General features: G+C 42.0%; 2 protein-coding genes across 2 annotated transcripts; both read right to left on the bottom strand.

The window, feature by feature from the left end:
* Positions 1-16,345: 16,345 nt before the first annotated feature.
* Positions 16,346-20,303, bottom strand: LOC147629841 (protein trichome birefringence-like 5). The gene is made up of 5 exons (XM_086811370.1): positions 19,232-20,303; positions 18,874-19,045; positions 18,512-18,696; positions 17,719-17,877; positions 16,346-16,792 (listed from the first exon to the last, which is right to left on the bottom strand). Exons 1-5 carry the CDS (start codon positions 20,062-20,064, stop codon positions 16,489-16,491), a joined length of 1,653 nt encoding a protein of 550 aa, XP_086667496.1. The 5' UTR covers positions 20,065-20,303; the 3' UTR covers positions 16,346-16,488.
* A 20,045-nt stretch (positions 20,304-40,348) lies between these two features.
* LOC147629840 (ferredoxin-thioredoxin reductase catalytic chain, chloroplastic-like) lies at positions 40,349-96,566 on the bottom strand. Its single transcript, XM_086811369.1, has 6 exons — positions 96,232-96,566; positions 95,505-95,614; positions 61,254-61,303; positions 61,083-61,154; positions 40,999-41,059; positions 40,349-40,836 (listed from the first exon to the last, which is right to left on the bottom strand). Exons 1-6 carry the CDS (start codon positions 96,341-96,343, stop codon positions 40,792-40,794), a joined length of 450 nt encoding a protein of 149 aa, XP_086667495.1. The 5' UTR covers positions 96,344-96,566; the 3' UTR covers positions 40,349-40,791.
* Between the last annotated feature and the right edge of the window lie 47,613 nt (positions 96,567-144,179).

Below are 144,179 nucleotides of genomic sequence, written 5' to 3'. Positions count from 1 at the left end.
TTTGAGATGTCAAGCTCAACATGAGCTGACACTCACGAAGCGCCTGCATGACCATTTGACATTTATATCACTAGCGGGTTTGGTAGCTAGCACCGACATATCTTCGCCATAGATTCTACAGCTGGACTACACCAACTAGTCCACACCTACCCACTCCACTTAGCGTGTTTACATTATGGACCGCTTATATATACTCTATTATGTGTGTTAGTCACTTTATCTTCTTGGTAGACCTCTTTTGTTGTGTGAAGAAGAAGAAGAATTTTCAGCTCTCACCTTGTGTGTTCTCTTCTAGGGTTTGAGTGTGTGTGTGCTTGCAGGAGCTCAAGCTCTCTTTCCTCCTGCATCTTTTCATTACTTAGTCTCCCTTACATGAATTTCTATAAAATACTCAATTTTTGTGTCGTGTGCATGTGAACCTCCACTTACACTCACACACATATTAAAATAATAATAATAAATAAAATAGAGGAGGCAGCTAGCACTCAGTCGACCACCCCCTCCCCATTCCTCTTCTTCTTTTGGCTCACTGAGCCCTCAACCTCTTGCGTGCGTCAACATTATGGCCACACCAGACGAGTCTTCCTTTGATGTTGGCATTGGCTGCACCCTCCTTACATGTTGGCACTAGCTAGCCCCATGACTGATGCATAGATCTTCTTATCATCTTCTTCCTCTGGATTCTCCCCATCGGCCAGCCTAGTTGTCTTTCCGATCTCCTTGCGCTGCCGGTGCTAATCTTTTCTCCTGCGCACCCTAGTCCCTTGTTCTTATAAAGCCATCCCCCCCTTCGTCTTTAGATACAACAATCCCCAACCCCAACAACACCCCCCCCCCGCCCCCCCCCCCCTTCTTCAAAATTCTCTTTGCCTCACTCCTGCGCAGTCCCTCACCACCCTTTGTGCCTTGCTTCCGCATACCCCCCCTCACCACTCATTCACCCGCGCCACCTTTTGCTAAGCAAACCCTTGATCCCCTTGCCCAGTGACCTTGTTCATCCTCGACACTTTTTTCTAAGCGAACCCCTAACTCCCTCATCGTCGTCAACCACCCCCTCACCACCCTCTCTCACTCCCTCGCCACTGCCTCACCACCCTATTTCCCTCCCTCGCCACCCACTCCCTCACCCACCTTCTTTAGCCCCTCACAGTAGACGCCATTCCACTCACTCTCACACCCTCTCATTACCCTCTCTCCTCACAGTAGATGACATATTAACTCCCTGCCTCTCTCACACTTTCCCTCTCTCAGTCTATTCTCCAACTAATTCCACCTCCCTTGCTCCCATATCTCTCTCTCTCTCTCTCTCTTAATCATTCAATATGTTTATCTGTTTCTTCCATTTTTCACTACTAAGATAAAGAAAATAACCACAACTTGATTATTAATTATATATTATGTATAAAGCCTAGTGGTGGAAGAAAAAACTGAGAGATTAGAGGTTTTATCTCCAAGGAAGGTCTTGATATATTCTACCCGAGAGAGGATTTCCACTTGACTCCCAAGCCATGTAAGTCGTTACCTAGCAATAAAGAAATGCTTAACTACTACAAGGAAAATGGATCATGGAGGATGTGGAGAACGCGGAGGATGTGGGTGTCTAAGGGTAGTTGACCGTGATGAGGATACAACCGAATCTCAAATAGTAGTAGCTACAAATGTCTCCCAAGGAAGTGGAGGACTAGCCCACCTCCCCATAACTGCAAATATTGGACCTCCACCTCGTTGTGTAAGTTGCTTGATGTTCCACGCTTATCTACCAATGCCACCACACCTAGTATAGACTCAGTAGACCCACCCCATCATGTGCTTTTGGTGTGGGGAGTTTGGTCGCATTGAGATGAGTTGTAGGCAACTAAAGAACACTCCACTTTGCAAGAGTTTTCAATGATCACTACACACACAAAGAGTTGTCTCAAGCTTCATCCAATCCTTTCCACTCCCACACCCACCACATAGCCTATTAGATCTAATTACACATGCATTCACCTCTTTTGTTTCACCAATTCCTCCATTCACTACACTAGTTGGACACCACCAATACACCTCCCTTTATTGATTCCATTTCCATGAGATAGCCTTTTGCATTGATTCCTTTTCATACCATCCATGTCACTGATTCTGTCCTCTCGATTTCGTGTAAAGCCACAGATTCTGAATTCCTTTCTCACGTATTGTACAAGTTTCATCCCAACAAACAACAGCACTTACCGTTGGTTCACTCCCTTTGTCACATAGTGCAAGTTTCATCCCAACACACAAAAAGCACGTACTGGTGGTTCACTCCTTTTCTAGTTTCATCCCAACACACAAAAGCATTTTTACCATTGGTTTCTCAAGTTTCATCCCAACACAAAAGCACTTACCATTGGTGGTTCACTAAACACAAAAGTACTAACCATTGGTTCATCACTCCCGTTCAAGTACTTACCATTGGTTCATCACTCCCAATCAAGTACTTACAATTGGTTCACTCCCTCTCATTAAAACTCACTCACCCGCTACACACCATCAATAAAGTCTCCTTCTTTAGCCCGAGCATCGCCCCTCTTTTATGTCCGCCCGTCCGATCCCCACCAACCACAACGACATCTTAGCTTATGGTGTCCGCGCATGTGTGTACACCCCCGTGCATCACGGTCGCCCCCATTTCACTTTTCACATGGGAACACACCCACCGCGCAGTCCGTCCGTCCTTCCGTTTCCTGTTTGTTTGATGCTCATTGCTCATCCCACACGTCGTGTCTGTACTTATCGATGGTAGCAAGTGGCCCTTGCCGTACCCCGTCACCACACTCATCTCGTCACGTGGATTTTGGGACGTCCATTTTTCAATGACATAATGACATTGTAGCTCATATATCATGTAAAAGCGTGCTCCATGGACGCCCATTAGTTTAGAAGATATTGTATATAACAAGCCCTTTGGACCTTAGTCTTTTATGAAGATTATGTAATGTGAATTTCATTATTTCATATAACACCACGGGGTGTGTTGTGACGGGTCACAATTGAGGTAGTTGAGTAGTTGGTGGCTTTCCTCTCCTTTTTCTCCCTCTTCCCTTCTCTCACAATCCCTCCTCTCTACAGATTCCTATGTAGAGTGTGAATGGTGAAAAAGGTTGTATTTTTTCCCTTTGATGATGAGATGCAAACCTTTAGAGTAGACTTCTCTTGTTGATGAAGACTCTAGATTTAAACAAAAGGAACCCCTTTTGTTTTATGTGCAAGAAGGGAATCAACTCATTGAGAAAAAGAGAAGTCGTGTGAAACTAGTGGCAAACGTCATGACTCATAGGTCTTTACCATTTTTAAGTGGTATGATTCAATTATGAAGCTCTATGGTTTGCACTCAACGATTTTAAGCTCGAATTATGATTCAATTATGAAGCTCTATGGTTTGCACTCAACGATTTTAAGCTCGAAGTACATGGCCCTTGGATCTTCCAATGATCAGAGGTGGTCTCCCATAGCTACGCAATTTCATGGCCATTGTCCAATGCCACTATCAATAAAGCAAAACTTTAAAAGCTCCACCATGGCATGGAGATTTTTCTCATTGTGCCAAATTTGAGACTTTAATTGACATAATTCGATGCCATTTGGGCGTTACATTATACCTAATTGATAAATATTTAAGGTAAAAAATGCTCTATTAATGGGCATTAGTTTGGAGCATTTATTTTGAATTGGTATTTTTATACAACAAGTAAGGCATTTATTTTGAATTGGTTAGTTTTATACAATGTAAAGCATTTGGATCTTAGCCTTTTTAAAACTGTAATGACAATTTAATTATTCTATAAAATAAGGGGGTATGTTTTCAAGGGTCACAATTGAGGTAGTTGAAGACTTTGTCTCTTGCATGACAACGTACCTCATTCATATTTAACTAGAATCTGATTGTTTAAAACCAACTCTAGAGGCTTTCGTAAAGATTTGCCACATTGCCATGTGTATTACAATAAAATATATTGATCTCTCCTACATGGAGCCTCTCTCTATCCTCATTGGTGCCTATCTCACTAGCATGTCATCTACATAGAGAATGACAACAAGCAAATCCTACTTGTCCTGTTTCACATATAAAGTGCTTTTTGTAGGACTTCTTAAAAATCGGTGTCACTCAAATAAGCATGAAACTTCTAGTACCAAGCTCTGGGAGCTTGTTTTAAACCACATAAAGCTTTAAGAAGCTTGCATATCTTCTATCCTTGACCAAGTTAGAAAAAACCAGCTTGTTGACTCACATAAACTTCTTCTTGTTGCAAATCACCATTCAAGAATGTTCTTTTTATATGTAATTAGTTGTCCCCAATTGGCGCACTTTCTATCCATGATGGGCTATCAAAGCAATAACAAATTGAATAGTGGTCATATGGGAAGTGCTAGAGTAAAATTTTCATCATAAGCAATTATTTTCTACTGGTCATAACCTTTTACAAGAAGTCTGGCCCTGAATATGTCAACCGATCCATCTGGCTTTATTTTGACTTTGAAAACCCACTTAGTAGCTTTTTTGCCAAGTGGTAGATCCACTAAATCCCAAGTAACATTTTTTTGAATGCCATGAGTTTAATCCTGCATGGCTTTTTGGATCTTCTTGAGCCTCTTCAAAAGAAACAGGTTCATCTACATCATGTAGAGAACTAAGAAATGCAAACTCAATAATATCTGCTAAAGGAGTGGTAGGCTAGCACCAAATCTAGTTCTACTCTACAAAGGAGCATACAATTTGATATCCTACAAGGTGCTTCTAACCCATCAGGCATAAGCCTAGATGCATTGATATCTTTCAACATTTACTACATCACCCAGCTAATCTGAAGTTATTGCATCAAATCCTTCAGCATTCCTCTCTTGCAACAAATAAGGATCGGTAGGCAAAATTTATTGAGAATCAAAATATATTGGCATAGGTAACACTTATTGAATTCCATCATTGGATAGACAAAATCCTATGCAAAACCCTAGTGACAATAATTTTCTTTGTGAGAGGATTGTAGAGACAATAACCTTTGCTTTCACTATAACCAATAAAATGCATTTCACTACCTTGTCATTAAGCTTAGTTCTACTTTGTGCTGGCACAAGTGCATATGCCAAATAACCAAAAGCATGCATGTGTTCAACTTTAGGTTTTCAAAGTAAACCAAGCCTCATGAAGAGTGATAGTCTTCAAAGCTTTAGTGGGGCACCTATTCAGCACATAGGTAGCATAAAGAATTGCTTTTATCTAAAATCTATGTGAAATTTGCTGACCTTTAACTGCACATCTAACCATCTCTATGAGAGTACTATTTTATCTCTCAATAATACCATTTTGTTGTGGTACATAAGGAGTTATACACTGATGCTTAATGCATTTTTGTGACAAAAAATCTTTGAATGTATTAGACATATATTCCCCCCCTCTGTTTAAATGGAGCCTTTGAACTTTTAAGGCAGTTTCATTTTCAACCATAGCAACAAAGTGTTGAAAATGAGAAAATACCTGTGATTTTTCTTTCATAGGGCAAGACCAGCTATAATTGTTGTAGACATCAATGAATGTAACAAAGTATAAGTTTCCTCCCAAAGAAGTAGTCCCCATTGGACCACACACATCCTTGTGTAGTATGAGCTTCAATTTTTGATCAATGCATTCTTTGGGAAAGGTTGGCAGCAAGAGAGTTAGCCAAGGATATATTCCTTCACAAACATATCTTAGTGATGGATCAAGTTGAGAAAGATCCTCTATTATCTCGTGGTTCTACAAAAGCATCAAACCACAAATAGAAGTGTGGCCAAATCTAGCATACCATAACTAGGCATCTTTAATTGCATTGGACGTGTTTGCTAGACGCAATATCACACTTATCATACATGTCTAGTTTGTACAAACCACCAGTGTGGTTAAAGATCGAGCAAGTACAATTTGTTTGTCATGTTCTCTATCGTCACATGGATAATGCATTTATCATCTGCAAATTCAACATTAAGTTCCCCTCTTACAAGAGTGGGCATAGAAAGCAGATTCTTTTGAATTCCTGGAACAAAAAGTACATTTTGAAGATAAAGATCCTCAACACTAACTATAGTGAGAACTATCTCACCAATACCTTTGACTAGGTAAGAGGCATTATTGGCAACAAGTATTTACATGGTTTGTGATTTAATAATATGTTTTGCTCTCAAATAAGAAGGGGGATTGATGTGTGTTTTTGGATTACATATGGTATACATGGTTTATCAATGAACTGATGAAGCTAGACCATGGCACAATGGTTTGAAATCAAATGCAAAATCTCATTGGTATTTCTATGGTTGAGCTTTGATACACAAGTGTGTCTTGATCAACTTAAAGATGAAGACATGATACACCTACCAAGAGATTGTGAATCAAAGAATCAACATCGAGAATATATTCATGGATTATTTATTTAAATATTAAGTATTTTTCAAGGCTTCGAGGTAACAACAATTGATTATTTAAGAATCAAGTATTTGCACGGCTTGTACTCCAAAAAGAGGTGATCAACAACAATTTATTTGAAGACAAAGACATGGTTTGGTATCATCATCAATCAAGAAGGACATGTGATGTCATTAAAGGCCTTGCTAAGTTGACAAGTACATGCGCACTTATCAACGTCAAGGAACAAGCTCTTACAATAACACTAATAGCACGTTTTGTTTTAGTTTTTGAACATTTAAAAAAACTCCAAAAGTATCTACATTATACATATGATCATTCAAAAAAGCATGTGGGATTTCAAGCCTTACTTGAAAAAAACAAAAAACAAAACGTGTGTTCCATCTACCTCTCCCTCTCTCCATTCTATATTTGTCTCCTTCCCCAACAACTGTAATACAATGACAATGTAACAGAAGCATGTAAGCTTGCTCTCTCTCTATTATCTACACATCTCTTGCTCTCTCTATTATCTACACATCTCTCTCTCTCTCTCTCTCTTCATTGTTTTTGCATGTTTTTCCTCTTTTTATTGTATGCATGTTTTTTCGTCTCTTTATTGTATGCATTCACACTCTCTCCTCTTCTCTCTCTCTCTCTCTCTCTCTCTCTCTCTCTCTCTCTCTCTCTCTCTCCCCATTCTTTGCATGTCTCTTTCCCTATCTCTCAATTGTCTATATGTGTCTTTTCATATCTCTCCATCCATATGCATTCTGTATCTCTCCCTCTCCATTGTATACACTCTCTCTCTCCATCTCCCTCTCCATTGTACTCTCTCTCTCTCTCTCTCTCTCTCTCTCTCTCTCTCTCTCTCTCTCTCTCTCTCTCTCGCCATTGCTTGTAAAATAGTTTTCATTGTCTACCTATACGTACTATAATGTTGGCATGTTAAGCTCTCTCTACTTGGTGTGTACATCTCTCCCTTGTATGTATTGTTATCTCTCTCTCTCTCTCTCTCTCTCATATTTCCTACATTTTCTCCATAGAAACATGGTTTAGGTAGTTTTCATTGTTTGCTCTCTCTCCTTTGACCCCTACGGCAGTGATTACATAACTCATATGGATAAGATGGGAGTTTTCATTGAGGGCTTTCTCTGCTTGATTACAATACTCATAGGGAGAGTACTAAACTTATGAAAGTATGTCTCTTTCCTTGATTACAATACTCATAGGGAGAGTGTACTAAACTTATGAAAGGACAAGTCTCTCTTTGCTCCTACTCCAGAATAGGTCTAAGTTGTTATTGACTCTTTCTCTCTAAAAAGGTTGTATGTTTTCATGTTGTGTTGTTTAGTATGTCTCCCTTGGTAACTTCTCCATATCAAGTTATGAAGTAAGAGAAGCTCTACACAACTAGGGAGAGGAATTTTATATGGAATATGGGTTGAGCTTAATGGGTCAAGACCCACGTAGGCTTATAGACATTGATGTCCCTAATAAGCAATGGGTTAAGCTTAATGGGTCAGGACCCACATAGGCTCACAAATATTGACGTCCTTGACAAACAATGGTTGTTCATTTTCACAAAGGTTAGAAAGGGCTCTAAGGTGAATTATAGAACGATACCTATGTCAAGAAATGATGTAGAAGGTGTATCAAGAGCCTCCCCTCAATAGTGAATTGGCATTGAGTTTTTCTTGAGGGTTTGCCTATGAGTATTGTTGAGCTACACAAACAGCCACCATGAACAAATCAAAATACAAGGTTATGTGGGTTATGTTTGCAGAGAGTGTGATTTCCATCATCAAGGGGGTCATGGACAACTATACTATAGAAGATGGATCGATGGAGGCAACAACATGGATCAACATGCCAAGATACATCTCAAGATTGCAAGCCCTTCATAGGTGACACAATGTCAAAGGGGGATTTTACTAGCTAATAGTAGTGTATACATTTACATTGGATCATGTAAATATGGGCACATGGAGGTCCTAACAAATGTGGAAGTTAAGGTGCAGAAGGCCACCAGAGGAGCCTGTGGACTCCCTTTGGGGGGGAAGATTGCAATCAGCATAGAAAGAATTGCATAACCTCCAAGAAGGGGGCACCATAAATGAAGAGATTTTCACTAAGCTACACACTAAGCTACATGCAAACATCACATCATGTAGCTCTACACTGTAACTCCTTGGGTTCTCAAAAGAAGAGGTGAGCAAGGAGAGTGTCTTCATTGTACAACTGAGGAAACCTTTGTTCAGTGTATGTTTAATGATATCATTTCTTCCACATGTTGTGATAAGTGTATATATAATTTATCCTTCATAATGGTTCCACAAGCAGAGCATAATGAAAAGACTTACTATGCTGCCAACATCAAAAGATAGCATGACTTCTAGTTGGATGGTGTATCGAGATGATTGAAGATAGGCAAGCAAGATTTAATCCATGCCAGCAAAGGTACCACTAGAGCCGCTAGTGCAATTGACAATAGTAACAATTCTAGGCTCATGTGTTCCCTATGAGCTGAAGTTGGAGGACCAGGAGTTTATGGGTGTTTACATGTTACCATGCAAATACCCATACCATATGGTATGATTTGCTACTTTATGCTTCAGAGGATATGCTTACTACATAACGGCTTATCTACATAAAATACTGGTAGCTATAAAAAAAATGGTCAATGTGAGCCAAGAAAAGTTACCAATAGTCAACTCAAAGTTATTTATGCTTCCTATAGATACATTTATGAAATTCAAAGATTTATAACGGTATGTGTGCCTTGGTAGCACTAATACCACTTCTTTTATGTTACTAGTAGAGCTATTAGTGATGACTAGCACTACTAGCATGTGTGCCTTGGTAGCACTAATACCACTTCTTTTAATGTTACTAGTAGAGCTAATGACTAGCACTACTAGCATAGCTAATGACTAGCACTACTAGCATAGCTATTAGTGATGACTTGAACTACTAGAGAAGTGTTGCTACTAGCACTACTAGCATTGTTTTTGTGTGCTAATAGTGTTGGCTAGCATTACTAGTACTGTTATTTATGCTACTAGTACTGGCTAGCACTACTAGCATTTTTTTGTGTGCTAATAGTGTTGGCTAGCATTACTAGTATTGTTATTTATGCTACTAGTACTTACTACACTACTAGTACTATTATTTGTGCTATTAGTACTGACTAGCAATAATACTAGCACTACTAGTACTGCTATTTGTGCTAACTAGCACTACTAGCATTACTACTAGTAGTATTTGCTAGGACTACTAGCATTTCTTTTCGTGCTAATAGTGTTGGCTAGCACTACTAATAGTGCTATTAGTATGCTTAGTGATGACTAGCACTATCAATAGTGTTATTAGTTCTAACTAGCACTTACAGTAGTGTTGATTACCACTACTAGCATAGTTAGTGGTGCTACTATTGTTGACTAGCACACTATTAGTAGTGCTATCTAACACTATTAGTAGTGCTACTAGTGCTATCTAACACTACTAATAGTTAGTGGTGCTACTATTGTTGACTAGCACACTATTAGTAGTGCTACTAGTGCTATCTAACACTACTAATAGTGCATTTGTCTTCTCCTATATCCTTACACATAGGACACTGTAAATTTTTTTGTACGACATGTGATGGCTTGAAAGTTAAAAAAGTACCAAATTACTTTCTTATGTTATCTTCTCCACTAGCACTACTACTAGGTAGCAGAGCTAGCTTGGCCGCTCTAATACTACTACTAGCAATGTTGGCTTTCCTGGTAGGAGAAATGTCTTCTCCACTAGCACTCCTATTATCACAGCTAGCTTTGCTACTAATACGCCTATGTTATCTTATTCACTAGCTACAAAGCTCTAGAGATACCTTTTCTCGTAATACTCCTACTAGCAATGTTAGCTATACTGCTAGTAGAAATGTCTTGTCCACTAGCACTACTACTAGTAGAGCTAGCTTTGTTGCTAATACTCCTAGTAGTATTGTCACCTTTTCTACTACTACTCCTATATTGTCTTCTCCTCAGCACTCCTACTAGTAGCAGAGCTAGTAGGAGTGTTAGCTTTGCTACTAATACTCCTATGTTGTCTTCCCTCTCTAGCACTCCTACTAACAGAGCTAGCTATGTTGTTAATGCTCCTGTGTTGTTGTCATCTTCACTAGCACTTGTCTTCTTCACTAGCACTACTACTAGCAAAGCTAGCTTTGCTAGTAATAGTGTTAGCATTGTAGTTGGTATATATAGTTGGTATATGTAGTGCTAGCTTTATATTTGGTATATAGACATCATGTAAAATTTCACATTTGAGAATGCACCAAGGTATTAAATCAAATGAAAGCCAATAACGATACATTTGAGAATGCACCAAGGTATTAAATCAAATGAAAGCCAATAACCATACATATTATAAATCCCATGGCATACTATTGTAGATTTCCTGATAGACTCATAAGATGCCTTGGTGTCTACATCATCATTATCTACACTCTTGAGGTAGTTCATGGTCTCCATGTATTCTTGATTATTTGGAGACTAAAAAAGTCTCCACACTTGGCTCAAACATAAAGTCCAATTTGTGGGGGAGGCATGTAGCCTTGCAGAGCCTGATACATCAAAGATTTTTCCCACCTAGATTTTAGGACGATAAAATGAATGAGTTCATGGAAATTTCACAAGAGAGAAGGCTTTTGGAGCACAGGAAATCTCCCTATTCTTGGATGGGTAGTAAGAAAGAGCTCCATGAGAAATGTTAGTTCTAAGCAAATCTACCTACCATGTCTATTGCACATTATAGTGTAGCTTTGTTGACCTTCGACTATGCATGTGTTAAAGCTCTCTTCACAACTACCCTAGTTGCATCATCATGCTCACCTTTGCCATGGATAGAAGGCAGCCCCATCTCTCAACCACTAGTGATACAACATGAAACAATGTTGCACAAAGAGTGTACCATGTATTTTATAATCTAAAACTAAAGAGTGAACTCTCTTACTAACCTCGCTTCCTATATGACAATATGTAATATGGACAAATATTGTGACTTAGCAGAACACCATTGCATGGATTGAATCTTGTTCTAATTTTCAATGAAGTCCACCCACCCCACCACCGACGTCACATCCTGAGGAAACCTCTAAATGCACTCTTTGAATTGTTTAGCCTGCCATCTATAAACAAAGCTATACATAATGATTTTTTGAAGGTGATTCTTTAACAACTGAAGTAACTCACTGCATTGTATCTCCTTGAATGTTAGGTCCTTTCTTTTTTTCTTCTTACCATTTTTTTCACTACTTATCTTCACATCTTCAAATAGTTTCATAGAAACCCTTTTTGTGTTGTCATTTTAAGCTCACATGAACATGCTGCCATGATCTTTGAACCACAGGTACCCATAATACATTTCAAAGTGTGGTAGGTAGCTCTGATAGCTTTTGAGCATAGGATTGATTTCTAAAGTGCAGTAACACTCTTGTATATATACTAGAAAGACGTGCACCTATACATTGTAGATGTACCTGTACATATCTAACAACTGCATTTGTACAATGCTCCATGATGCAGGCCACCTTTAGTTTTTGAACAAAATAGGGCATAAGAGACTCAAATGCTAAGTTAAATTTCAAGGTCTAGATAACAAGCTTTGAACCATTGGAAGAGTTTACTATTAGTGCTTGCATGCTTGAAAAGAGCTAGATGTTGTTCTTGCAGTACTACTACAATAGCATGTCATGATAATGGTATGGAGTTAAAGCAGTGATGACTTAGAAATTAACCTGAGGAGGCTCGTCGAGAAGGTGTAGGGATGTTTGATGATTGATTTTCTCCTGGTCCGTTTCTTGCATACATCCTTCTTATTTGGAGAGACACGAGTCTCTATTGTCCAAAAGGAAAACACTATGTCCTTGACCTCTTGTGTAATTGTGCGTGTCTATTTTTGTTTTTGGCACGTGGAAAATGAAAGTGTGGAACTATCTTCTTGAAGTTTGAAGTTGACCTAGTTGGAATGCAAGAGCAAGAGTGGGCTATGGTGGATCAAATGCAAGGATCAACATGATTAGAAGGTGATTAAGATGAGATTAGAAGATGATTAAGATGAGATTAGTACACTATTAATCTAATAGCTTAATGTAGGCATGGATACTCAAAAACCAAAAATTTCTCATTAGGCCAATGCCTCAATTTATAGGTTTTACATCCACAAGATGCTAAGTATCTAATCCCATTGATTTCTCCTGGATTCGTGCCACCTCCCCTACATTTGGGGGCACCTTTTTCCTAGAATCTTTCCATACCCCTATATTCACTCATGCTACCCTTGATTATCTTATCAGTAGATTCCTCTCACCTTTTCAATGCTACCCACTTAATTACAGACTCCCTTTTACAGTGTCTTGCTAAGGGCTTGTTCTCGCACACACCCATTCACTTGCATATTTCAACACCTCTCCTCAAGTGAATAACTCTAGCACACCTGGACCTTATACCAAGTTTCCCTCTTACTTGGTAGCCCGCGAGACCAATGCTTCAAGTCCCTAACTCATAGTCCTTGACACTCTCTCTCTATGTGTCCAAGGCTACTACAAGTGCCCGTGATGACTTTGACTAAAGTTCTCACACATACATTTACCACATGGCCTACATCATTGGTGGCTCAGCAGAGGTGGCTTTACTTTGTTGGGTCAGGTTACATTGGGTTGTGGGGTTTCTCTCTCTTTCTCTCTCAGAAAAGGTGTTCTGACTCCTCTACCTTAGGAGTCTCCATGAAGTTTGGTGATGTCGATCCTTCTTCATTTGGTTTGCTGTAGATAGCAGTCTCTAACCATGTGCCCTGGCTTCCCAGAGTTGTGGCAAGTGAAGGTCCTTCCTCCTCCGCTGCCTCTTCCTCATCCTCGACCTCGTGCTGCAAGGCCTCCTCGGGTGTAGAATGCTTTCTCTCTCCATTTGTTGGGTCCAATCTCTTTGACTTTGTTCTCTTGCTCTAGTAGAGCTCCTTCTATCTCATGCAGCTTTAAATCTGGTACATTCTTTAAAGTTGCCACAATGTTCTCATACTCTCCCTTGTCCACACTCTTCAGAAGCACTGCTAGTGCCTCGTCATCTTGATGATCCTTTGGAGCAGCTTCTTCTTGATGAGGTGGCTCATCTTGTTCTTTGTTGTTGATGTAGCTTTGAAGAGCTTGTCGATGGCTCCTCTCCTTTGCTTCTTCTCCTCTTTGTTTGATGTTCTCAAATGGGTTCATGGTAAAGTGTGCTTGTATCACGTGCACAAGCATGATCAATATTTCCATGATAAACATGAAGGCTATTGAGAGCCCAAATCCATTGTTTCCAAGATGGAACTTGAAGGCCAATGGTTGCCTCAATGACCATGATGCATGAAGTACATTTTTATCAATGAAGAGTGCCATGAGAGATGTGAGAGGTCTTACCGATTGCATGAAAGCAATGGTAGTGTCTAGCTCACTTGCATGAAGTGTAGGCATGTAGTGATGTATGTGATGATGATGATATGAAATGGGTTGGTACATCATATTGAAGCATGAGCTTATTACTCCTTTAATCTCCCCTTAATGAGATCAGGTAAGTACAATGAAGTTCAAAACCCTAAAACACTCAGAAATGAGCATGTGAAAATGATGTAACTTTGTGCACCAAAATCTCAATGATGCCCAAGGATTTTTTCAATGTGGAGCTAGGGCAAGATTTAGCGGTGGTGGGTTAGCATTACTTTAAGCACCATAAATTCAAGATTAGAAATAATAATTAGTGTTTAATCTTAAGATTACTAAAACTTCTTTCTATGAGTACCATAGAGCTGAAATTGGTTGTTGTTTGCTGGCAATGATTTTACGTGATTTTGACCACACAGGCGTGTTTGTAGCATTAGAAAACCCCTGGGAATGCTCTCTTGAGATCTGATTTGGTCAGAGTAGCGTGTATTTGACGTTTGAAGAGATTCTGATTGGATTTGGGTAAAACACAAAATACTTTGACCTGCACGTGATGTAGACTCCGTGAGCTAGCGATGGAGGTTGCCCTGACCTAATGATGAACCCCCTCAAAGGATTTGATGAATGGTGAAGGGGTTTAGGAGCATGGATGCTTTCTTCAACTGGGGGTGCAACTTGGCTATGGAGAAGAGAGAAGATTAGTGCTTATAATTATTATTATGGGCTAATGAGGTGAATAAAACACTTGATGATGGGCTAAGACATGTTGGACATGGATCTGGGGCTCTGATACCAAGAGTGATGCTTGAACTTCAGCCTCTTGTCTGAAATGCATGTCTTCCAAATCCTTTATAGATGGCTGAAGGATGAGCTGATTGAGTATATCCTTTCTAGTTGATGTGCACATTCCTTTTACTCCCCAATTAAAATACTTTGTCATGTCCATAAAAATCTTTAGGCTTGTTTCCACACCCAGCTATTTGTGATGTAACAATCCGGAGGGAGAGATAGTAGTTGTGATGTAACAACAATCAAGAGTGAGAGAGAGAGAGAGAGAGAGGGAGAGGATTTGCGCTGTAACTTACAAGAGAAGAGTTGTGTTGTAAATAACACATGAGAGAGAGAGAGAGAGAGAGAGAGAGAGAGAGAGAGAGAGAGAGAGAGAGAGAGAGAGAAACATGCTGTAACCACCTACAATACCCACGTTTAATTGTTTTGAGTTATAAGAGTGAATCATCATTAAAAAAATAATTTTTTGTTGAATAAAGTCTAGCTATTTCAAAAAAATTAGTGTGTCGGACATTGTTTTTGAGTCCATCTTAACATGCTTATGCCCAATACTAGTTTTATATTTCTCTTCTTTGCTAAGATAAGAAAAAATGAGTGTTTTTTTAAACTAAGCTTTTAAGAAAGCTAAACTTAGGTTTATGCCAAGGTATATAAGACCTTAGAATCCTCTTTGTAATGGAGTGAAGGCAAAGCTTGTACATGAATATGAAACATGAATTGAAGGCTGGTATCATGTGGGAATTTATTCTTTTCTTAAAGCTTGGATATGAATCTTTTGAAGCATTGCAAGCAACAAAAGCACAACACCAGTAGAAAGAACAAACATAAGACCTGGACCAGAAGAAATTATAGTGACCATTTACCTTCATATTTCTATTGTGTTTATTCACTTTACCCTAGCTTAATTTGTGTGTCAAGGATCACCCGATAAAGAAATTAATAATACAATATAAACATTTTGATGAAACACTCTAAAATCCCTTCAACATAACATAATGCAAAGGAACCATGGGTAGGAGGCTCAACTCCATGAAAACTATGGCAAAGGGTAAGGGTATAATCTTGCCTAGCTAAAGGGATGTAACGCACCTCAAGAAGGAGATTCAAACCAAGGCTAATTAAGCAACCATTAAATGTGAAAGACTTTCCATTGACTTGCTAGAACTGGTTGAATGAATTATGTAAGTGAGCATTAGAGTTCAATACAAGGGTTTTTATGGACTTGTAACAGTATTTCATATAAATGGTTTTCAGTTTTAAAAAGTGTAAAACCTTACAAAGAAGGGGAACTTTTATTAGCCTCAAAGTTACAAAAGAGGTGTAACATAGAAAAGGGTTTTTAAAATACACCTTGAAAGCACTTGCTGATGCACATGCTACCTTGGTTTGGGCAAATTTGACCCCCTTAGGTCTGATTTGGAGGTTATGTGTGGTTAAAGGAATGAAAAATTGGGTGATCTCAACTTGGGTGTAGTTAAAAGAACTGAAATATGGAAGTATGTAAGTTAAATTTGTGTGTGGCTAGGGTTAAAATTTGTAGTGGTAACATCATATTATATTCATGTGTGCATATATAGGGTTTGAACCTTTGCATCCTAATATAATTAATCTTTAATGAAGGGAGATTACAATTAGGGTAATTTAGACTCAAGTGTGGTTAATAGATAAAATTGGGGTTGTAAAGTATGGAGAGCTGGGTAGTCTCAATTTGGATGTAATTAAGTAAGGAAATAGTTGTGATTAGGCAACTAACAGAGTGGTTAAGTAAGTAAGGAAATAGTTGTGATTAAGTAAGGAAATAGTTGTGAATAGGCAACTAACAGAGTGGTTAAAGTGAGGTTGACATTTATTTAGTGAGAGAAAAATAGAGGAGCTCATTCCATATGTCAGGAAGGCCAGGTAAGCACCAGTGGCTGCAGTCTTGGTAGGGAACCACCTGTTGTTGGGGGTGCCAAAATAATGCTGGGTGGGCATCCTTTCGATAGATTGAAAGCCTTGTGATGTTAAGCACATGCACAGGTACCCTCATTTCTTGAACAACCCCTTCTAGTGTAGCTTGCAACTTATCAGGATATGGCGTTAGGTAGGACTCCTCATAGATTGGCTCTGTCTCATCTCTGCATTGCCCACCTGAATTCCATCCGCCTCCTCTAAAAAATTGAAAAAAAAACAACATGATGCTAAATCTGAAGATACAAAAGGTTTATTAGCATAATATATTCAATATAACCCCACATAAGAGCTTAACCCCAATTGTAAGCAAGGCAATGGATAAGCACAACATGCATCTTACTTTAGAGTACATAATACAAAGGGGTCGGCAAAATAAAATCATTACGTCCCACAGTAGAGCTAAAAACACAATTAAAACATGATAATGAGATAGCAAAACAAGATCAAGATGTCCCACATTAGACTTAATTGCAATATAAGAGCTAGTTCCCATGCACTCAAGTCAATTATGTAATGCAAGTGTTCTAGGTCCCATGGAGTAATTTTGACTTACTCAACTACATTAGTCCTCCAATTGAGCTGCTTCATATGATACTAATTAATGGGTTCTCAATATACCCTATGTTAGAGAGCTTATCTCCCACATAAACATAACCAATTCTCAACAGTTGACAAGCATCCCTAACCATTACACAATTACCAATTTTCACATGTAGCACTGTCCACAGTCTTACAAGAAGTTTTTTGTAAATTTGTTGAGTGCTAAGGTGTAAGCATAATCTTAGGTTTGGAAACTTTTTAATTATATTGTAGGGTTGCATAGGATTCTCGCTAAACTTAGGTTTGGAAACTTTTTAATTATATTGTAGGGTTGCATAGGATTCTCGCTAATCTACATGTACCATTAACTTGACACTTGGATTATAAGTGCAACCCTTTTACTACCTAGCTCCCTCATTAATTAACTCTACACATGTGAGGGTTACCTTAATCATTCTTTGGCCTTTAGCCCCCACCAACTTATTTGCCATGTTGAGGACTTGCAACCTCACAAGCTTTTACCATAGCAGCATAACGACAACAAACAAAGTCAACAAGATTGTAGAGCATTTATTTTACGTACTTGAAGTGAATAGGAGAGTGGCTTCGATAGAATACACTTGTGTTTTGTGGATTGACATATCTGTCCACCCATTTCGCCCATGTAGACAGAGCCTTGTTATAAGCCACCATAACATCCAGCTTACTATACACCTTGTTCCTTTCTCGAAAGCAATTCTCCCTTTGCATCACACAACCCAATACATCATTATTAATATACATTACTTAATTTTAATTGCATTGGATGCATGTATGTTAATTAGCTTATAATTTAATGTATAAGTTGGAAATTTACAATGGAACCTATTGTAGGTCAATAGGTTTTAAAATTTTAGCTCTAACAAATGATGCCAGTGATAGGTGCATGCACCCATGCTACATGAATATTTGTGAAAAACACACACACACACACACATACCCACACACATATGTATGTACATACATACATGTACACATATACACACATATTTACATAGATTACACACATACATTATATATATATGTATGTATGTAGGCACGCATATACATACATACATACATATATACATATGCGTGTATGTATGCATGCCTACATACATATATATATATATATATATGTACATCCATATATATATATATATATATAAATGAAGATGCATGAATTACCCTTTTTTTTCAATAAAAGGCAGCTTTATATTAAAAAAAAGACGAGACGAATTACAAGTAACGGAGTTTCAACACATAGCTGAAGATGGTAAATACTGTCTATGAATTACCCTTTGATTAATTATGTTAAGGAGATGGTAAATACTGAGCAGATTAGCATTGTTAATTACCCCTGGCCGAGCTTGCTGGGACCCCACCAGTGATCTGTGTTGAACACCAACACACTAGCTTTCCTCCATCTTCTCTCTGATCTGTCTATCGTGTCTAGCGTCAAGTTGAAGTGGGTCTGGTTGGAATCCTCTTCCGTGTGCACGAGAAACCTAGAAGTGTAATACTCGACGCTGCAATCATAATCCTGAGTCACAGAGTTAATCAAGTACGTTTAGCGGTTGAAATATTAATGCGCCGTTTATGATGCTACCGGCGCGTGATTAGCGTTAAACGTATTGCATACGCATTGCTGTTCATTACTGCTACATGATGCAAGTAGTGTGCATTAGGACCAACTTAAGAAGGGAATTCATTAACTTGCCACGAATTTCAAAATGTGATCACTCCCCCGTGTCCGGACAATTCTACTCTTGTCTGCTAACGACTCTCTCAGCATGCAGAGCATTGACTCCCACTGGTTCCTACTCAAGGAGTCCCCCACAAAAGCCAGTCTCTTCCCTCTCAGCCTTTCCAGCATGTCTGTGCCATTGAACCTTATCATAATAAGCACACAACATGAGCTCAGTAATACACAATTTTCTTCCCATCAATACATAAAAAAAAACCCTCAACTTTATTAGTTGGAATAAACATGTTTAATAATGGTATTAATGACGACCATTAATGGCACTTTTTGGCTTACTGTGACTTCTGCCACACTTACATCTGGGCCTTATTACCTTGGCATATTGCAATCCCTTGGGGTCCATCTCCACCTGGTGTACTTGGCATCACGCCTGCCATTCTGCTGGCAGTTAAATTTTTCCTCTACAAATGGGCAAGTTTCAGGTTTGTAGAGTGGATATGTGTCATCTTCAACCCACCTTCCTGTGTAGATATCACAGTGAAGATTGGTAGACTTATGTGCTGAGGAAGAAATTCCATCATGATCATGCCTCCTGCCATCAGTTCGGTTGGCTAATGATGGCTTCAAATCATCGTTAAAACCGTGACCCATGCCATCAGATACGTTGGTTGATGACAACTTCACATCAGTTGAATCTGGTGATGAAGAAAACCCATTATCATCATGACCCATGTCATGACCCATGATGCCATTGCTCTGGTCTACTACTGATGACCTCAAGTCAATAGAAGGGGGAGAGGCTTGATCATGAGAGGAGCTAACTGATTGCTTCTGGTGAGGCATGTATGAATGTGGGGACCTTGGATGTATGGATGTGGATGATAGGATGTTTTCTTGATGTGGGGCTGGATGTGAGTATAAGGCCGAGCTTCCGAACAGGAGGGGGAAGAGCAGGTTGGAGAACATGGCAGTAGTAGAAGGGAGAAATAATGATGGCCATGGCCATGGTGATGGCAGTGAAGATGACGATGACGATGACGATGACGATGATGATGAGGTCCTTATGGGCACTACCATCATGGCACAGTTCAAGGTGAAAACAGCTAAGAGGAAGATCAGACACAACATGAGGCCAAGGAAGCTGGGAGGCCACCATCTTGAAGGCATGGCCAAATTATAGGCTCTCCGTGACTTGCCAAGCTCCATTGCCTCCTACAAAATAGCTGAAGCTTCTCTTGCTTTGCTGCCTGCAAATGATAAACTAACAGCTACACAGAGATTAAGGCTAACTCAAAGAGCTAACACATATCCACAAGGTGCACTGTGCTTTGTTTTCATCACGATCATGGTATAATGGTGGTCAGGGATTGCATGCAAAGCACAAAAGAATTGTTACTCAGAGTTCCTCCTTTAAGGACTTTACTGAGTGCATCCAGAGCTGGTGCAGGGAATAAGAAGGAGATTTGAACATGATATACAATAAGAGCTCACACAGGAGCACTCTTTCTTTGCAGCTAACATGTGATGGGTTGATGAAGGAGGTGTAAATGATGACGATGATGTTGCCCTTTAGGTGAGAGAGTGTTACTCCAACGAATTATTAAGGGCTGGCGGCAGGCAGCTACAGCGATGGTTTTCCTGTCAAAAAGTTAGAGACGTACATCGTTCGTGTGTGTGTGTGAGTGTAGAAAGAGAGAGACTGTTAATAATTATAGAACAAAATTACATTTGGGCAGACCCCTATTGGCTCCGCTCATTGAAAAAATTCATACCCCACAATTTAGAAAGAGGAAAACAAAAATAAAACCACACATATTTTTTTTTAAATTTCTGATGACCCATGGATTCAAAATTGAGAGAAACGTATCAAAAGTGTTGTTTATTGCATTTTTATGATTATGCTTTTGATTATTGATAAAAAAATATCATAGATATCTTCCAGTGCCTTCCATAATGCATCAATTTTTCTTAGTTCCATTCCTTTGGTATGGTGTTATCCAATAAGACGATCGATAATATTTTCCCATCTTGAGTATAAAAATTATTGGGCCTAAAAGATGCTTTAAGTTGAACTTCTAAAACATCAATGCCCTATCAAAAATATTTGTAAGAGTGAGGCATACTTTGTTTAACTCATCTACACCATACTGCATGTAAATTTCTATTCCTAAAGCAATATCTTCTGCAATAATATTATGTGAAACATTCTTGTAATGAGGCTTATCTAGATCTTTCATGCAATAACCAAGCATCCCATAAAATGTATGCATGTTCTTTTGCTTTAAAGCTCTACACATTATGATTCCACCAACAAGACGACCCTTCTTATCCCATCCAAGATACTTTTTGATCAATTTATTAATTGTAGTGATTTACTTTACATGAATTCTAACAACCATTTGATAGTGAGATCGAAAATTATACCTACTCTTTTCAATGAGCAGCAACCAACAACCAACAAGGCGTTCTTTTGTGAGAAATTATTATTAATGCTTCAATAATATCACTCCCACCTACTAATATTATCACTCCCAACTACTAATATTATCACACTCAACTCAAGAGCTTTGAATTAATTTTTAATGCTTCATTAATATCACTCCCAGCTATTGATATTATCACACTCAAATCAAGAACTTTGAAGTTGACATTTGACCCTTCTGTAGTATCATCAACATTTGACAACTTTGTAGGCCTACCTCGACTCTTCTTTGGATCATTACTTTGAACATCAATATTAGGCTCCTTTGAAATACAAAATATTCATGTTTCCATTTCTCTCGCTCAATGTATGTAAGAAAGAATTGTTAACTGTTGATCTGTAAGAGAAAGATTGTGTTTTGTGTGCACAACCTTAGCGGCTGAAAGGTGGGCCAAAAGGTGGATGCATGTATGGAGGTGGGACAACAAGTGGAGTTGGCGCATATGCGGCGAACCAAGAGTTGATGCACTTGGAGTGGAAATGCATGTGGCCCTTCCTTAAAAAGGGTGAGGTAGATAACACAATAGATCGCTCCCTACTACAAAGTTTTGGCTACACGCACATGAAGGCAATGGCCGACATCATAACCTCAATGGTGAAAATCATCCCCTTTCCATTTCTCTTGCTCAATGTATGTAAGAAAAAATTGTTAACTATTGATCTGTAAGAGAAAGGTTGTGTATTATGTGCACAACCTTCGCGGGCCGAAAGGTGGATGCGTGTATGGAGGTGGGACAACAAGTGGAGTTGGCATATATGCGGAGAACCAAGAGTTGATGAACTTGGAGTGGAAGTGCATGCGGCAACACTACTCAAACCTCCCTTAAAAGGGGTGAGGTAGATAACACATTAGATCGCTCCCTAATACAAAGTTTTGGTTACACACACATGAAGGCAATGGCCGACATAAGAGCCTCAATGGTGGTTGCCATCTTCACCAGAACATTAACATGGTGCATCTCCATGATGTAGCATACAACCCAAACACGAATCATAAGCACAAATGGGGATGATCATCCTTACCACTAGAGAGCCAAGCACCCATGAATGGAGGCGCACACAAACTTCGGGTCCCTTTTGTAAGGATTTCGGTAGCAACATCATGCGTATCTTGATTTTATGTACTGTGGGACTTGTAGGTGCTTGTGTGTAGAGAGATGGATTCATCTTGCAAACCACCAATTGAAATGGTGAAAAGTCATTGAGAATCCACATCAGAATGGAAGGCACCGTTCACTATGGAAAAAATAGATGACTAATCGGGTTTTTTAAACCTCATTTCAGGGCCCTATTCGCAAGGAATGTGTTAAATGTAATATGTGTGCATTGACTAATATTAGTAATAATATCTTATTTACATATTACTATGTTAATATTTTCTAGTGTAGTATTCTTTAATAAAAATGTACTATCATAAGTATATGAAAGCAATAAGCATATTACGTATTTTGTGATAAATATGTTACATTGATGACTTTGTAATATTTTATGTGCTCTTTGCTACACTTTACAAGGTGCATAATGAGAGGCACGAGTGGTCTACTTATGCAAGCAGTTAAAGTTTAATCATATAAATGAGGGGGAACTAATGGATGAGTTCCTCACAAGGATTGAAGTTCTCAGGGAGCAACTTCTTGCATGTATTAATATGGCCTATCCAGATAGTTCAATTGATGTCACTAGCTTTACCAGATTCATACTAAGGTTTTGCATCCACACTTCGAGATCCATGATGAAGGGTAGCCCCAATGCCCTTACATTTGATGAGTTGGTTACAGTATTCTTGCAAGGTAATCTGAGATCTTGACGAAATCAAACTAGTATGTGCATGGGAGATCAGTGATTCGAGTAAAGACTTTTCTCAGGGCAGCTATAAGCTAAAGGTAGAATTAACCCAATCTTGGCAAGGGTGCCGAGAGGGAGGGTGAGAGGAGGGTGATAAGACTAAGAAGAAAGGAAAATACAACTAGTATCGCAAACCAGGTCATTATATAAATGAATGCAGAAAAAAGATGGAGAAGGAGAAGAGTGAGGCATGGTTGTGGCTTATACATCAGCACCAAGTGTTGATGAGAAGGATTCAATGAACTATACACAGGATGATTTGGCATTCATCCTTTCCATGTTGTATGCATGTCAATGACTAAACTTCATGTCTTGTATTTTGAATATTGCCACATGTGCTATGAGTGACGTGGAGCTATGGCATGTGCTATGAGTGACGTGGAGCTATGGCATGCTCGCTTTGATCACTTGAAATTTTCACCTTAAAAGGTAAGAGATTGTGTCAAAGTTGCCAAAGCTTGAGGCCCCTGTTAAACATGTATGTGAGGGTGCATTTTGGGCAAGATGAAAACGGGCATCATTCATGAAAGATGGATCAGTAAGGGCTATCCAAAATTATAGCTTATACAACCATTGATCAAGGGATATCTCTACTTTGTGACTTTTATTGGACTCACCTATGTGTATCTATCGAAAGAAAACTCAGAGGTTTTAACATGCTTTAGAAACTCTGTTTCTATGGCTGAAAATATCTACATGTAAAGTTGGCAACCTTCGTACAGATTGAAGGGGATATGTGTCAAAGGAGTTTCATGTATATATGGCTAAAAGAGACATAAAACATCACTACACATTGCCTTACACACCTCATTAAAATGGTGTGGCTAAGAGAAACATGTCTCTCATGGAGGTGGTATGTTGTGTGGTCAAAGGCCATGATTTGCATCATGTTTTTGGTTGGAGACGGTTATGTGTGTGTCCAATCTCGCCGAGCAAATTCAACAAAAATGGTCTCCAAGTGACAACTCGTTATTTTAACCATTCCACCTCTTTGCTTGCAAACTAGCTAAAACCCTTCTAGGTGTGGGTTAGCGATGCCATAAGCTGCTTACAAACCAAATTTAAGCGCATTCATCCATTGGTGTGGGCATGGGAACTAAAAAAACTAGTAAGAAAAGTTTGTTTCTAATAAGCACCGATTTCAGTATAGATTTGGGTGATTTCTTGACTCCATTTCGAGCTATCTATCAAGCCCTTTAAGACCATGATAAAGGCCCCTTCAAAAACCTTAAAGATGAGCTCAATTTGAGTCTCCTCTTCTCAACTCTCTTAATCATTGTATTAAGAAGGCATTAAGTCTATTAAGCTAAAATCAATGATAATTAGGCTTAAATAAGGCCAAAATTGAGAGAGTGAAGGTATATTTGGGTGTGCTAAGTAGCAAATCCTCTTAAATTGCACTTTGCGCATGTTGAAAGTCCAAGAAGCAAAGAAATCTCATATTGCTGGGATCATATCTATCTGCTATTACTAATCTTGCATTAGCATTTACAACACCACAAAATAAAAATATTTTTCTTGTTATCCTTACATTGTGTACTTATCTTATCGTATCAAGGTAGAAGAAAATCATTGCAAATCAAAGCCTATTCTGCATGCCAAATCTTATAAGAGGCATAGACACTAAGAGTAGTATTCTAGGAAGACCACTTCAAAATAGCAACAAACGTAACAAGTCAAGTTGAAGAGTTCATCGAGGAAGGATTTCACACTTGGGCTACACAAATGATGTATCTATTAATGCACAAAAGACTATGGAAGATAGTTAAGGAATATGGACCTATTACTAAAACTGATGAGTAGGTAGAGAGAAAGATGAGCAAGCATTGTCAGTTATTGGGTTACATTTGGGGCCCAATCTCATTCACCACATTAGGATAATGCCAAAGATGCATCGGGAGAGTTAAACTGTGTTTGGAGCTAAAGTAAAAAATCAAGAAATTCATCTCAAAATTGAATTTTATGGGCTAGAAATGAATTTCAGTGAGTCACTAGCACAATTTGTTAGCAAGATGAAAAGATTTATAACACAACTAGATGGCAGGCTAAGATAGAAGATAAAGATACATTGGCCATGATTCTCTTAAAAAGCATGCCAAAGGAGTACAATGCATTGGTGACTATACTAAAAAACTTGCCAGAACCAAGTTGAACCTTTAAGGGATGTGTCTCCTCTCGTCTTGAAGAAGAAAAAAAGCTAAAGAAAGGTAGCAAAAATGTGCCAACATGCTTCTTTTTCAACAAAACCACAAAGAAATACTTTCACTGTGGAAGGATGGGACATTACCAAAGCAAATGCAGACTCAAGCACAAGACAAAGTGTGACCATTGCAAGAACCTGGGACACAAAGAAGAGGAATGCAGATTCAAGAACCAAGATGCAAACAACATGGAGACTTCATCGAGCAACGAGGAGATGCCCCAACGAAATACTCTTCTAAGAGCTAGAACAACAAACCTCACTATAAAAAATCAACATTTCAGCCTACATGTTGTAAAAGGGGTAATGATAGAATCTTCTAAGAGGAGCTAGAACAATAAACCTCACTACCCACGCCTATGTTTCAGCCTACATATTGTAAAAGGGGTCACCATATGAGTAGACACTCATCTCATGTCATCTCATTTATGTTATTTTCACCACACCTTACCACCTTGAGTTATGTTGGCACTAAGATGGGGGTGATGGCATGTTGTAACTAAACCTTACTACTTGAGAGTAGCAATCATGCACCCAGTGGGGTATTGGAGTTGTAAACCTCACACCCAGTGGGGTATTGGAGTTGTAAACCTCACATCCAGCCACCTTGCATTAGCCTAAGAATTTGGCACCAAGGGAGGGTGTTGAGAGATATGGTGCCATGGAGCACAAGAAAGGTAAGGAGTGAGTGTAAGAGCAAGTTGCCACATGACCAAGCTAGAGTTATCTACCACATGAGCTTGCTTTCATGACTATTGCTACACCAATAGAGACAGATGCTAGGCTTAGTCTCCAGGATGCACGTGATTCATTTAATGCATAATTTTAATAATAGGCTATCAGGTGTTGTCTCATATATCTATGAAATACAAGTCTAGACATTCAGTTTGGGGTCTCCCAATTGAACAAGTTTATGTATAGTCCCCTAGCCTACTCTATGCTAAGGGAGGTGATATTCATCTACATGCTTAGAAGGCTACCAATGCTTACTCACTTTGGTAAGCTACCAAGAAAGTATTAAGATACCTACAAGGCACTTAGTCCCTTGGCCTATTCTATGCTAAGGGGGGTGCTATTCAGTAGCATGCTTTTAATGATTCTGATTGGGCTAGATGTTATAACATGCGAGTGTCCACTAGTGGCTTTTAATGATTCTGATTGGGCTAGATGTTATAACATGCGAGTGTCCACTAGTGTCTTTTGATTTTATCTTGGTGATTTATGTATATCATGGCTTAGTAAAAAGCAGCCCTGACAGTGGCCACTTCAATCTATGAAGCTACATATAGGGCAGCTTTTACAATGAGACTGTGAAGTGTGTATGGCTTAGATGCCTTTTTGCAGATCTTAGAGTTGGCCCACCTCCATTTTCACTGATAAAGTGCATTAGATGTTATGAGAAACCCAATGTTTCATGATCACATAAAGCACATTGAGGTACATTATTGTTATATAAGGGAGAGGCTAATTGCAGGAGAGATCAACCTAGCTTATGTCTGTACACACGATAATGTGGCATATATGTTCCCAAAGTCTCTCTCACAAGAGAATTTTGAAGCTTTTTGCAAACCTTTAGGGTTATTGAAATTTGGCCACATGATCCATATACATGTTCACATCATCACTATAAGGGGGATTTATAGCCCTTTATATGGTAGTGATGTGTAGACGTATACTAATAATAGGATGGGGAAATTTTTCCCTTTTTTAGGAGGATTTTTTCCTCGAGCATATATACACACTCTTATGAGTGTTTGTAAGTGACCTTATCATGTTACTTCACTTCTACTTCAATCATTCTCATCAATCTACTTTGAATGTTGTGCTTCTATCTCTCTCTCCTTACCTGTTTGCATCTGTGTGTGTATTTCTACCTTGATCTCCACTCTAACATGTTACAAGAAATACATAAAGGAGATGTTTTTAGATTCTTTCTATCTCTCCTTGCTTGTTGCATCTATGTGTGTGTATTTCTACCTTGATCTCCACTCTAATAGGTTACACAAGGAATACACAAAGGAGCTGCAAGGCGGTTTAGTCTTTTATTACCTTTTTGATCTCTCAATGCTATACTTATTATTTGTGTATGAAAGATAGATGAAAAGTAAAGGCAAGTGGATTTTGTTAGAGTCGATTATATGCATCACATAAATTTTGAGTTGGCATTAAAAGTGTAGAATGGACATGTAGAAGTAATCAATGTGAGTACTCTTTGGAGCTTGGAAAATTTTCATGAGCATCTTGTCATAATATGCATGGAGATGATTTAGAAGATGAAACTTTTAAGATTGACAGAAGAAAGGTTAATGGCATCCCACATAAATTTTGAGTTGATGTAGAATGGACATGTGGAAGTAATCAATGTGAGGACACTTTGGATTTTAGAAAATGTTTGTGAGCATCTTGTCATAATGCATGGAGATGATTTACAAGATGTAACTTTTAAGATTGGTAGAAGAAAGGTAAATAGCAAAAGCTGCATCCCCCATTCACTAAATTCTCTTCATACTATGAATGTAGTTATTTTGGTTTTCCTTGCATCCAGGATGGTCAGTGCATGGAAACATTTACGATGGGTCTCAAGATGATCTAGTCCTCAATTGAACCAAATCACCTACTCTTAGCATTCTTGTTGTTGAGATAATGCTTATACTAGCTTTTGGTCATGTTTCTTAGTTGAACTAAATTGTCTCTTCATCTATGTGGAAAACATACCTCATTTGTTTTGGGCTTGTAAGGTTCGATTGGATATTACACAAAGTATGATTTTTTTGTGGGAGAGTACTATGTGTGTAAATGATTGATTGCATGAGGGGGATACAATGTGACTGATAGAATAGATTATAGTAGGTAACCGATGATGTTTTTAACATAAGACTCTTTGGTTATATAAGTGCTACTAGCCCTCACAATGGTTATAAGCCCTCAATATGGCCATTGTTTTAAAATCCTAGAGGAGATTCTTGTATGATTTTTTGTGATGTCATTAGGATAAAGATAGTTAAAGATGTCTTCTCCCAAATGAGAATTTATTGAGGCTTGTGCATGGAGTATAATATCCATGGTATTTGGGTGATATTGAAATGGAATAAGCCTACTACACACCAAATAATATGTGATATTGAAATTGAATAAGCCTTCTACACACCAAATAATTTGGGTGATATTGAAATTGAATAAGCCTGCTACACACTAATAATTTGGGTGATATTGAAATTGAATAAGACTGCTACACACCAAATACATGGGGTGATTTTTTGTATGTTAGGTTTTATTATTTTGTCTTTCTATTTACACTATTATTTTGACAATTATAGTTCTTATATCACTTTCTTAGATGTTATGTTTCTTCAATTTCCAAACTAGTAAAGGTATTCTATGTTTGATTGTAAACATTGAAATCATATTTTTTTTGGATATTATGTACATGATAATATTCTATTCTTCTTTTCCTGGGTATATTATTCTCATTTGAGATAACATCATCCTGAAGTTTTTTAATGCAAGGGATAATGTGCATTTTCTATGTTAGGAGTTTTAAGCTCTAAGATATGAAACAATAGTTTTAGATGATTTCATGTTTATTGTGGCCAATGAACATTCTTGTACACTACACTACATATGGTGTAGCCATCCAAGAGCTTCTTTATTATGAGGAAAATGTTAATCTATAATGTGAAGGTCCATGCTATCATGTCTCAAAAAACTATAGATTGCAAGAACCCATTGTGTCATAGTCACCATCATACAACCCCCAAATTTTATTTGTTATGTTAGATGGAACCTTATTGTAGCATCCTATAATGTATAGTTGTCTCTAATTGTGCAAGACTAGCATAGACCTTTCCTTAATTTGATTCACGACGAAGCTTTAATAGCTTCATCCTAACATGAAATTGATGCATTGATTTAGGAGGTGCACGAATGATTGCACCATCGCAAGTTTCATGTAATGATTTTCGTAGTGTTCTTTTTTTTATTTAAGGAAAATATGAACGAATGACTACATTGCCATAAGTATGATTTTATAGTCTTCTTATGACACTTTCCTTTTATGTCTCAATATCCTTGATTATTTTAACATTTTTCTTATTTAAGCAGGGTTTTTCTTACGACACTTTCCTTTTAGGGCAAGTTTTTCCTATTTTATAGTGTCACTTTTTTCCCTAGTCATTTTACACGAGCCACCCAATTGTTGAGTTGCCATCCATGCCTTCTTGCTACTAGGATATTCTACTTCTTGCAACCTGTTAGAGAATTCTTCATACATACTACCCCTATTGTAGTTTTTTTGCAAGTTTTTTGCACATTAATCTTGTTGGCAGGGAGGAGGAGCTATTCTCCTTCTTAAATAGAACTATGGATGTCCAATCCAATTCACTGATCACACAGCTTTGAGTTTATGGCGGTGATATATTGTGGAAGTTTGAGTCCCATGTAGATTGTCAACCTTGATGATTCCTCAAAGGGCTAGGTTCCTTATGATTATTTGAATCATATTTTTGACTAGAGAAGTTTCAAGAAGAGATTAGCTAGATTTATAGAAAATCTCGACCGAAACAACTACATGCAAGTAGGTATATATTTTCTCATCAACAAGGGATTTGGAAATATCGGCATATCTTTCATTTCTTGGGATATGAACATTTTATTTTTGTATAAGGAATCAAGAAATGAAGAATCTCATAGAAACTCTAATGTTAAAAACTTTTCTAAGGGGAAAAGCAAGAGAAACCCCTCAATGTTGTAGATGAAGAGGTTTTGGCCTTAAAGACTTTACAACAGCTAGTCAATTCTTCTCTACTACTAGTAAGGGTGTGAATGAGAAACCTATTATGGAACTAGCCTAGCTTCCCCCAATGATTGAAGGAAAATAGTATGTTTTACTCACTAACATTGAAGATCTATTCAGCCTTTGAGAAGATGATGTAGCCATTTATATGGTGGTAATGTATGGACGTAGGCTAATAATGGGCTAGGGCACTTTTTCCCTCTTTAGGAGGTTTTTTCCCTTGAGCTTTTGTATGCACTCTTATGAGTGTGTGTAAGTGACCTTATTATGTCACTTCACTTGTACTTATTCTCATCAATTTACTTTGAGTGTTGTGCTTCCATCTATCTCTTCTTACTTATTGCATCTATGTGTGTGTTACTACTCCATTCCAACAATTGGTATTAGAGAAGGTTCTCTTGGCTCTCACCCCCTTGTCATCTTCTCCTTCAGCGAGTATACGTCAAAGGAGTTTCATGTATATATGGTTGAACGAGGTATAAAACATCATGTATATATGAATGAAAGAGGGATAAAACATCAATGCACATTCCCTTACACACCTCAACAAAATGGTGTGGTTGAGAGGAAGAACATATCTCTCATGGAGATGGCACATTACACGACTTAGTCCTCAAAAATGACACTTGGTATTTAGCAGATTTGCCTTATAATAAAAAGCTCATTTGGGTTTATAAGCTTAAGCATAAAGTTGATGGTAGAGTACCAAGGCAAGGCTTGTTACAAAGGTTTATGCTCAACATAAGGGAATAGACTATGATGAGACCATTGCACCCACGTGACTATGATGTATTTGTACATTAGTAGCACATCATGGTTGGAATGTACATCAATTGGATATCAAGATTGCCTTCTTAAATGGTGATTTGCATGAGGTGTATCTCAACCTTGTGGTTTTGTTGAGTTCTAAAGGATAGGATTCTAAAGTATGTACGTTAAGAAAAGCTTTATATGGTGTTAAGTAGGATCCCATAGCATGTTATGAGAAGATAAACGCATACTTGGTTGCAAATGGTTTTTGCAATAGTCCAACTAAGAGTACCCTTTATGTAAAGAGGAGTAAAGATTGTTTTTTGGTCATCATTTTATAAGTTGATGACATGCAGCTCACAATTCATAATAAGAAGAAGATTTCAACCTTCAAGCTGAATTACATATATCATTTAGTATGATAGATTTGGGTTCATTACATTATTATTTGGGCATATACTTTATGTAAGGTGATGATGGTATTGTGATGTTGTAGTCAAAGTATGTACATAGGCTACTTACACGGTTCTCCCCTGAAGACTATAAGCATGTTTCTACACCAATAGAGACAGGCACTGGGCTTAGTCTCACAAGTTGTAGGTGAACCATTTATTGCATCACTTTATCATCATGTTGTTTGATGCCTCATCTATCAATGTAATACAAGGCCAAACATTAAATTTGGGGTCTCCTAGTTTATTAGGTTCATGCACATTCCTGAAAGTAAGCAAGTTGCCAAGCAGGCACTCACTCCCTTGGCCTATTCTATGGTAAGGGGGATAATATTCAGTTACATGCTTTCAGTGATTCCTATTGGGCTAGATGTTATGACAAGCGAGTATCCACTAGTGGCTCTTTCTTTCACCTTAGTGATTCGTGTATATCATGGCTCAGCAAAGAAGCAGGACAATGGCTACTTCAAGCTGTGAAGTTGAGTACAGGGCAGCTTTTACAGTGATTGTGGAGTGTGTATGGCTTAAAGTCTCAGGGGTCGATAAAAGCATTTTTTAAACCAGTCAAAATAAGGACATGCTTATAACTAACCAGTTTTCTAGGCTAAATTTGCATTTTTTGGGGTATTTTAACTAAAAACTAGTAAATTTGAATATTGCTAGCCAGTTTTTCCAAATTTCAACTGTAAAAATACATTAAAATGCCATTTTTACTGAGCCCCGGCTCAGATGCCTTTTGGCAAATCTTGGTGTTGGATAACAATCTCCCACCTTCATCTTCACTTACAACTAGAGTACATTAGCCATTGTCCAGTGTTTCATGCTCACACAAAGCACATTGAGGTGCATTATCATTATGTCGGGGAGGGATAGGTTCATTGCACGACGCTGACAATACGTTGGGTAGTGTTACAAGCACTCTGGTGCATTGTGTGATGTCGACCATTCAACCTCAACCATGAGTGATGTCTCTCTACCCTTTTCAGATGAAACACTTTTCAAATGATACAAAACAAGGAGAAGTATGGATTGCCTTATTCTACAAAAAGATGGAAAGGAGGTATGCTTGATTATATCTTATAGATATTCTATTTTTTTCAGCAATAATTCTTAATGCATACATTCTTGCAAAAGAGATTAATGAAGACGAGAAGGTATGCTTAATTACATCTTATCGATATTCTTCTTTTTCAGTAGTAATTCTTAATGTATATATTATGCAAAAGAGATTAATGAATTTGTGGGCCACAACAACGAAGGATTAGTGATTGACTTTGGAATATATTCTTCCTTGGTACATTGACCGTTTATTGCTGCGAGGGAGTTATTTGTGTCTTCCATGTAAAAATGTCACGGGCTAGGAAGGAAGAAATTTTTAAGTCATCACTAGTCCTAGCCCATCAAGCCATCACCTATAATACCTATAAGACCATTCTTCTCAAGTGACAAAGATAGTCAACTTGGCATTTGGAGGCTCCTTCTGAGACAAAAAATGTGGCATAGGGCTTTAACCTTCCAATCAAGTTGCTAGCCAAATGTTTGCTCCAAGCCTACTACGGGAAAACCGTGTATAAACTTTAAGAACTTGTGAAAAGGTCATTGTCACGCATATCTTATGCTAGTCATTATGTATATAATTTTTTATTAATAAAAAACTTCTTTTATTTAGCAGGTTATGTTTAAGTATGTTGCTCCCACCTATTGTTGTTTCTTAGGTTTTATAGTTTTATAGTTTTAGTCAAAGATTCTTGTTACTGCATACTTATACCAAGTTCTTTTTTCTTAATCCCAGCTTTATGTATTATAAGGATATTTGTACATACATAAGTATACTTATGTATATATACAAGTTGTTTTTTTTTAATCCCAACTTTAAAAGTACAATAGTTGAAATCTAATAAATGATTTTTAATAAGGAAGATCAATTTTTGAAGATACAACTTTACAACTACCTTTTAAAAAAATGGATTTAGAGCAAGTTCATTTTTTAAAATAAAAATTGATAAATTTAATGTTGAATATATGAGTGTTGAACAATATTCAAAAAGTATCTTGATTATATGGGAGTGTTAAGTAATATTCAAAATGCAAGTTTACAATTAAAAATATAAAAATTATGGAAGTGTTGCGAGTATTATAACCACTGCATGGTAAGGGTAATCACTTTAGTTATTGAAATAAAAATAAAATGTTAAATATATTTTAAATTTATAAATAAAAATGTTAAATAAAATTAATTTAGAATTAGATAAAAATGTTAAAAACTATCAAATTTTAAAACTTTTTTTTTTGTCTAACACCTTTGGTGGGTGTCCCTTGAGCATGAGAACCCATGTGCACCTCTTCCACATATAAAAAAAGTTTGGCTTTGTTGCCTGCACATTGCAACCATAGAAGGGTAGGAAACAAAGGAAACTTAAAAAAAAAATCATGGAAGAGGTGCACATGAGTTCTAAGGCCCAAGTGGCACCCACCCAACGTGTTGAGATCTTTAAAAAAAATACAAGTTAAAAAATTTCATAACATGAAACCTTTTTTTTTTGAAGAGGTGCAAGGGACACTAATCCAAGGTGTTGAACCTTTTAAAGTTTCAAAATTCCATAAATTTTTTCCTCTTGATGGAGTCGATGTAAAGAACATTAATGCCTTATTGATTGAAGTATTACATTGATTGGATTCAAAGAACATTTAGTGCTTCATTGATTGAGGTATTGCCATGGGAGGCATGGGAAAGAAGAAGTAACGTGAGGAGGGTGATTTTGACTCCCATGAAAACATTGGAAGTAGCCTAATATTGACTTTAAAGATGAGGAAAACCCCAAGCTACAAAAGAAGAGTGCATTTTCACTATAAAGAAGGAAAGTTTACAAATAGCAAGTCAATGCAATCAAAGAAATGAATAGGATTTCACTAAAAAGGAAGAGAACATAGGTCATTTAAGAGCTAAGTTACCTCTACTACATACAATATTGAACTATTAGTAAAATATCTTGGACATAAGGAGAGTGAGAGTTGAAGACATTCCATTCAAGACAGGGTTACCGCCTATGGGGTTTTAAACGATTATTTTCTCTCATGCACTTCAAGGAATTTTGTTGTCTAAAACCCACGCCTTTGTCTTCTAGTTCCATTGCTCTTCATTAAGTGGGGTAAGTGCTTTATCAAGGCTTGACAACAAGCCTTTAGAAGATAGGCAATGGCTTCTCCATAGCTAGGTCAGTTAGAACGTGCTTGATCATTCTTATGCAGTACATGAATACAAGAGACATTTAGTATGGTTGTCATGTGGCTCTTTTGGAACCCATTTGAAGAATAATGAAATGATACATTTTAGGGTGTTGGCCTTGAAAAAGTCCTCTAGGTTATGGATGAGGTATTAAAGTGCATGATCAAGGTGTATGATGCTTCCATCATGGTAGTTATACTTTTGGCCATTCTTTTCATAGAAACACTACAAATATGGGCAATAGTAGTTCCATATTTGGGATAGGTATCATATCCCCTGTGTATGCACGTGTGGCATGCATGTGTGTCCCCTCCTTTCAGCCCATTCTCCTTCTTGTTTGAGAGCTAATGGGGTTGCATCCTATTTTTTGGCCACACCAGATTACAATGATTTTTTACATCCTATAAGCGTTTACACATTGGCTCAAATGCATGGCCCACAATGGTTGGGGAATCTGGCCGTGTTCCGTGCTAAGTGTGTTACAATGGCCTTTCTGCTTTACACGTGGGAATACAATGTGCTAGACATTGGTAGGTAGACTATGCGCCTCTTGGTGTTTACACCATAACACATGGGGGGGGGGGGGGGGGGGGGGGGGGGGGGGTGCAATATTCTGGTACATGTAACATGACGCACACTGGTAGGTAGGCTATATAAATAATTCCTCAAACAAAAGTGTCAAAACCACAAAAGTGCCAGGTGCTCAATGGCAATCTGGTGTGTTCTCATCATAGGATCGATCGTAAAAACCTGCGTTCGCACGTGTATGCATGCACGTGTGGGATGCAGAGATTGCACGTGTGCGTGCCTTTGTATGTGTGTGGAGGGGATGTATACGTTTTTGTGTACATGTGCATGTGGTTGCCTTAGCGTCTCTTTTTTTAACCTAAGAAATATTTTTATCTTATTTTTAACTTTCTAAAGTTTTTTTAACCTTGCTCCTCACCATTTCCTTTTCTTAATTCATTGACTTTGAACCAAACATGGCCACCTATTTGATATTTTTATATTGCTCCTCATAGAAAGTGAAGTTTTTATTATTATCTTCTTTGTTTTTTGGAATAAAGTTTCAAGCAGTATCAAACAAAAACCGTCCTTTAGTGTAGTTTTTGAGGTTCAAATTGAAAAAAACTTGCTCAACCTTGAATTTAAAAATTCCATTTTTTAATTTTTAGTTATTAATTTATGCACCTTTTTTTTAATAAAAACGGTTGAGCTTGAAGGTCATCCTTTTTTTCACTGGTTAAGAAAAAAAAGTTTATTTTTGACACTTGGTTTCAAGATGGTGATTTTCACTTGGTATAGTTATTGCATGGTGTGGCCAAAAAAGTTTTGTTTTAAAAGAGATGTTAGTTGATTTTGAAAAACTTAATTAAAAAGTATTGTTTTGAAATAAAGGTGTTATTATCACATATTATTTAGCAAGAAGCACATAACCTTGAAAACAACATCTTCAATGCTAATATTATTTTGACAACTCTTAGGCTCCATATTCTGGAGACACAAGATTTGTGTTACAAAATAACTCATAAATATGAGCATCGAAGTTGATGTTAATACCATTAAGAAAACATTATTTCGAGCGTAGAATTGAACATGAATGGTCATAATAATATCAGGGGTGTTTACAAGTTGAATATATAATATGTATTATTCTATACACAAAGTTGCAAATAGTCTGTGTGTTTATGGATTTTAAATTTATTCACATGGCTTTGATGAGATGTGTACATAAAGTTGTGCATTTGAACTTTACTCGCATAGCTTTATGTCCCCTATGCCATATTAGGCATTTCTCAATCAAGACAATCTAATGTGGGTTGGTACACTGCATATAAAATTTGAAAAGTAATCTCTTCTCTTTAAATTTGTAGAGCAATACTATGTGAGCATTATATTGAGAGCAACATTTTTATTAGTGGCATTATTTTAAGCATCATTTTATAAGAAATGTTTCCATAGATACAATATATATTCAAAGAAAAAAGAAGGGAATAAAATAGTACATGTTTTGAAGTTGAGTTTTGATCTTGAAAAGTGTTAAATATCGAGCTAGCATCATAAAACTATTTGAGAGAAGGCCCCAAAATTCATGAATAAAGGAAATGATGTTAAGTAGGGAGTTACGACAAAGGCCAAGTGGAAGGGGATTTCCTTGACTTGCTAGAACTTCCATATTATATAAAATGGGCATGGTAAGAGTACACAACACAAAATTTGTGAACGCTTCTAATGGGATCCTGTTTGTAAAGCCCACACCCTTAAGGCCCCCTCTCATGAACACTCTCAAGCATCCTTGCTATTATTTATTATCTTCAAGCATGGGTGTTGGTGGAGAAACAATTTGATTCATGTTCTCAATGTCCATCCCAATCACAATGCTAGTTTGTAAGGTATTAACTTGCATGGTGTAGATGAGAAAGGAAATTACTGTTGTGTGGCAATCTAGTTTTTTTACACGTGTAGGAAACTTAAAGAAGCCCAAGATAACATCTTTGGAACTTGGATTTGGATGGTGGGTGTGCACAAACCCTATCTCTTATTTTAAAGTTTCCCTTTGCCATCCATCCTTTCAGTAAAGGTATAAGCACCACCTCCCTATTTAGCCTATATTTTGTTATAGCCAAAGGACTAGATATTATCTAAGAAGTGGCTAAAGTTAGCAGACTCACAACCTCCCTACTTAATGCATCTCAACATTAAAGGAGTGGATGCTAGCCAAGAAGGGGGTGATGTCAGCACCATTGATTATGAAGCCTCGCTCCTCCATCATCTTAATGGGCAACCAAGGAATAATCAGGTACAAGGAATATTTTCTCAATACTTTCAATCATCACATGGCAACATCAATAATCTTTATGATGCAAAGTTTCTTGTGACATAGCCCACTAATTTTGTATTACTAAAGCCCATAATGGAAAAACTATGTGACCACAAATGCCTCTATATAAGCACTAACGATTAGAAGATCATATGTGAACATACCTTAGCTTTTATTCCTCAACTCAATGTGTAGTTCAAAGTTAAGCTTTTTTAACCTCATTTTTGTTTGTGTGCATCAAATACTTGGCCAAACTAGATCGTTGTTTACCTTTGCTTTCTAATCTTCTTCCCAATGACTTGCTATTGCTTGAGTCTTCAAATTCTTTGTGATTTTTCATGGTTCTTTAAATGTATGCAAGGCACTTTGAGATACTTCTTTTCTTCATGATTATCTCCAATTCATTTGGCTTATACATAGATTCTCGATGTTGCACATCAAATGGGAAGTGGAGAAGAAGCTTGAGTTGTTGAATTTAAATTTTAAACTGTTCGGTGACTTACTTTGAGTGCTCTTAAAATTTTGTTGTTAAAGAGCATGGTTTACTTTTTCAATGCAAGTTTGTTAGCATTCCTAAAATAATTGGCTCTCAATCACAATAAAAGTATGTGATTGTTTAATAACTTCCTTTTATTTCCTTTAAAAAAAATCTCAAAATGTTTACAACAAATTTGATCATTTTATTGGCTTCAAATTGAATTTTAAATAATAAAGTATAGCTTGATAACCTGGTTTCTATTGTAATACTTGGCTTGATTTTATAAAATTTATATAACTGAGAGTTTACTTTTGACATATGGAGATATCACCAATTCAAAACTTCAATTATCCCACCCTTTTGGAGATTTACAAGTGCCTTTAAAAGAAAGAGATAGAGCTTGCTTTTGTAAAATTTATGTAACTTAGCATTTAGTTTTCATATGGAGATATCAAATGTTCAAAGAGCTAACTACCCCACCCTTAATATGGAGTTAACTACCCCACTTGTAGAAAGTAAATGCTTTGCAATTGTATTTTTATGCTTGAGTTAAAAATTGATTTACTCAAAATGCATAATAAATTATTTTTTGATCTAGCAGTGTGTATTTTGTCTCTTTTTTTAAAACACAATTTGAGATGAATCTTTTTGGAGAAATATTTGTAGTTACCCATTTGATATATAATAATGGAGGTGCCAAGGCCTAGTCATACCTGGAATATAGCCCAACGGTAACACCCTTGCTTCCCAAGGAAGTACTGGGTTCCAATCTACCCTAATGGTATCTAAATTTATAACACGCACTCACATTCAAAGGACCAAATTATTTCCTTTGAATACGCAATGGAAGTACCCTCTATTCTCAGAGTGTGCTGGATATTGATGATCCTCTTGTCTTAACCTCATTTGAGTCATGTACTTTGCCTAAACAGCTCTGTGAGATCTAGTGTTTACTGTACCTTGCAGCCCATCTCCACACGCTGTTGGTGTTACGTTGCTCACAATTGCGGTAGTAAAGGTGTTGTCAATATGTGGCAGGTGAATTCCTAGGTATTTGGGCATTTGTACTCTAGATGGGAGGGTGGCTGGTCAGATCCATGCTCCATGAATATGACGGTCATTTTGGATCACTCTGTTTCACTTCTGCCTAGTCATAGGAATTGCATCCATTCGGGTATTGAAAAGGTGGCAGAATGTATAGAGGAGGCCATAGAATGTCATATGTAGTGTCACATATGCATACCAATGATCCTCCACTCTTCGATTAGCATACTATATGGAGAAGAAGGTTATCCATGTTAGCTCCATCAGCTTTCTATTGCATCCCCCACAAAAAACAATTCTCTGCAAAGACGTGATCACCTAAGATGTCAGATCCATATGCAAATGAGGAGCTGCAAATTCAGCTATAATAATTTGGTTGAGAGTGTTTAATGCAGATGAGAGGGGAAACGATCATAATCTCAAGTCTCCACCTTTCTCTAGTTTAGAAATGGACAGCAACCGCCAAAAGGTGCTGCATAGAAGGATGCTGCTTAACAAGTGTCTCAACGAGAGTCCTAGACCTGCTGGGAAGTGTCTCCCTCTTTGGAATCTACTTAGAGATTGTGAAGGCGTTCACCAAATCATCCTTCCTCAAATTGATGATTGATAAACATGAAATGAGTCTCCATTGCACTACAGGTTGTTCTTATCTTGCAATACATTGAGTCGAACCTACCAGCTCAGGTTCTCCTCTCGTAGATATACGTTGAGAGGAGAGACTGGCTCATGTAATTTTAGGGTGGACTTTCTGGAACCAAAAGTCTCCTTGAAATCTGCAGCTACAGCTCATCTAGTTGGAGGATATGCATCATTGCCAGAGGGTAAGGGCGCACAATCCTGTTCGACCCTAACTGTACTGTGAAACGACTTCCCTACTCTACAGATTCATCATGTGACCTACTGATTAGCTTGCCTGTATGACTTCTTCCTCTGCTCCAATACCTTATCTGCTAATTAGAGAGAGAGAGAGAGAGAGAGAGAGAGAGAGAGAATCCTTCAAGTATCATGTGCTGAATCAAATTGGTCAAGAGTGGAGTGGTGCAAGTCCGTGTCTGTGTGTGTGTGTGTGTGTGGGGGGGGGGGGGAGGGAGAGAGAGAGAGAGAGAGAGAGAGAGAGAGAGAGAGAGAGAGCATAATGGCAGGTTGTTCCACTAGTACTCCTCCATGCACTGACCAAAACATAATTTTTGTCGTACTTAAACATTCTGGAAATGTTTATGCAGCCGAATTAAGGAGGTGAAGCTCCACATAAAAAACAAAAGGATATCATTGAAACTCTCAACCTACATCATAGCAGCTAACATACGTCCACAGATTGATCCATCAAAGTGCAAGCCACATAATACACTGCAATATCTAGCTGCTACTTTTAAAATTGGGAACATTATCAATCTTCCCTACGTCAATTGTTTTTTCATTCAAACGAGCATGGAAGGAGTTAAAGCACAATATTAAGAGCATACTCATTGAGCCCATTAAGATAGTACTAAAAATAATTAATGTCCAAGCATCTTCTTTCGTTGTGATGCCAGAATTTGATCAACTGAGGTGAGTGATACAAACTTGCAGTAAGAGAACTGGACAAGCCTCACTTGCCAACCATGGAAGCATGCAATAAGAGAGCTCCCAAGTATTGATTTTTACGTGCTTGGACTAAGCATACAATCCTACCTCACACCAGGGCAGATAGGATTGAGACATTGTTTTGGATTACTTCTTCCATCATGCTTTTCCGCTTATGCATTTCTTGTGCCCAAAAAAAGCCGTACAACATATAAAACTAATCACAAGTATGTGCACAATAAAAGCAACAACGAGCTTTTGGTCGTACAGTACCTGAGACCTAAACATTTACAGTCAACTCCTTGATTTCATCAACGGTGATAGCCTGCAATTATAGCCAAAAAAAAAAAAAAAAGTCAAAACCTTACAGTAGACCATTGCCATTAACCAAATACATTCAAAATCATTCGTCATAGCTATAACGCATTCAAAAACCTAACAGAACAGTCAAACCCATACCGCAAGAGATTGTGGAGCTTCTAATTACCTGCTCTTTGCCAGCAAAATCATTGTCGTCCGTCAAGAAAAGCATGCAGTGGCACTCCTTTCTGCAAACACGTATCCACAAGGATCAATGACTTCTAAAGAAAATCTCTCTCAGAGTTTGTTTGTGTGTCTGAGTGAGTGTGTGTGTGTGTGTGTGTGTGTGTGTGTGAGTCTAGCAGGAGCAGGAGCTGCTTGAGAGTAAGCAGTTGTTTTACTTGGGAAGGACCTTACCTCACAACAGCAAGCCTACCAAAGGAAACATGAGCAACGCAAAACAAAACCTCCCTTGTGTCATCCCCTACTCTCCTTGCTCTTCCTCCTCCCCTACGTTTCCTACATAGGGAGGCAGTGTCCAGGGGACCCACCAAATGTTATGCATAAGCTTTTGGGATTGTAATGGGAATCCATCACACAAAGGCATAGGCCTACAAGGCATTGTGCAGGATGCAGATATTACCTTACGTTGGGAACGTGCTTCTCACAGGATCCCCAAAACTGAAAGCATGATGTACATTTCTTTTCTTCTCAAAAGAAAGAAGGGGGGTGGGGGTGGGGGTGGGGGTGGGGGGTTGCATCAGGGTCGCCAAATGTGCCAAGCTGCTATGCTGATGATCATCTTCCATCGCGAGCTAGTGTGCGACTCCGGAGTCCAAGGCCGTATCAGAACTGCCGCTTTACAGTCATCACAGATATGCGCATGTGAGTGAAACTCAATGCAAGGCCTCATCCGTCATCCTCCTGAAGTAAGGCCTTGCCCGCCTCTGCAACCCAAGCTACAGCCCCCCATGCGATGGTGCAGGCAGTGTGAATAGGCACTACCATATCTGTTGTGCCCGGGGGAAAGTCCCTCACGCAAAGGGCTGCCGCAACGGCAACAGCTCGCTGGTCTGCCTGTGATCACCAGCCATGTGCCCAGAACTAGGCTCCAATGGACGAAGAGCCAGAAAAGAAGGAGATCTTCTGGGGATGGAAGTTTCTCCAGAGTCTCCACCAGAAATCCTCGATGAAAGTAGCCGGGACTTCCTTGGCCTGCTAGTGTTGTTATGCTTCCCGGGTGCCAGCTGTGGTCTCGAGGAGCATCTGAAGGCCGACGAGCCAAGTGGAGCAATCAAAGAATGGAATGGCCTCCTCGGAATCCTGAATCAATGGGTCTCTCTACTGCCACTCTCCAACGGGCTGTTCTCCCAAAGCCATAAGCACCATGATGCGGCAGCTCTGACCTCAATAGGGGGGGGATGATCTGTGGCCCACTTCCTCCCCTTGTGGCCCACCACATGGACCTGGTAAGGAGGGGAGGGGAGGTCATCACCGATCTGCCAGGGGACCCCAGTCCGACCTCATGAGTGCTGATGAGGCTGTCATATGAAAAACCAAAAACCACCACAGGAACTCCGATGCGGGTGAAAGAGGCCATGGGATGTCCAAGTATCCTCAGGGGAAAGAAGCCAATCTGGTGGAATGGTAGAGTCAATGGCAGAGTTGATGTCACGGATAATAATGGAGACCCCTCTCATGGTGCCCAGATGGTCTTGCTGCATCCGCTCCGGGAGTTGACGGTAACTCTGCCAGGTGCTCAAGGTCTCAGTTGGCCCCCCGTGAGCCAGCCCCAAGAGGGGTGAGATCAGGCCCCAATCATGTGTCATAAGGGAAGGCGGAAATGAGGGTTCCAGGCCCAGGGCCGTCTCTCTCAGACCTAGCAAGTGGGGGAAACCTGGATGAGGGTAGGACGGAGAAGCTCGCAGGTGTGGAAGAGGCTTGCTGCAAACCAGTCCTCAAAGCCACTGCTGAGATCGCGGAGGGGGAATTCCAAGAAGATCATCGAATCCTGGGTATCCAGGGGCCTCTGCGGGTGGAGGGTGCAAGGAAATGCAGCTGATCAAGCAATCCTTCCACGGCTCCTCCCTGTGCTGCAGCCCTCGCACGATCAGCTTGCCCAAAAGGGCCTTGCTCTGGGTCGTAGGATCTATCAAGTCCCGGCCTCCCTCTGCCTGAGGTAGGATCAGTACGTGCCAGGCCACCCTCGCCAGAGCTGGGCGACCATCTGCTCCGGACCAAAGAAAGTTTCAGATCAAATGCTGCACCTGCCCTGTCATGTGCATGACATGACATGCTAATCCCACACCTAATCCCTGAAGGGGCAACAGATAAAAACCAGATTATGGAGCTACAGCAGCTAGTATAGGCATGGTAGGCTTTGTGGTGGGACCAGGTTATTGTCGGCCAGCATATGAGAGGCTTATCACAGGACGTCGGCAGCATGGGAATTATTTGTGTCCAAGGACCTGGCCGATAGCAGGTCGGCCAGTTCACAAGTGTTTCAAGGGCCTATACATAGCAAAAGGCTAGGCTCATTGTATTCATTCAGTCCTGTAGGGATTGGATCACTAGGATAGGGTTAGACTAGGTGTTTTCTACCTTTTCTAGGGCTTGCCAAGAATGTACACCTTTTTGTACTACATAGAATATACTGAAAACTCAGCTCTCTCTCTCTCTCTCTCTCTCTCTCTCTCCATCTTTTGCTTACGTTTTGCATCAAGCATGTTCCATGAAAGGGTGTTTAGGGCTGAAGGAAGACTTCCGGAGCTTCCGCATGTGACATTGATATCAGAGCTTCAAGGCTGATTCTGGGATATTGTTTCTGCCCATGTCCCACTCACCCCCTTACTGCATCACACATGGATGAAACCTGTCAAATCCCCACGGATCTCCTCGTGATCGTCCTTGAACGAGACTCGAATCCTGCAAACAAACAAATAAACAACAAGGGGGTGCATGCCTATCTCACCTCCCAACCATGTGACAGCCGTGGGCAAGCCCACAGTCTTGGCTGTCCCCACCGAGCCATGAGTTGAGCTAATTAGGTTGACATTCCGACCAATCTCCTCCTCGCGACGTCCCATACCACCACGAAGCTGCCCTCGCGGGCCTCGAGATTGCTGCCGGCCTCAGCTGCATAAAGCAGGTGCACGTCTGCACTAGATCCAGGCTCCAAGACCATAGAGCTCTCACAAACTCGCGAGACTCTCTATATCCCAATAACTAACCTTGGCCACCCTTTTATAGGCTCTTGGCCGGTCGTTGGGCGTCCACCCTTGGGCGCCCGCCCGTCCATACTTGGGTGCCCGCCCGTTAGTATATCCCTAACTCAGCTCGTCAATCAGCCTGCCTAGCTCCAAGCTTCCCCAAGCCTCGAAACTAGTCTTGCGTGCGTGTATCACACGGTAGATACACACTGTGCACATGACATACTCCCCTTCCTCTAAGAGCTCACTCCTGAGCTCACTAAAAAGCCAGGGTAATCTCTCTGAAGAGTAGTCAATGTCTCCCATGTAGCGTCCTCAACACGATCCTTCCACTTGATCTTGTATTCCGTGATAAGCGTATTACGCAATCTTCTTTCACGAAATCCAAGAATCTTTTCAGGTTCGTGCGGAACAAATGTCATGTCCTCGACATCTATGATTTCTTGAGGAGTAACTAATTGATTTGTTCCACCCAGTACTTCTTTAAGTCTACTGACATGAAATATAGGATGAACTTTCACATGAGAAGGCAAATCCAATTCATATGCAACTGAACCAATCCTTCGTGTAATACGAAATGGTCCACAATATCTAGGGGATAATTTCGGAGATCGACCTATCCGTAAAGTCTCGGAATCTTTCGGAACTCGCAAATACACCATCGTTCCTTCTAAGAACTCTCTGGGTGAACGATGTTTGTTAGAATAAAACCTGTCTCGGTCTTGAGCACTTCTAATAGATTCCTTTGCAACTTGTAACATTTCCTGCATATCTTGCAAAAAATTACGTGCTGTATCATGCTAAAGTCCTGAGAATCCTACTGTAACAGGTGATCTAGGTTGAAAACCATACATAAGCATGAAAGGACTAAAACCTGTACTCGTATGCTTAGTACTGTTATATGCAAATTCTAACATAGGAAGATAATCCTCCCATGAACTCTGTCTTTTGGATACATATGCTCGAAGCATATCCTCCAAAATCTCATTCACACTTTCAGTCTGGCCATCGGATTGAGGATGATCAGAGGAACTCTTAGTGGGTGGCCTTCTTACCCCTTAAATCATCTTGCTCTTAGTTAGAGATTAATCATAGTGGGGAAGCTACATTTCCAACTTCTCAAAAACAAGTTTCCAAAAATCACTCGTAAGCTTAGAGTCCCTATCACTGACTATGTCCTGCGGTAACCCGTACAGTCTAAACAATTGCTCGATGAATTGTCGTGCTAATTGCGTAGCTGTAATAGTCTTCCGGGTTGGTAAAAATCTAGCCATTTTTTTCAAGCGATCTACCACAACCCAAATAGAATCGTGGCCTTGATGTGTTCTCGGCAATCCGGTAATAAAATCCATGGAAACACTTTTCCATTTATTACCTGGGATTTGCAAAGGATGCAACAACCCTGCCTGTCTAAAGCGTTCAGCTTTATTTGCCTGACAAATTTGACACTTGAGAACATAATCTTCTACATACTCTTTCATCTTTGGCCAATAAAAAGTATGTTTCACTAACGATAGTGTCTTGTGTACCCTAGGGTGTCCGGCAGAAGGGGCGTCGTGACACTCCTTAAGAATCTTGGACCTAATGTCCAGGATCTATGGTACACAAATTTTGTCATTACGGAATAGTAAACCATTCTGAATCATCCACTGGCCTCCTGCAGCCTGAATGGTAGACTGCTCAGTCATCGAGTCTTGGTCAACCGTCCTGGATCTTCTGCCAAAATGGACCAAAATAACTATTAGTCCTGCAAAGCCCTCTCAATGACTGAAATAAGTCAGTAGAAGTCTTGGTCAACCGTCCTGGATCTTCTGCCAAAATGGACCAAAATAACTATCAGTCCTGCAAAGCCCTCTCAATGACTGAAATAAGTCAGTAGAAATCTCGGTGAACGACAAAGAATTCACCTCTCTAATTCGACTAAGCGCATCTGCAACATTATTCATGGACCCTTTTCGATAACGGATCTCAAAATTAAAATCTTGCATTAACTCAACCCAACGAGCTTTCCTTCCTCTCAAATCATGCGCATCACACGCATACTTGATTGACTGATGATCAGTCAATACCACAAACTTGGAGCCATATAAATAATGTCTCCAAACCTTGAGAGCGTGAATCACAGCATAAAGCTCCTTCTCAAGGGTTAGCCAACGAGATTGAGTGTTGTCTAGCTTTTTACTTTCAAAAGCAACCGGTCTACCATCTTGAAATAAAGCAGCCCCGATAGCATAGTCACTGGCATCAGTTTCAAGAACATAAGGCCGACTAGGATCGGGTAATGCTAAGATAGGTGCTTTCTTGACTTTATCTTTCAAAAGTCTGAAGGCCATATCCAAATCGTTATTCCAAGTGATAGGCTGATTTGACTTACGTCCACGACCTTTCAATAAGTCGATCATCGGTAGTGTGAGCTGAGAGTACTCTCGCACAGATTTCCGAAGAAAAACTACAAAACTGAGAAAAGAACGAAGTTGTTTCACTGTTCGCGGTATAGGCCAGTCCAAAACCTTCTGAACTCGGTCATAATCAATGCTCAATCCATCTCTAGTGATCTTGTGTCCCAAGTAAATGATTTCTGTCATAAAGAACTCACATTTACATAATTTAGCATATAGTCGATTCTGTCTTAAAATAGGAGGTGTCTGACATGGTCCTCAAGAGTACGACTATATATCAAAATATCATCCAGGAACACCACCACAGATTTTCCCAAATGTTCACGAAAAAGATCGTTCATCATTTGCTGGAAAGTGGCTGGAGCATTGGTTAACCCAAAAGGTAATACGAGAAACTCGTAATGGCCATACCTAGTCCGAAAGGCGGTTCTTTCGACATGCCTTTCATGAATACGTATCTGGTGATAGCCAGTACGTAAATCTATCTTCGTGAAATATTTCGCTCCTGCTAACCGGTCAATCAGGTCATCTGATCTAGGGAGAGAATAACGGTTCTTAATGGTCAGCTTGTTCAATCTCTTGTAATCTATACACATTCTCCAAGTATTGTCCTTCTTTCTCCTAAGCAACACAGGTGCACCCCAAGGTGATTTACTTGGACGGATCTGGCCCATCCTTAAATAATCTTCGAGTTGTTTAGCCAACTCATCTTCCTCAGCTTGGCTCATTCTGTAAGGTGGAATACTGACAGGATGAGCACCAGGAATCAAGTCAATACGATGATCTACTGCCCGTTCAGGTGGTAAACCCGATGGCAGTTCCTTAGGAAATACATCTTGAAACGAATCAAGTATCTTCTGTAATTCTTTGCTTTCAAACACACTAAATTCATTTACATCCAAGGAAGGGATGAGAAAGGAAGAAAGTGGAATCAATACACAATGGAAAGCGGTATACAAAGAAGAATCCATTATATTTCCAAAATCAATTGTATTTACAAGAGGTCCCTGAGAGGGATGAATACAATCACCTAAAATACTATACTGGGTGTCCCTATGCTGAAAAGAAAAAATATGACTAGACCAATCTATCTGGACTTGAAGAGTCTTAAACCACTCAATCCCTAATAACAAGTCTACATTTTCTAGATGCATTACATAGCATTCCAGAGTATCTTTGTAGTCCTGAATCTGGATTGGAAGCATCTCCACCTTTCGATCCCATACTTGCCTTCCCGCAGGTAGGCGTACCTCATAGGTATGATCGCTGAGTATCGTATGAAGACTCAATTTCTGCACAAGTTTGTAGTTAACAAAGTTGTGTGAGCTGTCAAGGTCTAGAAGAATGTGAATCTTATGGCCATTCACTTCTCCATAAACTCGGAGAAGATCATGCAGGCCAAAGACTTTAGAATTGAACAGACAATCAGAACAAGTACTAGGGCGAGAAAGTACAGTAATTGACGTACCTGTCAAAGACAACTGATTAGCTGCCTTTGGCTTGGGTCCGGCGTTTGTCTTGGTACCCTTTTGTTTTGGGCACTCGTTACGCATGTGTCTTTTTTCTTCGCAGATAAAACAACGTCCTTCCTTCTTGAGCTTTAAAGCCCTAAGGAGTCGTTTCTTCTTCGCTGGTGTCGAACTTGAATTCTTCGAAGGTTGGTCCGAAGACTTTCCTTCAGTCGTGTTAGCCATAGGTGCGGAGAACTTTCTTTTATGCTTGTTCCCCTGCTCAGTAACGGGTTTCGACTTGGAAGAGACCATTGTATCATCATAGATACGAGCTGAATGAATGGCCTCGTCCAATGTTTTACATTTGTTATTTTTAACCTGTAATCGGTATGAGTCTGGTAAACCAGCTACGAAAAACCCCAAAAGAGTAGTGGGATCCATCTTTGTAGCTTTCATCTGCAAGTCTCGAAACTTCTGGAGGTAGATCTCATAAGTGAGGTGCTGCGAGGTCATGGTCAAAGCTGAAAACCGGGCAACAACATCATAATCATCCTCTTTTTTGAGGAATTCCTTCTTGAAGACGTCTTCGAATTGTGCCCAAGTCGTTGGCTTAGGGTTGAGTTCCTTCCACCAAAGCAAAGCTTTGCCGGACAGGAAACCTGCTGCTAACTGTATCTTCTTTCCGTCATCATATGGATGAAACTGAAAGTGAACTTGCTACTTATGTAGCCACGTGTCCACGATCTCCTTGGTGCGCTGCTTTTGCTCGCCCCCGAACGGTTCCGGAGTAATGTTGGGGCCTAAAGCAGAAGCCAAGGTATCCATACCCGATAGAGTAGAGAGGGTAGTGGTCAAGAGAGCGATGGAGTTCTGCAAAGCTTGCATCTGGGCTGCGATTTGTGCCTGACGTTCCGACGAAGAAGCTTCGAGAGCTACTTTGAACTCTTGGAAATCTGATTTTGACACAAAATCGTCAAAAAGATCGGCATCGGTACCTTCCGTATAGCCGGCAAGCCTTCGCGTTCCACAAGGGGCTCCAACTCCGATTCTTGGGTCGACATCGTGAAGAGGGTAAGTGGAGAGAAAATTCGATCTTTGCACAACAAAAGTGCGAGTGAACTTGAGAGCTTGAGAGCTTGAAAACTTGAGAGATGTGTGGCAAGAAGCCCACTTAAGGGGGTTTATAAAGGTTTTCACAAAAACTAAAAGCCCCCAAAAGCTATCTTTGGCTTTTGCTTTTGCTTTTGTGTGTTTATATATATATATATATATATATATATATATATATATATATATATATATATATATATATATATATGGATATATATATTCTAGACTCTTAAAAAAAAATAAACACTTTTGAACCTTGGAGGGGGGGTTTTTTAAACCTTTTAAAATAAAAAAACGAAAGCCCATAAAAAAAACGAGTGCTTTCCTTGTTTTTTCTTTTTTTCTCATCCCTCCTGGATTAGCCGGCGTGCTGTCTGCTGACGTCGAGTGCTGCCGGCGCTTGCTCGCTTGTCGACGGCGGCTGCCTTCCTGCACCTTCTCGCCATCCTGCGCCTGCGACAGCGCCAGCCTGCGTGGGCCTGGGCGCCTGCCTTGCCTGGCCTGAGCGCCGGCCTGGCCTGACCTGGGCACCTGCCTGCCTGGCCTAGGCGCCTTCGTGGGCCTGGCCTGGGCACCAACCCGCCTGGCCTAGGCGCCTACATGGGCCTGGCTGCGTGGCCGCCTGGCTTGGCAGGCCTTAGGCCCCTGTAGCCGTCGGTAGCCCATCGCCTGCAACACCCACCAGCGCCTCCTTCTCACAAACGCTCTCTCTCTCAATCCTTCAACGAAAAGCAAACGTGCTTTTTTTTTTTTCTATTTCTCTCCCTGCAGTTCATGCGACTGCACAAGCGACTTCCCTACTTCTTGCAAAGCAATCAACCCTTCCTAAACTACCACCTCCCATCAATATGGAAACATATACTGAATCTGAAAACAGCAGTATGCACAAGCGACTTCCCTACTTCTTGCAAAGCAATCAACCCTTCCTAAACTACCACCTCCCATCAATATGGGTTTTTTCTTTGATGAAGAAAAAACATATACTGAATCTGAAACAGCAGTATGCATAGAAAAAACAGCAAGCTTTTTTAACACATACCTTTCTTCGACCTCATCTTCTCTACCTACCGACTTGCTCGTTCACGAGGTATGCTCTGATACCACTGTCAAATCCCCACGGATCTCCTCGTGATCGTTCTTGAACGAGACTCGAATCCTGCAAACAAACGAATAAACAACAAGGGGGTGCAGGCCTGACTCACCTCCCAACCATGACAGTCGTGGGCAAGCCCACAGTCTTGGCTGTCCCCACCGAGCCACGAGCTGAGCTAACTAGGTTGACATTCCGACCAATCTCCTCCTCGCGATGTCCCATTCCGCCGCCCTCGCGGGCCTCGAGATTGCTGCCGACCTTGGCTGCATAAAGCAGGTGCACGTCTGCACTAGATCCAGGCTCCAAGACCATAGAGCTCTCACAAACTCGCGAGACTCTCTATATCCCAATAACTAACCTTGGCCACCCTTTTATAGGCTCTTGGCCGGTCATCGGGTGTCCACACTTGGGCGCTCGCTTGTCCATACTTGGGTTTTTCCAAGGGAGGAGGATCCTCTAAGGGGTGGAGTGAGAGTGCCAGACTCAATACTCAGGAAAAGAAGACCAAAGAAATTGTTCAAGGAGAGGGCAAGAAGACAAGGGGACAAAGTGGAACAAATGCAAAGATCTTCATCAGAGTGGAATTGGAGAACATGGCAGTGTTTTCAGTGAAAAGGTTGCCAAGAAGGGAAGGATGACAAGTTGGGGAGTCCATGAGGAGACAAGGGGATGATGACAGTCATCCAGGGTCAGAAGTAGGACCTGGCCGACAGCAAGTCGGCCAATCCACAAGTGCTTCAAGGACCTATAAATAGTAAAAGGCTTGGCTCATTGTATTCATTTAGTCTTGTAGGGATTGGATCACTAGAATAGGGTTAGACTAGGTGATTTCTACCTTTTCTAGGGCAACCTAGGGCTTGCCAAGAATGTACACCTTTTTGTACTATATAGAATATACTGAAAACTCAGCTATCTGTCTCTCCTGTCCATCTTCTGCGGCTAAAAGAAGACTCCTAGAGCTTCCGCATGTGACATGTCCAATGCAAGAACAATGGAAGGCCTAGCCTGAAGTGATGTATCACATGGTAGCCAAAAGAACCTGGTTGGCTACCATCGCTCACCTTGCAAATCGATAATCAGGTAGAGCTCTAATATAAAAGCTTCCTCTGAATTCTCAGGGGGAGCGGGCCTATCTACTGCTCTACTGAATATCAATGCCCACTTGAGCATCCAAGATACCACACAGCCGTTTGCTGAGGGATCCAGTTGAACTTGTCAATTGGGCGCCCAAAACTTAATGAAGTGTGTACACACTCACTTATAAATTAGTGCTAACTCCTAAGGCCAGGTTTATGACCAATACTTACCACATGTCACATGCCACATAACCATGTCAGAAGACAGTTTCACACGCACGGTTCACGGGCGGGCGTCCCCTTACCCGGAACTACACATTGGTCCAGCAAGCATGAAAACACCATGCAATTTCAATTGCAAGCAAGCACATAAAGATGCTATGCAATGCAGCATTGGTATGGACAATCCCCGTTCATGAGACTATACCAAAATAGACGTGCTCCAGGCAAGTACACGAGGTACCAGACCCAATGGAACACCAATCCACCAAGCATTTCCGAGCATGTACACGGAGGCACAAGTCCCAATGGAAAGCCAAGTCCACAGTATCACATGAGTGGCATCAATCCCCGGCATATACAACTGCCATGGACACCAGTCCAATGTACATACATGGCATCATTACCCTGTTGGGTGCGTGCCAAGTCCATAATGAAATCCATTGTAATACTTTCCCATGGCTGCGTGGGATAGGCAATGGCTGAAGCAAACCTCGTGCCTTTTGCCTATCAAATTTCACCTTTTGACAAGTGATACATGCACGTACATGTGCCTCTATGTCCTTCCACATACCTGGTCAAAAGAAATACCGCTCAATCATGTGCGTAGTAGGCATTATGCCTCTATGACCAGCATATGGAGGAGCATGGCACTCATCCAAAACCTTTTGCCTCATGTCAGACACCACACATAGGCAATTATCTTTCATGAGATAACCCTCTTTGATCACATATAAGGCATGTGCATGACCAGCCATCAAATCAGTCCAAAAAGTGGCAAAATCAGCATCCGTATGATACAAATCACGCATAGTAGACAAGTCCCCATGAGAGGCAACTGAGATAGCTACTACATACGGCTTTCGTGACAATGCATCGGCCACTACATTCTTCTTTCCTGGGATATGCAAGATCTGAAAATGAAACATAGAGAGGAAATTGACCATCCTCATATGCTTCTCTGACAACTTAGTTTGGGTAAGAAAATACCTCAAACTCTGGTGATCTGTCTTCACAGTGAAATCAACCCCAAGAAGGTAATGTTTCTATATAATAAGTGCATGAATTACAGCCAAGAGCTCTTTCTCATAAATGCCAAGAGATAGCTCTGCATCATGCAATCTACGGCTCTCATAAGCCACGGCATGTCCCTCTTGATTAAGGACAGCTCCTATGCAATCTCCAGATGCATCACATTCCATACTAAAAGGCTTTTGTAAATCCGGAATGATCAACACTAGACCATCAGTAGTTCCATCTTTCAATTTGAGGAATACATCCCTCTCTACATTAGTCCATTTGAACACGGCCTTCTTCTTTGTCAAATCATGCAAAGGAGAACCAATCCATGCAAAGTGCCGAATGAACCTGTGGTAGTACGAGCATAATCCAAGAAAACTACGGATCTCATGCACCGAACTCAATTCGGGCCAATTCCGAATTGCATCAATCTTTGCAGCATCCATCCGCACTCCATCTTTGGACACAATATGCCCAAGATAATGTATCTCTGACAAGAAGAACTCACTCTTCTTTGCATTTATGAAGAGTTGATGCTTACGGAGTTCTTCAAAAACAATGGCCAAATGAGCTTTATGCTCTTCTTCGGTCTTCGAGAAGACTAGGATGTCATCAAAGAAGACACCTGTAAATTTCCTGTACCCACGGAATATGCGATCCATCATTCTATTGAATGTAGCCGGGGCATTTGTAAGACCAAAGGCATAACAAGATACTCATAAAGCCCAAATGCTGTCCTGAAAGCAGTTTTGTGTACATCCTCAGGCACTACATGCGCTTGATGATATCCACTCTTGAGATCAATTCGGCTAGAGCATGCCGATCCATCCAACTTGTCAAGGATGTCGTCCATGCGTGGAATCGAAAGCTGATTCTTGATGGTAAGCTTATTCAAAGCTCTATAATCCACACACATACGAAAGGATCCATCCTTCTTTTGAACCAAGAGGACGGGTGAACAATATGGGAAAGAGCTTGGCTAAACCAAACCCTTCTCAAGAAACTTCTTCACCTACTTCATGATCTCCTCTTTTTGGATGCACTTACACGATAGGCTGGCCTATTAGGTGGTGAGCTACCCAGCACACGATCAATGCGATGATCTTTGGGTCGTACAGGTGGCAACTCATTTCATAACTCATCAGCAAAACAATCATTGTGCTCTTGCAAAAATTTCAACCTATCATTACTAAGAGTGTTTACATGTACATTATTTTCCTCAACATGATCTCGTACAAAAATCAAGTACGCTAAAACACTCTTTTTCATTACTTTCTTAATTTGTACATGAGATACAAGGGGAAGGGTATCACCCTCTTCACCAGCATCAATTACATGCTCTCGGCCTTTATGCATGAAGGTGATCTTGTTGGTCTTGTAAGCCTTGCACGGATCAATACGTGTATGCCAAGGCTTTCCAAGCAATACATCACAGCCATTCAAAGGCGCCACAAGAAAATCCTCATGATCAACATAGCCTTGAATGTGTATGCGCAACTTGCCAAAAATAGGCATGACCTGCACTTCTCTACTAACAAAGGCAACCCTTGCTTCAATTTGAGGACCCATGTCCTCCACTTCAATACCCAAAGTAGCTGCCATCTGTGTGGATATGAAATTTTCAGATGCACAATCATCAAACATGAACAAAGCGGGCTGATCCTTGAGCTGTCCCCAAGCTTTACATACAACCCTATCTTTGCTATCATGTGAAGTGTTGCCCTACACATCCGGAACCATATGCACATTAGGCTTTGATGCATTTGCATTATCATGCTTCTTCTTGTTTGGGCATGTCTTTGCAATATGCTCAGTGCTACCACAAGTAAAGCATTTCCCCTCGCTCATATATTGCTTTCTCTGCTCCGGAGTGAGACCATAGTCTCTCAGTTTGAAGGGACGCTTCTTGGTAGTGTTATTTTCAGCCCTTGGACCATTTTTATCTTGGTTTTGGTTCTTTTTAGGTGGCTGTCCATTATTTTGCAGGTTTTGGACAACCCTCTCTTTGCCTTGAAATGAGGGTTTAGCCTTATTGGATCAACTCAATTTGAGTTCCAATTGCTCGGTGGCGGTGGCGGTGGCGGTGGCGGTGGCTGTGGCGGCTGCGATTCGTTGGTGTAAGGTATGACCAGGATACATTTGTAGTCCTGCTTTGTACACGGGTTGCAATCCCGATTGAAACCTTCGCTTCCTTTCCGCCTCGGTGACATGCATAAATGGAGACACCTCCAAAAGCACTTTCCAAAACTTTTGTACATATGCATTTACCGATTCCCCCTCATTTTGCTTCACCCAATCCCACTTCATTGTTATCTCATTCAATGCATTGGAAGGCAAGAATTGAGCATAGAACCTCTCCTTGAATTCTTCCCATGATCTAACAGGATTCGGTGAGAGCTTCTCTGTGAGCCACCAATGGGCAGCAGTGCCTTTCATGAACATGCTTACATGCCGGATCATGGATTTCTGAGTGAAAGCTCTGAGTGAAATCCTCATCACTGAAAGTAATATCAAATTAGGCAATAAAAGAAAGTGCCTTTGATGCATCATATTCCCCATGATATGTGTCAAACTTCACAGATTTGTCTCCGGCTTTGAAGTCACGAGACTTTGATATCTGCCTACATTTTAACATGTTTTCCCCCACGTTTGTCCATTGGGACAACCCCTATGACTGGCATCATTTTAGTGATGCATAAGACATAGATACATGTGCCCTGTAAGCATGAGGCATGGCTGGCCCCTCAACATGCATTGATACATTTTCAGCCATAGCTTCTCCCTCACGAGCACACTTGAAGGCATGAGTGGCATGAGAGATACGCGGAATACCTGCACCAACAAAAAATTGCAGCCCATGTTGCATGTATTGTGCATGCACATTTTCAGCCGGCAATGGCATTTGACATACATTTTGACCACTGCCATAAGCATTGTATCCTTCACGGGCTACATTAGGTATTCCTGCATGGCGTGAAGTCACTGATTGTTCCTCTCCCATAGCATGGAGATTCATCCTCTTAGATATAAGTTCTTGTTTGGGCACTTGTGGGGATTCCAAGACATGTGGGATGGTTGCCTTTTCTGCATAGGCATCCTCGGTACGAGCCATGTATGCACGTGCTGCATCCCTCGGTTGCATGTGCAACTCTTGAGCAATCATTGCCATTGCATGATCCATATAAGATTCAGCTTTCTTGGCCTTCAAACGGTCATGTACCAATGGATCCTCGTGGCGGTAGAGATTCAATTCTTCTTGTTGTGCATGGAGAAGAGCCTACATAACGAGTAAGTTCAGCCCTCAAGACTATGGACTCTTCTTCGTGCATCTTCTCTTTGCCACGGGACGGCTGTCCCACATATTCATGTTCCCTATTATGCACCACATAAGTTTGCTCATCCTGTAAAGCATTGAAGGCATGCATTTCATTGTCCCTGCCTCTTGTGAATCAAGCAGAATTTTGAGTTCTTTTCTTATCTCTTGTGTAACCTTACTCTATCAACCCTCTGTCTATGCATCGCTTTTCTGCTATGTCTAAGTTTTCTGCTTTGGCCTAATCAACATGTCTTTTATTGAGCAATTGTGTCTGTTTATACTTTCTTCTATGTTGTTGAACCCCAACACAGTTGGCGATCATGCTGTGTTTGTCCTGTTTGGACAAAGGCGATGAATGCCATTCCCTCCCTCAAATAAAGTATATTGATCTCTTGGGAGAATCAAGTACATAGTGTCATGGGCATTTCTGACCAGATTTCGATACCAATGCATATGAATACAGTATTGCAAACAAGTGGTTGTCGATCTACCCTCTCAAGTGCCCATGTTCCCTACCATCTGCTCTCTATTGTTCCACCAACACATGCAACAATCTGCAACCAAGAGAGCACGTAGGACAAGAGAACACTACACAGGGTATGTGATCTTGTAATCCGGTTCCTCCCTCCTGCTACTTGCTTCCATATTTAAGCATAAAAGCTTACCAATAGCAAGTAGAGTCGATGACAGCGGAAGTCTTCGCGATGGAAGTCCTTGGAGTGTTGAGATCTTCGATTTGTCGCATTTCTTCCCGACAGAAGTTTCAAGAGGATGAAGGGAACCTTGGGAAAGCTTACCCTATGGTTCAACTTGAGAAAGGAGGGCTGAAATTAAGGTTTTCAGCAAAAAGACCAGAAATTACAGCAATAAAGAGAGCTGTTTTGCTGAATTTCAGTCATTGGGAGTGTGTAGGAGAGTGATTAGCATCCGAAAACACTCTTGGAAGCTTGAGAAACACCTTAGCAAGCTTGGAAATGGAGTTGGGAAGGAGAAAAGTGCAAAAAATGCAGCCCAACAGTCCTCATGAAGGAGGCGCCAATCTCTAGAGAGAGGAAATGAGGTGGTGAGTTGTCCAGTGTAGGTGGCACGTAGGTGCTTTGTGGAGCAAGCTAGAGTGGACACATGGTTGGTTACTCCCTTTGTACAAAGGGGATAAGGTCTCGGCAGTGGACATTGGGTTATGTCCGCCTCGGGACATCTGCTTTTGGGGAGGGGGAGTTGTTTTGGTATGCCGATGTACAGCCTTGTTTGACTCCTAATTGGGACCATAACTTTAGATGTGGCCCGTCCCCACCAAGTATTCAGCCTTACACAGATTTCGAGCAGCCAAAGCAAGGACCAAGCATATATCTTTGGGCAAGAATTGGCAAGAGATAGCCAGTAGTTGAGGAGCATCAGCGATGTACATTAACTTGGGCACATCTCTGTTAATCACTTCGTATTTCCCAAACAGCATTGTACGCATTTTTAGTGTATAATTAAGCTTGGATTCTCAGGATTTACACCATTGTACATATTTTATTGTATAATTGAGCTTGGATTCTTAGGATTACACCAAAATTACTGTAGATATTGTTGGCATCCACAGGATCACACAAGGAGCTATGGAGGATGGAATATCATCATCATAGTGTAGTGTGTGTGTGTGTGTGTGTGTGTGTGTGTGTGTGTGAGAGAGAGAGAGAGAGAGAGAGAGAGAGAGAGAAGCAATACAGCACAAGTATGAGAGAGATTGCACAACTTGAATGGTACTCCTACATGCGAGAATGAAGGACCCAAGTACATGCTTTTATAGGCACCAAGGCCTTATCTTTTGACCTAGACCTAAATAAGGGGTGTTCACACCACAAAAGACACTACGCTAGACTCTAGACTAACTCCAAAATATCCAACAAATCCCCTTCGGAGTGATGGTGGAGTTGCATGCATTACCTTCAATAGTCCCATACACCAAGGATGATGTACGCTATGTTGATTTAGGTACTTCGAACCACATGACAAGTCATGGTGAGTGGTTCAAGAAAAGGAAATGAAGAGTCTTGAAAGACCTGATTTTGTTGAAACGGGGGATGACACTGCTCATCCGATTGCCCATATTGGAGATGTGCCATTGTCTATGCAGGATGGTAAGGTGAAGTACCTTGCAGATGTACTTTGTCATAACCCTGTGAAATTGGTACAGCACAAGTGTGGGCATGGTGGTCGGTGAGCAGGATAAACATTTAATTGTTCATACTTGGATGCCCGGACAAAAGGTTAATGTGTGGACATCCCCAAGTGTGAAGGGGAACCAAGGGATTTAATATTTTAATTTTTATAACCTTGGGTGGCCCCTAGGCATAAGTTTTAATAAACTTATGAAGCGCCTTAGGGCCTTAGGATTTTTATGGGAGAGGGGGCTACTCCACTTTTAGAGTACATGCCTCCCTCTCTCTCTCTCTCTCTCTTGCTTTTGGAAAGAGAAGGCTGGCTGAAGCGTGGAGTTTCTAAAAGAGAAAAGCGCTTATTCAGGCTGCAGGCTGCGCCTCTTTCTTTTCTGGTTTTTGGAGAGAAAGGGGACAGGCGCCACTATTTGCAGGCAGCGTGGAGATCTTTCTGAAAAAGGAGGCGCATACAGGCAGGTGCGGCAGGGCTGTGTTTCCTTCAGGGGCTGCAGGGCTGCCCTTCTTTCTTGCTTGCCTTCTGGAGGGACTGTAGGTAGGCAGCGCAGAATTCAGGACTGGTTTCATGGGGTAAAAGTCAAAGGCTGATTGCTGGCTGTGCTACAGAACAGAGATTCAAGGCTCTTTTCTCTCTCTCTCTTTAGTTCTTGAAGAGCTAGTTGGTTGCTGATTTGCAGAAGGTACAGGTGCCTACAGGTTCACCTCTTTCTCTCTCCTTTGCTTTTGGCAAGAAGATGGTTGTCAGTTGGGAAATGTGAGTTGTGAGAAGGGAACACAAGGCTGGACAGAAGGTTCTCTCACAAGTTTTCTCCCTCTTCCGGCTGCAAGACAAGAGGACAAGACAATTCGGGGCTTTTCCTCGAGTCTTCTCTTCATTGTGGAAACCGACATCAAGACTGTAAATTTCTCTTTCTTTGTGAGCAAGTGGGACTGCAGGTGATGTCTTTTGAAGTCTCTCTTTTCACTGGCTCAAGACTGCTCTAGAGTGGTTCTCTCTAGCCCTTTGTGAGAGGAAGGGTTTGGTAGTTCAGAGGGTGGAAACAGGACAAGTTTGTGTATGTGCATGGTTCAGTCAGATGCTTATTCAAAGCCTCATGGATGTACATACTTAGCAGATTAGAGGTGATAGCAGTGTGGTGTTCTTGGGACACAAGGCTGTGTAACTTCTATACTAAGAGGTACTGAGGATTGGCAGATTGGACTTGCAGACATACAAGCCATGAATGGCCATATTGTAATCATCTAAATCTTTCCATTGAAATTGAATAAAGAAGTACCGAAAGGGGCGCCAAGCTTTGGGACCAACAAGTGTTTTTCTCCTTTTTGTTTTGGAGCACTCTAGCTCCTGTTTATTTGCTTATTGTCTGGACTACAATTGGATTGGGTGACTGCTAGTCTACCACACTTTGGTTTCTACCAGAGGCCGGTTTCATACTTTATGTTCCGAACATTACAAAGAATCTCGTTTCTGTTGGCCAGATGATTGAGCAGGGTTTGCAGGTTCGGTTTAACCCTGATGACTGTTATGTAGAAGACTTCAAAGATAAGTGCAGGTTGGCAAGCTACGCCATAATATCAGTCCTGAAAATGTAGTTGGTACATCACATAAAGGCAAAGAGAAATGGTTGAGCCCCTTGGTATGCCTGACATTTCTACAAGGCATTCTCTTGTTGATGGAGATTCTAGTGGCTCAAAGATAAGCATTGATGAGGAGCTTGGGATTCCAGCAATGAGGACACCTGGTGTGAAGAAGGCTATGGAAGCCATGAATGCAAAGTTACAAAGATCTGGAAGAGTCTTGTGAGAGTTATGATTGGCGGTGGTTGCAGCTAAAGGCTTGTTTTCACATCAGATGGATGTAAAAATTGTGTTCTTGCATGGTGACTTGCAAGAAGACGTGTATATGGATCAGCCACTAGGTTTTGAGGATACAGGTCACCCAGAGTATGTGTGTAAGCTTCGTAAGGCCTTGTATGGGCTGAAGTAAGCTCCACGAGCATGGCATGATAAGATTGCTGAGTATCTTGTCACTATTAGTTTTCATAAAAAGAGCTAGTTTTGAAGCCTCTACCTCTAGAATCGATCCAACCAGATTCTGCATTACTTAATGTAGTAAAGGAGAAGAAGAAGAATTTTCAGCCTCACCTTGTGTGTTCTCTTCTAGGGTTTGTGTGAGTGTGCACTTGCAAGGGCTCAAGCTCTCTTCTCCCCTGCATCTTTTCAGCCACCACTAAGGTACTTCTTTGAGGACCTAACTTCCATGGGCTAAATGCTGAGGATTCACCTAATGCATGCTTGGCCTTCCTGATGCTTCTTAATTGCTTGCGTTTACCTTGCTTGGACCTATACACCCTTTATGACAATGCCCTTGAGAACTACGACAATGCCCTTGAGGTGCAAGTATAATGCCATTGGGGTGGAGGTTGGTCCTCGCACGATGAAGGTAGGGTTCGTGTGGCTACTAGTCAAGGCATGACTACTAGTCGGGGTATGGGAACTCTACATATTCTGATGTGAAGCTCTGGGACCTGCAGTGCTTGGTAATGCGGCTGCACCTGATGCTCTGATACCAATGTGACATAGCGGAAGCCTTCATGCCTTAATCACAGCCCTTAAGCACTCTATAGGAACCTTAATGCAAAATGCATGAGAGAAGAGACTGGTTTTCAGTATATGTATTATGTACATCGAAAAGGTTACATGTATGCTTGGCCATAGGCCTTCCCAAAAGGGCTACTAACTACTTATGACCAACCTCCAAAAGGGAGAAAGATGATTTATGAGCTAATGCACTACTTCCTTGTATACGATGCATGGATGCTGGTCGGCCAGTTCCAAGGGCTGTCAGCCAGCTTCTGTGTCCTTTGACATGAAATGTGTGACATAAAATGCCAAACTCTTCACCATAAATACTGATAAATGCTGTCGACCCTGGCTACTGCTGCTCACTCACATCTATTGCTGCCGATTGGCAAATGTATGCTGAAATCTGCTGCCAACAAGATGCTAACTTGATGATGATGCGTGTATGCACCTAATATTGTTGCCTGGATTAGGGCTAAATGCTGGGATTAGATTTGGGATCAGCCATGGCACTACCTTGTGCACGTGACAGATGGCCTTCACATTAAGTTTTACATGTTAGGTCAACCACAACTACTAATATGTAGGACAACACAAAATCTTCTCTATTCTCTCATGTTGAGCAAGGTTTACCTTTCACGCATTGGAACACATGGACAGTTCCAAAACCCTTGTTCAACCTCAGCCACTTTATCATCATAGTGCCTACAACACACCAAAAAAATGCTTTGGTAAATCCTTGGTTCACACAAGTATTCTATTGTCAACCCACAATCAAATTTATTCCTAACAGTAGAGATGTACCTGCAGGGACACAAGGGAGCCCCGAGGTTGTCTTTGTGTTCCGCTAAGCCCTACATGTAATCCAGACCAAACAAAACAAAAGTCAAACATGTGATTCTGTAAAGGCAAGGTCAGCACCTGATCACATCATCAGCTTTTGTTAGGCATGCATTCCGTTAGCAACAAATAGCAATTTTGCAAGATGAATGGCCAACTGTGCTTATGCCTAAGCTGCATATAATTAAGGATCACACAATGCCATACAAATCAACATGACCATACCCACTGTGGAAGGGCTGTTCACACACAGACACAAGCGGGTACACAAACACGGGTACATGTACACGATGGGTACACAGTTGGGGGTGGTAGCCAAGAACTCGGCTGCACTTGCAGAGACAGCAAGTCATGGTGCTGCTGATAGGGCGGCACACAGGCTTAGCCAATGGCATATAAAACAGGTACGGCGCTGCTGTGCACACATAAGCTGCTTGACGTTGGCGCAGTGCTGTTGTGCTGCAAGTGTGTACGGCCAGAACTGCACACGCCTAACAGGTTGTTGTTGACAGTAGCTTGAACAGAAACAGGTGGTGGCCCAGATGGTGTGAATCTATGTGTAGGTGGGCAGCGGTGAAACACGTGGCTCCAATACCATTTGTGAGCCTTAGGGTTAGGGTTATACAGGCCTAAGCTAAGGAGGATGAAAAATGTCCATCACGACTATTGTGTGTGCAGAGTGATAGAGAGAGGAGAGAAGAGAGAGAGATTAAAGCAAAAGAGAGAATGTGTTGCACGACTCAATACTCTGTTGATTGATATGTTAAAGCTTACAGCAAGTACATGCTTTTATAGGCTGAATGCCTTATCTTTCTCAACATTCTACTCATGGGGCAGTGACACTTGGCTAAACCAATGACATCACTGCTTACACACACACAATAGTGGCTATAAGAGGTGGTTCACATGTAATTACTCACATATGTGAGCGTTCACACACACACACACAAGCAGGTACACACACTGAGTCTCCGAAATACCCAACACCTCTTGGGTGCGATGAGGAGTGCCTTCGGCAGACTCTTATGTGGAACGCACTCTATCTCCCCTCACGCCACCCCTCTTGGTGCCTGGCCCCACCTCGCTCGTGTCACATCAGTTCAGGTCCTGCCCACACTGGATTCTTGGCTCTCTTTCTGCACCCTCCCTCCTCCGATACAGGAGGAGAGGCTTGCCTGCCTCAAAGGAGGGACCCACCTCAAGCCTCGACATAGACTCTGCCATCATCCCCCCCCCCCCCCCAAGTGCAAGAATCACGATCCATCTCCCAATTTTATTTGGGTCGCTTCCTTCTTCTGGTGATCTAGGAAGATTACCAACCCCCCCAAAAGCACTGCCTTTGTGGTAAGGGGATCAAGGATGACTTTTTCCAAGAGCAAACCTCAAAGAGGAGGATTAGCCTTCACTCCCCTAGCACGTGAGGATTGCGGACTTCCACGACCCCACTGGCATATCAACCATAGCCGATGACCTGACCTAGTGCCTTTGGCTTTGGTAGAGCCCTTTGATCCATCTCCAGTGGGATCCGAGTGGCACTAGTGGGACATGACCTGCCATCTAGAGGACCCGGGCATCCCATACTTCGTGATTCCTTGCAGACTACTGGCACAGGATCTGGGACAGCTTTCGCCCTTGGAAGGCTACTCTCTTCCTTTGGCGTTTGGCACACCGCAGCCTCGCGGCTGGTACCTCACTCGACATCGCGGGCAGAACCTCCTGGTGCAACCCATTGTAGCGCCCCCGAGGAGACTCAGTGGCATTGCCTTCTAGATCCTGGAAAGGCCTACTATGTTTGGTAGATTACTGTTGGGAATCAAGATCTTACCTATGAACCCACTCTCAGTGAGGCAGTGGTGTGTGTGTGAACCACCTCTTAGAGGGGTATCAAATAATATCTAGATATTTGTGTGAGTTTGACATAATAGTGATGTCACAAATGTGACATAACAGTGATGTCACAAATGTGATACTCACAAAAAAACTTCACACAATCACAAGGGTAATTGTACCAAGGTGAAAGGCGATAAACTAGATATGGCAAGTTAGTGAACATTGCATCCAAGGCGACCAAGCGTGACTGGCCAGCACACGGGAGGATGCAGAGTTACGGCAAGTCGGAACCCACGTTCGTGCTCGGGCTTCTGACCTCGCGTGCTGGCCAGTCACGCTCGGTCACCTCGGATGCAACGTTCACTAACTTGGCGTATCTAGTTTATCGCCTTTCACCTCGGTACAACTACCCTTGTGATTGCATGAAGCTTTACTGTGAGTATCACAACAAAGGCAACCTTTGTACTTATAAAAGGTACATGGACTTCATTGATTTAATCAAGAAACTATCACATCATTGAGTCATGCTGTACACTCTCTCCATTGAGTATTGTCTTATCTCTCTAACTCTCTCCCTGTGTTGGCTGCCTATCTCTTCAAGCCTCCCTAAATGCAGAAACCTAACTCCTTCATATGGTATCAGGGCTTTGCTAATCACTTCTGCTTTCGGCATCTATTCGACTTATTGTTCTACTTGGCTTCTTTTCCGCTATCTCGCTCTGCTCCCACCAATTGACACGTTGTCACTCTGCTCTCACATGTCCACACGTTGGCAAGCTTGCACCTTCTCTGTTGCGTTGGTATGAAGGATTGCTAAGCCGCCTATGCTGCTCCGCCCGTGGCTTACATGCACGCCAGTTGCCTAACTTGGCTAACTTTGGTTTTTAACCCATTTCTTATATAAGGTTATAATAACCTTATTAAAAGCAACCACACCAACCAATTGCCGTCATCTCTGCACAACTGCCCACCACTACCCATTGTGCGCCTCTTGCACGCATTTGTACCAGCTCGGCACTCAAAAATATTGTAAAAAAAATTTAGGTACAAAAATCGATTTGGGGTTTTTAAAAAAATCCTTCTCCTGTTCAAAAATTGAAGTGCAGTCATCAGAGAGATTTTGGGGCTTTTTTATTTTTTGCGAAATCCAGCTTAATCAGAACATTAATCTCAAATCCCCCATCATTTTTCAAAATTGAAGGTAGCATTAAAGGGTTGCTAACAGCGTCATTAATTTTGAAAACCCCCTTGAACCAAAATCTGAATTTTTGGAAACCCTAATTTCCAAAAATCCTAATTTCTTGGGGCATTATCTGTAAGGGACTAGACACTGGCATTGGATAGTCTCCATTGTTAAGATCTTCCCAAATTCATAGAAAATCATGGCATCCCACATGTTTATTGAAAAATTTAATGGGGAAAGCTTCCATACCGGGCAGACCAAACTAAAGTTTAGTCTAATGAGAGAGGGCCTCTGCTCTTTCATTGAGGGGGAGGAAAAGATGCCTGAAGCAGAAAGTGAAGCACAGAGAGCTTGGAAACCCCGAGATCAAAAAGCCTCTGGCCTCATAGCCCTAGGCCTGTCCGAGAATTTCATACACCATGTTGTTGATCTCCTGACTTCAAAAGAATCTTATGAGATGCTAAATAAGCTCTTTCGAGCACAGGGAAAGAACTCTAAGGTATCTTTACAGATAGAGTTCTACAGCCTGATGATGTAGTCACACGAGAACTTTGACGCTAAGCTGAACAAGATGAAGTCCCTGATGAACTAGCTTGCTACACTCAAAGCCAAAGTTGAGGAAGATGTGGTCGTAGCCGTGATGATCAAGTCTATGCCAAATGAGCTTTACGGAAACCTTATCACCACCTTGAAGAACCTGCCCAGTCAGGGGTTATAACCTCCTTCGAGGAGGAGGATAAGAAGATAAACAACAAAGAAGCACGGGGGACAGCTCCTTCGCAAAGAATTTCAAAGGTATGAAATGTTCCCTTTGTAATAGGAACAATCATACAGAAAAGGACTATTACTCAAAGAAGCTGTGCAAACATTGTGAGAAAAATGACCACAATGAAAGAATTGCTATTACAAAAACGTAGATCCCAACATCATCAAGGAGAAAGAGCTTTTCATAGAGGAAGCTAATTATTGTCACATGATTACACTTTCTAAAGTCCAAAGTTATCTGTTGTGTTGTTGTGTGTTATTCAAGTGTGTGATGTGAATCAATGACCTGATCCTGTGTGTACTCTAGGGACATGAGAAACTAGGAGCCATGAGCCTAGACTTATCCTTGACTGTAACATACCCATTGTAAATAACAATGTACTTGCTTCAGAGTTGAAAAATATAACATACCCATTGTAAATAACAATGTACTTGCTTCAGAGTTGAAAAATATAACATACCCATTGTAAATAACAATGTACTTGCTTCAGAGTTGAAAAATATAACTTAGTTTGTCATTTTTACGATCAGAAAACTTCTATTTTTGGAAAATGAGCCATTTTTGCTTAGAAATTTGTAATTTTGAATCCAAATTTGGAATCTACGCGTAATTTTACGCTTAAAATAGTTTTTTCTGAACTAAAAACGGGTACCCGGAATGGGTTTAATTAAGCTTTTAAGCCTTAAATCTGTGAACTTCCGACCTAAAATAGTAACTATCCAGGCGTCTAATCAACGAACGGAACACGCCCCCATGGTTACGGGGCAAGGCCGGACATTTTCGTCAAAAATTTTTTTTGACTCCCCTCGAGACGACGGCGGGCGGCCGGCGTGGGCCCCACCACCACGGGCGCCGCTCGTGAAACAACCGACAATCCACCCGAGACACCCAAGTGTGTACACGACCTAGACGCACCCTCCAGCACACCCCTACACGTACCCCCTCCTCCCAGAACCCTCTATCCACAGGTGTCGCGCTCTCTCTCTTGGGGACACCTCCACCCCCATGTGTCACACTTTCTCTCTCTTCGAGACACCTCCACCCCCAGGTGTCTCGCGCCCACACTCTCTCCCGGACACCTACACCACCCAGGTGTCGCCTTCCCGCACCCGGACGTCCACCCTCCAGCACCTATAAAAGGACCCTCCCAGCCCCCTTCTCCGAGCAAGCCCCCAGCAAGGCCCTAGGCGCAAGCCCTCCCTCAAGCTCTAGGACATGTCCTACACTCTTCTCCCCCCGCCCCCCCCATGTGAATAGACTTAAAGTGTGCTTGTCCTCCAACCCTTGCCTTACTCTTCCCTAGGCCTCCCTAGGCGTACACTCTTCTCAAGAGCTCTCCAAGTTAAGGACACCTCTCAATTCCCCCCCCCCCCCATATGCGGCGACTTAAACTTAGGCTAAGAGGTCTTTCCTACCCATAAGCCCAACAAGCTTTTCCTACCCCAAACGGACTACGTTTTCGAATCCGTTTGAACCACTAGAATTCTCTCTTTTCTCAGACTTGTTTTAGGGGACCGAGCCAGCGGTCGTGCCTCATGAAATACGGGGGGAAAAAGGCGTTGGCTTCCTTGAACCAAGTGTGGGTCTTGTTCCATCTCCACGCACATCCCGTGCTGGGGATTAGAATTTCCTTTAGGATGACTATGCTTCCCCTGCGAGATAGAGTTAGGTCCCTCCGTTTGCTCGCAACCTCGTATTTCTACGAGATCGAGGTGTCGTCAATCGGAAAATAACACGAGACTTAACCGCCTATCAAAAGGATTCCCCCGCCCTACGGGTAGGGGTCCTTACACGTGGTATCAGAGCAGGTTTAGACTTGGGAGATTTCATATTGTATTCTCTTGTTGCTCTAGGAATTCTTGTTAAACTAATCTAGTTACGGCTGGACGCAGGAGGACGAGATGGATCCCTATTCTCGCTTCCTCGTATTCCAATGCATGTTCATGACTGCTTGTCGCTCTTCCGAATTTGAGTTCCGTGACACTATGATGCACATTGTAGACAAGCTAACCCTTCCTCATTACACTCGCATCGAAAGGGGATGGAACAGAGCTGAGCATTGGCATCGTCGATCTACCTATTTCATCATTCGAGCTGAGCACGTCGGCAATCTCACCAACGACTTGAGGCGGATCCGATATGCCGAGATGTTGCGGATGGTTCGCCTGTTCTGGTTTATTGGCACTTCTCGTAACACCTATGTCACTATCGATGGGAATCGTATGTTGCAGAATCGATGGGTTTATGATAGTGTGACTCAAGTTGTATCCCCTGATAGAGTAGCCGTTACCCGTCTTTCTAGACGTGGTTTACCTCCCCTACCAGAGACTTATCGAGTTCTTGAAACCATGGGAAAACCCCCCTACTTTTTCAATGCTACCACCGCAGATCTTTATTAGGTTCCCTAGAGAACTACCATGTAAATAAATAAGATTGGATTCAGTCCAATCCTTGTAAATGGCTTGGTTCACTTGTAAATATTAAAGCTTGGAATAAAAGGTTTTGATTTTCACACTCATTGTCTTATGTGTATTAAACCGCCTAAGTGACATGATTCTAAATTTAGCTTCATATTGATAACCATGATCGTCAACTTCTTGCTCCCAATGCATTATATACAGATATACAGGAGAAGAAGCTTCTCCTCAAACAAATGCAACCTCCCTCATTTAATGGGGCAGGTTCAACCAGCTGGGTAAACCTCACGGACCGTCTCCCCTCGTCGTCAGCCAGCCGATGAGGGCCAAGCCGTCCTGTCACCCCCTCAGGTACTGCCGCTTGTACCAAACCCTCTCGCCCTTCGGAGGGGACGTCTCCTCATGAGGTGGGGGTTAAGTCACCGCACTAGCCTGGACCCACAGAACTAGGCAGCATATATACATCACCCTGGTGGTGAAATCCAATTCCCAGATCTTGCACTGAAGAAGATGATCTTGTATGAAGCTCATGATAGCCCCGTAGCAGGACACCCAGGTTATGCAAAAACCTTGAATGCCTTAAGGAGAAGTTACTTTTGCATGGAATGAAGAGAGATATCCTTCAATACATCAGACAATGCCTTTCATGTCAAAGGATTAAAGCTCTATGCCAAGAAAAGCAAATGTACCTTCTTCACTTCCCAAATTGAATATCTAGGGTTCATTGTCTCCTCAGAGGGCATCTCAGTAGACCCTGCCTTCCCTACTAAAAGAACTCGAGATGTCCGCATCTCGGCACGAACTCTGGGTAATTCTTTTGGAGGGTTGACTCTACCTCCCAAGTGGCATCCTCCTCAGGGTAATCTTTCCATTCCACTAAATGTTCCCTAAGGATTCTATTGCGAAGCACTCTCTCTAGAGTCGATGATTCTATTAGGTCTCATTTCAAGGACTCCCTTAGTTGGCATTACAACTTGTTCATCATCAAGAACATGATCAGGATGAGGCACATATGGCTTTAGTAAGCTTACATGGAATACATCATGGATTTTGAGGTGGGTCGGGAGGCGAAGTTTGTAGGCATGTTTTCCCAAACATTTGATGACTTCATAAGGCCCACAATACCTTGGACTCAGCTTCCTAAATTTTCCAAGAGATAAAGAACTTCTCTTTGGTCGCACTCGAAGAAAAACTTTGTCTCCTTGCCGGAAAATTATTTCAGATCTTTTGGTATCAGCATAATGTTTCTGTCGATCCTGGGCGGCTTTAATATCCTTACGAATAGCTTTGGTTTGTTCTTCCATTTCTTCAAGCATCATCCTAGAGGCTTCAACCTTTAGTGTGGGGTCAGAGAAATTTAAGGGAGACAAACATTCCTGACCATAAAGAGCTTTGAATGGTGACATCCCTATGCTTTGGTGATAGGATGTATTGTAAGAGAATTCCACTAGAGGGAGATACTGAATCCACTTCTTTGGTTCACGCCCACAATAGGCTCTCAGGATGTCTTCTATAACCTGATTAACTCTCTCAGTTTGACCATCTGTTTCTGGGTGGTAAGCTGTACTGAAACAAAGTTGTGTTCCAATCGCCTGGAATAATGATGTCCAGAACTTTGAAGTGAAGTCAGAGTCCCGGTCACTGACTATTCTTTTTGGCAATCCATGAAGCCTAAAGATTTCCTTGATGAAAAGGCAGGCAATATCAGAAGATTTAAATGTCTTCTTTACTGGGATAATATGGGTCACTTTGGTAAGCATATCCACAACTACTAAAATAGAATCATATCCTCCCTGTGTTGTGGGAAGACTTGTGACAAAATCCATACTGATACATTCCCACTTCATCTGAGGAATGTCCAGAGGTTGGAGTTTCCCGGGCATTTTGATTCTTTCAGCTTTAATCCTTTGACATGAAAGGCATTGTCTGATGTATTGAAGGATAACTCTCTTCATTCCAAGCCAAAAGTAACTTCTCCTTAAGGCATTCAAGGTTTTTGCATAACCTGGGTGTCCTGCTACGGGGCTATCATGAGCTTCATACAAGATCATCTTCTTCAGTGCAAGATCTTTGGGAATACATAACCTATGCATGAAGTAGAGGCATTCATCATCGAGGGTGTATCCCTTGATCAATACATTTTCCTTTTCTGTGGGTGCCTCCTTGTGAACTAGGCTTACTAGCTTTTGGTAATCAGGGTCATGAGGTGAAACCTGCTTTACCTTCTCTAGGATGGGGTTATTTGGCATAGAGATTGCACTTAGGAAGGATTTGCGACTGAGGGCATCTGCTACAACATTATCCTTTCCAGGACGAAATTTGATATCAAAATCAAACTCTTGCAGAATCTCAATCCACCTCCTTTGCCTCATGTTGAGATTGGGCTGGGTGAAGATCCACTTTAAACTCTGGTGGTCAGTTACAAGCAGAAACTTACGGCCTAGGAGATAGTGTCTCCATAACTTGAAACAATGAACAACTGCAAGGAGTTCCAAATCATGGGTGGCATAATTGACTTCATAGGGTTTAAGCTTACGAGAAGTGTAAGCCACAGGCCTTCCTTCTTGAATTAAGACACCACCAAGTGCAAGGCCACTAGCATCAGTGACAACCTCAAACTCTTTGGTGAAGTCAGGGAGCTTCAAAACTGGTGCTGAGGTGAGGATAGTCTTAAGTTAGCTAAAACTGATTTGGTGGATTGGTAACCATACTATCTTACATTCCTTCTTGAGGAGATCAGTTAAGGGTGCGGCTATCTTGGCATAATCCTTGATGAAGATCCTATACCATCCTGTGATGCCTAGAAACCCACGGATTTCTTTGACTGTCCTAGGGGGTGGCCATTCCAATATATCCTTGACTTTGGCAAGGTCTACTGAGATGCCCTCTGAGGAGACAATGAACCCTAGATATTCAATTTGGGAAGTGAAGAAGGTACATTTGCTTTTCTTGGCATAGAGCTTATGTTCGCGCAGTATTTGCAATACTTTGCGTACATGCTCCTCATGTTCCTCTTTTGACTGAGAATAGACCAAGATGTCATCAAAGAAGACAAGGACAAATTCATCCAAGTAGGGTCGGAAGATATCCTGCATCAGGCGGTTGAAGGTGGCGGGAGCATTGGTTAATTTGAATGGCATGACTGTAAATTCATAGTGGCCATAGCGGGTATTGAAAGCGGTTTTGGAGATATCTGATTCCTTGATCCTAATTTGCTAGTAGCCAGACCTTAAATCCATCTTGGAGAAAACTTTGGATCCATAAAGTCTGTCAAGAAGTTCGTCGATGCGAGGAATGGGGTATTTGTTTTTGACAGTGACCTTGTTTAGGCCTCGGTAGTCAATACAAAGACGAAGCGTGCCATCCTTCTTTATCTGGAAAAGAATAGGCGCTCCCCATGGGGAATTACTAGGGCGAATGAATCCTTGCTCAATGAGCTGCCTAAGTTATTCCTTGAGTTCTATGGCTTCAGGAAGAGACATTTTGTAAGGTCTCCTTGAAACTGATTCAGCCCCAGGGATTAACTCAATCCCATGATCTACTTCTCGAGATGGGGGTAGTTTTGTAAGTTCCTCTGGAAAGATATCTGAAAACTCCTGGAGCCAAGAGGGTTCTAAATCTGGGTTGCTTTCTTCTACCTTGTTGAGTTTGACAAGGAAGATCTGTTGGCCCTTGCGCACTCCCTTAAGAAGGCGATTAGCTTTGACCAAATGAAATTTGGGTTTACCTGTTTTTCCCTGGGCTGATACTACCTGTCCTTGACTATTCTTAAAGGTGATGCTTCCTTCAGCACAGTGAATGTCAGCATTGTTTGCAATTAACCAGTCCATACCAAGGATTCCATCATAAATCCCTAATGGTAAGCTTCTGAAATACCCATGGGTTGATTCACCACCCAATTCAAATTCAAGATCTCCCACACAATGTCGGGATACTTCTTCTTTTCCACTAGCTAACTCAACAATCATTGCTTGGGCTGGTTTTTGATCTAACTGTAACTTACGCAAGCATTTTGGAGAAAGAAATGAATGCGTACTACCACAATCAATCAAGAGCTGGAAAGATCTACCTTGATAAGTAGCCGGAGCTTGGATAACAGAAAACTGCTGATTAGGTCCTTGATGTTCTACAGCTGCATGAATGGTGGCTTGCTCTTCTTCTTCCATCTCTAAAGTCGGTTCACCAATCATAGAGCAGACACGGGCGGTCACTCCACGACCTCTACCACGTCCACCACTACCTCGTCCAGCCTGACGGTTATTAGGAATCCAACGACCTTGAACTACCCGGCCGCCTTGTGGAGCAGCAATGACACTAGGATTGAGAGAGGGTCTTGCAAGTTTGGGGCATTCATTCCGGAAGTGGCCAACTTCATTGCAATGAAAGCACCTTTGGTCCCCATAGGATTCTGAAGTGGAATTAGCATAACTGCGCGCGATAAAATTATTGGGATACTGACCAATAGTGTTGTGGCGGAAATTCGATTGGTAATTCCTCTGAAGGCGCCCCCTTGGATTAGACTCAGGATAGACTCTCCTCTTTGCTTGACCACTCTTTACTACTTTAGCCAGAGGTTTGGCTCGGGTAAGAGCATCTTGCAAGGTAGTTGGCCTCATTGCTTCAAGGCGAGAATCCAAAGGTTCATTCAGCCCTTGGCAAAATCGGGCCACTTGTTGAGTGATCGACATAGGTGGAGCATATTTGCCAAGTGTGACAAATTTTGAGTAGTATTCCTCCAAGGTTAAGCTAAGCTGCTTGAGGCTGAAGAACTCATTCATCTTAATAGATTCATGAGATGGGGGAAGATAACGGTCCTTCACAGCTTGCTTAATGTCACTCCAGGTTTGGGTATCTTCAGTGACGCCCTTATCTCGGTACCATTGCTTCCACCAAAGTTTGGCGTCCCCGGTAAGACGGAATCTGGCAAGCATGGATTGATTCCTAATTCCTGTACCAGCAGCCGAAAAGTAATCGTCCATGGCTTCTATCCAAACTTCTGCATCCCTTTCAATCTTTGAACCTGCCTCATTAAATGAGGGAGGTTGCATTTGTTTGAGGAGAAGCTTCTTCTCCTGTATATCTGTATATAATGCATTGGGAGCAAGAAGTTGACGATCCTGGTTATCAATATGAAGCTAAATTTAGAATCATGTCACTTAGGCGGTTTAATACACATAAGACAATGAGTGTGAAAATCAAAACCTTTTATTCCAAGCTTTAATATTTACAAGTGAACCAAGCCATTTACAAGGATTGGACTAAATCCAATCTTATTTATTTACATGGTAGTCCTCTAGGGAACCTAATAAAGATCTGCGGTGGTAGCATTGAAAAAGTAGGGGGGTTCTCCCATGGTTTCAAGAACTCGATAAGTCTCTGGTAGGGGAGGTAAACCACGTCTAGAAAGACGGGTAACGGCTACTCTATCAGGGGATACAACTTGAGTCACACTATCATAAACCCATCGATTCTGCAACATGCGATTCCCATCGATAGTGACATAGGTGTTACGAGAAGTGCCAATAAACCAGAACAGGCGAACCATCTGCAACATCTCCGCATATCGGATCCGCCTCAAGTCATTGGTGAGATTGCCGACGTGCTCAGCTCGAATGATGAAATAGGTAGATCGACGATGCCAATGCTCAGCTCTGTTCCATCCCCTTTCGATGCGAGTGTAATGAGGAAGGGTTAGCTTGTCTACAATGTGCATCATAGTCTCAAAGAACTCAAATTCGGAAGAGCGACAAGCAGTCATGAACATGCATTGGAATACCAGGAAGCGAGAATAAGGATCCATCTCGTCCTCCTGCGTCCAGCCGTAACTAGATTAGTTTAACAAGAATTCCTAGAGCAACAAGAGAATACAATATGAAATCTCCCAAGTCTAAACCTGCTCTGATACCACGTGTAAGGACCCCTACCCGTAGGGCAGGGGAATCCTTGTGATAGGCGGTTAAGTCTCGTGTTATTTTCCGATTGACGACACCTCGATCTCGTAGAAATACGAGGTTACGAGCAAACGGAGGGACCTAACTCTATCTCGCAGGGGAAGTATAGTCATCCTAAAGGAAATTCTAATCCCCAGCACGGAATGTGCGTGGAGATAAAACAAGACCCACACTTGGTTCAAGGAAGTCAACGCCTTTTTCCCCCCGTATTTCATGAGGCACGGCCGCTGGCTCGGTCCCCTAAAACAAGTCTTGTTCGGCACTCTACTATTCCCTAAGTATCGTAAGTTACGACTAGTAGAAAGCTACCCGACTGATCGGGTCCACCCATCCTTAGAATGGTACCGTCAGGGCATCCATTCTCCCACTTTCCACACACTCACCCGTTCAATTGTTTTCTAATTAAGTCCTACCACACTGTGAAACACTTAAAAACAAATTCCTTTGTTAATTAATTACACTTGATTCCTTAAAAGAAATCTTCCTTAGCACAACATTGAAATCAACAAACATACTTACAGTGAAAAATATTTACAAAGACCCTGGAACCGGGCCGATATTCCAATCCAAACTTCCATGTCCAAACCATAACCATAACCATAACCACAATCCAATCACAACCACAACCACAACCAAAACCACACCGATGATCTAGAATTCGATCTTCCAGCCTCAACCAGCTGGGTAAACCTCACGGACCGTCTCCCCTCGTCGTCAGCCAGCCGATGAGGGCCAAGCCGTCCTGTCACCCCCTCAGGTACTGCCGCTTGTACCAAACCCTCTCGCCCTTCGGAGGAGACGTCTCCTCATGAGGTGGGGGTTAAGTCACCGCACTAGCCTGGACCCACAGAACTAGGCAGCATATATACATCACCCTGGTGGTGAAATCCAATTCCCAGTGGCATAGGAGGGGATTGCCCTGGGCCGACTCCCGGCCTCGCTATATCCTCCGCCCGGCTACACAGGCAAGCACGGAGTTAGCTAAGGGGGGGAGAAGCTGTACCTGCATGTTAGCAATAAACCAGTAGTATATCCAATAAAAAGAGACATAGCCTTTATTCAATGAATTCATACATTAATAAAAACCATCGTTTCGGAAAGACAATGATTCAAAAGCAAGATTATTTTCTTATAACTTTACTTAAGAGTAACCATAAGGTACTTTAGGCCATCTATACTAGGGGTTTAACCTTGGTTCCTTTCCTATTATTTCGAATCTTTGCATTAAGCTTCATAAGAGAGAATTTTACTTAAACTTGTTAAATGACCAACCTGGTTATCGTTTTCGTGCCTATTCGCTTCAAGAGGGGCGAAGTCGATTGCAGGGACGCGATTCGCTTCATTCCCTCCTTGGGCAGCGCGTGGTTCTTCATTTCCGCGGCGTTTCGGCGCCATAGGAGCACTAGAGTTTTAAGAGGATAGAGAGAGAACGGGGTGAATATAAGAGGTTGGGAACTTTGAGAGAAAAGAGAGAATTCTACTGGTTCAAACGGATTCAAAAACAGAGTCCGTTTGGGGTAGGAAAAGCTTGTTGGGCTTATGGGTAGGAAAGACCTCTTAGCCTAAGTTTAAGTCGCCGCATATGGGGGGGGGGGGGGGGGGAGATTGAGAGGTGTCCTTAACTTGGAGAGCTCTTGAGAAGAGTGTACGCCTAGGGAGGCCTAGGGAAGAGTAAGGCAAGGGTTGGAGAACAAGCACACTTTAAGTCTATTCACACGGGGGGAGCGGGGGGAGAAGAGTGTAGGACATGTCCTAGACCTTGAGGGAGGGCTTGCGCCTAGGGCCTTGCTGGGGGCTTGCTTGGAGAAGGGGGCTGGGAGGGTCCTTTTATAGCTGCTGGAGGGTGGACGTCCGAGTGCGGGAAGGCGACACCTGGGTGGTGTAGGTGTCCGGGAGAGAGTGTGGGCGCGAGACACCTGGGGGTGGAGGTGTCTCGAAGAGAGAGAAAGTGTGACACATGGGGGTGGAGGTGTCCCCAAGAGAGAGAGAGCGCGACACCTGTGGATAGAGGGTTCTGGGAGGAGGGGGTACGTGTAGGGGTGTGCTGGAGGGTGCGTCTAGGTCGTGTACACACTTGGGTGTCCCGGGTGGATTGTCGGTCGTTTCACGGGCAGCGCCCGTGGTGGGGCCCACGCCGGCCGCCCGCCGTCGTCCCAGGGGGGTCAAAAAATTTTTTTGACGAAAATGTCCGGCCTTGCCCCGTGACCATGGGGGCGTGTTCCGTTCGTTGATTAGACGCCTGGATAGTTACTATTTTAGGTCGGAAGTTCGCAGATTTAAGGCTTAAAAGCTTAATTAAACCCATTCCGGATACCCGTTTTTAGTTCAGAAAAAACTATTTTAAGCGTAAAATTACGCGTAGATTCCAAATTTGGATTCAAAATTACAAATTTCTAAGCAAAAATGGCTCATTTTTCAAAAATAGAAGTTTTCTGATCGTAAAAATGACAAACTAAGTTATATTTTTCAACTCTGAAGCAAGTACATTGTTATTTACAATCGGTATGTTATATTTTTCAACTCTGAAGCAAGTACATTGTTATTTACAATGGGTATGTTATATTTTTCAACTCTGAAGCAAGTACATTGTTATTTTTCAACTCTGAAGCAAGTACATTGTTATTTACAATGGGTATGTTACATTGACATAGTATGAGGTAATCCCTGAGAGGGAGGAATTGTTGAGAATCAAGGTCTTACTTGTGAACCCACTCTTAAGAGTGAGGCAGTGTGTTTGTGTGTGAAACTACCTCTTAGAGGCGTATCAAATAATATCTTGATATTTATGTGAGTTTGACATAAGCAGTGATGTCAAGAGGCAACCTTTGTACTTATAAAAGGTATATGTACTTCATTGATTTAATCAAGCAACTATCATATCATTAAGTCATGCAATACTCTCTCTCTCCATTGAGTTTTGTCTTTTCTCTCTTAACTCTCTCTCCCATAACCATGGCTGCCTATCTCTTCAAGCCTCCATAGCTACAGCAACCTAACTCCTTCAATTACATGTACACCACAACTGCCTCCATCCATGAGATGCTTCGACAGGTTCGTCTAGCATAGAAGTATTATCATCCACAAAATTATGCTCATTCAAATCTAGTCTAGCTGTGGGTGCCTATTTCCACACAAGTTTTGGCGATAATATGCATAGATGTGAGTGTCTATATTTGTAATTGCATCTAAATCTTTGAAGATATTCATCTATTGATGCCATTTGAAACAAAAATGTCTAAGGCAAAGTCAATCCAAACAACGATATATAGTACAAATTTAAACTCAGCTTTTCACATCCAAGACGAGCACCCTCTATTTCATCACATGAGGCGCGATTACTTGGGCTACGGAGGAGGGGACACCTCTACGTTATGACGAGGACGGCACCCGTCTTAACCTTCAGTTCATCCACTTTTGGATTTCGGCCATCCAAGCCGTTTGCTTCATGTTTAACTCTTCCAAAGTGCCTCCTTGAAGTAGACACCCCCTTCAAGACAGATGAAGGAAAGGGAGATAAGGTTTCCAAAAGCATAGAGGCCGGCTATTGGTCCATCTTAGCATAGACCACACCTCTCCCATAAATGGAGAGGGTGCCTAGTCAAATAGCTTGGCCGACCGGAGGAGTAAATGCCCGAAAATTGTCTGCCCACTCATTAATGAAGTGTGGATGCCCAAACTCACTTATAAGTTGTCCGGTCGTACTTTAATGAAGTGTGGACCTGCATTTACAGGTCTTGTACCTGGGCCTACACCTGTGTTTTCTATTTGCTTCATTTTCTTTCATGGTATCAGAGAAAAACGCTGACCTGTAAGCAGAAGAGAGCTGCGTTTTCTGTTTTGAAGCAGAGGCTTCGACAGTTTGCTGCGTTTTCTGCAAATTGCAGCGTAGAAGGTGTTGCGTTTTCTGCAGATTGCAAAGGCTTCCTCAAGATTGCTGTGTTTTCTTCATCTGAATTTTCAGCAAAGATTGCTGATTTTTATGCTGATTGGATTGTTGAAGCCCTCGCCTAGGTGCTAAGGACAGGGATCTGCATCTTCGAGACATCTTGCTTCTTTCTCTCCTTTCAGTTTCCCACCCTCCCTCCCTTTTCTTCTTGTTGTGCACAGCTTGAGAGAAGGATTTGCTGATTTTTTCATCCCCTTTCTTAAGAGAAGGTTTCTTGTCAGAGGACATGACTTTAAGAGATTTCTCTCCTGCTGCTCCTTTACAGTTTCTTCTCCAGTGCCTGGATCTCCCACCCACCCTCTCTTCTAGTCTTGCTTGAGGAGGTTTGGATTCTTGGTGGTGATGGCTTCTGGAAACCCTCCCCTTACTTCTACCAACTATTAGATTTTGGTCATACTGGACTCGGTTAACTTTGGAGGCTTCTTGTCTTTGGGTTGTTGTTGCTTCTCCTCAGTTATTGGATCCTGTTTATCGAGGAGTTTATGATGCTTCTGCTAGGATGGTTATCATCCAATCTTTGTCATCTTCCATACAGGTGGAATTTTTATCTGCTTCTTATGATGCCTCTCAGTTGTAGCTTGAACTTCAAAGGCGGTATTCGGACTCGGGCATTGCCTCACAACATCAAGAGACTAGGGCCAAAGTGGCCCCCATGTCAGTTTCAAATTCTCTTTCTCCCTCTCCACATGACACAATCCTAGTGATCACAGCTATGACTTCTTCAGTAGATGTTAGGGTCACATCGGATGAGGTTGAGGATCATTCACTGATTTCTTTCTCTGTTAACACTGCAAATGATCATGCCTACCCTCTCCATGGTGTTGATGATATTTCTCTGGGTTGAAGTTGTTACTTCAGAGTGTCGGTATTGGACTGACCCTCTGGTGCTTACGCAAAAGGCTTACATGAAATGCATTGTGAATTTTCCAATGATTCGGAAAAGCCAATCAAAAGCCACTTCATTGATTTGCTCAATGACTTTGAATGGTCCATAGTACCTGGTGGAGAACTTAGGACACATTCCCTCTTTTCCAGGCCTCTTTCTGAGTCTGGCTTTCTCGAATACCCAATCATTTTCTTTGATATTCAATTGCCTTCTATGCTTATCTACAGCCTTTTTATGCTTCTCTTGGGAACGCTCAATGGCTGTCCGCACCTCTGTAAAGGCAATATCAAGGTCTCTGACAAATTCATCGGTGGCAAAAATCTCATCTTTTGTACAAAGAATGGGTGGCAATACCACTTTGCAATAGATGATCTCAAATGGAGCCGTTCCTGTAGAAGCATGCATTGTGTTGTTGTATGCAAACTCCACAAGTGGCAGATACTTCTCCCAAGAAGTTTTCTGATTAGCCACATAGCATTTAAGCAAATCGAATACGACTAAATTTGCAGCTTCACTTTGTCCATCCGTTTGAGGATAATAAGCTAATAAAAATCAGCTTAGTGTCCATATTGTCAAAAAAAGCTCTCCAAAAGAGATTCGTTGTCATGGGATCTCTGTCTCCCACAATTGACTTGGGCATATACCATGATGCTTAAACACCTGTGACATAAACGTTCTGACCATAAATGTTTATACCATGACTTGGTCTTTCTAACAGGCAAGAAGTGAGCTTGCTTGCTAAACCTGTCCACAATAGTCTATATTGCATCATTGCCATTATGTGTACAAGGCAAATCCATGATAAAATCCATAGCAATGCTTTTCCATGGTTGGTTTCAAGCTGGCAAAGGCTGAAGCAAACCATGAGCCTTTTGCCTATCAAATTTCCCTTTGACAAGTGATGCATGTACGTACATAAGCCTCTATGTCCTTTCTCATACCTAGCCAAAAGAAATACCTCTCAATTGCTTGAGTGGTAGGTATTATTCCTCTATGTCCTGCATAGGGAGGAGCATGGCATTCATCTAAAACCTTTTGCCTCATGTTTAATAACATACATAAGCAACTGTCTTTCATGAGATAGCCATCTTTTTTTACATACAAGGCATGTGCATGACCAGCCAGCAAATCAGCCCATATATCTGTAAATTCAGCATCCAAATGATACATGTCTTGCATCCCAGACAAGTCTTGATGGGAGGCAACTAAAATTGTAGCCACGTATGGCTTTCTCGATAAAGCATCTACTACCACGTTTTTCTTGCCAGGTGTGTGCAAAATCTGAAAATGAAACATGAAGAGGAAATTGGCCATCCTCATACATTTCTCTAAAAGCTTGGTTCGCGTTAGAAATACTGCTAGCTTTGATGATCGGTCTTGTGTCACCATTTGGCCACCCGAATGGTTCACTCTTGCTTTCACACTATGTACATATTAGCATTTGGGCTTTATGAGTATCTTGTTATGCCTTTTGGTCTTACAAATGCCCCGGCTACATTCAATAGAATGATGGATCGCATATTCCGTGGGTACAGGAAATTTACAGGTGTCTTCTTTGATGACATACTAGTCTTCTCGAAGACCGAAGAAGAGCATAAAGCTCATTTGGCTATTGTTTTTGAAGAGCTCCATAAGCATAAACTCTTCATAAATGCAAAGAAGAGTGAGTTCTTCTTGTCAGAGATACATTATCTTGGACATGTTATGTCCAAAGATCGAGTGCGGATGGATCCTGCAAAGATTGATGCAATTCGGAATTGGCCCGAATTGAGTTCAGTGCATGAGATCCGTAGTTTTCTTGGATTATATTCGGCACTTTGCATGGATTGCTTCTCCTTTGCATGATTTGACAAAGAAGAAGGCCGTGTTCAAATGGACTAATGTAGAGAGATGCATTCCTCAAATTGAAAGATGCAACTACTCATGGTCCAGTGTTGATCGTTCCGGATTTGCAAAAGCCTTTTTGTGTGGAATGTGATGCATTTGGAAATTGCATAGGGGTTGTCCTTAATCAAGAGGGACATGCCGTGGCTTATGAGAGTCGTAGATTGCATGATGCAAAGCTATCTCTTGGCATTTATGAGAAAGAGCTCTTGGCTGTAATTCATGCACTTACTATATGGAAACATTACCTTCTTGGGGCTGATTTCACTGTGAAGACAGATCACCAGAGTTTGAGGTATTTTCTTACTCAAACTAAGTTGTCAGAGAAGCATATGAGGATGGCCAATTTCCTCTCTATGTTTCATTTTCAGATCTTGCACACCCCAGGAAAGAAGAATGTAGTGGCCGATGCATTGTCACAAAAGCCGTATGTAGCAGCTATCTCGGTTGCCTCTCATGGGGACTTGTCTACCATGCGTGATTTGTATCATACGGATGCTGATTTTGCCACTATTTGGGCTGATTTGATGGCTGGTCATGCACATGCCTCATATGTGATCAAAGAGGGTTATCTCATGAAAGATAATTGCCTATGTGTGGTGTCTGACATGAGGCAAAAGGTTTTGGATGAGTGCCATGCTCCTCCATATGCTGGTCATAGAGGCGTAATGCCTACTACGCACATGATTGAGCGGTATTTCTTTTGGCCAGGTAGTACAGGTTTAGCAAGCAAGCTCATTTCTTGTCGGTCAAAAAGACCATCAAAGCTGAGCATATGTTAAAATATATCTTGCACAAGTGTTCAAACATCATGGAATGCCGAAGTCCATTGTGGGGGATAGAGATCCCAGGACTACAAGTCTCTTTTGGCGGGCCTTATTTGATAATATGGGCACCAAATTGGACTTCTCATTAGCTTATCACCCTCAAACGGATGGGCAAAGTGAGGCTGCAAATTCAGCCGTGTTGGATCTCTTGAAATGTTATGTGGCGGATCAGAAGTCTTCTTGGGAGAAGTACTTACCGCTTGTGGAATTTGCATACAACAACACGGTGCATGCATCTCCGGGAAAGGCCCCGTTTGAGATTGTTTATGGTAAGGTGGTTTTGCCACCCATCCTTCGCACAAAGGATGAGATATTTGCAACTGATGAGTATGTAAGAGACTTGGATATTGCTTTTGCTCAGGTGCGGACAGCCATTGCAAGGTCACAAGACAAGCATAAAAAGGCTGCCGACAAGCATAGAAGGCAATTGGATGTTAAAGAGAATGATTGGGTATTGCTGAAATTTGAGAAAGCAAGACTTGCAAAGAGGCCTGGCATAGAGAGTGCATATCCTAAGCTTGCAACCAGGTACTATGGACCTTTTCGAGTGATCGAGAAGATCAATGAAGTGGCTTTCAGATTGGCATTACCTAGTCATTGGCACATACACAATGCTTTTCATGTGAGTCTTCTTCACAAGTATGTAGGGCCGGAGCCCAGTGAAATGCTCATTGAGGATCCACCAGAAGTGGATGAGCTTGAGGAGATCTTGCAGCCAGAGCAGATTGTGTATCACAAGGAACGCAAGCTTGCTGCAGGCAAAGTTGTGAGGCGTTACCTTGTGAAGTTTAAGAACTATCTTCCCATTGATGCTAAATGGGTAGATGAAGAGTTCTTCAAAGATTAACCGCATGTGCTTCAGACATATTTGGATGCATTTCAGTTTTGCGGACAACTGTTTAGAAGCGGGGGGGAATGTCACCATTTGGCCACCCGAATGGTTCACTCTTGCTTTCACACTATGTACATATTGGATTAGTGTCCATGGCTTATGGAATATGCCTATGCAAGTGATTGACACGTGTCATGCTGTATAGTTGGATATGATATTCCGCTGGGACTTGATGTTATCATGCCCGGAATATCTGGAGGACTTGGCTTTCCGCTGGGACTTGTGCCTTTGTGTACATGCCCGAAAACGCCTAGAGGACTTGGCTTTCCGCTGGGACTTGTGCCTTTGTGTACATGCCCGGAAACGCCTGGAGGATTGGCTTTCCACTGGGTTTGGTATTGCGTATACTTGCCTGGAAACGCCTGGTCTTATATGGTTTCATGAACGGAAATTGCTCATGCCAATGCTGCATTGCATAGCATCTTTATGTGCTTGCCTGCAAATGAAATTGCATGCTGTTTTCATGCCTGCATGACCTATGTGTAGTTCCGGGTAAGGGGACGTCCGCCCGTGAACCGTGCGTGTGAAACTGTCTGCTGACATGGTTGTGTGGCATGTGAACAGGTGGTAAGTATTTCCCGATCTAGGCTCAAATAGCCCTTAGGACTTGGCCAATATTTATAAGTGAGTGCGTTCCCATTTCATTAAAGTTTGGGCGCCCAAAAGTCACTTATAAATTATGACCTCTTCCAAGTTCACACTCACTGAAGTCCCGAGGCGGACAAGACTCAATGTCCAGGACCTAATCCTCCCCTTTTACTCATAAATGGGCATCTCCCCATGTCCCTTCACCTGATTGGACCCCAATTCACTTACTTATTAAGAGAAATTCGTGTTTTCTCTTCATGAGGATTTTTGGAGGCTGAAAACTCTGTTTTTCCACCATTTCTCTCCATTTCCAAGCTCTCCATAGCCATACCCAACTTGCTAGGGTGTTTTCCAAGCTTCCAAGAGTGTTTCCAAGTGCTAATCACTCTCCTACTCACTCCCAATGACTGAAATTCAGCAAAACAGCTCTCATTTTTGCTGTAATTTCTGGTCTTTTTGCTGAAAACCCTAATTTCAGCCTTCCTTTCTCAAGTTGAACCATAGGGGAAGCTTTCCCAAGGTTCCCTTCATCCTCTTGAAGACTTTTGTCGCGAAGGATTGTGGCAAATCGAAGATATCAACACTTCTAAAGCTTCCAAAGCGAAGGCTTCCGCTTGCAACAACTTCTATGAAGACTGGTAAGGTAATTGGACAATGTATTGTCATTACTTACTCAGTAGAAGGGCAGGACTCCTTGTTTAGCCGCCCTATGTAGTATTTCTCTTGTCCTATGTGCTCTTGAAGATGTTGCTACCTTACTTGGTAGAACATAGAGTCAATGGTAGAGAATATGGGCACTGAAGTCGGGCCGGGCATCAAGGCAGCTCCTTGGTGATCTACATCGACATACCATTGTTTTCTAAATGCTGAATTTCATATGCATTGGCATGGAGGATTTGGCAATGGATGCCCGTGAAACTATGTATTGAATTTCTCCAATAGTAATACAATTTACTCAAGGGAGGGGTCGGCCGTTCCGGCTCATTGTGTGCCTCTTGTCAATTCAGCAATTTACTTCTTGTATTTGAGCAAGTGTCCTTCAAATCTTAGTGTATTTAAGTGTATAGATTAGCATTGTGTTCAACCAAGTTACACTTGACTGTAAATTCAGCTCCCAATAAGTAGTGTTTCCATATTGTAAGAGCGTAAACTACAGCCGATAGCTTCTTCTCATAGATGCCAAGAGAGAGCTCGGCATCATGCAACTTTCAGCTCTCATATGCAACGGCATGTCCCTCTTGATTTAGGACAGCTCCTATTTAGCTGCCACATGCATCACATTCTACACTGAATGGCTTCTATAAATCAAGAATTACCAAAACCGATCTCGATATAATGGCATTTTTGAGGTTATGAAAAGCATCAATTTTTTATTTTGACCATTTAAATGCAACTCGTTTCTCGGTAAGTTCATGCAATCGCAAGGCAATCATTGCAAAGTGAAATATGAACCTCTTGTAGTATGAGCTTAAAGCAAGGAAACTGCGTATCTCATGAATAGATTTGAGTTCCGGCCAATCCTTAATGGCTTGGATCTCAGAATCCATTCGCACGCCATCTTTAGATATTATGTGACCAAGATAGTGAACATCTGAAAGAAAGAATTCACTCTTTTTGCCATTGATTCTTGTTCATAACCCCAGGGAATACATGGATTACATTTTAAGCATGGTGTTCTTCACTAGCATGTGTTCCATGGTGTACATTATCACCAACCTCTTCGTCACAAGCTTGTCTTCTTGCATAAATATGCACACCACTCTTTGTATGGCTGGCCATAATGCTTAAAAACACTAACACTTAGTGTATGCAAGATAGGGTCGTCTTTCACACAGAAAGAAGGAAGATCCTAGGCTCTAATACTAATGTAATTTTGGTCGGGGTTGAACATAACCTTGACACACACTTAAACTATTAATGCTCGTAAACAAGGTGATTTGGCACAACACAAAACAAGATAGCAATGCTGAAAATTGAAATAACACTACAATAAGCTGACCCCCCTTGTAATATGATTTGTATTATCAAGGAATTTTACATACAAGCTCCATGGGTAGTAATGCCAAATTTCCAACAACATTCATGCATATGAAATCAATTTCAAACATGTTGTGTCGGTCTAGAGGTTGAATCCACAGCTTTCCTCGCAAAGAACCTCACTCCCCAATCCCAATATCTTGCCACAAGCAGCACTGCTCCACTGGCATCCATACACATTCAAGTGTGTGCCAGGCCGAGACGTAGGAGACCCTGAATGGCCAAGAACGCGGATGTAGAGTAAGTTTAAAGAACCCAAGATTCGGTTGCCATTCACAGACACCTTCCAGCTTTAGGTCAAAGTAGTGATGAAGGAACACTCCATAGCACTCCCGGTTGAAATTAGGGTTTTTGCAGAATTAAGGTTTCAACAAAATTAGGGTTTTTGCAAAATTAAGGTTTCAACAGAATTAGGGTTTTTGAAAATTAGGTTTTTTAGGTTTTGCGAAATTAGAGTTTTTAAAATTAGGGTTTTTGCTAAATTACGGTTTCAACATTTGGAAGAATTTGTCAGTAAGACAGAATTGCTCAAAACCCTTGCCATCATGTAGAAATCCATAAAAGAGTTGAGAATTAGGTCAATCCGACACTAGATACCTGTTATTTGACCATGAACAAGCTCCTCCACACATGAGAACTTCCAAACAACAAGCAAGAGAGTGTGTGGACTGATATCAAAAGCATAGAGGCCGGCTATTGGTCCATCTCGGCACAGACCACACCTCTCTAATAAATGGAGAGGGTGCTTGGTCAATAGCCTGGCTGACCGGAGAGGTAAATGCCCGAAAATTGTCCGCCCACTCATTAATGAAGTGTGAATGCCCAAACTCACTTATAAGTTGTCCGGTCGTATTTTAAAAAAGTGTAGACCTGCAAATCAGCAAATTGAACTATAACTCTAATAAGCTTAAATAAAGAGTTTAGAGTCACACCTACCACCTGTCTACAATCCACAAGCGAGGTCACAATACAGATTCACGCGCACGATTCACGAGAGGGAATCTCCTACCCATAAACTAAACACACAAATCTTGCAAGCAGTAAAACAGTTCTAGGCATGCAAGTATGCCATGCATAAGAATGTGCTGGACAATCCCCCTTTCATTTAGCTTGTAACGGGTAGTCATTCCGGGCGCAGACATTACGTCCCTAGGCCAACCGGAATATTGTACTCTAAATATGGGCACAAACAGAAGCCCACATCCTCACATATCCAGCCTACTAGCTCTTGGCGTAGACATAAGTCCCCTAACATGAGGTGCCAATCCACATGACCATTGGCGTAGACATAAGTCCCCTGCCATGAGGCATCATGTCCACTATACAACTCGTCCACCAAAGGTCCAAAGCTCGTCTCGAGGTTGAAAGCACAGAGAATGGCCAAATGGTGACACCCCTTCAAGACCCCAATGTCTTTTCTGTCCCCCTCCCTCAATGTAGCCTCCCTTTGAGAGCGGCCAGCCAGAGTGATAGCCTCCCCTCAATTTGTTCTCATCATTATTTGACCTCATATGAGAGTGAATTTTCCTCTCTGGAGGGTTGTAGTCTGTACTATTGTCAAACACCGTTGTCCAACCATTTCAACCTCTAATTATAGCCGGAGCTGGAAGTCCTTGATAGCGATGATGCAATATGGACAATGAATGGTAGAGTTGTACTGATGCATGAACCTAATGCCCAAAGTGAGATTTTGTGCCTATAAAGGTGCCATTGTTAGCGCATATGCATCTATCAGTCTATCCATGTAGCTTGAGCTCTATGTTCTGCACCTCAAAATACATGTAGCAAAACACCTCCTGAGAAAGCACTACTCAAATTAAAGATCTCTATGGTCATGACTAGCAGCTAGCCATTTTGCACTGCTGCTCGTGATATCGATTGTTCTGCCTGGATATCAAAGGGCACCAGTACTTTGACTACATTCACCTTGCCAAAGCATTTGATGATCCTTTCATGCAGAGCCTTCCTTTTGTCAACAAGGACCCATAATTGGATACCAAGATGAGAGAATGGTGCTGATCCTCCCTTTGACTGATGTGTATCCTAGCTGTTGCAGCTTACTGGAGTCCTGCAAGTTGGGGCAATGCCTCTTAGAACATCCCACTCCATGGGCATCTGAATCACCTAATCCCTTTCTTACAAGTTTCAACCTCTTCTAGCCAATGTGTAGATTTGTGGCCTTCTTGCTTGAACCCTCCCTCAGACTCTGTTGTGGTGCTTATTTCGAAGAGAATGACTGCGCACTGCTGCTATTCTTGAGCAATGAGAGCTCATACTTCAGGGCCAAAACAAGGGCTTCATCAAAAGTTCAAGGCCATCCCTCTAGGCCACAGCAAGGGGAGAAACCTCTGTTGGGATCTCTATACAAAGCAATCTGACACATAGCTCACTGCCCCACAAGGTGTACCGTGACGTGTGATCGCTCATGCTAACATTACCATGTCAAGCAGTCTCTCCACAAAGCAGTCTCATGCATGGTATTCATAGTTCAATTACCCATCACCTGCCCTGTGTTGTCACATACTGTGATGCCACCACAGTTTTCCATACGGCAAACACATACGAGTATGGAAGTACAGAAAAAGTACGGTTCAGACCACCAAGAAATTCCATACGTCAGATACCATATGGCACCCTAAATTTAAGGAAAAACATGAAATCCCCATAGGATCACCTTGTAGAACGCTCCTGGTACAAGACTCGAAACCTGCAAACAAAACGAAGCAAACGTGAAGGGGGTGAAGGCCTGACTCACCTCCCAACCTTGACAGTCGTGGGCAAGCCCACAAGTCTTGGTTGTCCCCACCAAGCCACGAGCTGAGCTAACTAGATGGACGTACCGACCAATCTCTACCTCGTGACGTCCCATATCGCCACGAAGCTACCCTCGCGGGCCTCGAGACTGCTGCCGGCCTCGGCTGCATAAAGCAAATGCACATCTGCACTAGATCTAGGCTCCTAACCATAGAGCTCTCACAAAGACACGCGAGACTCTATATGAACTAATGACTAACCTTGGCCACCCTTTTATAGGCTCTTGGCCGGTCATCGAGCGTCCACACTTGGGCGCCCGCCCGTCCATACTTGGGTGCCCGCCCGTTAGTCTCCCTAACTCAGCTCGCCAATCAGCCTGCCTAGCTCCAAGCTTCCCCAAACCTCGAAGCTAGTCTTGTGTGCGTGTAGCACACGATAGATACACACTGTGCACATGACATACTCCCCTTCCTCTAAGAGCTCACTCCTGAGCTCACTAAAAAGCCAGGGTAATCTCTCTGAAAGTAGTCAATGTCTCCCATGTAGCGTCCTCCTCAACACGATCCTTCCACTTGATCTTGTATTCCGTGATAAGCGTATTCCGCAATCGTCTTTCACGAAATCCAAGAATCTTTTCAGGTTCGTGTGGAACAAATGTCATATCCTCGACATCTATGATTTCTTGAGGAGTAACTAACTGGTCTGTTCCACCCAGTACTTCCTTAAGTCTACTGACATGAAATACGGGATGAACTTTCACATGAGAAGGCAAATCCAATTCATATGCGACTGAACCAATCCGTCGTGTAATACGAAATGGTCCAGATCCCCATACGATCACCTTGTAGAACGCTCCTGGTACAAGACTCGAAACCTGCAGGCAAGCCCACAAGTCTTGGCTGTCCCCACCGAGCCACGAGCTGAGCTAACTAGATGGACGTACTGACTAATCTCTACCTTGTGACGTCCCATACCGCCACAAAGCTACCCTCGCGGGCCTCGGCTACATAAAGCAGGTGCATGTCTGCACTAGATCCAGGCTCCTGACCATAGAGCTCTCACAAAGACACACGAGACTCTATATGAACTAATGACTAACCTTGGCTACCCTTTTATAGGCTCTTGGCCGGTCATCGGGCGTCCACACTTGGACGCCCGCCCGTCCATACTTGGGTGCCCGCCCGTTAGTCTATCCCTAACTCAGCTCGCCAATCAGCCTGCCTAGCTCCAAGCTTCCCCAAACCTCGTAGCACATGGTAGATACACACTGTGCACATGACAACATATGACACAAAAAACCAAAGAAACTTGAAAGTTGAAACTGCAAAGATTTTGGGATTAGAAAAAACATAAATGATGTAGAGCCAGAATCCAAACTCTGGACTTTATATTATTGTTTACATCATACATGTATGATCAATGATGTATCATGTAACATGTTACATAAGTAGGGAGCGTGGAGTGGACAAATGCCAAAACCTGTCACATGTAGCCTGTAGGCTGTGCCATATGGAGTCTGGACAAACATGAGGAGGTCCAAGCCTCAAGAAAGGAAATAAAACATGAGTGGAAGCAAGCAAAAACATGGATGATGGAGTGCTCACTGCTTAGTGGGCAAGCCGCAAAACCGATGAGCAGTGAGGAAAAACATAAGTAGGAAGTGGACAAAACATAATTAGAGAGTGGAAGAATACTAAGTAGACCTAAGCCTCATCAAAGCTCCCCTCATCCTCAGCATGATCAATGGGCTCCTCATCCTCATCTGCAAACAACTCCTCCTCATCGTCATCATCATCAAACTCATAAGCCTCGGTAGCAACTGAGCATATGTCCCAACATGGATAGAGGATGGCTGGCCAACTGTAGAGGGTGGAGCAATCGAAAGAGGCTCCAAAGCCTCATCTGCCTCTGCAATAGCCTCTTGCAAATCTTGTAAGGCAATCAAGCGCTCCTCATCTTTTTCTTTGTTAAGCATATCCAATGTGATCTCCTTTCTCTCATAGCGTCTTTCTTTGATCTTGGAGATGAGCCTAAGTTTTTGCGTATGAAAACAAGCTTCTCCATATGAGAAGGGAGAAGCTTGTTTCTTCTCTTAGTATAAATGAGAGAAAATGTGCTCCAATTTCTTTCACATGGGGAGGCACATGTGCCTTGAGAAGGCACCCTAAGTGCAAGAGCTTGTAATTTGGGTGTGCAAGCCCCAAATGTCTCCCACCATTTCACACCCTCTTGCATTCTTTTCTCATCTTTTGCAATGGGACGAGCAAATGTGTCGCTTTCTCCCTTATACTTGTCGAGCTCATCAATGAGATCTAATTGCAAGGCCAAATCACCCTTAGTGTATTTTTCCAACAATGTCATCCATCCATCATGCACCTCTGAATCACTATCTTGCTCTTTTCGTTTCCATACAGGGTGCAAGATATAGCCACAGCATGCAATGGTGTGTACAACATTTCCCATCTACCAATGCATAAGTCTTCCATCTCTTTCATCTTATTGGCCTCAATGTCATGTTCTGCACTTGCTCTACCATACGATCTGTAAGCTCATACATGAGGCCCATGGTGGCTCCTTCCCTGTTAGCCAAGCACAGAATCTTCAAAATGGGGGCGCATATCTTGACAATGGTTCTTGCCTCTTGCCGAAAAGATGAAGAGAACACAATGTCTGACACCTCAATTACCTGAGGGATCTTTGATGCCTTCATTTTTACAAATTTATCATCAATCATCAACTTGCGCACACCCTGCATACGTCTCTCATCCAAGAGAGTAACCAACATAATAAAAAAGTATACAAACCGAGTTATTGAATGCTTCACCAAGTCCTCCTTGCTGCGTTTTCTAAACAATGCCAACATTGTGGACTTCCTTGTGACAAATGTGACAACTTGAGTAGCACTTTCGCAACCCAAGAAATTTTGCCAATGTTCTCAAACAAGAGGTGCAAGCAATGGCATGCACATCCAGTGTAGAAAATGGTCGGCCACTCCTGTTCAACCAATTTCCCAGCCTGAACGCAATTCAATGTGTTATCCATGCATTGTCATATTTCTGACTATACACATGTGGAGGAACACCATGGAAGGGTAGGTATAGACCCTGGTCTATGTTCCAGGCATGGTTTAGTACATGTGGAAGGACTCCATGGAAGGATTGAGATCCTGGTGTGAGCTCTTGGCATGATTGGTTACATGTGGAAGGGCGACATGGAAGGATTGATATCCTGGTGTGAGTTCCTAGCATGACTCAGTACATGTGGAAGGGCATCATGGAAGGGTGGATACCCTAGTAAGAGTTCCTGGCATGCTGATGAAGTCTCATGGAAGGGTGGACACCCTGGTGAGCATTCTTTATATCTTAATGGGCGGTGCCCGAGAAGGGTTTGGTACAAGATGAATAAGTTAGGAGATGAAATCCAGAATATTATGCATAAAACATTTGTGTGTGTTTTGACATGCATGAATGACTTGTCTTGACTGCCTGGACAATGCCTGGTATTCTTACTTGTGATTGTCCATGGGCTTCGAGGACGCCTGGAAACCCTGTGGACGCGTGAGTGCACACCTGTTTGGGACTAAGGTGGTGGTCTTATGTGTTTTGCAGGTGGTAAGTGACCCCAAACTCAATTTACGGCTTATATTTTATTATACTAAGGTTTATTAGTGCAGGTGTTCACATACACTTAAATTTGGGCGGACAAATTATAAAGTGTTCACATACACTTAAGTTTGGGAGCCTGGAGGACAATTTTTAAAGTGTTCGCATCAAAAGGACCAGTTTTTAATAAAACTTGGCCATTACTCAAGGTGGGCAGCCCATCAAGCCAAAACAAAGGACCAGTTTTTAATAAAACTTGGCCATTACTCAAGGTGGGCAGCCCATCAAGCCAAAAAAAAGCTCCACAAGTTGCTATTCTATGAGGGAAGGGCCAAAATCAGCTAGGCGCCCCCCTTTCCAACTGTTTTTGGCAGTGGAACATCCTGAGCTTGAGACAGGTGTCAGTTGAGAATGCAAAAACAGCTTGGGAGAGCTGGTCGGTGATGGACAGGGCTGATTTATAGCTGGTCGCTTGCCTCCACAGCTTCTACAAGTAAAAGCAATTCTTCTCTCTCAGGCGACCCCTTCTGGCTTCTCTACAAGGCTGGTCGACAACTGTACAGCAGGTTTCTGGGCTGAATTTTGATGCTCAGAAGGCTCGGAGTTCAAGGCAAACGACAAGGCACCCATCTCATCTCTTGGGGTGACCTATACAGCATGTTTGTCACGTGCACCCTGCACTGGGCTACACAGTGACACACTGGCATGATCTTAACAGTGCAAAATTTGTACAGAAGTAGAACCTTTTCTAGGATTATTTGCTGTACGCCGTGACCCCATTGTGAGCCCTCAGTCCAGGAGGTTTTCTGTGCGCACGCTTCCGTATTTGTGATAGTGGTATCAAAGCTTCGGTTCTCTAGTCGATGGTAAATCCCCTTGTTGAGGGTAGCAGATTGAGTGTTCTGGGCACGTAAGATTACTATTTTGGCAAAAAATTTTGATTTGCAATCATGGCTGATCATGTGAGTGATGATAAGCATGTGATGAATACACCCGACAAACAGATGCAATATGAGGTGCCCAAGGATGTACAAAACACCTCACTTTCCACACCACTTCCAGATGTACTGTTTGAGTGGGAAACTCTGAGACGCCAAGTTAGGCAATATGTGATGAGACTGCAACACTGAGAGCCATACAGGAAGATCCCGATGTACAGAGGGTTTTGCAGTCTAAGAGAAAGAGTAATACAAATGGTGAGGTCTTCAAGGCCATAGTTGTCCACTTGGGATATTCGAATCCCAAGAAACTGGCCAAATCTTATTCGCACAAAAAAGGAAAGATGAAGAAGGATGTATCTCATTATGCCACTCATACAAACTCTAAGGAGTCTGATGATGCTTCCTCTCGTTCTCGTCATGCCTCTCAAAAACGAGAACACTCCAAGCATGAAGGCTCTTCTCATTCTCGGAGTAAGGGAGACAGATCTGTTTCTCCTGACAGGTTACGTAACCCAATTTTAAATCAATAAAATGAGATATTTCATCTCTTCTCTCTCCTATTTCAAAACTAGATCCAAAAAGTAAGCTAAACTGACCCAAAAATGGTCAAAAATTGACCAAACTGATCTAAAAAATTTTAGAATCAATTTGCTTGGTTAGAGGCTCACTTTTTCCTATAAATAAAAGCCTCCCCCTTTATAAAAGCTTAATGGTGTTTATGCACTATTACTCTACTCTTGTCCTAAGCCATCTACATTGAATTTCTTAATAATTCAATTATTTTTGGCCTAATCCTCTCCAAAGTGATTTGGTGGCTACTCTTGCTTCAAACAAGAGTAGAACCCTCAATCCCTCAAGCCAAAGAAGAGCTTACAAGCTTCATGTAAGCTAATTTTCTTACTTATTTATGAATTTAAATCTATGATTTTCTTGATTTTTATGTTTTACAGTTAATTGAATTAAATTCAAATGCTATGCCTTGATGAAAAGGCCACCCCCTTCTCTTCTTTACATTACAGTCTTTCTTTCTTTTTTCGAGAAAAGATCCTTTCATTAGTTTAAAAAAACGCCCACTGGGCTACAAAAAAAAACTCTCCTACTCATAAGAAGACAGAGCAAAGATCCAATCAAGGCAGCTAGGGAGACTCTCCCTAGGTGCAAAAAGGTACAAAGATCAGTACAAATGACTGAGAGCTATATCATACAATAGGAGGGGGGGAAAGCCAAACAAGTGGCCTGTAATGCCAGCGGGGGTACCCGCGTGAAGTGTATAGAAGGGGCCGCTGCGCCAAGTGGTGTGGAAGGCCTGGCGCCGCATCCGAGTCGCCTCGGATGCAGTCATACTGTCCGCGCAGGGTGTGGATTAGCTCCTACCAAATCCCCCGAACAGTCTCTGCTGGTGGCTCCAGTCTCCCCTCAAAGGCCCTAAAGCACCGGACTCTCCAGGTGAACCAGATGGTGAGGCTGCTGAGGAGCTCCCATCGTAAATCCCTCTCCTATGTCCAGACGGCGGACGAGAAATCCGGTGAAGGAACAAGGCGAGGCTAGCCCCTAATGAATCTGATGGCCTGGCTGTCCTGCTCCGTCTCGTATCCCAGAGCAGGCCCTGACGATGTCGACCAAGCAGCGGCACCCCACGTATACATGCCCTCTGGAGAGAAGGGGGCCAAAATGTGCAGCATCCTCAGCCAAATCTGTTGCGCCTGTGGACAGTCCCATAGGCAGTATCTCTGTGTCTCCAATGGGTGGCCGCATCGGACACAGGTCGCCGGAAGACCACCGTAGACAAGCCAGGTGCCAACTGCAGAGCCCCTGTGGGCAACCAGCCACTGAAAAGTCGAGATCCTGCATGCCTGTCGACTAGCCCAGAGCCTGGCCCAAAAATCCTCCAGGAACTCCTGTGAGAGTCCCTGTAGCCGCCAATGCTCCGCTGCGGCTTGAGAGACCATCCTCCTCGCAGTCAAAATATGCTTCCCCAACCGAACAGTGTACTGGAAAAAGATAATCTCTGTGGCCTCGGGGGGGACGCATAAGGATCATGCCACTCGTACTCGCCAGGGTCCCACTGGAGCCGGGCCAAGGGGCGCGCAGCATATGCCCAAATGCGCCAATCAGAGTCCACATCTGCAGGGTCTGGATCAATATGCCACTTCCGGGAAGCGGCGGCCACCACTACCCGTATCCTCTGAAAGATGCACTCTGCAACCAAAGGCAACTCCGCCTCCACTCTCTGAAGTCTGCCCTCATCTTGGATCTCATAGTAGAGGCATCTGCAATCCTCAGTGCAAGCTCTGACAGCAATCAGGATCTCCATCTGTGTAAAGGCTCCCATCCACCGTGGGGCCGCTGGCTCGAAAGGCGTGAACCACTCCTCAGTGAGTGCCTCCTGAATGTCATCCCTCATAATCAGCCCCCCTCTAAAGTGACTCAGCCTCTCCACCTGGACCGCCTCTGGGAGACTGCAGAAGGCCTGCCAGTCTCCAAAACTGCGTGCTGGGCCTGCTCCCAATGGTCCCCAGGCTAGACGAGGCCGAGAGCCCAGCATATGACCCTGCTCAGTGCATACCGCGGGGCTCCAGATGAGCGGCTGTCTGGCCCGCTCCTCATCACAAGTAGGAGGTCTCTGAGAAAGCCCCGGTCTCAGCAGCTCCCAAGCTCGCAGGATGCTCAAGGCAAATCTGTCCTCCCATCCTCTATTGAGGCCTGTCCTCCTCATCTCTATGAAGATCCATCGTATCTCTGGTACCCAAGTGCCCCCTGTTGGAGGAGCCCTAGCCTGCAGTCGTTGAAAAAGAAGCTCCTTCCAAGGCTCAGCGCCTGGAAGCAACCCCCGAACAATAAGCTTCAGGGGCGCAGCCTACAGGCAAAAAAAAGCACAGTGCCATAGGCTACAGTCGTGGGGAAAAAAGTTCAAACTTCAGCTTGTACATTTTCTTACCCGGCTGCCGCTTTGAAGTTTGCTTTGCTTGGGGGGGGGCTCAACGCGGTCACGTACAGCAGCCGCACAGTGCAACAGCACGCAGTGCCACGCACGTCAAATCGGCAGCCAAAAGTTTCGAAAACCCGCAATTTTTAGGGCACCATACGGAAAACATTCCGTATGCTTGTGGGCGGACGTCCGGAATTCCTAGCGGACGCATACAAAAAAACTATGGATGCCACCATGTGATAGCATCACCAGTCTGTAAGCAGGAAAGAAACCTCTTGCTGTGGCGACTCTCCCTAGAGCACCCTAACCCCCTTGCCTGCTGCTATTCTTCCCGTTGCTTATAAGCAATGAGCCTCTTCCGCCTGTGTGCTTCAGCTGCTTCCTTCTTGAGCATGTCTTTGTGGCTTGTTTAAATGGAAACTCCTTCCAGCATGACAAGTTGGCCTACCCAAGCTTTGCTGGAGGCATTCTGTGACTAACCAAAATCAACTATACTGAAACACCTACACAGCAAAAGAAACTTTGAGAAGTAAGAAGGTGTTGCCAAAAAAAACAATTCAGGCACTATGTACCAATCCCATCCCCACAACAAAGGCTGCTGCTCTTGTGGAGCCATTTATGGTGTCATTCTGCAGATACCTTTTGACCCTCATTGTTTATGTAAAAAAATTTCTTTTATTGAATTCAAAAAAATATATCTTTTATTGAATTCAAAAAAAATTTTGAGCTTACAAGGATCTCTGAAACCTAAAAAAGTGCAGCGCAGTAAAAAGGAACCTAACCTTGATCACCACTGCTGTGACTCCTTTGTCCATGCAGAAATACGTCCCAGAACGGCGTGCATATTGCTCTGAAAATTTTCTCATCGCCTCAAGAGACTTTTGAGGATCCGCTGCACCCCCAAAAAAACTCTGGTATCAGGGTCATAGAAACACCGATGAAACAATGTTCACTTGGAATACAAACAAGAAAAGGCTTCCAACACGACCCTTCAAAGGGTTTACTCTCCAACTTTTGGATGCCCTCCAAGTATCATGTCCAAATATGGTAAGTTGTAACTTTAGGCAAAACATGATCATGAAAACCTTCATGTGACATATTTTGTTATCGTAAAGCCCATGATGTGACATACTTTGATCTGCCCTCAGCAGGCATATGCCATATGGACAAGGGAGCACAAGGCATATGACTTGAGGGACTTATCTGCCTGACACACGATCTGGACAGGGAGATTTTGTCCAAATTCATAGGCATGGGAAGATCTTACATCCCAACTCATCAATGGCCAAAACAGAAACCGACCGCAACAATGGGAAAACTGACCTAAAATTTGGTATTACAATTGCAATTGCATTTTCACTACTCTCATGGCCTGGAGCACAGCAGAGCTATGCGTTGCAATGAGAAAACACGTAGCTCCTCAGAGGTTCACAGTAAACCCAACAGTTGTGGTCATCTGGATACTGACAGAGCAAGCAAAGATGGAAAATTGTGAAGAAAAGACCATACCAGATGCTCGCGGAGTGCAGAGTCGACGAGCGGAGCGCCATTTCTGTTGGTGGTGAAGCAAAGAGGGGACTGTGTGGACCAGAAACCGCGATGAGTCCAGAATTGCCGCCATAGGTTTCTGAGTAGATTAGAAATGATGGCGAATTCAGAGGCCGAAATGATCAGTGTGTGTACGTTGACGTGGCATGCCAACGTGTCAATCCCCTATCTTACAAACTTTGCAACAAGTGGCGGTGACTCATCTGCCTAGCATTGACGTGGGAGGTGTTCACGCGTACATACAAATACAGGCTTTCATGACATCCAGCTGCTGTTCACACGGCGAAACTCACATTATAAGTAGTGAAAGATTTATTGCGCTTTAGGATTTTCAATATTGTCAATGGTCTCTTCGACTTCTGGTTTTGAAAGAGCAGGTTTCCTTGTTGAAGGTGGGTTTTGGACTCCATCAATTAAAGCTGCAACCCTTGGAAAGTTTTGAGCTCCATGGGCAAGGTCACATTGGAAGGGTCACTATCCTGTATAATGTTTACTTCCAATTACCTATAGCAAATTATCACATCTACTTCTCTATCCACTAGGGTTTCATCTCTTTCGACCTCCCTACTTCTCCATCCACTAGGGTTTCATCTCTTTCCATCCACTACTTTAGCACTCGAGACTATTTGTAAGCAATACTCCCAAGGTGATGTTCAATAGTGAGTTAATCAAGGATAGAAGGGGTCCAGTGCTTTTCATTGTGTATAGGTTTCCATAAGGGGAGTAGTTGTGACCCTTGGAAAGTTTTTGAGCTCCATGGGCAAAGTCACATTGGAAGAGTCATTCTCCCATAGATTTGGTTTACCTTATATAATGTTTCCAATTACCTATAGAAAATTATCACATCTACTTCTTTATCCACTAGGGTTTCATCTCTTTCCAACTCCCCACTTCTCCATCCACTAGGGTTTCATCTCTTTTCATCCACTACTTTAGCACTCCGGATTATTCTTTAGCAATACTCCCAAGGTTATGTTTAATAGTGAGCTAATCAAGGATAGACGGGGTCCAATGCTCTTGTTATCCTACTCAACACCTTTTCATGTGTATAGGTTTCCATAAGGGGAAACTACCTTGCTGCATCCATGAAAAAACCTATGGGATAGTTGTGTCGACCACCCCTTTTTGGAGTTTTTCCCAACTTCATTTGATTGATCCTAACCCAATGATTCTCTCTCTCTCTCTCTCTCTCTCTCTCTCTCTCTCTCTCTCTCTCTCTCTCTCTCTCTGTGTGTGGAGATCTAGTCCCCATGATGATTGGTTTCAAAAGAGGTCGACCTTGTTGAGGTAAGGGGATACTTTAGGAAGTTGGAAAATGCATGACACTTTACTGATAGATAGGCGCCCCTAAAGTGATTTGCCAAGGGTGGTTTTGACTTGGGCGTGAATGAGGTTCCTTGGAATTTCTGGAGCATGTCGGAGTTGAGGGGAGCAAGAATCGTCCCAAATGGTTACTGTAATTTCGGTGAATGGATGATGAGGAAGATCCAAGGGTAGCTTTCTAGGTTCCTTACACAGTGGGGAGGAGGTGTGTTAGAATTAGTGCATCTTAGTGTATTTGGGATGTGCCTATTTATTGGGCATTTATGTATTTTCTCCTTGTTTTATGAGTCGTGATTGAGCAGGTTGGCCTGTTCCAAAGCAGTCGGCCAGGTTCGCATCCTCACTATATAAGGAGCCTCCCCATTATTCACTTCATCATCCAATCCCATGCACATGGTTCAACATCTCTTGCTGGCTATTGCCATTATAAAGCTGATTGCTATTATAAAAGGTGATCTTGTCCACAAGCTCTCTCTACTCTCTCTCTTGTTCAGTTTATGCTTCCACCTATGCATTCTCCAACATGGTATCACTTTCTTAGGTTTGGGCTGCTCCATCATTTCTATAATCTGCTCGCCGATTTCCTCGTTTGTGCCTTGCGTTTTCTTCCATAGCTTTTCCCAGGCTGACAAAGATAAAAGTTCCTGTGTTTTTTGTATACCTCGTTGCATTTTCTAGTCCAATCACCCTCTTGGTGTCGGCCAGCCCTTTCGGGATGTGTTTTGTTCTACAGAAGCAAGTTGAGGAGTTGTGGCTGTGTTTTCTGCTCCGGCATCAGTTGGTGGTAAGTTTCTTGCATGTGGTGTTGCATGACAAGTGGCTCTACATCTTCTTCTTCCTCCATGAGTCCCTGCCCTTCTAGTAGGAAGTTCCAGGTGGTTCTAGGACTTAGCCTCTTTCTCTCTCAGATTTGAGAGGGGGCTGATTGGTTATAGAGCCTCGCTTTATTGGAAAGCACTCGAGAGGAGTTTTGGAGAGCTAAGATTTGTGTTCTTTGTTGTTGTGCATATGGCTCCCCGCTATACGAACAAGGATGACAAGTTGCACGGACCCAAATATGCTCATTGGAAGCTGCAAATGCGGATTTGGTTCATCCTCCACAAGGCTTGTGGGATATTGTTCAGGGCAATGAGAAGAAGCCCAAGCGTCCTCAGAACTCTATGGACTTAGTATTAAGAGGATGAATTCCTTGCGGAATTGCAAGACTAGGAGAATCGTGATTCGAAGGCGCATTCAATGCTTGTGTGGACCATCACACACGAGGTCTCATTAACCGTGCAAACTCTCACCAATGCTCATCAGGTATGGTCTAAATTGGAGGATCTCTTTGCTTGAGATTTGTCGATGAGGGCAGTTACCTTGCAAGGGCAACTCTACGGTTTGTTATTTCCTATAGGCAATTCTATGCGGTCGTTCCACATAAAGGCCAAGGTTATCCATGACCAGTTATTACTGGCGATGGGTGCTACTTTATCCTCTGCTCAGCTATAGCTGCACTTATCCTCACCAAGTTTTCCCCGACATATGCGGTACCAAATCACAACCTCTCAATTGGATTTTGATGATCTTGGCTCCCTACTCTTGGAGGAAGAGTCCGTCCTTGTTAAGATAAAGATGTCTCTTAACATTTCTAATCATGCACTTACTTCAGTTCAAAAGAAAGGTTGGAGTTGCTGCTTCTCTTGTGGGAAGAGAGGACATTTGTCCAAGGATTGTTTGTCCAAGAAGAAGGACAAGACCAAGGGCAAGCCTTCATCTCAGTAAAAGGGCAAAGAAGGGCACTTTTGGCTTAGGAGGACCCAGATGGTGTGCTGCTCTAGTATACATGCAATTCCCCCCATATGCTTCTAGCCAGAGGAGGCTTGTGGGCGGGAGAGGGGGCTAATTGCAGCTTCACATACTGGTGCATGGGAACCGTGGATTCGGAGTTCCAAACATTAGACATCTAGCAAGACATGGTTATCTTTGATGTAGCAGAGATTATGAACTAGATTTGTTCCGAGTTCATTGTCCAAGACTTTTGGGACGACGTGATGTGTTTTATGTCCACTGCCGACGGGGATTATGGGCGCAGTGTGTCTAGTAGCTCATCATCTATTCTTGGAGTTCACTACACAATTGTGTGGGAATTTGTAGCCAAGCAAAGTTCCTTGCTGTTCGTGGTGGTGGCATTTTGTTTCGAGGAAACAGGTTGGCGGTTGCTCTCTCCGAGGTGATTCCAGTATTCGCGGTGCTGGAGGGTCCATGGTTGCATCTTCATCAACTTATCTTCTTCAAACTCTTGCACACTATGAGCTACAGAGGGGGTGTTAGAATAAGTGCATCTCAGTGTATTTGGGATGTGCCTATTTATTGGGCATTTGTATATTTTCTCCTTGTTTTATGAGTCGTGAGCAGGTCAGCCTGTTCCAGAGCAGCCAGCCAAGTTCACATCCTTACTATATAAGGAGCCTCCCCACCATTATTCACTTCATGTCTAATATGATGCACATTGTTCAGCATCTCTTGTTGGTTATTGCCATTGTAAAGCTGATTGCTATTATAAATAAAAGGTGATCTTGTCCACAAGCTCTCTCTACTCTCTCTCTTGTTTAGTTTATGCTTCCGCCTGTGCATTCTCCAACAAGGTGGACATGGCTTCCTCAGCCATGGTTCCTACTTGGATGTTCATTTTGTAGGGATTAAGTCCTTAGTTTTAGTATATGCGTAACCATTTTGTGCAATGTGTAACACGGGAAAAAAGTGCTAGAGACATAGGAAAAAATAGGACTAGTGAGTGCAATGGTGCACATGGCTTCGTGAGCAGCCAAGGTTCTTACTTGAATAGTTCCTACTTGAGTGGTGTGCGGGAAATAGGGTGCACACTTGTGTGGGAATTCATAGCCAAGCAAAGTTCCTTGATGTTCCTAGTGGCATTTTGTTTCGAGGAAACATGTTGGCGGGTGCTCTCTCCGAGGTGATTTCAGTATTCGCGGTGCTAGAGGGTCCATGGTTGCAATTTCATCAACTTATCTTCTTCTACCTCTTGCACACTATGAGCTAACAGAGAGGGTGATAGAATAAATGCATCTCAATGTATTTGGGATGTGCCTATTTATTGGGCATTTGTATATTTTCTCCTTGTTTTATGAGTTGTGAGCAGGTCCGCTTGTTCCAGAGCAGTCGGCCAAGTTCACATCCTCAATAAATAAGGAGCCTCCCCATTATTCACTTCATCTCTAATCCCGTGCACATTGTTCAACATCTCTTACTGGCTATTGCCATTACTCTCTTGGCTATTTATCTCTAGTGTGAGTGGTGTGTCTTGGCTGATTGCCATTATAAAAGGTGATCTTGTCCCCACAAGCTCTCTCTACTCTCTCTCTTGTTCACTTTATGCTTCCACCGATGCATTCTCCAACATGGTATCACTTTCTTAGGTTATGGCTGCTCCATTATTTCTACAATTCCTCGTTTGTGCCTTGTGTTTTCTTCCATAGCTTTTCCCACGCTGACAAGGATAATAGGTGCTGTGCTTTTTGTATACCTTGTTGCATTTTCTAGTCCAGCCACCCTCTTGTTGTCGGCCAGCCCTTTCGAGATGCGTTGTGTTCTACACAGAAGCAAGTTGAGGAGTTGTGGCTGTGTTTTCTACTTCGGCATCAGTTGGTGGTAAGTTTCTTGCATGTGGTGTTCCATGACAAGTGGCTCTACATCTTCTTCTTCCTCCATGAGTCCCTGCCCTTCTAGTAGGAGGTTCCTGGTGGTTCTAGGACTTAGCCTCTTTTTCTCTCAGATTTGAGAGGGGGCTGATTGGTTTTAGAGCCTCGCTTCATTGGAAAGCACTCGAGATGAGTTTTGGAGAGCTAAGATTTGTGTTCTTTGTTGTTGTGCATATGGCTCCCCGCTGTATGAACAAGGATGACAAGTTGCATTTGTGTTCTTTGTTGTTGTGCATATGGCTCCCCGCTGTATGAACAAGGATGACAAGTTGCACGGACCCAAATATGCTCATTGGAAGCTGCAAATGCGGATTTGGTTCATCCACAAGGCTTGTGGGATATTGTTTAGGGCATTGAGAGAAGAAGCCCAAGCATCCTCAAAACTCGAGCAGATGGACTTAGTATTAAGAGGATGAATTTCTTGCGAAATTACAAGACTAGAAGAATCATGATTCGAAGGCCCATTCAATGCTTGTGTGGACCATCACACAGGAGGTCTCATTGGCCGTGCAAACTATTACCAGTGCTCATTAGGTATGGTCTAAATTGGAGGATCTTTCTGCTTGAGATCTCTCGACGAGGGCAGTTACCTTGCAAGGGCAACTCTACGGTTTGTTATTTCCTATAGGCAATTCTATGCGGTCGTTCCTCACATGAAGGCCAAGGTTATCCATGACGAGTTTACTGGCGATGGGTGCTACTTTATCCTCTGCTCAGCTATAGCTGCACTTATCCTCACCAAGTTTTCCCCGACGTATGCGGTACCAGATCACAACCACTCAATTGGATTTTGATGGTCTTAGCTCCCTACTCTTGGAGGAAGAGTCCGTCCTCGTTAAGATAAAGATGTCTCTTAACATTTCTAATCATGCACTTACTTCAGTTCAAAAGAAAGGTTGGAGTTGCTGCTTCTCTTGTGGGAAGAGAGGACATTTGTCCAAGGATTGTTCGTCCACAAGAAGAAGGACAAGACCAAGGGCAAAAGACCAAGGGCAAGCCTTCATCTCAGTAAACGGGCAAAGACACGACAAACGATAGTGATACAGATTTTTGTAGTAACACATCTAGGGCTCCCAGGGCACTTTTGGCTCAGCAGGACCCAGATGGTGTACTGCTCAAGTATACATGGAGTTCCCCCCATGTGCTTCTAGCCAGAGGAGGCTTGTGGGGGAGAGGGGGCTAATTGCAGCTCCACATATTGGTGCATGGGAACCGTGGATTCGGAGTTCCAAATATTAGACATCTAGTAGGACGGTTATCTTTGATGTAACAGAGATTATGAACTAGATCTGTTCCGAGTTCATTGTCTAAGACTTTTGGGACGACGTGACGTGTTTTATGTCCACTGTCGGGGATTATGGGCGCAGTGTGTCTAGTAGCTCATCATCTATTCTTGGAGTTCACTGCACAATTGTGTGGGAATTTGTAGCCAAGCAAAGTTCCTTGCTGTTCGTGGTGGCATTTTGTTTCGAGGAAACAGGTTGGTGGGTGTTCTCTCGGAGGTGATTCCAGTATTCATGGTGCTGGAGGGTGCATCTTTATCAACTTATCTTCTTCAAAGTCTTGCACACTATGAGCTACAAAGGGGGTGTTAGAATAAGTGCATCTCAGTGTATTTGGGATGTGCTTATTTATTGGGCATTTGTATATTTTCTCCTTGTTTTATGAGTCGTGAGCAAGTCAGCCTGTTCAAGAGTAGTCACCCAAGTTCACATCCTCACTTTATAATAAGGAGCCTCCCCATTATTCACTTCATGTCTAATCTGATGCACATTGTTCAGCATCTCTTGTTGGCTATTGCCATTGTAAAGCTGATTGCTATTATAAATAAAAGGTGATCTTGTCCACAAGCTCTCTCTACTCTCTCTCTTGTTTAGTTTATGCTTCTGCCTGTGCATTCTCCAACAAGGTGGACATGGCTTCCTCAGCCATGGTTCCCACTTGGATGTTCATTTTGTAGGGATTAAGTCCTTAGTTTTAGTATATGCGTAACCATTTTGTGCAACGTGTAACACGGGAAAAAGTGCTAGACATAGGAAAAAATAGGACTAGTGAGTGCAATGGTGCACATGGCTTTGTGAGCAGCCATGGTTCTTGCTTGAATGGTTCCTACTTGAGTGGTGTGCGGGAAATAGGGTGCACACTTGTGTGGGAATTCGTCGCCAAGCAAAGTTCCTTGATGTTCGTGGTGGCATTTTGTTTCGAGGAAACAGGTTGGCGGGTGCTCTCTCCGAGATGATTTTAGTATTCGCGGTGCTGGAGGGTCCATGGTTGCATCTTCATCAACTTATCTTCTTCAAACTCTTGCACACTATGAGCTACAGAGAGGGTGATATAATAAATGCATCTCAATGTATTTGGGATGTGCCTATTTATTGGGCATTTGTATATTTTCTCCTTGTTTTATGAGTTGTGAGCAGGTCCGCTTGTTCCAGAGCAGTCAGCCAGGTTCACATCCTCACTAAATAAGGAGCCTCCCCATTATTCACTTCATCTCTAATCCCGTGCACATTGTTCAACATCTCTTGCTGGCTATTGCCATTATAAAGCTGATTGCTATTATAAAAGGTGATCTTGTCCACAAGCTCTCTCTACTCTCTCTCGTTCACTTTATGCTTCCACCTATGCATTCTCCAACATGGTATTACTTTCTTAGGTTTGGGCTGCTCCATCATTTCTACAATCTGCTCGCCCATTTCCTCGTTTGTGCCTTGCGTTTTCTTCCATAGCTTTTCCTAGGCTGACAAGGATAATAGTTGCTATGTTTTTGTATACCCTGCTGCATTTTCTAGTCCAGCCACCCTCTTGTTGTTGGCCAGCCCTTTCGGGATGTGTTTTGTTCTACAAAAGCAAGTTGAGGAGTTGTGGCTGTGTTTTCTGCTCCGGCATCAGTTGCTGGTAAGTTTCTTGCATGTGGTGTTGCATGACAAGTGGCTCTACGTCTTCTTCTTCCTCCATGAGTCCCTTCCCTTCTAATAGGAGGTTCCAGGTGGTTCTAGTACTTAGCCTCTTTCTCTCTCAGATTTGAGAGGGGGCTGATTGGTTATAGAGCCTCGCTTCATTGTAAAGCACTCGAGAGGAGTTTTGGAGGAGAGCTAAGATTTGTGTTCTTTGTTGTTGTGCATATGGCTCCCCGCTGTACGAATAAGGATGACAAGTTGTACGGACCCAAATATGCTCAGTGGAAGCTGCAAATGCAGATTTGGTTCATCCACAAGGCTTGTGGGATATTGTTCAGGGCAGTGAGAGAAGAAGCCCAAGCGTCCTCAGAACTCTAGGAGATGGACTTAGTATTAAGAGGATGAATTTCTTGCAAATTACAAGACTAGGAGAATCGTGATTCGAAGGCCAATTCAATGCTTGTGTGGACCATCACACAGGAGGTCTCGTTGGCCGTGCAAACTCTTACTAGTGCTCATTAGGTATGGTCTAAATTGGAGGATCTCTTTGCTTGAGATCTCTCGATGAGGGCAGTTACCTTGCAAGGGCAACTCTACGGTTTGTTAATTCCTATAGGCAATTCTATGCGGTTGTTCCTCATGAAGGCCAAGGTTATCCATGACCAGTACTGGCGATGGGTGCTACTTTATCCTCTGCTCAGATAGCTGCACTTATCCTCACCAAGTTTTCCCCGACGTATGCGGTACCCGATCACAACCACTCAATTGGATTTTGATGATTTTAGCTCCCTACTCTTGGAGTAAGAGTCCGTCCTCGTTAAGATAAAGATGTCTCTTAACATTTCTAATCATGCACTTACTGCAGTTCAAAAGAAAGGGTGGAGTTGCTGCTTCCCTTGTGGGAAGAGAGGACATTTGTCCAAGGTTCAAAAGAAAGGTTGGAGTTGCTGCTTCCCTTGTGGGAAGAGAGGACATTTGTCCAAGAAGAAGGACAAGACCAAGGGCAACAAACCTTCATCTCAGTAAAAGGACATTTGTCGAAGGATTGTTTGTCCAAGAAGAAGGACAAGACCAAGGGCAAGCCTTCATCTCAGTAAAAGGGCAAAGACACGACAAACGATAGTGATACAGATTTCTCTAGTAACACATCTAGGGCTCCGAGGGCACTTTTGGCTTAGGAGGACCCAGATGGTGTGCTGCTCAAGTATACATGTAGTTCCCTCCATGTGCTTCTAGCCAGAGGAGGCTTGCGGGGCGGGAGAGGGGGCTAATTGCAGCTCCACATACTGGTGCATGGGAAACGTGGATTCGGAGTTCTAAACATTAGACATCTAGCAGGACATGGTTATCTTTGATGTAACAGAGATTATGAGCTAGATCTGTTCCGAGTTCATTTTCCAAGACTTTTGGGACGACGTGACGTGTTTTATGTCCACTGTTGGGGATTATGGGCGCAGTGTGTCTAGTAGCTCATCATCTATTCTTGGAGTTCACTGCACAATTGCGTGGGAATTTGTAGCCAAGCAAAGTTCCTTGCTGTTCATGGTGGCATTTTGTTTCAAGGAAATAGGTTGGCGGGTGCTCTCTTCGAGGTGATTCCAGTATTCACCATGCAGGAGGGTCCATGGTTGCATCTTCATCAACTTATCTTCTTCAAACTCTTGCACACTATGAGCTACAGAGGGGTGTTAGAATAAGTGCATCTTAGTGTATTTGGGATGTGCCTATTTATTGGGCATTTGTATATTTTCTCCTTGTTTTATGAGTCGTGAGCAAGTCAGCCTGTTCTTCACATCCTCACTATATAAGGAGCCTCCCCATTATTCACTTCATGTCTAATCTCATGCACATTGTTCAGCATCTCTTGTTGGCTATTGCCATTGTAAAGCTGATTGCTATTATAAATAAAAGGTGATCTTGTGCACAAGCTCTCTCTACTCTCTCTCTTGTTTAGTTTATGCTTCCGCCTGTGCATTCTCCAACAAGGTGGACATGGCTTCCTCAGCCATGGTTCCTACTTGGATGTTCATTTTGTAGGGATTAAGTCCTTAGTTTTAGTATATGCGTAACCATTTTGTGCAACGTGTAACACGGGAAAAAGTGCTAGACATAGGAAAAAATAGGACTAGTGAGTGCAATGGTGCACATGGCTTCGTGAGCAGCCATGGTTCTTGCTTGAATGGTTCCTACTTGAGTGGTGTGCGGGAAATAGGGTGCACACTTGTGTGGGAATTCGTAGCCAAGCAAAGTTCCTTGATATTCGTGGTGGCATTTTGTTTCGAGGAAACAGGTTGGCGGGTGCTCTCTCCGAGGTGATTTCATTATTCGCGGTGCTGGCGGGTCCATGGTTGCATCTTCATCAACTTATCTTCTTCAAACTCTTGCACACTATGAGCTACAGAGAGGGTGATAGAATAAATGCATCTCAATGTATTTGGGATGTGCCTATTTATTGGGCATTTGTATATTTTCTCCTTGTTTTATGAGTTGTGAGCAGGTTTGCTTGTTCCAGAGCAGTCAGCCAACTTCACATCCTCACTAAATAAGGAGCCTCCCCATTTTTCACTTCATCTCTAATCCCGTGCACATTGTTCAACATCTCTTGCTGGCTATTGCCATTATAAAGCTGATTGCTATTATAAAAGGTGATCTTGTTCACAAGCTCTCTTTACTCTCTTTCTTGTTTAGTTTATGCTTCCACCCATGCATTCTCCAACATGGTATCACTTTCTTAGGTTTGGGCTGCTCCATCATTTCTACAATCTGCTCGCCGATTTCCTCGTTTGTGCCTTGTGTTTTCTTCCATAGCTTTTCCCAGGCTGACAAGGATAATAGTTGCTATGTTTTTGTATACCCTGCTGCATTTTCTAGTCCAACCACCCTCTTGTTGTCGGCCAACCCTTTCGGGATGCGTTTTGTTCTACAGAAGCAAGTTGAGGAGTTGTGGCTGTTTTTTCTGCTCCGGCATCAGTTGGTGGTAAGTTTCTTGCATGTGGTGTTGCATGACAAGTGGCTTTACATCTTCTTCTTCCTCCATGAGTCCCAGCCCTTCTGGTAGGAGGTTCCAGGTGGTTCTAGGACTTAGCCTCTTTCTCTCTCAGATTTGAGAGGGGGCTCATTGGTTATAGAGCCTCGCTTCATTGGAAAGCACTCGAGAGGAGTTTTGGTGGAGAGCTAAGATTTGTGTTCTTTGTGGTTGTGCATATGGCTCCCCGTTGTACGAACAAGGATGACAAGTTGCACGGACCCAAATATGCTCATTGGAAGCTGCAAATGCAGATTTGGTTCATCCACAAGGCTTGTGGGATATTGTTCAGGGCAGTGAGAAGAAGCCCAAGCGTCCTCAGAACTCTAGGAGATGGACATAGTATTAAGAGGATGAATTTCTTGCAGAATTAGAAGACTAGGAGAATCGTGATTTGAAGGCCCATTCAATGCTTGTATGGACCATCACACAGGCAAACTCTTACCAGTGCTCATTAGGTATGGTCTAAATTGGAGGATCTCTTTGCTTGAGATCTCTCGATGAGGGCAGTTACCTTGCAAGGGCAACTCTACAGTTTGTTATTTCCTATAGGCAATTCTATGCGGTCGTTCCTCATGAAGGCCAAGGTTATCCATGACCAGTTATTACTGGTGATGAATGCTACTTTATCCTCTACTCAGCTAGCTGCACTTATCCTCATGAAGGCCAAGGTTATCCATGACCAGTTATTACTGGCGATGGGTGCTACTTTATCCTCTACTCAGCTAGCTGCACTTATCCTCACCAAGTTTTCCCCCGACGTATGCAGTACCAGATCACAACCACTCAATTGGATTTTGATGATCTTAGCTCCCTACTCTTGGAGGAAGAGTCTGTCCTCGCTAAGATAAAGATGTCTCTTAACATTTCTAATCATGCACTTACTTCAGTTCAAAAGAAAGGTTGGAGTTGCTGCTTCTCTTGTGGGAAGAGAGGACATTTGTCCAAGGATTGTTTGTCCAAGAAGAAGGACAAGACAAAGGGCAAGCCTTTATGTCAGTAAAAGGGCAAAGACACGACAAACGATAGTGATACAGATTTCTCTAGTACAAAAGACCAAGGGCAAACCTTCATCTCAGTAAAAGGACATTTGTCCAAGGATTGTTTGTCCAAGAAGAAGGACAAGACCAAGGGCAAAAGACCAAGGGCAAGCCTTCATCTCAGTAAAAGAGCAAAGACAGACAAACAATAGTGATACAGATTTCTCTAGTAACACATCTAGGGCTCCAAGGGCACTTTTGGCTCAGGAGGACCCAGATGGTGTGCTGCTCAAGTATACATGCAGTTTCCCCCATGTGCTTCTAGCCAGAGGAGGCTTGTGGGCAGGAGAGGGGGCTAATTGCAGCTCCACATACTTGTGCATGGGAACCGTGGATTTGGAGTTCCAAACATTAGACATCTAGCAGGACATGGTTATCTTTGATGTAGCAGAGATTATAAACTAGATCTATTCCGAGTTCATTTCCAAGACTTTGGGACGACGTGACGTGTTTTATGTCCACTGTCGGGGATTATGGGCGCAGTGTGTCTAGTAGCTCATCATCTATTCTTGGAGTTCACTGCACAATTGTGTGGGAATTTGTAGCCAAGCAAAGTTCCTTGCTGTTCGTGGTGGTGGCATTTTGTTTCGAGGAAACAGGTTGGTGGGTGCTCTCTCCGAGGTGATTCCAGTATTCGCGGTACTGGAGGGTGCATCTTCATCAACTTATCTTCTTCAAACTCTTGCCCTTCTAGTAGGAGGTTCTTGCCCTTCTAGTAGGAGGTTCTTGGTGGTTCTAGGACGACTTAGCCTCTTTCTCTCTGAGATTTGAGAGGGGGCTGATTGGTTCTAGAGCCTCGCTTCATTGGAAAGCACTCGAGAGGAGTTTTGGAGAGCTAAGATTTGTGTTCTTTGTTGTTGTGCATATGGCTTCCCGCTGTACGAACAAGGATGAAAAGTTGCACGGACCCAAATATGCTCATTGGAAGCTGCAAATGCGGATTTGGTTCATCCACAAGGCTTGTGGGATATTGTTTAGGGCGCAGTGAGAAGAAGCCCAAGCATCCTCAGAACTCTAGGAGATGGACTTAGTATTAAAAGGATGAATACCTTGTGGATTTACAAGACTAGGAGAATCGTGATTCAAAGGCGCATTCAATGCTTGTGTGGACCATCACACAGGAGGTCTCATTGGCTTTGCAAACTCTCACTAGTGCTCATCAGGTATGGTCTACATTGGAGGATCTCTTTGCTTGAGATCTGTCGATGAGGGCAATTACCTTGCAAGGGCAACTCTACGGTTTGTTATTTCCTATAGGCAATTCTATGTGGTTGTTCCTCTCATAAAGGCCAAGGTTATCCCCATGATGGGTGCTACTTTATCCTCTGCTTAGCTATAGCTGCACTTATCCTCACCAAGCTTTCCCCGACGTATGCGGTACCAGATCACAACCACTCAATTGGATTTTGATGATCTTAGCTCCCTACTCTTGGAGGAAGAGTCCGTCCTCGTTAAGATAAAGATGTCTCTTAACATTTCTAATCATGCACTTACTTCAATTCAAAAGAAAGGTTGGAATTATTGCTTCTCTTGTGGGAAAAGAGGACATTTGCCCAAGGATTGTTTGTCCAAGAAGAAGGACAAGACCAAGGGCAAGCCTTCATCTCAATAAAAGGGCAAAGACACGACAAACGATAGTGATACAGATTCCTCTAATAACACATCTAGGGCTCCCAGGGCACTTTTGGCTCAGGAGGACCCTGTTGGTGTGGTGCTCTAGTATACATGCAGTTCCCCCCATGTGCTTCTAGCCAGAGGAGGCTTGTGGGCGGGAGAGGGGGCTAATTGCAGCTTCACATATTGGTGCATCGGAACCGTGGATTCGGAGTTCCAAACATTAGACATCTAGCACGACATGGTTATCTTTGATGTAGCAGAGATTATGAACTAGATCTGTTCCCAGTTCATTGTCCAAGACTTTTGGGAACGATGTGATGTGTTTTATGTCCACTGCCGGGGATTATGGGCACAGTGTGTCTAGTAGCTCATAACCTATTCTTGGAGTTCACTGCACAATTGTGTGGGAATTTGTAGCCAAGCAAAGTTCCTTGCTGTTCGTGGTGGCATTTTGTTTTTAGGAAACAGGTTGGCGGGTGCTCTCTCCGAGGTGATTCCAGTATTCGCGGTGCTGGAGGGTCCATGGTTGCATCTTCATCAACTTATCTTCTTCAAACTCTTGCACACTATGAGCTACAGAGGGGGTGTTAGAAAAAGGTTGTCCTCTTAGGCTAAGTCTTCTATTGATTATTAAATTGAAGACTTTTTGACTTTTAAAGTGTGATGAGATAATAGCCAAGTGTAATGAGATAATAGCCAAGTCTAAGTGGCATGTAGGTGGGGATCCCACTATCCCACTTACACATGGCAGAATTCTCCTCTTCCATGTAGGCATTCTAGAAGAATATTTCCCAATTATGCACCTACACACACTCCTCCACATGCCTTCCACACTCCCCAACTTGTAGCCTTATGGTGAATACCATATTAATAATACAATAAAAATCCATGTGAGCATGAAGGCTCACTTTTATTTTCCACATCACTAGCCTATCTACCATACCAAAGTATTTATCAAGCATACTTGTGGCATTTACAATGTGTGCACCCTAAATAAAGTAAAAACCATTATATTTGAAGATAGAATGTTGTTATCAAGGTAGCCGCCAAGCTGCCGCATCACCACGCCGTTATTCCATTGTGGGCGCCGCAATCTTCTTGGACAAGCTTCCACCTTATTACCATTGAGAAACCATCAAAATATGCACAAAATTGAAAATGAAAGATATCAATTTTTCATATCATATCTTTCCCCCCAGCAAATCCTCCATGCTTGTCTTGGGGGTCTGCTCGCCATGGTGCTCGAGGGTAAAAATAAAACTATCCCCGCAGCCCCACATTGCCTGGAAGGACTAAAGGCTCCATCAAAATGCATAGTGATAGCAGTTGGTGGTGTCTCCAAATCTTCATATACTTCTTCCTTTGTTCATGTTCCTTCTTCCTCTTCCTTCCTTGTAAGCAAATCTGCAAGAGAAGCCCTAGTGGTGTTTTCTGTAATAAAAGTGAAAGAGAATTCTTGAAGCTCGCAAATCCACTTTGCAAACTTTCCTCCTGCAGGATTGGGTTTGCGGACCAAGAATTGTAAAGAAGGTTGAGATGTGAGGAAGAAAAAAGGGCGAGGTAACAAGTATGACCTGAACTTCTTTACTGCAAAAACAAGAGACAAACCACCTTTCTCCATTTCACCATACCTCTCCTCGGCATCAGTCTCACAATTGTCAGCTTGCATAATACACTAGTTGCATACGCCCTTGCTCTCCCTTTTGCAAGAGTATAGCACCCATTGAATGTGATGAGACACTTGGGTTCACGTAAAAGTCCTCCCCCCACACCTAGGAGGCTGCACAATTGGACTTTGACTCATGCATTCCTTGAGCAAACAAAAAGACCCATTGGAAAGAAACATTCTTCTTTGTTAACAGGATACATCTTCTCAGAGAACATGTCAACAAAGCGTTGGTAATACTTTGTTTTACCCAAAATCCTCCTTACCTCCCTTACATTGGCAGGTGGTGGGAGGGCCACAATTGCCTGCACCTTCTCAGGATCCATCTCTATGCCTTCTTTTGAGATAACATGTCCCAAGAGGACCACCTTCCTTCGTGCCAAGCGGCATTTTCTTGGATTAAGACACCCTTTTGCATCATCAATACTTTGCAAGGCCAACCTCAACTTTTCCAAGTGATCCATGCGGCTTGAATAAATGCAAAAATTATCCAGAAAGACCCTTATAAACTTTCCCAAGTAAGGTGCAAATACCTGACTCATGAAGCGTTGAAAAGTTGATGGTGCATTGGTCAAGCCAAATGGCATCACCCTATAGGCATACACTCCCCAAGGGGTGATAAATGAGGTTTTCCTTTGATCTTCTTCACAAATCCGGATTTGAAAGTATCCAGAGTATCCATCACACACTGAATACAACTCATGACCTGCAACTTGATCCAAAATCTCATCCTGAAAGGGTAGAGGATAATAATCCCTCTTTGTGCATGCATTCAGAGGGCGAAAGTCCACACACACATGCCATTTTCCACCCTTTTTGGGAGTGACTACAACTGGGGAAATCCACTCTGAATTCTCTACTGGAAAAATAAATCCATCTTCAAGCAAATTAGTTACCTCCTTCTTAAGCACCACTGCTTGCACTACTCCCAAACGCCTTAGCCGCTGTACCACTAGCTTACTTTGGGGCTTGATATCAATCTTGTACTCTACTAAGGTAACTTGGCGTACTTGTGAGTAGCTGTTTGCAAAAAGGTTAGGAAATCCATCCAACATTTTTAAGTAATTCTCCTTTTCAGTATCTGCTATGGACTCATCAAGAAGAAGTTCATTTTATTAGTGAAGACTAGTGAGGTCCACATCTCCTTTCTTGCACATGGTTGAAGAAGCTGCTTCCCCTTCCAAGGCTCCATTGTCTTTAGCATCCCCTCGATCCCTTCCCAGGGAAAGACCAAATGCAACTCCCTCCACCTCCCCTTCTGAGATGGAATCTTTGGAGCTACCACTTGTCTCTTCTTCATCAGATGACTCTGACTCTAAACTTTCGGAAGTTGAAGGTTCACCTCTTACCACTTTCTTGCGTGGACCTTCTTATTCTCACCTTGTAGAATAAGATCACCTGTCTCCCACTTTTGAATTGCCTTCACTTAGGGAAGCCATGGCCTACCCAATATCAATGGGTAAGCCTTAGCATTAGGCTTTGTAGGAATGACCTGAAAAGTTATAGGCACAGAAATACCACATACATCCACTCCCAAATTTCTGACAATTCCTAAGGTTTTCACCCTAGTATTATCAGCAAGTTTGATGCGATAGGGAGAGTTGGTAGAAGACAACTTTAAATCAGCATCTTTCATTGTTTTTTCACTCATGACATTGAGTGATTGACGCACCTCCATCAATGTATGCATTAGAAATTGTTTGCCCCTCAATGATGACATCAACTCACAGTCACATCATCTCTTACATCAATATCCACCTTTTGAGCCATAGGAGTCCCATTATCCCTCTTCTTCTTTTTCTTAGATTCCCTTGTGCTAGCCAGCTTACCCCATTCCTTTCTGAGCTTTGGAGAGAGTGCCAAAAGCTGCCCAAATGTGATTTGTGCTGTTTTCTCCCTAGATCTGTTAAGAGGTCATAACTAAGAGATCCTTGTTCAAGAGGAAAGTCAGATTGTCCAATTTTTCTCCTAGATGACTTCTTCTTCTTCTTATTTTTCTCCTCTTCTTCAGATTTATCTTCTTGTTCTTGTTCTTCTTCTTCCTGACTCCTAGTTTTACGACCCCTTTTTGCCATTAATGGCATCAATGTTTCCTCTTCTTCTTCTGAGCATGTTTCCTCTAAAAGTGCTAAACTTTTATCCTCTCTTTTCCTCAATTTTGGACACTTCGTGCGATAGTGCCCCTTCTCTTGACATTCATAGCATGTGACACTACTTCTATCCCTAGGTTTATCCTCACCTCGTGGAACCCTAGGTGGCCTTGCATTGACTAAGTGTAACTTCAAATCAGCAAATTCTGCCATAAGTTGTACAATGTTATGATCCAAGAATGAAGCTTGTACCTGAGATGTTGAGGCTATCTCTACTCGTGGTGGGTTTGGCACACTCGGAGAAGATTGGAATGTGGACTCAATATGAAGAGTGGCCTCCTTCTTCAAAGCAATACAAAGAGCCTCTTTAAAATTAGTGGGATCTTTGCTAAGAACTTTTCCATGCAAGCGGGGATCCAAAGCCCTGATAAACTTGCTCATCTTAAGGTGCTCCATTGCTAAAGAACCCTTTGAATCTTCCATAGAAGGTGAAGAAGAAGAAGCAACAACATGTAAAGCAGCTTGTTGATATTTGATGAATAAGGCTTCATACCTCACTAAAAAGGCAAAAACTGACTCTCCTTCCTTTTGGAAAATTTGATCCAATTATAATAGTAAAGCATTTGGTGACTCCACTGTCCCAAATCTCTCCTTCATTGCTTTGGTTAACCTTTCCCAATCATTCTTGGACTCCTCTGGCAAAGCCTCATGCCAAGTTAAGGCCACACCCTTCAAGAAATCTGGAAGTATTTTTGTCCTCTCCTTCATAGACCAACCCGTCAAGCGGCATGCTCGGTTAAACTCTCGGAGATAACTTCCTGGGTCTTCTCCTTCCGATCCTTGGAACACCGGAATGTTGAACATCTTGCACCAAAAGATGAGTAGCAACAAGGAAAATTTACTTTTTTCAAAATAACTTTTCTTTAATCATGCGGGACCTTGAGGTTAAAATAGAATAATTCTAAGTAAAACCTGCCCGCCGTATTCACCAAAAGATGTGACACAAAGTTGGGGTTTAGACTTCGGTCACTTCTTAGAATCAAAACACACTTGTATGAAACCTCACAGCTTCCTCACCTCCCTTTCTCTCCCTAGGTTAAGATAAAGATATACACATCAAAGGTAAGATCATAATTCATGGAAGGACAGATGAAAGGCTCAGGAGCAGCAAGAATTTTTGCCAGTCTTGTAGCTCCAAATAAGAGGGCAATTCTTTGTTGAAAGAAAATCTTCTGACTCAGGATTATGTAAACGGAAACATACGGGGAATGTTGGTAAGGTTCATCCGTTCGAATTGGGCAATTTGGATGGAACATATTAAAGAAAAAGAATATAGCAATCAGTTACAAGAGGATAAGACACATGGGATTGGCCTTTTGATAAGAGATTAAGTAGAATTAATCATTATTAAGAAGAAAGAATGGCCAAAAGTCTATCAAAACAGAGATACACAGAGAATTGCAATTTTAAATCCATATAGACTGTGCAAAAGAGGATTATATAAGTGCATAGAGCTTGAAGAGAGCTTCGGGCCCATATAAAAACTTTCAAAAACGGACAACCAAGCGAAAAGTTATGAGCAATTTACTACAAGACTATAAAACTGTCAAAATTCGCCTAAAAGTAAGCAAATTTGGGAGAAATTTTGATCATCAATGAAGTAAAGGATTAAGAAATTAGTTACATGAGTGGAAAGAGCATATAAAGAGTTTCCTAGCCATATAATCAATTTTAGAAATCAATACCCGAGTGATGAGTAATTACTGGTTGAAATTTGGGTATTGGACCACAAAAATTGCACTTCCCTTTCTTTGCATGAAACCTCAATTTTCACATAGCCTCTTGCTTCTCATCTCCTTCATGATTCAAGCTAGAGGGTAAGGGTTGTTGAGATATCGAGCTCGTCTAGTGAGGCGGTGGCCACTGATGACCCGCCTGGGGGATAGGCCCCACACTTACACCACTAGCATGGTTGGTGAGATCTTGGGTGATACGCGGCCAGTGGGATGACAGGCTGTGTGACAGCCATTCTAGAGACTGGCATAGTTATAGCGCCAGCTCATTTAGTCGGGTTCACACTATAGAGAACCTGTGTATGTATTGGTTGAGTACCTTTCATATTGTGTGTACTCTTATTCTTGTATATGGTGTGTTGAGTGTTGAGAGAAGAAGAAGAAGATTTTCAGCCTCTCACCTTGTGTGTTCTCTATTAGGGTTTTGTGAGTGTGTGTGTGTGCTTGCAAGAGCTCAAGCTCTCTTCCCCCCTGCATCTTTTCAAGGGTTAACATTGCTCAGTGGACAATCGTAAAGATTTACCATGGTCCCCAAAGTCTTTCCGCATGCTCATTACCGCTAAAACCATTGGTACCTCCAAAGGAGGGTGGCAATAAGGCAAGGGCTACCTTGAGAAGTCACACGCCCACCAAGATAATAACTCCTTATCCCACTTATCATGAATCATCAAAGAGGTCCAAAATTGGGTTAAGCATGAGGAGCTAATGCTAAATGAGATATTCACATGTAAAAGAGTGTTTGAATAAGGGCTTGAAAGATAAGAGAATGGCAATGACACAAAATGCTCAATTGAGGAGGCTTCCTTCATTGATTTGAAAAAGGGAGAGGAGGGCTCATTTTATAGGTGGAGAATCACCCTCTCTTCCATTGTTACAAATTACAACATAAAAATCTTTAACCCTTCAGTGACATAAGGGTAGATGTCACCATCAATTGTCCTCTTAGGCTAAGTCTTCTATTGATTATTAAATTGAAGACTTTTTGACTTTGAAAGTGTGATGAGATAATAGCCAAGTCTAAGTGGCATGTAGGTGGAGATCCCACTTACACATGGCGGAATTCTCCTCTTCCATGTAGGCATTCTAGAAGAATCTTTTCCAATTATGCACCTACACACACTCCTCCACATGCCTTCCACACTCCCCAACTTGTAGCCTTATGGTGAATACCATATTAATAATACAATAAAAATCCATGTGAGCATGAAGGCTCACTTTTATTTTCCACATCACTAGCCTATCTACCATACCAAAGTATTTCTCAAGCATACTTGTGGCATTTACAATGTGTGTACCCTAAATCAAGTAAAAACCATTATATTTGAAGATAGAATGTTGTTATCAAGGTAGCAGCTAAGCCGCCACTCCTGAGCTTCTCTTGAAAGCCCCATCAAAAAACAGAGTGAAAGGATCTGACAGCCCTGTTTCAGGGTCCTTCCATTTGGACACATTCTTCTTTGCTGCTATCTCTTCCTTCAACACTATTGGATTCTGCCTATATGTCAGAATGTCAGCTAGTGTAGCCCTAGTGTTGTCCTCCACCATTCAAGTAAACTAGAACTCCTGTACAACCTCTTAAAAGTAATGGCTGGCTAGCTAGATCAGATGAGGAAGCAAAGAATAGTAAAGGGCTTTGGGAGTAAGTAGGATCTAAACTTCCTTAGAGCAAGCACTACAGCCACCACCATCACTTGCTCTGTCTCAGAATGTCAGCTAGTGTAGCCCTAGTGCTGTCCTCCACCATGCAAGTAAACTAGAACTCCTATAACTCAATCAACCACTTGGACAATCTCTTAGAAGGAATGTCTAACTAGATCAGATGAGGAAGCAGAGAATAGTGGGTAAGAATAGTAAAGTGCTTTGGGAGTAAGTAGGATCTAAACTTCCTCAGAGCAAGCACTACAGCCACCATCACACTTGCTCTGCCTCAGAATATGTTCTCTCCCCTTGGATATTTGTTCTGCTGACAAAATACACAGGCCTCATATAAGAGTGTTCTTTCCCCTGCTCTGCTGCTGCAACAATACTTCTTCCATAGAATCCTCACCCACTTTAGTGAAAAGATGCAGGGGGGAAGAGAGCTTGAGCTCTTGCAAGCACACACACACACTCACAAAACCCTAATAGAGAACACACAAGGTGAGAGGCTGAAAATCTTCTTCTTCTCTACTCAACACTCAACACACCCCATATACAAAGATAAGAGTACACACTAAAATGAAAGGTACTCAACCAATACATACACGGGTTCTCTATAGTGTGAACCCGACTAAATGAGCTGGCGCTATAACTATGCCAGTCTCTAGAATGGCTGTCACACAGCCTGTCATCCCACTGGCCGCATATCACCCAAGATCTCACCAACCATGCCAGTGGTGTAAGTGCGGGGCCTATCCCCCAGGCGGGTCATCAGTGTCCACCGCCTCACTAGAGCTCGATATCTCAACACTCCCCCTCGAGCTCAACTCCATCTCATGTACACCAAGCGAAGCTCTGAATCTGCGGAGCTTCTCTGTACCCAATGCTTTGGTGAAGATGTCAGCTACCTGATCCTCTGTGCTGACATAAACAAGGTCAAGGTCTCCTGCCAAGACCTTCTCTCTGACGAAGTGGTAGTGGACCTCTATGTGCTTCGTACGAGCATGAAAGACTGGGTTCCTGGCCAACTGTATACTGCTAATGTTGTCACAGAAAATGACAACCTGTCTATCCACTGATAGACCCAAATCTGCAAGTAGCTTTCTCAACCAAGCTACCTCACATGCTGCCATAGCAGCTCCTCTGTACTCGGCCTCTGTACTCGATAGAGCAACCGTAGGCTGCTTCTTGCTGCTCCAAGTCACAGCAGCACTCCCCAAAGAAAACATGAATCCGCTGGTAGATCTTCTATCTGAGATACTACCAGCCCAATCAGCATCTGTGTACCCATGTACACATATCTCTGTCCCAGTCTCATAGAATAGTCCACAATGCAAAGTAGACCTCACATACCTCAGTATGCGTCTCACTGCATCCAAATGCGGTTTCCGTGGAACCTGCATAAACTGACTCACCAACCCAACAGCATAGCTTAAATCTGGTCTGGTGATCGTCATGTAGATCAAACTTCCTACTATGCTCCTATACATAGTAGGATCCTCCAAGATCTCTCCTGAGTCTGCACTCAACTTGCCATTCTGATCCAATGGCACAGAAATAGGCTTACAGCCTGTCATACCATACTTGGACAACATGTCCAAGCCATACTGTCTCTGCAGTAATCCAATACCATGTGGTGACCTAATCACCTCAATGCCCAAGAAATATCTGAGCTCCCCTAGATCCTTCATCTCGAACTTCTGTCTAAGCAAGATCTTTACATCAAAGATCTCTGCATCATGGTCCCCCGTAATGATCAAGTCATCTACATAGATGACAACAAGCACAACCCCTCTATCACCATGTCTCACATACAATGAGAAATCTGCATTGGCTACATGAAAGCCAATAGTGACAAGATATTCAGAAATCTTGTCAGACCATGCTCTTGGTGCTTGCTTTAAGCCATACAAGGCTTTCTTCAACCTGCAAACATGCTCGGGGTGACCCACATCCTCATAACCAGGTGGCTGCAACATATACACCTCTTCTTGCAAATCCCCATGCAAGAATGCATTCTTTACATCCATCTGATGTAAAGACCATTGCTTTGACGCAGCCACTGCTATCACAACTCTCACCGTTGCCATCTTGGCAACTGGGCTGAAAGTTTCCTCATAATCAATCCCATATGTCTGCGCATATCCTTTGGCTACCAATCTAGCCTTGTACCTGTTTATGCTCCCATCACTGTTATGTTTAACTTTGTACACCCACTTGCATCCAATGGCTTTCTTGCCTTCTGGCAATTGCACTAAATCCCAAGTTTCATTTCCATATAGTGCATCCATCTCCTCATCCATAGCTTTTTCCCAATTCACATTTCCAACAGCCTCATCAATGCATGTGGGCTCAACAACCTGCACAACCTTTGCCATATATGCATAGTGATGTGCCACATAACCATCATATGTAAATCTCTGCACAGGGTTCTTCACTCTCCCTGATCTTCGCAGCTTTTCATTCATGGCTTCCATAGCCTTCTTTACACCAGGTGTTCTCATAGCTGGGATCCCAAGCTCCTCATCAAGGCTCATATCCGAGCCACTAGACTCTCCATCAACATGAGAATGCCCTGCAGAAATGTCAGGCATACCAAGGGGCTCAACCACTTTCTCTTTTCCTTTACGTGATGTACTAATCACATTTGCAGGGCTGGTATTATGACGCAGCCTGCCACTCCATGGTCTATCAACAGACCCACTAGATGAGGACTCTCCTGGTCCACTCAAAGACTGTGATTGCTGACCTGCATTCTGTGCAACCACACTTCCACTCACATCAGCCCCAACAGCTTCTTTTTCAGCAGCATACCAGCTGCTCATCTCATCAAAGACAACATCCCTGCTCACCCTCAACTCACGTGTAGCAGGGTTATAAAACCTGTATCCCTTTTGCTCAAGGGAATATCCAATAAACACACATTTTTCAGCTTTCGGATCCAGCTTAGTTCTCAGCTCATCTGGCACATGCACATATGCAATGCATCCAAAAACTTTCAGATGAGACAAATCTGGTTTTCTACCAGTAAACCTCTCCTCTGGAGTTACATCATGTATGGCTGCAGTTGGAGTCCTGTTCATGATGTATACTGCTGTAGAAACAGCCTCAGCCCAATAGCAATGCGGCATATTCTTCTCTTCCATCAATGCTCGCGCAATCTCAGCAATGTGCCTGTTTTTCCGCTCAGCAACTCCATTTTGCTGCGGAGTGTATCTGCATGTGAACTGTCTCCGAATACCATTCTTCTTCAAAAATTCAGAGAACTCATTGGAGAAGTATTCTCCCCCTCCATCTGACCTTAGGCACTTGACATATTTTCCTGTTTGCTTTTCAACCAAAACTCTGAAATTCTGAAAGTGAGTGAACACCTCACTCTTCTCTTTCATGAAATATACCCACACTTTCCTTGTGTGGTCATCAATGAAAGTGACATAGTACCTGCAGCCTCCCATAGACACAGTCTTCGTAGGACCCCATACATCTGAATGCACAACATCTAGTGCATTTCTGCTCACATATCTGTTACGTGGAAACACATGCTTTGTTTGCTTCCCAAATTGGCATGCTTCACATATTTTCTGCATACCTTCCACTTTAAATTTTGGTAGCCCTGTCACAATTCCTTTTGTCTGCATAGACTTCAATCTCTGAACATTCACATGTCCAATTCTTTTATGCCATATGTCTGTGTCTGCAACAACTCCTGAACCATTTGCAAACATTGCAGCACTCATTTCAGGCATGTCTACATTCAATGTAAACATTCTGCCCACTCTGTTGCCTTTTGCAACCAACCTGCACTTGTCTTTAAAATCTTCAACATAACACCCATCAGGGTTAAACCGAACCTGCAAACCCTGCTCAATCATCTGGCCAACTGAAACCAGATTCTTTGTTATGTTCGGTACATGAAGTACATCTGCAAGGTACTTCACTTTGCCATCCTGCATAGACAATGGCACATCTCCAACGTGGGCAATTGGATGAGCTGTGTCATCCCCTGTTTCCACAAAACCTGGTCTTTCCGGGTTTTTCATCTCCTTGAACCACTCCCCATGACTCGTCATGTGGTTCGAAGCGCCTGAATCCACATACCATACATTATCTTTTTTGTGCTGCATCAACATTTTCAGACATGGCATTCACAACATGCTGCATAACAAACAACCTTTCATTATCCTCATTATTTCTGCTTGAGGATGCATAGTTGTTTTGCTGCACTTTCCCATTCTGCATGTCAGCCTGCTTCTTATAACATTCTGACTGCACATGTCCAGGCTTACCACAATAATAGCATTCACGTGCATCATTATATTGCCTTTGCCAATTTCCACGGCCTCTTTGACTCCCCCTGCCTCTGAATTTGCCTCTTCCACCTGCGTGTTGTTGTTGTTGTTGATTCTGGGACTGTTGTTGCTGCTGCTGCTGCTGGCCATAATTCTGATTACCTGTTCGGCCACCTCCTTGACCGCGTCCACGGCCTCCTCTACCTCGTCCTCTTCCTGAACTCGTGTAGAAGGCCTGTTGCTCTGAACTGTTTTTACTTTGTGAAGACTGTTGGTCTTCACCCAAGTTCTTCTCTTCGATAATCAGCATAGACACCAAATCTGTAAAGTTGGGAATGTTTTCCCGAGTCTGAATAGACGTCTTAAACGCCTTGTATTGTGGCCCGAGACCACGTAGACAGACTTCCACCTTGTCATCATCATCTACTGACACACCAATAGATGCAAGGGATTCCACAATGCCCTTTATCTTCAATGCATAGTCATTCACAGACATGCTCTTTTTCTCCACAGTATGAAGTTCATTCTTCAACTGTATCTTTCGCGCCTTGGTATTTGTTTCATACAGCTTTACCAAGGTGTCCCACGCCTCCTTGGGAGACTTGGCATCCTGAATATGCCCAATCATGGTGTCCTGTATACTAATGGATAGCCAATACATTACTTTCCTGGCTCCTTGGTTCCAGTCTTTGAACTCTTTCACATCTGCAGCAGTCGGATTTATATCCGGTATCTCCGGTGCCTCTTCATGCTCACCTTCTATGTAGTCCCAATAGCCTTTTCCCATCAGGAAATTCGTTAACCTGAACCTCCAAGCATGGAAGTTATTCTTATCCAGCTTCTCAGCCACAATCTGTGTTATGCCATCATTAGACATCTTGCCAAACACACAATTTCACCAGAAACTGCACTCTGGTTTTTCTGCACAATCTGCAGTATTTCTGCACAGCGGTACTGTAGTACTCTTAATTGTCACAACCAGTGACTTCAATGTGCATACATACACTCAATGGCAACTGTAGACCTCTTTGCAGCACCCACAGTGTCTGCACAGTCAATCTGTCTTCCTGCAGTTCGTAAAACAGAGTTCTGCAGAGAATCGATGACTTACCCGCAGTGCTCGAGATCGCCTGCTTTCTGAAAAACGGAGGTCCAGACGCGCCCGAAACGCGTTTTCGGCCCGGAAATTTTAGTCCAAAGGACTGTATAGTTGCCCTATAACTTCACTCCCGCGAAGAAAGCTCCTCAATCGGAGATCGTTTGCCGGTGCCTCCCGTAGAGCTCCCGACAAGGGTGTAGTCACCAACACAATAGGGAAGAGTAGTTGAATCTCTTACCCTCGTACCGCTTCCTGTGGTTCTCTTGCTTGCAGCTCAGCCCTTAGCACGAACCAGGCTCTGATACCATGAAAAGATGCAGGGGGGAAGAGAGCTTGAGCTCTTGCAAGCACACACACACACTCACAAAACCCTAATAGAGAACACACAAGGTGAGAGGCTGAAAATCTTCTTCTTCTCTACTCAACACTCAACACACCCCATATACAAAGATAAGAGTACACACTAAAATGAAAGGTACTCAACCAATACATACACGGGTTCTCTATAGTGTGAACCCGACTAAATGAGCTGGCGCTATAACTATGCCAGTCTCTAGAATGGCTGTCACACAGCCTGTCATCCCACTGGCCGCATATCACCCAAGATCTCACCAACCATGCCAGTGGTGTAAGTGCGGGGCCTATCCCCCAGGCGGGTCATCAGTGTCCACCGCCTCACTAGAGCTCGATATCTCAACATTTAGGTGTGAGATCCCTGTCCCCACCATGCGACGGATTCGGGGTACTAGTAGCAGTGGAAATAGCACATCGTACGTGGGGTAGGGGTCTCACACTCGGGGCCTCGCCCACGGATATCCGGACAAGAGACTAATCCGTCGGTTTGTCCAAAACCGAAACCGAAAAAACTTCCTTTACCCGGAAAGCATGGGCGATTCCACCAGGATAACTCTTTACTCTAACGTAGTCAAGATCATTACTGATCAAACTGATCCGACTACACCTCTAACGGTACTTGGTCAGATCAAGGAAGAAACTTGCACTTGGATCATTGGGATCAATGCTTTTTTCCCCATCAAGAGGCACAGCCGTTGATTCCTATCCATAGAACAATTACTATCTGGGATTTACTTCATCTATCGTAATAATAGAAATTAAATCTCGATTTACAGATCCATCAGTCCAGCCTAACCCCATCCAGTCCCATGGGTTAGCCAACCGCCCAACCACTGTAGTGATGGGATCCAATTAAAAATTTGGTTAGGTTTTGTCCCGGGTACCAAGGAAAAGGGTTCCAAGGCCCCCTAGCCGGAAGTTCATGCAAACATAAAACTAGTCACACCACTTACACACCCAATATGAAATTGCCTTTTTCTTAGCATCAGCTAACTTTAAAACAATCCTTAATGAAACCATTATGTCACTCATGACAATCCTCAGACTCTGGTTGAATCCTTATTTCCAGTCATTCATTCATCGGTATACTTATGGCATCATTGGTAACCAGAATGCTCATCACCTGTTCACTCAGGGGCCTTTTCCATAGTTCCTAGCTCATAGTAATCGGCAATATATTCATAATAGAATGGAATCTCCGTGGAAGATCAGCAAGATCAACCCACAGATCCATATAAAAGAGCCATGGACTCATCCGTTGAGGACCAGCAAGGTCAATCAACCAGATCCATGCCCGGTTTCAGAAAACAACTCTTACTCCTTGTTCCAATATCTTCCACGATGCACGTGTGGGTATCTTCGGCGACCTAGAGCCCGAGCACCGTATGGTCAGCACCCTCTAGGATCCTTCGCAGGTGACCTAGTGCTTCACTCATAGGCCGCTTCCTTGGTCCCTAATCCACCGTACCAGAAGCTCACCATTTAAATCGAATCGAGGCTGGTCAAGACCTCGGTCGACCTTGCTACGCGAGATGTCCTCCATTGACTCTCCTTCAGCAGTTTGCAACTTTATCAGTTAGGTCTCCTTGACCTTAATCCACAAGACGGTCAAAATGCTTCCCCAGCATTCTTGACATAAAACATTCATTTACAAACAGTTCACAAAATACAGTTTCTATATCGAACTCTCGTCTTTTCCATTTTATCCTCCTTAGTCCACATTACTTATTCCACATCCCATTCATATGTATTCATCATCATCCATTCATTCATATCGACGACACATTATTTCCCATACACATTCACATTCTACATACACATCCATGCATACATCCATTTTCACATCCTCATTCATACATCCACTTCCACATACATACATCCACATCCGTATCTACATCCATACATCCACATCCACATCTACATTCATATCCATACATCCACATCCACATCCACATTCACATTCATACATACACATCCACATCCACATTCACATTCAGACATACATATCCGTATCTACATCCATACATCCATATTACATCCATTCTCGCCCTACACATTCCATATACATCTTATCATATCCTATCACATCTCATACACATCTTATCACATCTCATACACCTCTTATCACATCTTATCACTTCCCATACGCATCTTATCACATATTATCACATCTCATACACCTCTTATCACGTCTTATCACAGTTCATATCTTTTTATAGAATACAAGAGAATTCTTATATTTGATATAAGATTTCTCTACATTTTTATTTATGCATAAATTCCATTTAAGGAGACTAACACTTTCCAATTAAAAATCAATCTTTTATGCATCTTCCTATGCATAATTTCATTTTAAATGAAAATGACACTTTTGAATTAAAATTCAATCTTTTATGCATCTTCCTATGCATAAATTCAATTTGGATGAGAATTGACATTTTTGAATTAAAAATCCATCTTTTATGCATCTTCCTATGCATAAATTCAATTTGGATGAGAATAACGCTTTTGAATTGAAATCTTATTCTTTTATGCATCTTCTTGTGCATAAATTCAATTTAGATGAGAATGACACTTTGAATTAAAAATCAAACTTTTATGCATCTTCTTATGCATAAATTCAATTTGGTAGGAATTACACTTTTAGAATAAAAGAATTTCTCTTACGCATCTAAGTTATGCATAAAATCCATTTATAATGAAAATCACACTTTTAGTATAAAAAGAATATCTTTTATGCATACCTCTATGCATGAAATCCAATATGATAAAAGTAACACTCTTACAATAAAATAATCAACTTTTATGCATACCTCTATGCATGAAATTCAATTATAATAAAAGTCACACTTTTATAATAAAATAATCAACTTTTATGCATACCTCTATGCATGAAATTCAATATAATAAAAGACACACTTTTATAATAAAATAATCAACTTTTATGCATACCTTTATGCATGAAATTTAATTATGATAAAAGTCACACTTTTATAATAAAATAATCAACTTTTATACATAGCTTTATGCATGAAATTCAATTATAATAAAAGTCACACTTTTATAATAAAATAATCAACTTTTATGCATACCTTTATGAATGAAATTCAAATATGATAAAAGTAACACTTTTGATATAAAAATTTATCCATTATGCATACGTCTATGCATGAAATAAAAATGATAAAAGTAACACTTTTGATATAAAAATTTATCCTTTATGCATACTTCTATGCATGAAAATAAAAATGATAAAAATAACACTTTTGATATAAAAACTTATCCTTTATGCATACTTCTATGCATGAAAATAAAAATTGATAAAAGTAACACTTTTGATATAAAAATTTATCCTCTATGCATGAAAATAAAAATTGATAAAAGTAACACTTTTGATATAAAAATTTATCCTTTATGCATACTTCTATGCATGAAAATAAAATTTGATAAAAGTAACACTTTTGATATAAAAATTTATCCTTTATGCATACTTCTATGCATAAAAATAAAAATGATAAAAATAACACTTTTGATATAAAAATTTATCCTTTATGCATACTTCTATGCATGAAAATAAAATTTGATAAAAGTAACACTTTTGATATAAAAATTTATCCTTTATGCATACTTCTATGCATGAAAATAAAAATGATAAAAATAACACTTTTGATATAAAAATTTATCCTTTATGCATACTTCTATGCATGAAAATAAAAATTGATAAAAGTAACACTTTTGATATAAAAATTTATCCTTTATGCATACTTCTATGCATGAAAATAAAAATGATAAAAGTAACACTTTTGATATAAAAATTTATCCTTTATGCATAATATAAAAATTTAATTTCTCCATGATTACAATGAAATTCTTTTAGTTAATCTAGGATGATAATTCCTAGAATATGGTAGGAAGTCCTCTTTTCATGCTTTGAATGAAATTATTTTATGTGTAAATTTTTACAAAATTTTGCCATAACTCCGCTGCTATGACTGATAAATCTCAATTATTTTAAAAGATAAAGCTTATCTTTAAGGGAATGATTAGAATGATCCCTAATTGGATCATTAACCCATAATGGATTGAATAAAAAATAATCATGAAATATATAAACTAAAAGCATAGAAAAAAACCATTAATTTGGTCTCAAGCATAGATTAATCTTGGATTAAGGAAAAGCTTTATGAAAAGCTTCATTTGGATTGAGAATGGGTCATGAGTATGACCATTTCTTGAGTGAGAGAGAGAAATTACATAAAAACCATTAGAATTTAAACATAAATAAAAATTTATGTAATTCTTTACTATCATTAAAATCAATTAACTTCAATAGTATTCATCAAATTATGTAACTCTTCACTACTATTCATCAATTAACTTCAATAGCATTTAAAAACCATACCAATTAAGCTTCTCAAGCTTGAGAGGGGTTGAGAGAAGAGAGAAACATTGAGAAATTATAGAAAAGATCAATATTCACTAATTACCTTACAAATTGCCAGATGATCTACCATACTCATACTCAGAGTAGTATCCAACTTTTTGAAGACTTCCCTCCAAAAATGACTGTTGAACTTTCTATCTCTATCTGACACTATATCTGCGGGTAGGCCATATAGCTTGTAGAGATGTTCAATAAAGAGTTTTGCCAACTCTGGCATTTTTACAGTTTTCTTCGTGTAATAAACTTTGCCAGTTTAGTTGTCCACTACTACCCACACCGAGTCATTCCCTCGACTCGTCTTGGGTAAATCGGTAATGAAATCCATGGAAATGCTTTCCCATTTCCCTTGAGGAATCTCCAGCGGATGGAGTAGTCCTCCAAGCTTAAGACGTTCATGTTTATTGACATGACACTTACTACATTTCAGCACATAAGTCTGTACATCCTTACAAACTAGGCCAATAAAACTGTCTTTTTACTAGTGCATAGGTCTTCTGAATCCCAAGGTGACCCGCACTTGGACTATTAAAACTATACCCCGAAGACTCGGCTAGCCTCTTCGGACTAACTCTCGCTTCGCTATTCATCTTTGCACAAGCATATGCTCTAGAATCTTGTTGAGTTTCTAACTACCATCAATCTACGGATGGTTAAACTCCACTCTAACTCAGAGTAAATGTAAGTTTTGAAGATTTCCATTCAAATATAACAATCAAACTTCCTATCTCTTATGCCATACTATATATGCGGGGACCATATAGTATGTGGAGATGTTTGATAAAGATTTTGCACCACTACGGGTGTCTGGAGTTACATCCAATCACTTACAACTCTTTGTTGCTATTACCAGACACATCCTTTCAAGTATTGTCTGGACTCACACAACTATTGCAGTTTATGTGATATTTGAGGATATCCCTCAAGAAAGGTTTTTGTCCTCAAAAATTTTACTCTCAAGCGGACTACGCGCTAGTGTCATAGGTCCAAGAACAAATCTAGACCGTGTTTAATATCATATGTTATATTCTTGAGTCCTTCCAAGAAACTTTTAAACATCTTGCAACGAAGATGTGGTATAGTGTCTACGCACATATGGTGGTATTATTGATAAACTGTTTTGCAACAGATCAGTGGTTTCACACTTGTAACAAGGTGCTTCATTGTTGCATATTATTACCCTTCATAAGTGGTTACACACTTATGAATTATTTGGGTGGATTGTACCATCTATCAAGAAAAATTCCAAACCACTAATAACCACATTATCAATCCACAGATAATGACTGAGCTTGCTGCGAAGCCATAGGTTGCTAGATAATTGATGGTAATTACATAAGCCCAATGTTTCATTACATCATACATTCAATATAAATGCAAACATCACAGTACTTCGTGATGATGAACTTAGGAATTTCATCCTATCCCTTTTCGGTGTTGGCATGAAGTATAACTACGAGAACATTATTTGCTGCCTCCTCATTATAGCGGCAAAGCTACCTACCCATCACAGGTGGCAATCTCTACCAAGCTATAACCAATGACAAGCAAATAAACGAGTACTCTTGTAAGAACTTCATAACCATATCTCACACCAAACTCATAATCACTACGGATTAAATGCCAGGGCTTGCAAAATTGAATGTTATCTGATAGTAGGTAGAGGGGATCATCAAACTACGGATGACCTCGACAACTCACAAGGACTAGTGATGTGTAACTTTTAAGTTACTCCACTCTCTTGCTTATTCCATACCATCGAACAAATCGGTCCCTCGATTTGAGCAACGTCAACATATTTATGAGTACCTCGATACTCATGGATTGTGGTTCGGTAATTTAAAATGTTGATCTAGAGTATCTTTCACTCGAGGATCTTAATTTTTTTTAGCAGTTATGTATTAGTAGTGAGTAACTACGTACCCACTATCATCACACTAGTAGCTCCATACTAGTCTGTGAGTAACTCCGTACCCAATGGCGTACCTCCCCCGAGTGGGAGTACCATATACAATCATCTATAACAAGATGATTAAGTCACTTGCTGCTAAGAAGTGACTACACAAATTGACCCCTCCATTGCACATTGCAGTACAATTTCTGGTATTACAACACGAATTTTTGGACGTCCTTATCATAGAGGTCAACTTAAAAACTAGTGCATAGGTCTTGTGGAGTCTCGGCTGACCTAACCACACCACTGGTGACTTCCTACAAAAAATGTGGCGCCGAAGTCACCACCTATGTACTTTAACTCCATAAAGTACATGGTCTTCATCTATCATCTATGGAAAGTTGTAAAACATTCCTGCGATGGATTTTTATCACCCTAAAATTATTGTGCACTATTTTAGTGTGAAGAGCTTTTTTCCTGGGTACCATGGTTCACCCCAAGCTTATCTTTTGCTAAATTCTCCGATTTAACAAAAGATATGTCTGCCTCCGAACACTCCGGTTCAGCCCCAGACTTTGAGTTTACTTCTTAACACTCCGGTTAAGTCAAAACTCACCAGATACAGTAGGATTTACCACTAAGCTCTCCGGCTTAGCCTTCTATCCTAACTCAGCCCGAGTTTATGTACACTACATATGTCGGATTCGATACTTACAACAATCAGGCTCATCTGGAGTGAGATACTACTCACTATTGCCATGTAAAACCTTATTAAATCCATGGAATGCTCCACTTATTCCCAAGGGGTCATACGACTTATAGGGTTTACACGCACATGAACTTTGTAAGCAAAATAGCCGGTCATGCAATATTACAATTGCTTAGTAGGAAAGTAATATATTTTCCAAATTCATATGGTAGCAACTAAAATGTGCTCACTATCGCACACTTATGTTGAACATAGGCAAGACTACACTTGCAAAATGCTATAGGGCGTCCCCCATGCATGAAACTGTCCAACCAAACTAATCTTACTGCTAACCTCTAGATTTAGATCACTCCGGAACTAAATCACTCTGTTAGCACTAGCACACCATCATGGTCTTGCTACCTAGAGCTTCTCCGAACTCGTAACTGGGTTTCATCCCAACTTATGGCTATATTTGTAATTGTCAAAGTTCAAATTTTATCTTGCACACTTTATCACTACAGACAAGTGTACATACAACTTGCCAAAGAGTCAAGTTACATGCACAGGCCTTGGCGTCCCATTCCACCAAGACTACAATCGATTCCGTGAGAATTTGATGTCCCATACCATCAAATTACCACCAAACCAATTTTGTCCCATATAAAAGGCTCTTTCCCCCCTCGAAAGATCACCACAAACTCTCGAGCAGTGGGATGTCGACGCATGGCAATAAAAAGAAGAGAAATCCATGCTAATAAGTTTAATAACAGTTCTCTTCGATCAACTTCTATAAGGGCATTGAGCATTACATCTCAAGACTATACCCCTTCAGATTTACCTTTGATTTATACAAATCAATCCTAAATCTGCTATTATTATCTAGGCGTCTGCTAATCCCTCAGATTAGTACTCCTAAATAAACCAAATTGAGTACTGCTAGCCCCGTTATCCCAAGTAATACACACCTTAGGGATTACTTTTACCAGGCAATCACGTGACTAAATCAAACTAGTCACTACTCTCTAGGCCCAAGTAGTGACACTATTTTGTTACTACCAACAAGGGCCAGCTTGCCTCTACGGGCCAAAGCCTTTTGTTGCTACAAACAGTAAGCAACTTGTTTGGACACGAGGCATAACCACATCAAGACTACGCTTGTACATGGTTCTCATTTGCCAAAGTTTATCACAATCTTCTAGCATCTGTTAAAAGATTGTGAAGGGTTATGAGCACTACGGCTCAATTAGGCTTACCTTGATTTCTCGTGATAAGCACTTCGTCTAATTTGGGCACAACTGACGCCATTGCCGGTCTTCTTAGCCCAAGTAAAACACATTGAAGTTTCAGATTTACACTATAGCCAAACTACGTGACTTTGATGGTCAATACTAAGTGTATGCTCATCTTAAATTTAGTCTCTCCGAACGAAATGTGTGATCTCTACATGTGTTATTCTCGAGGCGCTACGGCCATAGACGTGTTCACTAGGCACAACGGCCATAGAACGGCTCACTCTCGAAGGACTCGGTACTACGGCCGTGGGATTTGTCTCTCTCTTAGCACGCGACGCTACGGCCGTGTGCGGTGGGTCTCTTTCGTGGAAAACAGGCACTACGACCATACGACACGACGGCCGTGTGGATTTGTTTCGTGGGGTGTGCCGTTGTTTTGTGTTTTTTTAATTAAAAATAAATAAATAAATAAATAAACAGGCCGGGCCGGTCCTCGCCGCTTCGCGCGGGGCCGCCCGTGGGGAGTGCTTAGGGCCAAGTCTGGCCGCCTGCTGGGCTGGCCGCCCGCTTCATATTAAAAATGAATAATTAATTAATTTTTTTTAAAAAAAATAATAATGGGTCGGGCCGGCCATTGCCGCTTTTGCCCGCCCATGGGGAGCGCGCCTAAGGGTTGGCCGCCCACTATTTTCATTATTCATAAAAATAAATAATGAAAGTATATTAAAAAAAAATAAATTGTTTTTTTAACCCCCTCTTTTTTTTAAATCATTTTTCTTTTTTCTGGCCGTTGCAGCGCTGGTTGGCTGCTTTGGCCGCCGTCGCCGCTGGCTGGCCGGCGCCGCCGCCACCGCTGGCCGCCCAAGGCTGGCCTGCCTGGTTGGCCTGGCTGGCTGGCCGCCGCCGCCTGGGTGGCCGCCCATAGGCTTGGTTGGCCTGGCCGGGCCTCAGCAGGGCCGTCAATTCCCGCCCGCCCGTCCGCCAGTTATTTCACAGTCAATGTCTTCGCCTGGGCTGCGTTCGCCCCCATCTTCAACGCGAAATGACGCTTTGTTCACAGCAGGTCGTGTCTTCGCCTGGGCTGCGTTCGCTTTGGAAAAAACAAGCCCATAGTTGCAATGGTGGGGCTGGTCTTCGCCCGCCCCCCTTCGAACGGCGCACCTTCGATCTTCGCCCCACCTCAAAGCAGGCTCCAGCACGGGTCGTGGGCTGGTGGTCTTCCCCCCCCCCCACACACACAAGCTTCAACGAAGCTTTCGCAGACAGGGGGGCTGCTCTTGGCCCCCCCCACCTCCCCCACACACAGATAGAGGCGCTTCATTGAAACGAAAAATTCAGACGATTTCAACGCAAAAAGAAAAAAAAACGAGATTCACTTACCTCCAATTCGCTTGCTGTGTGATGGGGAGAGAGAGACAGAGAGTTCTTCCCCTCCATTCTTCCATGGCTGCCTCCCTCCACACCCTCCATTCGAGATAAGGATAAGGAGACGAATGGTCGAAAACCATGGGCTCCGGTCCCCCGATCACGTGCGGGCTCTGATACCAGTGTTACATTCCCGTAACGCCGCTACGGGCGTTACCACAAGAGGGGACGGCCTCTGGCTCACCACCCAGCCATAGAGGAAGAATGAGGATTGCCCCTCATCCCCCAAGCTATATAGTGTGTGGCCTGCCGTCCACACTAGCCTGGCCGCCCATGACTCCGCATGGGTGTCCTCTCCCACTGAACCCCGGATATAGCCATCCGGTCTGCCGTCGGTCTCACAGGCGTTACAGCCTATGTGACAACTCCCCTTCCTTACATATGTGTCAAAATGGAATCATTATACTCAAAATATCTCATATTTTAATATTGCTCACAGTTTTTTACTAATAAACCTTGTACATTTTCAACTCTTCATCTTATGTGAAATATGCACCTCCTTTAAAGAACTCCCCTTCCTTACATATGTGTCAAAATGGAATCATTATACCCAAAATATCTCATATTTTTAATATTGCTCATAGTTTTTTACTAATAAACCTTGTACATTTTCAACTCTTCATCTTATGTGAGCATTTACTCATTTTTTGGGTATCTTCTTTTACAAATTGGATTTATCTCCTCCCTACACATGGATTGATGCTATTGGCCCATAGGAACCTTAATTGAACCATAATCCAAAAATTTCTGAAAATCTAGACCCTTAGGCTAAGGTCCTTTATACCCATTTTCAATTAATTCCAATTGCACATTGGAAAGTTCTTTTTGAATTCTGTTTCAGGGGAACTTATTTTAATAAGATGAGATAATTTTCTATCCAAAAATATTAAAAATCTGAATATTCTCTCTCTAGAATATTTTCTCTCTCTAGGTTAAAACAGTTAGAAACAAGTCTTTTATATTTCTGAAGAGGGATTGATTACAGGGGAAGATGCTAGACATTTTGAGAGGCTGGGGACATTCTCCCCCACTTGAGAAATGCGAGATGCCCTCATCTCGCAAACAGGGGGTAATTTCGCAAGATGCACAAATATGAGACTGAGAGAAAATTTTTAATTAAGATTAACCACCAAGAAAAGTCTCAAAGAGAGTAAGGGTCAAGACAAGAACAAGATTTAAACTTTATTCATTCTTGGAACATATACAGTAAAGATAGAAGAACTCTTTACACTTCCATAAGCCTGTCCATCATATGATCACAAAAGCAGCACTCACAAGCTGCGCACGTATAAGGTAACTCATCTATGGGAATAATTCTGTTGGTTATTGCCGCACCTATCTCAGTGGTATGAGGTGATCTAACAAAAGGACCTCTGAGAAGTCCATTCAAAATTATCAACTGGAGAAGTCCATTCAAAATTATCAACTGGGTTATTACTACTGGAGAAGTCCATTCAAAATTATCAACTGGATATACGAGCCCTGCTTTCAACAGTTTATCCACTTCTTCTCTCAACACCTATTGCTCTCTATAACCCCCAATCTTCTCAACCTCTGTACTCATGGCTTAGCCTCTAGCTTTAGTTGGATCTCATGCTACACTGCAGAAACTCCCCTAACCTGTAAGAGGAGATAAACAGGTCTAGAAACTATTGCAACATACTTATATACTCCTTTCTCTCAGTCTCAGTTAGATCCTTAGCTAGCATCTTTTGTAAGACTTCTTCTCCACCTGGCTATACTTCTTCTTCAGACTTCAATTTTTCCCCTTCCTTTGTACTACAGAGTTGTACAAACATACACATAAGGTCAAAGTCAGGCTCTAGCAGTTGGTGGACCTCTTTGCCATCATCCTCTGAGCTGACCTCCTCTGTTTTAGAAACCTCTGTAGAGCTAGTCTCTTCATCTCCTTCTTCTGATGTACTACTCTCTAGAATCAACTCCTTTCCTTTGGCCAATATCTTACCTGTCTTCTCACTGTCTGGTCCAAACCCAAAATTAGATCCCCTTGCTAGTCCTGGCATGCCCTCATGGTGGCAATCAACCATGGCCTTCCAAGAATTAATGGGTATGCCTCAGACTTTACTGGCATCACATGAACATCTGATTCTGCTTCAAATCCCAAAACATTTACTTGCAACTTCTTTACAATTCCCAAACATCTGAATTTAGCACTATTTTCCATTCTAACCCTAATTTTTGATGGGGCTCCAACCTTGAGTCTTAAATCCTCCATTGTCTACTAGGGGTCATTACACATACTTGTGCATCACCACCAATATAGACTTTGGGAATTCTGTGTTTGTTTACCCAAGCATCCATAATTGGCAAAGAATCCTTGTCACCCTTCACATGCACTATATTAATCTGACCCCCCTTCTTCTCTTTTTTTGGTCGTCTTGTGCTGACCAACTTGCTCTATGTCCTTCTAAGTTTGGGGCATAACTACAACATCTAGGGCCGTGTCAAACTAGGACCTTTCTATTGAAGGTCCTTCATCAAATCAAACTCTTCTTCCCAGACACCCAAAGGAAAGTCATGCATGCCAATATGTCTTCTGGACCTTGTTTTCTTCCTTCCTTCCTTGGGTTGATCCTCTACTTGCTTCCCCTTCTTCCTCCTAGATGGGCCTAGTTCATCCTCCGCTTCTGCCCCTCATCCTTTTTTTAGCTAAAATATATGCTTCCTCATAAACTCCAATCAAATTCACTTCTCCCTTTCTTAGTCCATTGACTAGTTGCTTTTGCTGGTAGTCAATAAACCTGTGGTATAGGCTGGTTGGGCATCTCCTCTACCCTCCTAACATCTTGCCTTTCCTCCCTCCTAGTTGCTAGAGGATACACATCACCTCTCGTTCTTCTGGGATATGAGCTCTGAGGATATATATGCCCCCTTTCCATACAATTAAAGCACTGCACATTCATATTTGGGCCTCCTCTTCCCTTGCTTCTCATAGCATCTCTATCTACTACACTAGAGGCATTTCTGCCTCCTTGCAACAAATTCAGATTCAAGTTTTCCATCTGTTGAGTCAGATGGTTAATACCCTACATCAGCTGATTAGAAACCATCGGGGCACATGGAACAACTCCTTCTACTCTCTCTCCCCAGGCATAGCTAACCTTCCTTCAGTGAGCCTTTAGTCTGAACTTCCCTCTGTTTTTGAACCAACCTCTGTAGCTTCCACTCCTTCTCTCTAGCTATTCTCAAAGCCTCTTCAAAGGTTTCAGGTCTCTTCTCCTTCAAATCAGCATGAAAGGTCTGAATAAACATGTCTTTCTTCAGTAGAATAGGCAGATGCTCTATTCCTAGGGACATATCCCATCTTACACACAAGTCCTCAAAATGGTCCACAAATTTGTCAAACACATTAGACAGATTATGCTTAAACTCTTGGATTTCCTACCACAAAGCATCTGGGGATTCCCCTACTTATAATGTTGCACCAAGGCCACTTTGTTGACATCTTCATAATCCTGACCCTGATTCAGCTATGCTCTCCATGTCTGTAGCCACCTTTTGGCATCTCCCTTTAATAACATTGACAAGAAGGTTAACTTATCCTCATCTCTATCCTTCCCAAAGGTAAATGCTGCCAACTCCATCCCTGCCAAAAATTCCTCTGGATCCTCTCCAGCATGCCCATAGAACACTAGATATAAAAGCATGGCTCTGCCATCATCTGCTCTTTTAAAAACTCTTAGACCTAGAACATATTGAAAGGGTGCTTCAAATCCCTCCTCAGTGGGGGCACCAAAACAATGATGTGTCTAGGAGAACCTGCCTCTATAGCTGAAGCACACCACCATGAGGAGAGAACTATCACCAGCACCACAACACCAGTAGAGACAACACCAAACCAAGGCACCAGTACACCCAGATGATGTCCCTTGGTCTCCAGCTGACACAAGCAGACATTTAAGAACACTCCAAACTTCTCAAACTATATAGATGCCTCTTTTCGATGTCTTCCCAGGTCAGCTCTAATCTTCAATGGCCCTGATCTTCCCGTATAACCCATTAGCCAACCTAAACTAACCAAAAATACTCTCAGATTCCATAGACAGATCAGATGTTGATAGAATACCTGCTTCCGAATGCTGACGGTCACATCCTTCTAAAATGTGTCCTCCAGGATCCTCTATTTTCCTTCAACATCAGCTGTCCTTATATCCATGTCCCCAGGACCTTCTTGGACCTCTTGCTAACACACAACCACCTCCCTTATGACACACAGTTGCCTTCCTTATAAAACCCTTCAGACCCAATTTTTCGAAACAGTCTTAACTAATCCAATTATCTAAACTGAAATAAAACTCTTCACTCACGGGTCCTTTGACCTTCCTTGACTCTCAAGCTGCACTTATCTCAAAGAGATACCACTCTAAAGATTCATCGCGCTGACTCCAACAGACTCTATTCTGACTTCTGACCAATCTGACCCAACTAGAGAAAAATTTATCTCCTCTGTGTCCACTAACCCTCTTAAGCCCTCAAGATATTCAAACCCCAACAAGACTCACCTCTCTACACCTAGTCTTGAGAGCTGTTGATGGTCTACTGACTCAGGAATATTTTTCCCTTTGATTCTACCTGACTTCTGACAGCTAACAGTCAAACCTAACTCAAAACTTTCCTCTTCAGTATAGAGAGACCAAAACTACTTCTGAACACCCATGATTAACTGAGAGCTGATCCAAGCTGACTCCCTTCAGGCCTATCATAGTCTTTACCTAGTACTACCTAGACCACTAGCAATGTTTCAACCTATAAGACTAACTTCTTATTGTCAACCTAGACCTCACAAATATTAAATAAGACCAATCCCATACTTTAACAACCTCAACCGACTTATGCTGACACACAGTTGATCAAGCTGCCTCCTTTAGTACTTGCTAACTCAAACACAAACTAACTGACACAGATCTGATTTAACACAAGTCCGCTCTTCACTCACAATTGTTTCATCTCAACAAACTCCATCAAAGCAACATAACTAAAACCAAAACATTAGATTTCATCAAACCAACACAAACAGATTCCTTGTGTAAATACAACTGAGTAAATCTCAACACCCCTAAGATTTCGGGATAGAACAAAAAAGATGTAATAAGAACCACAAACAGATTCCCTGTGTAAATACAACTGAGTAAATCTCAACACCCCTAAGATTTAGGGATAGAACAAAAAAGATGTAATAAGAACCACAAAACCAAGGGACTTCTTCACAATTATCTCAGCAAAACCTTGTATTCTCGACTTCACAAAGAACTAGAAACAACCACCATAACTACAGTTGCACTTTGCAGCAGCAGACAACAACCACCGACAAACACTGCAGAGGATTGTTGATGAAGGCTTTGAGCTGGATCAAGTTCTAACATAATTGCAACCTTAGAGGACTTAGGGAACCTGCCTCTCCTACAAGACCCTCTCACCTTTGCAACTTCTTCTCTAGGCAAACTCAAGTCAACTCAAACAAAACCTGTGTTATCTTCTTCTGCTCACACAAAATAGTCACAACAAAACTTATGTAGAACTGCTTCACCCATCATGACCCTCTTTCACGACTCTCACTCCCAACTCTATTTCTTCTCTACGCCCTTTTACTTCTTTTTTGACGCGTCTCCAATTCCAAGCTCCTCTCCACAGCTTCCTGCAACTATTTCCCTTTTTCTTTGTAATCTCCCCTCTCTACTGTATACAAGTGCACTTTCCTTCTTTTGGCTAGGGCGGCAATGACTAATTTCATTTTTTGGAAAGTGGCCACTCGGCAATTACCTTTTCCTAATGTTTATAACCATACATCAATGATTTATTTTATCTTCTTAGGAGGGTGAGGTGGATATATCTATTGGAAATTTTCTTTGGGCACAAAAAAACCTATCAATGCCATTGGCTAAGTTGGTGAGAGTATAGGGAGGATTGATACTTGAGTAATATTTAATTCATCGTATGACTAAGAGTCATAGGAGCATTGGTTAGCTAGAAGGGCATAACCATAAACTCATAATGACCAGACTCGTCTTGAAATGTAGTCTTATTATCCTCACACATGGTACCCAAACTTAAGGTTATTTTGTTGAATACCTTATCCCATCTCAATTTATCTAATAAATCATCAATTGGGGATAGAGTATCTATATCTTGTTTAAGGCTCTATATTCAACACACGGTAAGTGTTGTCCTTCTTCTTGACCAAAAGTAATGGTGCTTTATAAGATGAGCTACTAGGTCAGATCAATCCCTCTCTAAAAGTTTTTATATATGTCTCTAGATTTCTTTCTACTCTATTATTTTCTCTGTATGGAGCCTTGCAAGGTGGTTTATTCCCTAGACAAAACTCTATTTTATGATTTTTGGGTCTAGATTTTGATAGTCCAAGTGGTAACAATGATGTGAAGGACTAATATGGGCAATTTTAGTAGCAGTAGTTTTGATAGCAACACTGTAAAAGGATTATATTTCTTCCACATAGCCCTCTTAGCTTGAATAATATGACTAAGTAGAGAACTAATCTCTCCTCTATTTTTTGCACTTCAATTTGTCTATTTCTCGTTGTCCCTCTTAAATTCTTGCTATTATGGGAAATAATCCACAACCACCTACTACTCAAGACTAACTTAATGTATTACCTGCATAAGTAGCCACATAGAGGGAGTTGAGAAGGGAATAAGAGCACAGTCTTACCTGTAGAAAAATGAGTAGAAGACATGCAAGTTTAGAATCATCAGATCCCAAAGAAGACCACATCTGCAGAACTATCAAAGCTACACTACAAGCATAATCTTCCAAGAAGGAGAGTAAAACCAGTCGTTTGTAAATCTTTCACTTTCCAAATCTATCATGGGAAGAAGAATGCACCAACCATACTTTCATGGACTAGACAACTTAAAACCAATCATTGTAAAGCTTTCGCTTTCCAAATTTATCATGGGAAGAAGAATGCACCAACCATACTTTCATGGACTAGACAGCTTAAAACCAATCATTGTAAAGCTTTCACTTTCCAAATTTATCATGGGAAGAAGACTGCACCAATCATACTTTCATGGACTAGACAGCTTAATGCTTACTTTTCAAGAGAGAAAATTTAAAGATCAAGTGGATAGTGTTGCTCCATGGTGGATTGCTACACTAAGAAGATTAAACACAAACCCATAGCTTTCAAAAGGCTCATTAAGAAGAGTAGATGCAAACATAGAGCTTTCCAAAGGCTCATCACCAACAAGAAGAACTTTTTACCACCCTAGTACAAAGATCTTAAGCTAGATAACAGTGGGATATACTTTGTTAGAGAAAGAGACCACATTTGCTTGTGTTTATGAATTTAGGAAATGAAGGGAGAATTTCAAGTCTTGTGTGACTAGGTTCTATAAATGTAATAAGGAGGGCCACATTGCTACAAGTTGCCCAAAGAAGAACATTGCTACAAGTTTCCCAAAGGAGAAGACGAACATCTAAGCTATACTTGATCGAGGACAATGAGGACTATGAGTCTCTCATCAAGAAAGAGGCTAATTCTAACCATGATAGCTCAGAATACAGAGGTAAGTGTAAATATCATTCTCTTAAAATCAAAGGAACCATAAATGGAAAAGAAGTTACTATTTTACATGATGATGATAGCATACATAGTTTCATTTATGAAAAAAGTTGAGATTTCTTAACCTTGAGTCAACACCCTCACATTACAAAGTCAAAGGCACCTTTCACTAGCACCAAGTATAACTATTCAAGGGAGGTTAAAAAAAACTACACCAAGTATAACTACACAAGGGAGGTAAAAAATCTAGGTCCTAGGATTAAACCCTATGAGCAGAAACATGACTTCTTAGTGGCACCAAGTATAACTACACTAGGGAGGTAAAATATTTAGGTCCTAAGATTAAACCATATGAGAAGAAATAGGATTTCTTTGTGGCACCTTTGTAAGGAGTAGACATCATTTTAGGTATGCCTTAGAGATACCAAAACAATCCCAAGATTGACTATGACACACATTGTGGATATCAAAAGATGGTAAAGATATGTGTCTTAAATTAAATGCAAAAAGAAGAAGTTTTTCTTATTTGTCACTTGAAATAGCAGAAAGAAATTTGGCACCTCACCTTGAGTCAAAAACCTATCATAAGTCCTAATTTGCACAAGGTCAACAGACAAGACACATTGATAGGGTTTTTTTTGTGGCCAAGGGGGGATATGCTCAATGAAAATGCTCACCCCAACCCCAAGGGAAGAAAATAATAAATTGGGAATGATTAGGGACCTTAGGAAAACATAGGATCTTGCATGGGTAGTTGCGCTTTGGTAACTTGTTGTAACTGTTAAAACTGTTGCATGGTGGTGGATAGGAGTGGGTAGAGTGGGTGAGAATATGCATAGAGATAGAGTAGAGTTGCGCATGAAGAAGAGGGGAGTGTAAGCAAGTTTGGCATTGAGAGAGAGAGAGAGAGAGAGAGAGAGAGAGAGAGAGAGAGAGAGAGAGAGAGAAAAGAAGAAGAAGAAGAATGTATTATCGTCCTCTGGGGGCTGATAAACGGCCCATGGGACCTCCACAAAATTATTACAAAGCTGTAAGAAACAAAAAACAAAGCCTCCTCCCTTCATTGAGAGAGAGAGAGAGAGAGAGAGAGAGAGAGAGAGAGAGAGAGAGAGAGAGAGAGATCAGTGTAGAGAGCATTGTGGAATCTTTTTCTATTGAAGAAGTTCTTGTTGAGAGAGCTAGAGTTTGGACATGAAGATTGCAGAGAATCTAGTTGGTTATCTATATGGTTGCTCTGTGTTGAAGGCGATAGGTAATTGTTGAGAAGGCTTGATCTACCCAGAGAGCAGGAGATTGCAGGAGTGGTTGAGAGTTTTGCTGACTATGTCCTAGAATCTCACTAAGTGCAACACTATTGGAACTTGGGCCAGATTAAGGATTGCTCAAGCATCTCCTAGTTGTCTCAGACAGTTGAAGCTTACAAGCAGTTTGCTGTAGAATATATAGTGTTGATGATCTTGTGGAAATTCGAGTATATATGTTGGGTTTCTTTGTGGTCATTTGTGTGAAAGTTCCTTTTGATTTGTTGCTAGTTTCATTCAATTGCTTAAGTCTGAGGGTTTGTTGTGTGGTGCTACCAGGAGAATTAAGTTGTGTGGTTTTAAAGAATTATTATGTGGTTTTTTGTTCAATTTCGGGTTGCGTGGATGGAGTCCTCTTGAGGAAAAAGTTGTAGGTGGAGAGTTAACTCTGGATAAGTTTATGTTGGGCCAGTCATCTTGGAGAGGGATTGATGTTGTGTCAGTCAAATATCAGAATAGTCAACAGGCTGTGTAGGGATCTAATTCTAACCTAGATGATCTTGTGGAAATTCGAGTATATATGTTGGGTTTCTTTGTGGTCATTTGTGTGAAAGTTCCAAGTTTTGATTTGTTGCTAGTTTCATTCAATTGCTTAAGTCTGAGGGTTTGTTGTGTGGTGCATAGTTTTCCCAATCTACAAGGAGAATTAAGTTGTGTGGTTTTAAAGAATTATTATGTGGTTTTTGGTTCAATTTCGGGTTGCGTGGATGGAGTCCTCTTGATGAGGAAAAAGTTGTAGGTGGAGAGTTAACTCTGGATAAGTTTATGTTGGGCCAGTCATCTTGGAGAGGGATTGATGTTGTGTCAGCCAAATATCAGAATAGTCAACAGGCTGTGTAGGGATCTAATTCTAACCTATTTTGAGTTAAAAGGAAGTGATTCTGAGGCACAATTGTGAAAGTTGTAGGTTTTACTAAGGACAGCTATCAGAAGGCTTGGTTATCTTACAGGGTTTCTATGGCAGCATTCAGACACTAGTGATCAACTGATTATTTCTGAGGATTGGTTCTAGTTTTGTCTAAGTATTTTGAGGCTCTTATGGTATTAGATGACTCAAAGGAGAGAGTTTCTGTGTCAACCAGGTCAGTTAGGCTAGTTGGGTGGAAACAGTCCATTATTCGAAGGCAGTTGTGGGCTTGCTATAGTCAATAGAGAGCTTTGGAAGTAATATCTTACCAAGTTGAGAGACATCTGAAGGTTTGTAGGTTGTTAGAGGACATTTTTGGGAAGTATCAGAACTATTGTAGACTTCGGAGAGGCAGACAGCTCTGTGGCAAAATTCGGAAGCAAAACTCTACAGAGGTGGAAGATCAAGAGACAGTTGGAGGGGGGTTACCATCAAGAAGGTTGAGGGAGCATAGCCACAAGGTCCGCGCACACCGAAAGATTATAGAGGAAGCTGGAGGATAAATTTTGGATTGGGAAAGCCGTCAAAATTCGAAGACAAGTAACAGTGAGAATCTGACTTGTTTGTGGTAGTTTGAGCGAGTTAACTATCAGCCAGTGGTTAGCTGAAGGCAGCTACCTGGTTCTAAGTGGTTTAAAGACCAGGATTTGGAGCTATCTAACGATGGAGGGCACTTTGGGAATCTAGAGAGCAAATTTTTGATAGGATACAAAGAGAGGAGTTCGGAGTCAGAATGTGAGTACTTCTGTGTCATCTGGAGATGAATTTAGTCAACTAGATGTCAGCTATGGTCAGGAGAGGCTGTTAGGTGGTAGATCAGAGTCATTGAAAGTAGCAGCTGACCTTAGAGAGGACAACCTGAGTCAACTACTGGATTGATTTGGGAGGCTGGGAGGGTATTGAAGTATTCCATTGGGGCAGATGAGGACCAAGGGATAGCGGATGGGTGTTCTGGTGCCTTCTATTGTTATTTTTGTTGGGCTATGGTGCTTGTGAGAGACTCCTCTCACGGTGGTGTGCTTCAAACGGAGCTATAGAGACAGTATCTCCTAAAGCCATCATTGTTTTGGTTCCCCCACACTAAGGAGGGCTTTTAAGGCACCCTTTAGACAGTTGATGGAAGCTAAGAAGTTTCAACTGTGGAGATGGCTGCGATGATGTCTTATCTTGTGTTTCTCACGGGCATACTAATGAGGATCCATAGAAATTTTTGGCCAGAATGGAGCTGGCAGCTTTTACATTTGGAAAGGATAGAGATGAGGACAAATTGACACGGTTGTCCATGTTATTGAAAGGGATTGCAAAAAGGTGGTTCCAGACTTGGAGGAGGCAGCCACATAAGCGGCAAGCATATGAGGATTTTAAAGGAGATCTAGTGCAGCATTTCAAGAAAGGTGAATCCTTGAATACTCTTTGGAAAGATATACAAAAAAAGAAGCATAGTTTGGCGGATGTATTTGATCAATTTGTAGACCGTTTTGAGGATCTGTGGGGCAGATGGGATGCTTCATTGGGAGCAGAGCACCCATCTATACTTCTTAAAAAGGATATGTTCATTCAATCCCTTCATCCTGATCTGAAGGAGAAGGTTGAGTTAAAAAGTACCTTTAATGAAGCTTTAAGGATTGCAAGAGAGAAGGAGTGGAAGCTTCAAACTGGCTCTCAAAAAGCAGGAGGTTCCACTTGAGAGTAGACTTGCTATGGTTGGAGAGAGGAGGACAGAGGAAGGGAGGATTGCTCCAGTTCCAGTGGCTGCTAACCAACTAATGCAAGGTATTAATCAGTTAACCCAAAAAATGAAAATTTTAAATTTGAGTTTGTTGTAAGGAAGCAAAAATGCCCCTAGGGCAGGAGATAGGAGAGGAGGAAAATGTCCCTAGGGTAGGAGATAGAGAAGGTATGAGAGGCAGAGGCAGAGAAGGCCCTAACTTGAATAT

This window comes from Cibotium barometz, chromosome 17, assembly GCF_041138505.1.
Source record: "Cibotium barometz isolate CiBa-2024 chromosome 17, ASM4113850v1, whole genome shotgun sequence".
NCBI classification, from domain to species: Eukaryota; Viridiplantae; Streptophyta; class Polypodiopsida; order Cyatheales; family Cibotiaceae; genus Cibotium; species Cibotium barometz.
Note: the sequence above shows the minus strand (reverse complement) of the source record. Positions and strands in the feature narration are given on the sequence as shown.

What these genes read in the sequence shown, in the direction of transcription:
- LOC147629841 (XM_086811370.1), bottom strand. Translation starts at nt 20,064, where the DNA reads ATGGAGCTTGGCAAGTCACGGAGAGCCTATAATTTGGCCATGCCTTCA. An exon ending in AGGGATTGCAATATGCCAAG is followed by an intron (nt 19,046 to 19,231) that starts GTAATAAGGCCC and finishes TATTATGATAAG; the next exon opens with GTTCAATGGCACAGACATGC. An exon ending in CACTCTCCTATTCACTTCAA is followed by an intron (nt 16,793 to 17,718) that starts GTACGTAAAATA and finishes TCAATTTTTTAG; the next exon opens with AGGAGGCGGATGGAATTCAG.
- LOC147629840 (XM_086811369.1), bottom strand. Translation starts at nt 96,343, where the DNA reads ATGGCGGCAATTCTGGACTCATCGCGGTTTCTGGTCCACACAGTCCCC. An exon ending in TCACAGCAGTGGTGATCAAG is followed by an intron (nt 61,304 to 95,504) that starts GTTAGGTTCCTT and finishes GATTACATGTAG; the next exon opens with GGCTTAGCGGAACACAAAGA. An exon ending in ATTTTGCTGGCAAAGAGCAG is followed by an intron (nt 40,837 to 40,998) that starts GTAATTAGAAGC and finishes CTATAATTGCAG; the next exon opens with GCTATCACCGTTGATGAAAT.